Source organism: Rhinolophus sinicus, chromosome X, assembly GCF_036562045.2.
Source record: "Rhinolophus sinicus isolate RSC01 chromosome X, ASM3656204v1, whole genome shotgun sequence".
Lineage (NCBI taxonomy): Eukaryota > Metazoa > Chordata > Mammalia > Chiroptera > Rhinolophidae > Rhinolophus > Rhinolophus sinicus.
Window position 1 is genome coordinate 110,636,280 of NC_133768.1, and position 140,999 is coordinate 110,777,278.

Sequence of the window (140,999 nt, forward strand, 5' to 3'; positions counted from 1 at the left end):
TCTCCCTATTGTAAGGGCAACTGATTACTAACCTTAATTACATCTGCCATGTAACTTTACGTAATCATGGGCGTGACACCAGGAGGTGAAGGGACTGAAAGCCTGCCTGTCACAGGAGGGCCAGCCTGTGTCTCCGGAAAACTCTTTTGTGACCGTATTTTTCATTCACCAGAGGATTATTTCTGTTCTAGCCTCAAAATCTCTCCATCTTTCCAAATTGCTTTCTAGCCTCTCTTGTCTTGTAATTGTAGTGGTTCCCTTAGCAATAACTGAAGCTGGCCACCTCTTTCCTGATGCAGACCACCCTTCAGTACTTTTTCACAGAATGCTGTCCATAGCAGATTTCAAGAGAGCTCTCTACCTATTATGAAAAACCTCACTACTAGTCCCTGTTTGATTCTCCAGCCTCATGCCTCATCACTGCCCTCTCTCTCGGCATTCCTGGCACTCCAGGTATACACACATCATGGTGCTCACGGCTCTTCTTTCCGATGGAACAGGCGACATTTTCTCCCCAGTCCTCCTTCCACCTTTTAGCATTGGCTGGCCTTTATGACTGAGCTCAGAATACATCTTCTCCAGGGAGAGCCTGTGCATCCAGCAGACTGAGTACCATGTCATCAAAGTTGATCTCTGGCCCACAGACATACCCCATACCAAGCACATTCGGTCCCAGATGCTGTGTCACCCCAACATAAGACACAGGACTCCACAGGTAAAGCAGCACCCATGCAACAAAGTCCTAAAGTGGTGCCCTGCACTTAGCAAGTGCTCAAAGAGGGCCGCTGTGGTCCCTGCCACAACTACCTATATCAGGTCTCTCTCCTGATATAGGGCCAATCTCTCTCCTCCATTGGCCCCTCCCTCTCCGTGTGTCCAGCTGCTGGCACAGAGACTTGCCCCACCAAACAGAACAGCTGCCCAAGGTGTGAGTGAACAGGCCAGCCACAATCCCCACAGAATGCCCCCCGTCCCCCAAGACCCATCTTCTGGGGAGGAATGCACTGGGCCTGGAACACAATGAAAGCAACAAACCCCTAGGATGTGTCCTTGGCCCCTCCTCTGAGAGGGTGTGGCCTATAGAGGTGAAAGGTGGTTTCATCACTAGGTCTGCTGGGGCCCTGAATCACCAGGGTGGGCAGGATGACACTTGCCTCTCAGTAGCTCCCCCTCTTCCTCCAACCTTCCTGCTCTCCCTTCAGATCCTTCTGGCCTTAGCAGCTCCACCGGCTCCCAGGCATTCCCCTATCTGTAATTCTGGGACTGTCACTGCTAAATACATGCCTCAAGTGTCCTTCAGTCATGTTTCCAGGGCCCAGGCTATGCAGTCTGCCAGACTGGGCTAGAATCCCAGCTCCTGCAGTGAAGAGTTGTGGGACTTTGGGCAAGTCCCTTCTTGGGCCTGGTGTCCTCACCTGGAGTAGACGGGTCATAACAGTGCCCCCCTCCCCAGGGCTCCTCTGAGGACTCGATGAGAGAGTATAGGTCCAGTTCCTCAGCCCACTGCCAGGCAGATAGTCAGTGTTCAGAGATGGAAGCCTTTAGGAAGGGGCTTACTCTTCTTCCAGGACCCAAACCTTCAGCATCTTTGGGGTATGTGGCTGGTGATTGCAGAGTCATTAGTGCCAAGTCTGCTGTCCCTTGTTTGGCCTGGTAAGATCATGGCTCTTGGACTGCCATTTGGAACTGGAAACAAGGTGAGGGGGTGCCATGTAAGGCATTGCCACAAGCATTGCCACAGAAAGCCCAGAGTGGAGGGCATGCAGCACAGGGCTCAGCCTGTGCCAAGCCCAGGTGGGCATGTACTGGAACACCTGGGTCTGGGCTCAGGGATATCAGAGCGCAATCTTAAAGAGCCTAATGTGCCCTGGAACAGGGCCACAGGCCCTGAGGGTACTCATTGGTAATCTGGGCTGGCTGCCAGCCCTGCTGGAGAGAAATCCATCCAGCCACACCCTGGCATAGGAAAGCAATCTGCTCAGGGCGTTAATCTTCCTTCTGTGTGATGCTTCCAAGAGGTACTAAGGAGATAGGGACCTACGGCTTTCTAATGTGAGAATGGGAGCATGAGTTTGAGCCCAGATGGACAGCCGGGGAAGGAACAGGGCACCCAGAGGAGCAGGCGGCCAATGTGCTCAAGGGAAGGACTGTCATGTGCAGGGACAGCTGCTTGCGAGGCAAGCCCTGGTCAAGGCTCCAGGAAGAAAGGGTGGGGTCCAGATGGGGGATGGTGGCCTTGAGAGGGAGCCCCCAAATGATGGAGGCTTTGGGTGGGGAAAACTTCAGAGGGTACAGTAGGTGTTATTCTCCTTCCAAACACCCCCCCCATAAATCCCCTTTGATTGCCTGTGTGTGCCCAGCATTTCCAGGGGCCCCTCCATCCCTGCAGCTCCGCTGTTTGCAGCTCTTACAACATGGCCCAAGTCTCTCCAGATGCACGGTTCCTGCAGACTGGTTGGGAAGCTCAGGCTTGAGCCTCAGCTCCCTGCAAGATGCTCACCGTAGCTCATCAGCTACTTTGGAGACTGTGTCCTTCACCCGCACTTTATCGGTGGTTAAAAACTCTGTCCCTTCAGAATAGCTGGAGGACGCCCGTGGGCACAAACTAAGCAAGCCCCCAAGGATCCCTCACCATTTCCTGGTCAACAGTACCGTCCCTTCCCCACACACAGGCAGGGAAGGACTCAATCCCTCCTTCTGTCTGTTTCCCAAAGACTCAGATCACTTCAATCGCCAATGGAGGGCCGCCCTCAATTTCTGGTGGACTTATGGTCCCCTGGGGTTAGAGGGGAGGGCCCAGCAGTGGTAAGATCAACCCAGCCTGTCCTCCCCACTGGCAAGGTATAATACCCGTGAAACACCACCTGGCCCACCCTCTGTCCCTCAGCCATCACACACCCCCAAATGCCCAAACATCCATCGATGGCTACACTGAGGCTGGCCACTTGTCAGCTGGCAGGGTAGGTTGATTATGTAGGGGTGAGCAAGCATACCACCCCAGAGTCCTGCACCGAGCTCCTTATAGGGGTATATGACCTCACACCCAGGCCCCTCTGTCTCTAAGACTAACACGTGACCTCCCTGACCCGACTGAGCACACTAAGAACCCACACCCCTGCCAGGATTCCCAGGGCCTCCGGTCCTGCCTGCTGTCCCTTCCCTTCCTTCAATGTCTAATCCAGTTACTCCTGGAAGATCCCTGAGATTCCTGCGGACCAAACCAGCCCCTGCCAGTGCCCACGAGTTCCAACCCAGGGGACCTCACAGCATCTCTTGTACCCTGCCTTCACTATACCTCAATACCAACTCAGAGTCCAAGGCTACAGTTGTACCCCTCACCCCCAGCGGACCCTTCCTTCAATTGCCCACAGGAGACGAGAGACTCAGCTGAAACATTCGATGACATTTATTGAACAGATACATTTACTGAAACCATTGAAGAAAGGGAATGAAAACACAAAGAACTTCTAACAGCCACTAGAGCCCATAGGTCTAAGGACCCTTGCTCCTGGGGACCCTGAAAAGGTGTCTCAGCTGTCCCCACTATGCCACAGCCCTCCTGCCATAGGTCCCCTTCCAGAGGGCCCCACGATTGGCCACTGAAGGGTGATGGACGCTGGCGATGTCCGCTCACTGCAGGGTACCCCTCCCCCTCTGGTCCACGTGCTGGGTCTGGCCCTGCCCTATGGCCCGGACAGGATGCTGGAAAACACAGCAGGGGACACTCCACCAGGCCGAGGAAACTGAGTCACAAAGAACAACAGGGTGAGACATCAGAGCACAGTCCCCTCTGGCCCCGGTGCAGTTCTTCCTTCCTGAGGTCACAGGTGAGCACCGGCCATGCCCTCATCCGTGTTTCCTGCAGTCTCCTGGGGCTGGGCTCAGGGTCTCCGGGGTGGGGTGGTCAGCGGGGTAACTGCTCAGACAAGAACACACACATTCTCCGCAAGAACAAGCAGCGGTTGGCCTAAACCTACATGGAGAAAGCAGAGGTTAAGGTCACCACACTGGATGAGAACGAGCAGAGCCTTGGCTGGCAGGAAGCTCACAGCATGTGCCAGGGCCCAGGGGTGACTGCCCAGGTCGGCGAGGACACCTACCTGGGGGCACGCACACCTAGTGGCTCTGCACAGGAACTGTTTGGTGTGGTGTGGTGGAGGGGTGCAGGGGGTGATGACTTGACACGAGGGACACGGGGGGCCTACAGAGAAACAGGGTGGGGGCTTCCCAGCACACGGAGCAGCCTGCTCCAGGGGACGGAGAATGGGAGCCCCCAGGGATGGCCCCTAATGTCTCCCAGTGCAGCGTGAGTGACACACGTCTTCTGGTGTCCCTCACCTAGGCTGGGATGGGGAATGGGCTGCTCAGGGCTGCTCCCAGGCCGGCTGCCCGAGGTGAGAGCGATTGGGGCTGGGTGTAGTGCTGCCATGGAGGCAGGATGACTTCTCCCCACCCCATTTGCTGTCACACGTGGTCATCGTGGTCACTTGGAAGGGCTGAGCGTGGTGGTCAGGGCCCCTTGGGGGTAGTGGGGCCTGGGGGCTTGGTTTGGGCTGGCTGGGCCCTTCCCTGGCCCTGCTCCCCATGGGGGGGGAGGCGGCTTCCCCGGCCTGGACTCCACCTGCCTCCAGGGCTCTGCTGCCCCAGAGGAGAGGAGGCCGCTGGGCCTTCTGAGCCTATTTGCCCAAGGAGGACTCGGGGTGGGGCTCATCTCCCCTGTCCTGTCCTCATTACCTGACTCCTCCAGGATGGGCTTAAGCCCCTCCTGGGGGGGTCTCCTCAGCCTCCTGGTGTCCTGCCTGGGCCAGGCCTCTGGATCACCAATGGGACCTCCTGGGTCCTCCCCGGAAGCACTGCCCATGTTGGCAGGGGCAGGGCCGCTAAGGGCCTCTGAGGGGCCTGCGTGGCCTAGGCCTGCAGGGGGGGAGCATTTTCATCTCCCTGAGTGGCAGGGGAGGCCTTGGTGGTCTCCTCAGGGGCAGGGGCTGCCCCAGTGGCATCATAGGTTTCAGGAGCAGCCTCAGCAGGGTCGGCAGTGCCGGGACCTGCCTCACTGACCTCGGCATGGGCTAGGGCAGCCTCCGCATCGTCTTCACTGGCCGGGGCAGCCTGGGTGGCATCGTCATCGCCTGAGGTGGTCTGGGCAGCACCTTCACTGGCCCGTGCAGCCTGGGCGGCACCTGTACAGGAGGGGGCTGCGTGGGCGGTGGCCAGATGTCTAATACACGCCAGGGCCTCTTCTTCCACTTGGAACTGATGGCTGCCAGCCAGAATGGCTTCCCATGTCTCTGTCTCTCGAATGAGGCGCAACATCCCCATGAAGCCAGGCGGTCTCCTCTCCAGCCCCATCCTCACAAGTTTGCTCTGCAGTGTCTTGTTGGGGCGGGCCCACATCAGCACCTGCCGGGCGCGCACCTGGTCTGCAAGAGTGGGGTGGATGGCCCTCTTCTCCATGGCCGTCTGCAGCAGGCCTTCCAGGCGCATCACGTAGGCAAACAGGGTCTCCTGGGGCTGCTGGGCACAAGTCATGAACTTCATCCGCGCGGCCATGCGGGTGTCCTTGTTCCCGAACACCTGCACCAGCGCCACCAGGCATTCGTGAGCAGTGATGTGGGGATTTTCATCCAGGAGGCCACACATGAGAGCCAGTGCGGGGCCCCCAAGCTCTCCAGCAGCCTCCTCCTCCTCTCCGTTTCCGACACGTGGCGCCACTGGTATAGCATGTCATTGGCATGGTCCAGCCAGCTCTCAAAGGGCTCTTCCTCGCTGCCTGGCTCTTGTGTCCCAGAAAAGGTTCTCAGTTCTGGGTCGGCCACGTTTTCCAGCACAGGCTGCAGGGCCTGGTTCCATTGCCGAATCCAGGCCTCTGCCTCTCCTGGGGCTCCTGCCATGCCCACAGCTTCTTCCTCACCTGTGGCTCTTGCCAAACCCACAGATCCTGTGACATCTGCAGGTCCGTCCTCACCTGCAGCTCCTGCCCAATCTGCAGATCCTACCTTCCGGGCAGGTCCTGCTTCACCTGGATTTCCTGCCACACCTGCAGCTCCTGCCTCACCTGCCTTGCCAGCCACTGTTGCCTCTGGGGCTGTGCAGGGAAATTGGGTCTATCCTGTGACTCAGAATCAGGGGCCTGGGCAGGAAGATCCCAGTCCAGGTGCCTCCCTTGCCTGGTATTTGCCGGGGGATCAGACTTCGGTTTAAACTGTCAGCGAACTCAACTAATGCAACCCTGGACCTGAGCTCCTTTCTGAAGACCTTGACCAGCACGTGGTACTTGCCCAGGGGCCACAAGGCAGCCTGCACGGCCTCCTGGAATTCCTGGTTCTTGCAATCATTTGGGATGCCCAGGACAAGCAGGGACAACTGTGCCTTCGCACCCAACCAGCCGCACCAGTTTCGCAGCATCGTCAATACCATCCCCAGGACCTGGGGGAAGCGGGCGCAATCGGACAGGGGCTCGCAGACTGTCGCAGTATCTGCCGGGGAGGCCTGAGATTGCAAAGGAGCAAGAGGGACATTAGTGCCACACAGCCCACCCCACCGCCCCACACAACGGACGCCTGGAGCTCCTCCCTGGCCATTTCAAGTCTCCCACCTCCCACAGCCGAGGCTCAAAGCGCCCCCCCCCACTGCACCCTTACCTCCACAGCGAGAAGAACCCGTCCCACCCCCATGGCCTTGGCCGAAGTCCCAGATCCGGCCTTAATAGCCAGTGTCCCTCCCACCATCGTCTGCAACCCCGCAGCCCTGTGAGCTCTCATTCTCTTTCCTAGCGCAGGGCCCCAGCGCCCTGGGCTGTCTGGTCTGACCCCTGCAACCTGGAGACTCCCTGGTGCATCCCCACCACACACACACACACACTCACACACACACACACAAAACACACACACACACACACACACACACACACACACACACACACCCCGGAGTCCAGAGTCCCTCCCTCTTCCACCAGCACCTGCCCTTCCGTAGCCAGGAGCCACCCCTCCCGTCCCCACCAGCGCCGGATTGAGAAGCTCCTCCCGCCCCCACTGCCTTCCTGCTGGGGCAGTGATCGGGCCCCCTACCCAAGGCACGGGCCTGAGGTATTTCTGGGGTCCTGACGGAGCAAAGTCCCTGGTTGTCTGCTCACTCTCTCCGCCCCTGAGAGCGCTGCGGAGCGGGAAACACCGCCTGCGGCTGCAGGGCGGACTCCAGAGGCCACTGCAAAGCCCTGGAGCCAGAGAGTCAGAAGAACTTGGCCCATGGCTGCACAACCCAGGGGTCTCCCAGGTAGTTCCCTCTGTGCTAAGGCCACGGAGCCTTCCCAGCGCTCCCAGAAGCCCCAGGTAGATGTGGGAGAATGATCTCTGCGTCTGGATGCAGGGCGAATGACTGGATCAGGAGAGCACGTGAAGAGGTGTCAGTGTTGCCCTGGTAACGGGGCCTGCTTGGCAAGGGCTTGAAGTGGCAAGGCTTGGAGTCTCCAGAAGAAACAGGGACACACCCACTGGCCCTCCATCCCCAAAATGACCTCCATCAATAATTGTAGCAAATATGGGTGGGGGGTGGGGGTTGGAAAGCAGGAGGAGGCAGGGGGCAAAGGAATCTAAGAACATATCCCCAGTGCCACTCTGTACTCACAGCCTACCCTCACTAAGCCTGGAATATCCACGACAGACACAAGTTAGCTGTTGCCATGCCAGGTGCCTAATCATACCTCTTTACACTGTAAAACCAGCTCGCAACCACACAGGCAGCCATTATATTGAAAATGTGTGAGCTTCCTGTCAGGTGAACATAGAGTCTATACAAGTCACTGAACATCTGTAAATAGACAATAGAAAAACTTTCCTTACTGTGTGTTGCTGGATTTGATTGGCTGAAAGGTAAGGATTTTTGCTACACTGTTCATGAGGGATATTTTTCTGTAATTTTCTTTTTTTCATAACCTTTTCTATCAAGGTTTAGCACCAGGTTTATCCTTGCTTCACAAAATGAGTTGGGAATTGTTCCCTGCTCCTCTATTTCATAAAAGTGTTTGTGTAAGATTCACGATTTTCATTCCTTAAATATTTGCTAGAACTCACCCATGGGCCTGGAATGTTCTTTTGTGTTGTGTGTTGTTGTTTTTCTAGGAGTTTTCTGATAGTAAATTAAATTCAACCATAAGAAATAGAGCTATTCATATTTTCTATTTAATTTGTTTTCAGTTTTGGTAAATTGCTTTGTTTCCAAGGAAATCATCAATTTTATCTAAGTTATCAAAATTATTGGCATAAGGTTGCTCATAATAGTCCCTATTATTCTTTTAATACCTGTATGATGTATCATGATATCCCTCTTTCATTCCTGATATTGGTGATTAATGTACCTTCTCTTTTTTGATTAATCTTGCTAGGGGTTATAAATTTCATTGCTCTTTTAAAAAACATATGGCTTTGCTAATATTTCTCCATAGTTTGTTTGCTATTTCATTTAGTTCTGCTCTTACCTCTATTATTTTTTCTACTTATTTTGGATTCACTTTGCTTTTCTTTTTCTAGCTTCTTTAGATGGAACCTTAGAGCATTGATTTTATGCCTTTATTCTTTTCTAACATAATATTCAAAGCAACAAATCTTCCTCTCGTCACTTCTTCAGCTGCCTCCCATTAAATGTGATGTTTTATTTTTATTATCAATCCTTTTCAAATATTTTCTAAGTTCCTTTGTGTTTTCTTCTTTGACCCATGGGTTGTTTTTTGTAAGTGTGATGTTGATTTTCCAAATATTTGGGGATATATTGTTGTTATTCATTTGTAATGGAATTCGTTTGTAGTCATAGATAACTTATGTAAAATTTCAGTTTTTCTAAATGTGTTGAGACTTACTTTATGACCCAGCATTTGATCGATCCAGGTGAATGTACAATGTGTTCTTGTAAAGAATCTATGGTCTGCAGTTGCAGGGTGTCATGTTCTGTAAATATCAATGACGTTAAGGTGATTAATAACGTCATACAGATCTTCTATATATTTAGTAATTTTTTGTGTCTAATATAAATTGCCGAGCCAGGGGTATTAAAATCTCCAACTATAATTGTGGAAATATCTATTTCTCCCTTTGTTCTGCCAAGTTTTATTTCATATAGTTTGAAATTCTGTTATTGGATGCATACACATTTGTGAATTCTATGTGTTCTTAGTTAGCAGGCAGCTAACTAAATTCAAAGTCCAAACTTGGTCTCCCTTGTATTGGGCATTAAGTGAAATCTCTGCTCAGCTCTTATCTTGGAGTTGGCCCTGTGCATACACAGCTCAAGGGTCATGAGAGATTTGGGCAGAATGTATATGCCAAATGTGGGTTTCTTGTCTGTGGTTCTCTCTTCTCCAGGATTTTTCCTCTGCCATGGTCACCATGAACTCTGCCTTCTGGGTCTTTGAGTTTTCGGCACCCAGCATGGCATCCTTTGTGGCCTGCCCTCACATGCAAACAAATATGCAAGCAGGAAACTCAAATTCTACCAATTGTTTAAGGAAGAAATAATGCCAATACTGCACAAACTCTTCCAGAAAAGTGAGAAGGAAACCTACTTCCAACTCATTCAATGAGGCCAGCATTACCTTTATATCAAATCCACACAAAGACATGATATGAAAAGAAAACTACAGATCGATATGCTTCATGAGCATACATGCAAAAATTCTAAACAAAATTTTAGCAAATCGAGTTCAACAAAATACAAAAATGATAACATATCATGATTAAAGAGTCCATCATGAGAATGCAAGTTTGGTTTCAACATTTGAAATTCTATCAGTGTAAATCTGCATATTGACAAACTAAAAAGTAAAAACCCTATGATCTATGTTGTAGTCCATTCGGGATGCTATAACAAAACACCACAGACTGGGTGGATTATAAACAACAGAAATTGATTTCTCACTCTTCTGGAGGCTGGCAGTCTAAGATCAAAGCACTGGTATGGTCAAACTCTGGTAAGGGGTAGCTTCCTGGTTCATAGCCAGCACCTTCCTGCTGTGTCCTCACATGGTGAAGGGGTGAGGCGTCTCTGGAGCCTCTTTTATAAGGGCATTAATCCCATTGGGACATAATTATTTCCCAAAGACCCCACCTCCTAATACCATCACCTTTGGGGGTTAGCAATTCAACATATGAATTTGGGGAGGACACATTCAGACAATAGCAATCTTCTCAATAGATGTAGAAAAGGCATTTGATGGAAACCGACATCCATTCCTGATTTTAAAAAAACAAAACTCACAGAAACTAGGAATAGATAGAAACATCCTCGACCTGATAAAGGACATCTGTAAAAAACAAAACAAAACAAAAAAAAAACCTACAGCTAACATCATCCTCAATAGTGAAGTGCTTTCCCCCCAAAATCAGAAACAAGACAGGATGTCCACTCTTACATCTTCTATTCAACATTGTATTGGAGGTTGAAACCTGGGAAATTAGGGAAGGAAAAGAAACAGCACCCAGGTTGGAAAGGAATAAGTAAACTTTATTTATCTGTGTCTTTATTCACAGATAACAGAATTATCTATGTAGAAAATACAATGGAATCTACAGAACAGTTGCTAGAACTAATAGGTGAGTTTAGCAGGTTGTAGGATATAAGTTCCATATACAAAAATCAGTTGTGTTTCTATGTACTAGGAATGAACACTCCTAGATGTTAAAAAATTTTAAAACATTACTGCTCACAATACCATCGAAAATATGCAACACTTAGGAATAGATCTGACAAAAGATTGAAAGACTTGTACACTGAAAACTACAAAACATTGCTGAGAGAAATTGAAGACCAAAAGAAATGGAGAAAGAGAGAGACCTACTTCATGGGTCAAAAGACTCAATATTGTTAAGATGTCAATTCTCCCCAAATTGATCTACAGAATTTAATCTAGTCCCAATCAAAATCCCATCAGACATGTTTTCTGGAAACTAAGATGATTCTAAAATTGATATGGGAATGCAAAAAAACAAAACAAAACAAAAAAAAACCCACCTAGACTGGTTAAAACAACATTGAAAATAACAAAGTTGTAGAACTCCCACTATCTGATTTCAAAAATTATTATGAAACTACAAGTGATAAAAACTGCATGTTATTTGCGTAAAGATAGAAAATGTATCAATAGAATGGCAAAGAGTCCCGAATTCACACATTTATGGACAACTGATCTTTGACAAAGGCACAGAACAGTACAGTGGAGAAAGACAGTCTTTTCAGCAAATGGTGCTGGAATAATTGGATACCCGCATGCACAAAAATAAACTTTGACCCGTATCTCACACTACATACAAAAATTGACTCAAAAATGGACCAGAAATCTAAATAAATGTAAAACCATAAAACTTCTAAAAGGAAATAAAATCTTTGTGATCTCGAGTTAAACAAAGATGTCTACATATGACATCTTTCAAAACATAATTCATAAAAGTGCAGCCTGGTAAATTTAGCTTCATCAAAATTTAGAATTTCTGCTCTTCAAACGACACTGTTAAGAGAATGAAAAGACAAGCCACAGAGTGGGAGAAAATGCTTGCAAAGCATATACCTGACAAAAGACTTGTACCTAGAATATATAAAGAGCTCTTACAACTTAATAAGAAGACAAACAACCCAATAATAAAATGGGCAAAAGGTTTAAGCAGACACTTCACCAAAGATATACAGACGGCTAATGAGGATATGAAAATATGCTCACATCACTAGTCAAGAAAACCAGATTAAAACCATAATGAGATTACACTATACACCTATTAGAATGACTAAAATTAAAAAGACTGACCATACCAAGTATTGACAAAAATGTGCGACACTCCTATACTGCTGGTGGGGATGTAAAATGGTACAACCACCTTGTAAAACAGTTTGGTAGTTTTTTAAAAAGTTAAATGTATCTCTAGTATATTGTCAGCCATACCACTCCTCAGTACTTACCCAAGATAAAAAGAAATATATGTCCATATAAAGGCTTGTACACAAATGTTCATAGCAGCTTTATTTATAGTTACCTCAAACTGGAAACAACCTAGATGTCCATCAACCAATGAATGGATAAACCCATTATGGTACATTCACACAATGTAATACTATTCAGCAATAGAAATGAATGAACTGTTGGTATATGCAACAATACGAATGAATCTCAAAATAATTTTGTTGAGTGAAAGGAGCCAAATGCAAAAGAACACTTATTATATGATTCCATTTATATAAAACTCAAGAAAATGCAAACTATCCTACAGTGACAGAAAGTAGATCAGTGCTTGTTTGAGGATGAGAACAGCAAGAAGAAACAGGAGAGAGGGACTACAAAAGGACACAAGGAAACTTTGAGAGTGATGGGTATGTTTATTGCCTTGATTGTGGTCATGGTTTCATGTCAAACCTTATTAGATTATACAGTTTTAAAATGTCCAGGTTATCAAATGTCAAATACCATGTTTCACCGAAAATGAGACCTAGCCGGACAATCAGCTATAATGCATCTTTTGGAGCAAAAATTAAGACCTGGTCTTATAATATGTTATATGATATAACATATAATAATTTTTATATTGATTTTTGCTCCAAAAGACTCATTAGAGCTGATTGTTCGGCTAGGTCTTATTTTTGGGGAAACACAGTATACCTCAAAAGATCTCGTTTTAGCAAAAATACACCTATAAGTAAACAATAAAAAGACAAACAATCTCATAAAAATGGGGAAGCTATTTAAACAGACATTTCCCAAAGGGAGCTAGAGAAATGACCAGTAAGCACATTAAAAAAAAAACTTAAAAACAAAACAAAACATAATGCTCAACATGATTAGTCATCAGGGAGATGGTAATTCAAATCACAATGAGTTACCACTTCACACCCACTTAAATGGCTAAAAATAAATGCTGACAACCCCAGATGATGAGGAGGATTGGAAATTAAAGGAATTCTCATACATTTCTGGTGGGAACATAAAATCGTACCACACTTTGGAGAATATTCTGGCAGTTCCTTATAAAGCAACTATCCTATGACGTGGCAATTCCCTTTCTAGGTACTTACCCGAGTAAAATGAAAGCATATGTCTACATGAACTTGTACACAAATAATCATAGTAGCTTTATTTATAGTAGCCCCAAACGGAAACCACCCAGATCACAAAGTGGTGAGTGAATAAAACAACTTAGATATATCCAGACAATGAAATATTACTCAGTAATAAAAGAAGAGCAATAATACATTCAACAACATATATGTCTCAAAATCATCATACTAAATGAAAGAATCCAGACACAAAATAGTACATACTATATGATACCATTCACATGAAGTTCTCAAATAGGCAAAAATAATCTATGGTGGAAAAAAATTTGAACAATGGTTGCCTGTGTGGGACTGTAGTGAGGACACTGGAAATGGGCACAAGGAAAATTTCTGGGGTGTTGATCGTGTTCTGTATCTTGACAGGAGTTTGGAGTATGCATTTGTCAAAACTCACAGCATGGGGCATTTAAAATGCATATGTCTCACTGTATGTAAATTTTACCACCAAAACCCAAAAAGAACAGTGACTAGTTATTGATCTTCAGCTAATACGCTGTGTGTTGAAGTGTTTAGGGGTGAAGTGTACTGATTGATGTCTGCAACTTACTTTGAAGTGAGGATGACCCTGCAATCAAGCAAGTAGAGCATAATGGTACGTGAGTACAAATCTTTTGATTAATCTGTTATGTTGCAAAGTTTTCATAATAAAATGTGGTGGGAACATAAGAAAAAAGTTTTTAGCATCTAATGGATAAAATGGTTAAAATGTATTTAAAAATCAAGAAGTTGGTTATAATCATTATTTCTAATAAAGCATTGAATTCTTATTAATTAAAAATATGAAGCAAAAAGTTAGACCGCGTCCTTCAGACTTAATTTCAGTGCCTGGCACCACACCTCCAGCGTGACTCTTCTTTCCCTTGGTTTACTTACTGCACTCCAGCATTTTCCTTTTGATCCTGGAACATAGCCAATTTGCTTCTGTCGCGGGGTGTTTGCACTTGCTGTTCCTTTTACCTGTGGACACTCTTCCTGTCTTCAACAACTTTCACACGGCTGAGTCCTTCTTGTCTGTCACTCAAGTCTCATCTCAACTGTAGCCTCACTGAACTCCCCCAGCCATCAGTCCCAAACATCACCCTAATTGATGTTCTTCACTGATCTGATAACTCTTATATGTTGTATGTTGATCCTTGTTGATTACCACCTTCCTTTCGAAACACGCATTTTCAGGAAAGCATCGACGGGCTTAGCACACTGCAGGGCGGCTGCAGTTTCCTAGATTTTGGTTGACTGGCAACAAATTCATCTGGAACTAGCTGTCGCTACTTCCAATACCCTGGATCCAAGAATCCTATTCTTTTTCTTCCCAGTATGACCTGTTGTTTTGAAATTAACTCAATTGCATTTCTCCTCCACCCCTAACCCCTCAAGTGTGTGTGTGTGTGTGTGTGTGTGTGTGTGTGTGTGTGTGCGCGCGCGCGCCCGCCCGCGCGCGCGCGCACACACACACGCACGAGCTCTTAGGCGCCAAAGGGTGCCCCCTGAGGGCAGCGATGAGGCCTGATTTTGCTCACAGATGTATTCTTAGTGCCTGGTTCAGCCAGGCCTCACATCTTTGGTGACTCAGTGAGGTGCTTTGACCCCTCCAGTGGGGGCTGACTTTGATCTACCTCTCCTGCCTTTCTTGTCTCCCCGCCCTCACCCCCTTCCAGAAGGAGCCCAAGGAGTAGGGGTCCTTTACATTCTTTCATTCCTTTTTTCGTGGGCTGGTCGGCTCGTTCATTCATTCATTCCTCCACCCAGGCTTTGGCCACGCGCGTGACTCCCTGAGGCTCTGGCCCGACCCTCCCCCGGGCCTCAAGTCCCGCCCCCTCCCGGCCCGCCCCCTCGCCGGTCCAATCAGGACCGGCAGGCCGGGCGGGGTCGGGATGGGGCGGGGCCTCTCTCCCTCACTACCCCCAGCGGCGCCCGCGGCTCCGGAAACGCGCTGAGGGGCTGCTGGGCTCAGCCGAGTGCGGGCGGCTCCGTGGCGCTTCCTGCCACGCCGAGCCTGCCTGGGTCGTGCCAGCGCTGCTCGGTCTAGCGTAGGCCGCCTCCAGGCTGAGGTGAGCGTGCGGGCCACGGGAAGATGTGCGCGGAGCGCGGGAGGGTGTGTAGAGACGGATGGTCATTTGGGCCGCGAGAAGATGTCCTAGAAGCCCGGGACAGTGCGCGGACCGCGGGGTGAATGTGCAGGGGCCGAGGTGATTCTTTGGGCCTCGGGAGGATCGCAGAGGGATGACCCGGGAGAGTGTGTGGGGTTGGGGTGTTTCGGAGAGTGTGCGATGGACGGGGGGGGGGGGGAACGGTCAAGCCTTTTAAGGGGGGCGTCTCTGGGCTAGCCGGAGGGGGAAACGGGTCGCGCCCGGATGGCGGATACGAGGAGGCCCGAAGGCCTTCCCACGGCGGGTGGGGGGCGGCGGTCAGGGGCGGGAATCGCGGACGTGTCGAAGCCTACGCGGATTTTTGGAAGACGCTAAGGGGTGGGAACGGGTCAGTGTGGGAAGCAGGGAACCGCTGCCCCAAGCGTAATGGAGGCCGATGGGGAGGGGGCGTTGGTTTGGTTTTTTAAAGGGCTTCTCCCCACTCTGGGGGAGGGGCTGAGCCACAGTTAGGGGCGCTGGGTGAGTTAGCTGGGGACGGTCCCTTCTAGTGGAGTCCCTCCTTTCCTTTTGGGTGGGGGTCGATCCTCAGCTTGGCGGGGAGGATGGGGGCGCTAGAGCTCAAGCGGCGTGAGGGAGGGGGAGGGGCAGCCCTTGCTGGGTGAAGAGGAGCTCAAAGCCCTCAGGTCTGAACAGGGCTTTTTCTGTCACCCTTCTGGGGGCCATCATCTCCTGCTCCAGCCCCCCGCCAAACTCCTTTGCTGCCTCCTTTAGTCTATATTTGGGTGATTAATTACATGTCTTTTTCCATCCTCCCCCACACACTCTAGCCTGCCGCCCAAAGCCCATGGTCCCTTTCAATCACCACCACCCCAAAATCCTGGCCCTCTTCCCGGAGGTCCCACCCTGTTTCAACTGACACCCTCCAGCCAGCGTTTGCCTAGCCCAGCCACCGGCCCCCTCCAGTGTCCTTGGTCAGTGAAATACTACTTCAGCCACAGACCCGACATTTTCCTTTACCAAAGGATTTCAGATGGGATTGCTAGAACAGCACCCCCTCTGGGCACTAATGCTGCCTCACCCCAACCCCCACCCTCTCTTCCCCCATTGGGCCTTAAGTAGAAGCAGCTTCCACTGTGCCTGGCACAGTCCAGTCCATTCCCCAAAAACTTCCCTGGATCTCTATTTCGACTCCTATTAAGCAGTGATTTCCAGCCTTCTTTGGGTGAGAGACCCTTGGGAAAATCACTAGAAAGTGTGAATTCTCTTGCTAGAAGTCTGACAGCACAGTGGGATCCCACTCAGTAGGCTCATGGGCTGGAATACTGTCTGCTGAGCGGAGACAAGGAAGCTTCCAGATTCTAGATGGCCCAGTGCTAAGGGGGGCCAAGTGCTGGTTGGAAATGTGGGCTCCCTTGGTCCCACCCATACCTGCTACTGTGTCCCTTGAGTTCTTAGCAAACCCCAACCAGGGTTCTAACCCAGTGATCTCAGCGCTGGCCCTAACCTGCCTGGGTTCCCCAAATGGCCCAGGGTCCCTTGGGATTTACATAGCACCCCCACCCCCATTTAGAATCTTTCATCTCCAGGGCAGTATGACCTACACTTAGAGTTTATTTTTGTTTTTACTAAGATGCCACGCACCTTCTTGGGGAAATGGGAACATAAACCTTTCCTTAATTAAGTACAACAGACACTATAAAATCTCCTTCTGGTCCACCTTCTGGCTTTTTATAGAAGGGAAAGAAAATGGAAACCTAAACAGAGAGGGGCAGGTGCCCAGGCAGAGTAAGAGAAGAAAACTGGGGAAGATGGAGACAGATGCCTCCCACCCACACACACAGAAAAAGACACACACAGACACAAACATCCCGAGAGAAACAGACTTTCCTGGTTGAAACACCCTCTCTTTTGGCCCTTTAGGATTCTGCCACTTCTAGCAGCATTGCATTTGCACAGTACAGGGTGCGCCCAAATGGGGCCTTCAGGACCACGTCCTGGCCCAACAGGTAGAGAGCATGTGAAGGCCAAGCCTGGCTCAGCTTAGTGTCCTGGCTTTGCCTGGAAGGGGAGAGGATCTAGATCGTGTAGGGTGTGTTCAGTGTCAGCCTGTCCTTTGGTTGACCACTCACGACCCAAAACGACATGTTCCCAGGTCTGCTTCTGTCCCCCTGAATTATTTCAGTACAACAGGTGGGCTTGACTGATGGCTCAGAATCAGAATTGTTCCAAACCACGAGGAGCTATCCCTGTGTGCCCTTTTGGGTAAGTGTTTACAGACCATAGCTGCAGGCCTTAAAGCTGGCCATACTGTTAGAAGGCCCCAGCGGTGGAGATACAAGATGGTGGGAAGTATTGTTTCCGTTGTGGAAGTGGCTATATTTTCATATGTGCCAGTGTCACCGAACCATCTTTGCCCAGAGACAGTTTTCTCAGTCTAAGCAACACGACCCAAGGGAAAACAAATATCCAGCAAGGAGAATTGGGGATCCAGATGATCATTTGGATGCGAGAGGGAGCTGAAAGCACCCATCTGAATTAGATGCTGAAGAGAGAGGTCTCTTGTGTGCCCTGTAAAAATACCCCCTCAGGGCATTTTTGCTTTGCCCCAGAACCAAACTGAACACCATGAGCCACCTGTTGTCTTCATGGGTCTGAGGATATGCTGTTACAGGTCCTTATCTAGATACTCCAGGGAGTCCAGGTGTTTCTGGCACCCCTTGGAAGCTGCCAGATTGATCTAGTTTGGGTGCCCTTGCTGCCTGTCTCCTGCCCCAACTGCCAAGGAGGTTCTTTGGCTATTTGCTATTTGTGCCACAGAATCGGTCAAACACGGATCTTTTAGGCTCCAGAGCAGTCTTTACTAGTAGCCAGACACCCTGAGAAGGTGTTCTCAGCTCAGAGGTCACCAGAAGACACCTAATTCTTGACTTTTTTATGACACAGGTTGATTTTTGTCTCCATTGAATTCGACTCTGACTTTCTGATCAAAGTGGAATGGTTATTGTGGTTCTTTCAATGTTCCCGATTCCCTACGGAAAATTCAATGTGAATGAGTTGGTTAAATGTTACATTGCCATCTAAAGTACTATCAGGAACATTTGTTCCGTGAGCTCTTGTGTTTTAGGAAGCATGGTTTTTCAGATTCCCTGTGTTCATGAAACACCTACAGTGGCCATGGCACTTGACTAGGTTTAGGGTGGACTCTGGAGTCAGCCTTGACAGGGCCTTTGCTGAGAGCTCTGAGAGCGTGTAGTCATTAGACCACACTTTACATCTCACGTAAAGAAGGAAGATGTTATTTATAGTAAGAGGCAGAGATTTGTTTTCCCATGTCTTTGTCCAAATTTCCATTTCCCGGCTGGGTATAGGAGCACACCTGATGAGATTCGGGGCATGCTTTTCCACAGTGACTTATGTTGAAGGCCAGCCTCACCCTCTGTATCCGTTGGTTGCACTACAGTGATTTTCATATTCTGCCTGGAATTGCTTTGACCTTGCTCCCCCAAGGTTCACTTTTGGAAGGCAGCGGACACCTGTTTTTGTCACTTTGGTCACAGCATCCAGCTTTTTTTCCAGATTAGTTCCACCATTTTAAAGTAGAACAGTTGTGCAACATGTCTTCTAAATGATCAGATTGTCTCTGGGATTGATGATAATTTTATTTTTAACTGCAGCGGGGTTAATGTGTATTATCTTTTTTAATGATCTTTCTTTGCTTCTCCTAAAACTTTTACCCGATACGCTTGGTTAATTATGCAGTTTGCCTTCCTTTTATGAAATCAGGGCTCAGGTTTTCCCTCCTGTTTTTATGAGCACCTTCTAAATGATCTCTGTGTGTCCGTGGGCTCTATTGCTGTGGGTGGCGATCTGAAGTGCGCTCCCATGAAGTCCCCTGGGCAAGCCTGGTATAGGAAGGGCCACTCCTGTTGCTACCCAGGAAGGGATAATGAATGATTCACTGGGGGGTTGTGACTCCAGGATTTCAACAGTTAATCAGGCCAATTAAGTAAAAACACTTCAGTGGGATCCACTCAATTAAATGGAACACTTCAGGAAGATTTCCTCAATTAAATGTGGATGGCTTGGAAGGACAGAGTGAGGGAGAGAGAAAATGGTATGTGTATCCGTTAGGCTGTGGGGATGCTCCATGACTGCCTGTCCTCTGGTGTTAGAGGGTTTCATATTATTTCTCTCTGGTATGGTTTGAAAAGGCACGAATCTTGGGAGCTGGACTTTGGGCAAGTTACTTAACCTCTCGGATCCATGACTTCCTTCTCTATAAAGTGGAGGCGTAGTAATACAGGTTGTGATAATTAAATTAAGTGAAGGGAGAAGCAGTGCCAAGCCCATACTGGGTGTTCTGTAAATGGAAGTCAGCTCCACTTAACACGCCCCTCTCCCTCAGTTTATTGCATGCCCACTCGGTGCCAGGAGCTGCTGCAGGGTTGGGGATCAGGGTGACCAAGAAAGAGAAGGCCCCTGTCCTCTGGGAGGTGGGATTTCTCCTGGGGAGAGTCACATGAAAACAAGCAATTTCAGAAGATAAGTTTTAGGTAGTGGACAGTGTTATGAGTAAACCTGGATGAGACTGGAGAGTGAAGACGTTTTGGGGAGGTGACACTTGAGTGACGCCCAGATTCTTAGAAGAAGCCACGTATGTCAGGTTCAGAGGCCCTGAGTGGTGTCTCCTTGGCATAGCTAGGAAGAATGAAGGTCCGAGTGTCTGGAAGGAATGACTGAGATTTGAGGTGCAGAATATGGGCTTGGTGGGCTGGTCCAGAGCCTTGTAGGGACTTAAGGCCTTAAGTCTCTGGCCTGACGGCAGTGAGACAAGGTTTATAACAGACCATCTTTCCCAGAAGGTGAGTGCAAGGTGTACTGCCCCATGCCGCTTGACAGCAAAACTTCCATGTCAATTGCAAGTAAATTTTTAAAAATAAACCGTATAAGTAATCTATGAACAGTTCGTTTTGTATTGGAAGCCATCATCAAACCAGACATCAAATGCCAGGAGAATCCAACTGCTCAGAGAGGGCCCTGCCTAGGTGACAGTGGGACACAGAGGGCTAGGCTGCTGGGCAGCCGGTTAAAGATCGGAATGGAGCTTCTGTGGACATTGGGGAAAAAGGAGGTCTGTTCACACCTGTCCGTGGCACTGATAGTGTGGGGGACGAGCCCAGGAAGTCACAACCTCGGATTCCTGCTAGCCTTTCTCCCTGTGCCTGCCTTGCCCACGTGGATGTTGCCCAGCTTCGAGGGCCATTCCCTGTTGTCTCCTTGGCCTGCCTCAGCCCTGCCCTCTTGCATGCTGATCCAAAGTCTACCCACATCTTTGAAAATTGTTCTTCTCTCTGCTTATCAAAGAAATGCAGCTTGGTGACTAAAACTTCACACGTTACAGAAACAAAGCAGACCATTCTAGACACGGGCTCCGCCCCCAGTGTGGCACACATTGCCGTATAGCTGTGCTCATGTTAGCTACGAGTCACTCTCCGTTTCTTCCTTTTTTTTTCCTCCGAAAAGACAAATACTTAGCCTTCTCCCCGCTTCCCCTACCCTCGTTGGATTTTTTCACAGTTACTCTCTGTGTCTTTTGTGAAGGATGCACAATCTTGTAATCTGCTACGTGTCATCCTGTATTGGCCACGTGTTGATTTTGATTTATTTTATGTTGTGTGTTTTTTATTGCTTTTCTGCCACCTGTTGATTTCGTACCCAAGCTCTCCAGTTTTCTTCCTGCTCTGAGTCCTAAGACTTCAGTAAGGTCTCCAGCGCTCTGAGCCACACTCGTTATTTCCTCTCTCCCTCTTTTTATGACTTGGGGATTATTAATGGGAGCGTTGGGTCCATTTGCATTTAACTTAATTATCCATATGGCTGGATTTAAATTTACCATCTTGCTGTTTGTTTCTGTCTGGCACATCTGTTCTTTTTCCTTTGTTTATTTACTGAATGCCCCCCAGGTGATCACAGGGGACTCTTCTGGTCGGTTGGACCCTGGACAGTTCTCTACCTTTACGTGTCTTGGGAATTGTTTGGCTTACAGCTTCCTGGCCATGCTTTTCCCAGTCTTTTGGGGTTTCACTCTATGCATGCATGGCTTAGTAGTCAGAATAAGACTCAAAGGGAGCCTTATGGAGATTTTTGTGTGTGTTTGTTTGTTTGTTTTTAAGCTCATTGTTCTGCATAGCTCCCTCCTTTCTGGAATTCTGCTTTGGAACTTCCAGCTGCCTTGAACGCTGGTCTGTGTCTTGATGAAGCCCCCAAGCTCTGTTTGGGTTCCCCTCCCGAACACTCTCAGTCTGGAAATTGCCTCCAGACAGAGAACTGAGGCAATGATAAAGCTCACCTTGGTTGTTTCTCTTCTCTGGAGGATCTGATCCTGCCCTGCCTGCTGTCCGATGCCTTTAAAACCATTGTTTCACATCGATTTTGTCCAGTTTTCACATTGCTTGCCCTTGTGACTCCATCATAGCCAGAAGTGGCAGCCTCCATCCATCCTTTTAACATAGCATCTAATTGTATGGAAAAGTTTTTCCTGCTGGAATATCTGAGTTTTGCACTCCTTGCACGGGTGTAAAAATGCTTCCTTTTCCTTTTCATTTAATTATGAATTGAATTGACCTGACATCAGAACAGAAACTGTGCTCCTGGTTCTTTGAACTCACTGAAGTGGGAGGCAGGGTGTGCACACACGTCTGGTAGGATCTGACAGTATTTCACACATTTCGCAATCTGGAAGAAAAAGGTAACGTACACATATAGCTCAGACCTTTTATTTAACAACTTAGTGTTTGAAGATCTTTGAGGCTTCTTTTTCCAACTTTTTTTTGACTTTTCCTTTTGTTGAATGTATCACAGAAATGTTTGTTTTTTTAATAAAGTAAATTTTTAAAATAAATTTGATCGGGGAATATTGGGGAACAGTGTGTTTCCCCAGGGCCCATCCGTTCCAAGTCGTTGTCCTTCAGTCTAGTTGTGGAGGGCTCCAGCTCAGCTCCAAGTCCAATCGCCATTTTCAGTGTTTAGTTGCAGGGGGTGCAGCCCACCATCCCATGTGGGTATTGAACCGGCAACCTTGTTGTTGAGAGCTCGCGCTCTAACCAACTGAGCCATCCGGCCGCCCCCACAGAGATGTTCTTGTCTGCAGCTGTCTCATTGTCACCTGGCAGATAGTTTCCGTGAGATGGGATGTGACCTTTAAATGGCCTTGCTGCTGGTCAGAAAACCCTGGCTCCTGCCCTTGGTTGCCTCTCTTCCCTCTAGTGGCCCGATTTCAGTTTTTGTTGCTCTTACAAATTTGGAAAGAATCTCTGACTTCCTAATTATTTCTCCCAATATTATTTTGGGAACGCTTCCTTCCCGGGCAGTGAGTGAGCACTGATCTCTTCACGCTGGCTGCTAGGAGGCCTGTGGCCGGCCTGTCTCGGAGAGCCAATCTCCCTGCCATCAGCACTCCGTCTTCTCCCGGCTGTGCCCGAAGGAACTAACATTCATTTGTCTTGTCAAGGCTCCCTCTGACCTGCCTGTATTCATTCTTTGCCAGCCCACTTTCTCTGCTGTTCGGGTATGTTTTCTTAGGCACACTTAGGCTCTGGCTTGTCATTCAGCTGCTGTGCAAGAGAAGGCTCAACAAGATATAAAACCGGGGAAAAGGAAATGGCCAGTCTCATCCCAGGGGACCCAGAGGCAGGGCTGCTGTCACTCAGGGCTCTTTTCACTTTCCTCCTCCTGTGCCCCTCCCCCACAGGGTCTTTCCCTTCCCCAGGATTGAGTCCTGGGAAACCAGGTCCTGACCGGCCCTCTTGAGTTGCTGGAGGCCCAGATGGAAGATGAGCTGTGCTTCCCTCTGCCTGGCTTGAGGATCTGTCATTGCTCCCAAATTCTGGCCTTAGCCTCACCTCTTGCCCCAGTATGACACAAGGTAGGGCCTGAGCCCCAGCTGCTGTCTTCCCTCCCTTCATTCCTCCCTCCGTCCTTCCCTCCACTTCTCTGCCTAGATTCTGCCTAGGAGTGGATGCCTGCTGGGCTTGTCATCCGCATCATGCTGCTGGGGGAACTGAGTTTCAATCCAGGAAAGTGATTAAGTGGAGGTCCCTTGGGAAGACAGTGGGAGACCAGGGCCATGGCCCAGGTCTCCTGGCACTTGGTCCGGTTCTCTTCCCAGGACTTCTTGACACCTGTGGTTAGAGTTCCATGTTAGCAAGGCACACCCACTCCAGACCCTCGCGTCATGTCCCTGGTATTACTGGCATTGCCTCTGTGTCGGTCTAGAATGGATGGAAGAATTGGTTATCCCTTTTAATTCTTTCAGGATTCACTGACATTTGATGACTTGGCATAGTGACTCACAAAAAGGGAGTGATCGAGGCTGGACACTGAGCAGAGGACACTGGCGTGTTACGGGAACGTGACTTCTGTGAGTAAGGGCACCTCCTAGCCCTTTCACCAGCTTCGTGGTCCTATGCAGCAGGAGTGGGGTGAGGCGGCTGTGCTCCCCAGTGATGGGGGCTGCAAGGAAATACAAAGGGGCTGCCACACCCGACATCTCAAAGTTGCAGCCCCCCCACCCACTAACTCCTAATGGCATGGAAAGAAGCCCCCTTGGTCTTTTCTTGGGAAACAAATGAGAACAAACTGGCCACTCTAATTTAGAATGCTTTTTAACCTGAGTGGTGGAAATTGCATGGCCATATTTACTGCTGAGTTTACTGCTGAGAAGAGATTGACAACAGCAAGCTCCTGTGCACCATCGGGCTGTGCGTGTGAGGTGGGGAGTATTCTTAGACTGCTGGGGTTGAGTGTGAGGTTGTGCAAGAGCGTGAAGTTCAGTGTGTGGGCCCTGAGGGGGTGGATCGGGAGAAAGGGAGGGTCAGCTCCTCAGGACGACCACCTGACGCTCCGCCCAGGTGGGCCCAGAGCCTGCCTCATCCAGCCCCTGGAAGGAGCCGGCCCTTGGGAAAGGGATTTGAATTGGATGCATGACTTACTAAGGTCACAGCCAACCCAGTCTTTGGATATTGAGGGGTTCTCCTTTGAAGGCCCTGCCCTCTTCCTGTACTATTCTGACGTCATCTCTGACTGCCCGCCATAACCCGTTGCCTTTTCCATGAGCAGGAGTTCCTGTTTGGAATTCTCCTTTGGTCTCTCACCTGGTGCAAAGACACGTGCTGTTAGTGTCAAACCCTTAACACGAATCGAGCTAAATATTCTGGTAAGTGAAAAGGAATCCTAAAGAAGTGGGAGGAAATCATGGGGGAGGCCCAGCTGAGCCTTTCGCGAGAGGGTGTGGCTGCCCCTCAGGCAGAAGGGGAGACCTCTTCCCAACCACTTTTGTAGAGTGTCCAGCAATTGGGCCCTTCTGCTCCTTCCCTCTATGGTCCTTGCTTCCAGTGGGATGGGTCCCAGCTGTCCTGGCCTGGTAGCCTCCAGGCCCGGTGCTCAGCAGCTGTCTCAGGAGGAAAGCAATTCTTGACGAGATAGCATAGCTTCCTTCCTTCCTCTGCAGACTGCAGTGTTTTGTGGTTCTCATTTCAGAAAACATCTTGCTGACCCAACACCAGACGATGGGTGAAGAGGCCCAGCCCCAGGAGATGGCATCCACGAGTTCTCCGAGGTCCAGTGAGCCCAGCCCTGAGGTCAAACAGAATGGGGACTCTGAGGGGAGGGGAGGGAGCCCCCAGAATCTGCCCATAGAACATCACTTTGCCTGTAAAGAGTGTGGGGATGCCTTTCGGCTTAAGGTCCTCCTTGTGCAGCACCAAAGAATTCACAGTGAGGTGAAGAGCTGGGAGTGTGGCGATTGTGGGAAGATCTTTAGGGGGATCTTGGAGTTCAATGAGCACCGGAAGAGCCATGTGGCTGCAGAGCCCCGGCCTGGCCCAAGTCGGGCTGTGGATGATGCCATGGAGAAGAGGGAGCAAATGGAGAAGGAGGCAAAACCTTTCGAGTGTGAGGAGTGTGGGAAGAGGTTTAAGAAGAACGCAGGCCTCAGCCAACACCTGCGCGTCCACAGCCGAGAGAAACCTTTTGACTGTGAAGAATGTGGGCGGTCCTTCAAGGTGAACACCCACCTCTTTCACCATCAGAAGCTTCACATCTTGGAAAAGCCCTTTGCCTGCAAGGCGTGTAGCAGGGATTTCCTGGATCGCCAGGAACTTCTCAAGCACCAGCGAATGCACACTGGCCACCTGCCCTTCGACTGTGACGACTGTGGTAAGTCCTTCCGAGGGGTTAATGGCTTGGCCGAGCACCAGCGCATCCACAGTGGGGCCAAGCCCTATGGGTGTCCCCACTGTGGCAAGCTGTTCCGCAGGAGCTCCGAGCTCACTAAGCATCGGCGGATCCACACAGGCGAGAAGCCGTACGAGTGCGGCCAGTGCGGGAAGGCCTTCCGGCAGAGCTCCAGCCTCCTGGAGCACCAGCGGATCCACACCGGGGAGCGGCCCTACGTGTGCGGCGACTGCGGCAAGGCCTTCCGGGGGCCCTCTGATCTCATTAAACACCGGCGGATCCACAGCGGACTGAAACCCTATGAGTGTGACAAGTGTGGGAAGGCCTTCCGGCGGAGCTCAGGCCTGAGTCGCCATCGGAGGACCCACAGTGGAGCAAGACGCTGTGAGTGCAGTGAATGTGGCCGCGTGTTCAAGAGGCGGTCAGCGCTGCAGAAGCATCAGCCAACCCACCATGAGTAGATGAGGCCCGCAGCCCCTCAGCTGTCATCGGGTTCCTCCAGGAGCCTGGGGCCCTGGAGTGGGATGGCAGAGTCAAAGGAGATGAACAGTTTTGTAGCGCTTATATATTTTATTGTCAGAAATGTTGAAACCAATTTATACTGCCACCAGCAATTTATAAGTGTACGTTTCCCATTTTGCCTCTCGAGAGTAGCTTTTTCCATTTTAATTGATTTTGGCTAGTTTAATGGGCATAAAGTACCTTCGAGATAGTTAAATCTGCAGGTCTTGAATCTGAGAATGAGAGAACAAACCCGGATGTGGGGGGGTAAAGAGAGGGCTTGTCGGTCCTCCCCTCCAACCTCCCACCTCAGGGAAACTGAGACACAGAGCTGGTCAATGATGGCGTCAATATAATGTGAGCCCGACTTTCCCGAAGAGATTGCCCCAAAATCTTTTGGCCTACTTGAATTGATAAATTTTTAGGGATGTAAATAGAATACGCAAATGTGTTATAATATTTAATTTATTAATTTAGTTATACATACATACTGTAAATCACATATTATATAGAATAATATATTAATTTAGAAAATACTCCCTTCTCCCCATCTTCCGTTCCAGGAGATTATTTTGTTCTAACTCCTCTCGTGCATTTCTGACCTCACCGTCTTCACCAACCTGGGAGCCCCTTTTGAGTCCTCAGTTTCAAAGATCATCTAATGCCTTCTCCCCATCCGAGCTGTGTGCCATGTAGCACTGTGACAATCCCTGCACAAAGCTCTCACTAGAAATTTCTTCCCAAGCCATACGTTCGTGTTCACGTAACTTTGGTACAGTTGTTTTTTTAATGTGTCCTGTAGCTCTACAACATAACCACTTCAGGTGTTTCTTTTTCAAATGACCTTTAAAAGCCTTTTAAGCATCAAAAACTTGTCATTGTGAGGTCATACTCCTAAGGTTATTATTATTGGTGGGTTCTTTTTGTGTGTGTGTTTTGTTTTGTTTTTTCATCCTTTTTTCTGAAACCAATTCAATCTGGTGACTCTCATACATATCCAAAACTAGCATTAATTGGGGTTTGTTTCGGGCTAATGGGTCTAGTCCTCAGCAGCACTACTTCGTTCAAAATAAAGGAGTTGAGAGAGCATTTCCATAGCAACAGAGACATCTCAAGGACTCAAGGTGACGCCTCCGTTTGGGGAATGATTGCCTCTCCTCATAAGAGACCTAGATGGTACTTCTCCAGCCCTCCGTTTCCGGCTCTATAAAACGGGGGTGAACACAGGACTACCTCCTAAGGTTATGGTGAGGACTGCGACGCCACGCCTGGCACAGAAGGACACTCAGTGAAGGGTACCTGCTGTCACCGTCGTAGTTATTGCTGTCATTCTATGGCTCATTAGTACCAGAACTGGGGGTGGACCCAGGCCTTCTGACTCCTAGTCTCATCATCTTTCTCTCATGCGATGACTTAAATACTGTTTCCGTTTTCTTGCATGCAAATGGTACGTTCATCTCCTTTGACCAGTTATCAAGTTACCTTTGGATATATTGACTTTATACAGCAGTTCTTTCTATATCGATTGTGACGATCTCTTTTCCAATTTTATTGCTTTGCTCTTTGTAGCACTTTTACTACATTTTTGTTATGCAAGCTTTTGATTTTTATGAATCCAAGCATTCATTGTTGTCCGTTCAATCGTACACTTTCATTGCTTCAGTAGTTAGATATGACATTTTCTTCTAGAATTTTAATTACAAGTGAAACGTTGAAAGCCCTGCCCCACCAGAAGGTGAATGTGCCAGGTGGGCAGGCTGGATGGGAATGGGCCGGAGAAGCAGGCTCACTCCTCATCCAAGTTGCAGACTCTGCATGTCTGTGGGCAGTACTTGACTATCTAACCTGGCCACTCAGGCACGCGAGAGAAACTTCCATCACAGATTGGCCAGAACACTGACTGCTCCTCGCCAGCAGCAGCAGGGCTGGGCCTCACCTACATTAATGGGGTGGTCCACACTTGGGCTTGCCAGCAGCCAGCCATCCTTTGAGCTCCTGGGAGCCTTGGCCATGCCTGGCGTGGATTCAGTGCCTGAACAGCAGATCCACCCAAGAGACATCTCAAACACAAGAAGACTCACCTGACGATGCTGTCACGTGAATCACATCCTCCTCTTAGCGAGTGACTCTGGAACAAGAAAGAGGTTGGTTTGGTGGCTTCCACTTTTGGCAACTAGGGGAAATTCACCCACGTGTTCTGACGTCACCTCCTGCAGCCACACCTAAGAGGGGCAACAGAACAAAGGCTCGGAGAACTGTGCCCCTCTGATAGCCTGCGTGTCATGGTGATAGAAGCTGGCCACACCAGGCCTGGGCTGTGACTTACAGCAGCTGTGCCCAGGAGGGGCAATAAAACAAGGGTTTGGAGGGCAATGATGCCCTTCTGACGGCCCATGTGGCATAGAAATAGAAGCTAGTTATCCTGGGGCTGGGCTGTCACTTCCAGCACCCTCCCCCAGGAGGAACAGCAGCAATTGCTGGCCAGAAGCCTGGACCCTCCTGCAGAGCCCGCAGGTAGAAAGTGGCCACACTAGGGCTATGGTGTGACTCCCCAGCAGCTGTGCCCAGGGGTAGGGGGGCACTAGAGGGCCTGGAGAGGAAGTGTGCCCTTCTGATGGGCCCACCACGGCTGGGCCAGCACTTCCCAGAAGCCCCCAATTCTGGGAAGCAGGTTACCATAGTGACCTCTCTGACCTTAGCCAGAAGGTACTCTGGAATGGCCCCCTAGGCCACACCAGTGGCTCTCTGCGACATCTCCACCCTGAGCCCCAGGCTGGAGAGCCGCTGACAGCACTTGTTACATAGCGATTCCTTTTGCTCTGTGGGCTTCAGTTCTTGCAGTAGTTGTGAATCTGTGTCTGAGATCACTACTTCTTTCTCTCAGCAGTTTTCTCTTTTCAAGCTGTTATGACGTGTTTGATACAAGTGTCATTTGGGTAAGGAATAGTGACGTCCACGGTTGGGCAAGTCTGGCACCTATACCTGCAAGTACTCTGCCATTTCTTGCCCATTCACTAGGCATTTGTCAGGTTTTATGAAGGATCCAGATGCAGTATTAACTCGGAACTTAGCATTGTTGCTACTACTCCGTTTCCCCCAGCCGGGACATGGTGTCCTGGCATTCTGTGACACCCTCCTTTACTTTTGTCCATTCTCAGTTCTGTCATTTTCTCTCCAACCCTTTTCCAGAGTTAACACTAAAGACCGCGTCTTGTCCGTCACTGTGTTTGCAGGTGAAGTCCATGCTCTCTCCAAATGCAAGCAGTCTGTGGCTTTCACGTGTTTCCTGTAGTTGCGCCAAGTTCCATTTTTGCCTCTGGTAACTTGGGGGTGGATTTCCTGGGATTCTCTAGGTATACTGCTATGTCAGATGCAAAATGTGATCAAGCTTTCTGTCGTGTGTGCTTGTCTATGCATTCGTGTATCTACCTCATTTCATTTTTCTTTCTAATCACACGGATTCCTTTTGCAAGGGAAATGAAGAGCAGTTAGGTTACATAGAATGCCGGCTCTCATTAGAAGTATATCTTTTTCTTATATTCTGAAAGAAACCCTCCATTGCTTTTATGCAAGTTTTGAATACTTGCTGAAATTTTCAAAAGAATAATTGTTTACCGTTTTGCTGCTTGAGATTAACTGTGTTGATTAGTTGTGCCATACCCACTCTCACATTTCCAGAATGAACCCACCCAATCACAGGGGGCATCTTTCTCACGTGGTGTTGCATTCCGAGTGCCCCTGGCTTCGGCCCTGTTGTGTGCCATGTAACCCCCCACCCCCACTTCTAGGCCACATTAATTAAACCAGCACTGACTACCGGACTCAAGGGCAGCAACCAGTCCCCAGAACTGGCTAGAGATGATGGGCCGGGTCTTTCAGGTTCTGCGAACAAGGAAACTAAGAAGTTTCTAGTTGGCGTTGGAAGACAGAGGGAGCCACACGGTATTTAGAGGACTTGGGCAGCACTGGCTTGAAGATCTATGGTTCCTGCAGGCGCCCCAGAGCTGCCTCAATCCCAGCACCCCGAGGAAGGCCTGGCCTCGTTATGCTCTTGGATTGTCATCTGACGACTGCCCTCATTCTCATTCATCCACTCGTGTCCCCACCATAGACTTTCTTGACTTGAGCCAGCTTGAGAGGGTCTCTGTTTTTTGCAATCTGTCAAGAGCCAATTGCATTTTATCATTCGGCCGCTTCCTGAGAAGCATCACATGGCTGGCTTTCCTCGTGTTCTACCTGGCCCAAGTTTCTGGCCCAAGTCCCACCTGACTGTTGTAAACACCTGTTTAAATGCGGTACTAGATTCTCTTTTCTAAGTTGGGCAAACAGTCTATGCCTTCTAGTGTCAGTGAATGTGACCGATGCTTTTCTGTCTGGGTATCATTCCTGGACTGACCTAAGATTTGTACCATGACACGCGTGAAGTTCCCCATCCAGCATATTCTTGATTTTGGAAGTGTGTCCCTACTTCCAGCAAATCCAGCACATGAGGAATTGATAACTTCCCTATTACTCTGTATACTTGCATTCTGATCATTGTCATTGCATCCGTTTGGGTGTTTACTTTCAAAAGTAGAAATGGTCTCTTGAAATTTGGCCTCCAATGTTATTTACATATCTGAGAACAGTAGCTGTGTCCCGCCCCAGTTCATATTTTGGTTGCTGGCACTCTTCTTCCTCCCAGTCTCCTTAACTTGTCTGTTTTATGGCACTTACTATAATCAGCCTTGCACTAGAGCTTCGCCCTCCCCACCCTCCCCCACCCATTAGATTGTGAGCTCTTAGAAGACAGGGGTGGCCCTTCATGTCTGATTCCCCTACCAGATCTAGCACAGTGCCTTGCATCAAGTAGATTTCAATAAATATATGTTAAATGGCATTGGTCGTCTTGACTTATTTTGTCAATGCTTAGTTTATCAGTTCTTCCCTTGCCTTTCTCCCTGCTCTGGAGTTCTGCCCTCTCCTGGGGCCCAGAGGGGAGAGAAGGCACCCTGATGAGGGAGGGCTGGTTTTCCTAGAAGTTTGAGATCCTCTGTCCCCCAACTCTGAATTCCAGGTGGGAGCAGAAAACAAGGCTGGACCCTGAGCTCCTCCCCTAGGAACCAGGTGTGGGATGACAGAAGTGGCTCCTGGGACTTGAGAATTGGTCAACCTCTCTGGGCTGGGTGGGGGTTGGAGTGGGGAGGCCGGTCCTCTTAGTGGCCAGTGGCTGGCCCTCTAATGATCATTGCCTCAATAAAGGTAGGTAATAAGGAGAGGGCTCGGGCTTCCTGACCCTCCCACCTGCAAACAGGGCTCAGGGCTCAGCTGTGGAGTCACCTGCCTGGTCCTGGAAGAATAAGCACAGAGTGGGCTCCAGGAGTGCTTGGGTTGGGCCCTTTGTGGGCCATGATGTACCCCAACAGGAGGGAGCAATATTAGGAAGGAGCGTGACTCCCCTCACCCAGTCTCCCTGGAGGTTCCCAGGTAAGGACTCTGTCATCTTCCCTCCAGGGTCCCATCCTCATCACACTGTCAATTGACAGTTTATAGGCAGGGGGTGTGGTAATGCCTCGCCCCACCCACAGCCCAGCCATCTCTGCTTGCAAGCCAGATGTTTGGAAAGAACCATTCATTTGTTTTGCCGGTTTCGTGATATGCTTGCTACTGAGAATTACACCTATTTTTCCTTAAAACATGCAAACTGTTCTGGCAAGTTTTAGTTGTACAAAGGTCAAGGCCACAGGTCCATTTGGACATCTAATAGCAGGCCACACGGGGAGGGGACAGCCTGGGCCTTTTCTCTTGGGGGCCCTGTGGGCCTCTAGTAGGGATTTGAGAATGTTCCTTTCTGCCCCTCTCCTAGTACCCGTGCCTTCTGGAGCCCTGGAGCTTCTCCGACACCACCCTTCTCTCAAGCCCCCCAGAAGTTTTTTGCTAGCCTGGGAGTTCACAGTCCCCAGAACCCTACCTCGCCCTAGTCCAGGCTCCCAACCACTGCCCTCTGCCCCAACCCACTTCTGTCCAGATTGCAGCAGCCCACCTGGGAGGGACCACTGGCATTGTCTTAATCTTTTTGGGTTGCTGTAACAAAAGTACCGTAAGTCAGGTGATTAATAAACAACAGAAGTTTATTGCTCATATTTATTGGTCTGGAAGCTGGAAGTCCAAGATCAAGTTGCTGGCAGAGCCAGTGTCTGGTGAGGACCTGCTTCTTGATTCATAGATGGCTGTCATTTTGCTGTGTCCTCACCTGGAAGAGGTGAGTGAGCTCTGGGGTCTCTTACAAGGGCACAAGTTCCATTCAAAGGCATAGGTCATAGGGGCTCCACCCTCATGACCTAATCCCCTTCCAAAGGCCCCCCCATCCTCATACTACCACCTTGGGGGTTAGGATTTCAATGTGTGAGTTTTGGAGGGACACAGACATTCAGTTCATAACAGGCATGTAGATAGAAAGGGGGGCTTCTGCTTTGATACTCGCTGCATCTCCTCCCAACCCTTTCTTTATCCTCAAGTTTCCACCACCACCAGCCCCTCTGAGAGCACCTGCTGTGGCCCAAACCATCCTCAGGATGCTGGGTTGAAATGCATTTCATTCCAATGACTGCTGGGGCTGCCACTAGCCTCATGTTGAAGTGCATCTTTGGCCTGAAACCATTACACTGGTGACGAGAGAAATGTGGACAAGAGTGCCCTGCCCACCGTTAATGAAGGTGAGGGTACTTGTGCTTCTCTTGGATTTATGCATTTATGAGTTTGATGAATATATTGGTGAGTTGTTTGAATTTTTTTCCCACTGAGCACCTGTTACTGCTATAGTTATTTAAATATATAACAAAGAACATGACCCCCAATTTTTTTCAGGCAAGACAGATCAGAAAACCCTGCATTCCCTCACCCTCACCCCTTTTCCGACCTTCATTCAACAAAGCATTTATTGAGCACCTGACGTACACCAAGCTCCAAAAGTGAATGACATAATCCCTACCCTCAAGCACAGAGCACCAGAACAAGACAGACATGTAGCCAAAATGTCATCACAAGTGGGACCTACATTCACCAAGCTATGCACTTTAGTGGATGCCGGTTACACTTCAATTTAAAAAACTGCAGAGCCAAACACACATGGTATTAGCAAATGAATCCCCATCCTCCCATGCTCAGGTCCTGCTGATTTTACATTCCAAGGCCCTCCATGCCCTTCCCTGGCTGGGAGGGGGGCTCTCCCTCCTCCCTGGGGCCCCTTGAGACCGGAGGCAGGGTGGAGCAGATCCACCCCGTTGCCCAGCACCCAACCCGGGGCCAGGCCCAGAGTAGGCCCTTGGTGAAGGAAGGTGTCCTGCGAGGACAGGGCTTTCCCACCTCAGGGCTGAGCCCTGGGGACGGCACTGGATGGGATGCAGCCTCAGCCTCCGCCTCCCCTCACCCCTGCCCCCCACCCAGATCGAAGCGGTGGAAATGATGGATCAGATCGTACACTGGGTGCGGGAGGACCCGTCGGGGCTGGGCCGACCCCAGCTCCCGGGGGCCCCGGCCTCAGAGCCCATGGCAGTGCCCATGATGCTGCTCAACCTGGTGGAGCAGCTCGGGGAGTCGGATGAGGAGCTGGCGGGCAACTACGCGGAGCTGGGGGACTGGTGCGCCCAGAGGATCCTGCAGCACGTCCAGGTGGGGGCAGGAGGCCGACACCTGCTGCCAGAAGGGACCTTGGCTCTGGGGGCAGGGCAACCCCCACGCCTCAGGGCCCTGGTGGTCCCCTTCACAGACAGGGAGACACGGGGAGGCTCGGCCAGGGCGAGGCATGGCTTGGGACCCTCGGGAAGGTGGAGGCCCCAGGGAGCCGCTGGGACCAGGGGCAGGAGGGAGGGTGCCAGAGCCCCAGGCACGTCAGAGAGCAGGAAACCTGGCCAGACTCAAGTCCTTCCAGGCCTCTGTGTGTTCCAGGACATCCAGACACTTTGGTGCCAGTGGTAGGCCCTCCTGGATGGGTGGCAGGTGCCTGGAAGATGGGAGTGCAGCTTCACCTTCGACTCAGAAGGCCCCCTGAGGCCTGGAGGGGCCTGCAAACTGGGTGGCTGAATGGGAGGGGCCGAATGGTGGGGTGGGCACTGTCGACTCACCTCCAAGAAGCTTCACTGCACCAAGTCAGCCATGGAAGGGCAAGGAGGGGCATGAAAGACACATTTGGCTGATGGTAAATGGCCAAGTCCAAATCCCAAATCTCACTATCAGGGAATGAATTTTTGAGATTCAGTAATAATTCTGAACTTTACCTCCAAATGTACCTGTTATTATCATTTCATTCTCCACTTTCACCCTCTGACTTTCAGGTATGGCCTTCTGGTGCAGGAACCGTGGTCTCAGTGGCCTGCAGCTGACTCCTTGGGCCTTGTGCTGTGCATTTGCCCACTTTGCACCGGCCGCTACCTGATAATGCCTGATGCTTTTCGAGAAGCCCACTAGATTTCAAAAAAAGGTTTCAGTAGCATGTTTTCCAGAAGGAACCTTGTACCCAAGCATTAATAGTTCGATCAAATCTCAAAAATCCTTTGTCTTTAGTTACTGAAAACAGTGGGAGCCTACAGAGCCTTCAGTAGTCCTCATGACGAGATTTCCTTTACATTTTCCAGCAATTTTGTTCCTAAAGCATTTTGTAAAGTCTGGTTTGAAGTTACTAGTTTAGTGAAATCAAAATGTGTTTTGGGAACCTCATTTTTCTCTAAAACTTGATTCTTTTCTTCATATGTTCACGTCCTTGATTACTTCAGGATCAAAGGCAATTTATCAAAGACACAATTGTATACAACTGTGGAGATTTTCCTTCCGGAGGTTCTGCTTTATTTTATTCTTACAAAATGAGAATTCTCTTTAGGAACTTTTTCTGAAAACACTCATGACCTAAATGGACTCAAACAACAGAATACTAGATTCCATTCTTAAAGTGCTTTTACACAGTGCTACAAATGTCGTGCCCATATACCAAACCCCTGAGAAAGATTGTTATCCTGTGTTGTAGTATTTTTTAAAATGTATAAACATTTTCTGCACGTTTATATGCATATGTGTACATGCACACCAGAGAGTTTCTCATATTGTATGTTTATTCTGTAACTTGCTCTCTTCACATCACTGAGCATGCCTGGGAGAGATTTGAACTACAGCTCAGTACGATAAGCACAGCACTGATGTATTAGGTTGGTGCAAAAGTAATTGCGGTTTAAAAGGTTAAAAATAATTGCAAAAACTTCAATTACTTTTGCACCAACCTAATAGTTTGGCTTCTTCCCCATTCCTCTCCTTGGCGCACATTCAGGGGCCTTGCAGGGTTTCACCAATGGGAACAATGCTGCATGGGCAGACCTGCCCCATCACACAGGCACAAGCGCTGGTGTGGGACTGCTGCTGAATCAGGTAGCTTGGCACTAGACAGCATCAACAAAGAGACCAGCTGTAATGCAGCAGCCTGAAGAAGACCAAAGATTATTCCTCACTCACGTAAGTCAGAGCCCAGCAGTCCAGGTTGATGGGGCAGCTCCACTCCACACAGTCACTCAGGGACTCCAGCTCCTTACATCTGCTTTCTCCTCCTTTAGAGTAGCACTTCTCAAACCATATATGGTGAAATACCAGTTTATATCCCCCAATCCATTGAGAACCAAGACTTTTGTAACATGCAGTAAAGATGTCATGGTGATGTTGAATCACTGTAAAAGCTTCACAACGCTTCCTCTTGATTTCTGTACTAGTCTTTTCATGGACCGCTAGGGGACGGCTTGTGCCTGAGCAGTGTGGTCTGGGGACCATGCTCAGAAGCTTGGCTCTAGAATATCTGGTTAGAATTTATTGTTTTATTTTCCTTACATGGATATCCACTTGTCCCCAAACCATCCTTTCCCTGATTTATTGAAATGTCAAATTCATCACGTAGAACAGAAGCTCCATGTTTCCATGAGAACAGAGGCTTTGTTTTATTCAATGCTAATACACTATCTGACACATCATAGACAACCACTTTTTGTCAACGAATGAAAGGATGAATGGATGGATGGATGGATGAATGGATGGATGGGTGGGTGGATGGATGGATGGATGAATACTAAATGGCCAAATTTTCTTGGGTTTTGTTCCAGAATTTCTGTCATTCCATCAATTGGTATGCTTATTCTTGCATCAATACTGTTTCAATTACTATAACATTATAATATGTTTGATTCTTTTAAATTTTTTGGCCAATCTTGTGCATTCTTCTTCATAATGGATTTAAGAATAAACTCATTAGTTTCCATTAAAACCTCCTTGGGATTTTTATTGCAATTCGTATTGAAGTTATAGACTAATTTCAGGGGAACTGACATCTTCCAAAGTTGAGTCTTTGTCTCTAAGAACATGATATAGTTCATCATTAACTCAGGCCCACGTATTTTTTTTTTATTGGGGAACAGTGTGTTTCTTCAGGGCCCGTCAGCTCCGAGTTGTTGTCCTTCAATCTAGTTGTGGAGGGCGCAGCTCAGCTCCAAGTCCAGTTGCCATTTTCAATCTTTAGTTGCAGGGGGCACAGCCCACATCCCATGCGGGAATTGAACTGGCAACCTTGTTGTTGAGAGCTCGCGCTCTAACCTACTGAGCCATCCGGCCGCCTCCAGACCCACTTTTATATCCTATAGTGAGTGTTTATGTTTTTCTTCTTCACATCGGTCTTACACATTTTAATAACATTTTAGTCTGAAGCATTTTATAGTTTGTGTTGCTCTTGGGATCAGGAGTTTCTTATATATTATATTTGTTGATTACTAATTGTTTGGAAGGTAGAGCTTCTGAAAAGCTCTCGTATGAACTCTAATGATTTGTTAAGCACTTCTCTTAGATTCTTTAGACAAATGAGCATAACATCTCTGAATAGTTTTTTTCTCTTGCAATATTTAGATCCTGTATTTCTTTTCTTGTTTTGCATTGAGCAGGATGAGTCCTTGATAGCAGAGTGGCAAAGATGGTGTGAATAGGAGTAGAATTTTATATACTGCTTTTCCTACATCAAGTGAAATAATATACTTATGTTTCACCTTTAATCAATAATGACATGAATTGCATTAATAACTCTGTTAATATTAATTTACCATTTCATTCTTGGGGAAAACCCTACTTGGGCATGATAAAGGATATGATTCAGTATCTTTATGGTTTTGTTCATAAGAAATATTGGTCTACACAGAGCACTTACTCTGTTATCTTAATCCTCTTTGGTATCAAGGTAATAATAGCTTCATAAAATGGGTTTGGATGCCTTCCATCTTTTCCAAAGCAGAGAAGGGTTTAGGCAACATGAGAATTACTTATTTCTTTTCAGGTTTAGTAGAATTAACCATAAAACCACCTGGGCCTGATGCAGGTTTAAAGGATAGACCTTTGGTTATCATTACATTTCTTCTATGGATATTGGTTTATTCTGATCTTATGCTTTTTGACAAATTATTATAATTCATATTTTCCTAGAAAATTATCTATTCTATCTAGATTTTCCAATTTTCCATATAAAGCTCTATGTAGCATTCTCTTACAATTTAAAAAATTGTCTCTGCGTCTGAAGTCATAATACATCCTGTTTTTTATATTAATTCATTTCTTCACATTCTTTTCTGACAAAACTTGCCGTGATTTTGTACATTTTTAAATTTGGTCTTTTAACTATTCTGGATTGTTGGCTTTATTTATTTCATTAATCATTACTTTCAACATCAGAGGCTTTCCTTTGGTTAGTAATTTCTAATTTTAATACTCTGGATTACATGAATATGATTTCTGCTTTTGGACTTGTCTGGATTTTCTTTATAACCAAACACATAGTCAGTTTTGAATGTTCCATATACATCTGAGAAGAATCTGTATTATATGATTGTTGGGTGCGGTTATATATACAATGTATATCTGTTAAGTCAAGCTCATGACTTCTATTATTCAAATCCTCTATTTTCTTACTCATTCTTCATTTCCTTGGTCTGTCAGTTCCTGACAGGTGTACAGTAAGTCTCTTCCACTCTGATTACATCTATTTCTTTTTGAACTTCTATTAGTCTTTTGCTTCACATATTATGAAAGTATGTTGGGCACAAAGGTTTATGCCTGTCATAACTTCTTTGGGCTTGTGTCTTTTATTTAAAGGAATATTCATATTTGTTCTTTGGAAATTTTTTGCTTTGGATTCTAGTTTACATGATAGCAGTATTGCTCTACCTTTTTTTTTCCTGTTAGTATTTTTTTTTTTTTGGTTTTTTTTTTAATTAAATTTATTGGGGTGACAATTGTTAGTAAAATTACATAGATTTCAGGTGTACAATTCTGTATTACATCATCTATAAATCCCATTGTGTGTTCACCACCCAGAGTCAGTTCTCCTTCCATCACCATATATTCGATCCCCCTTACCCTCATCTCCCACCCCCCACCCACCGCCCCCGTTACCCTCTGGCAACCACTAAACTATTGTCTGTGTCTATGAGTTTCTGTTTCTCATTTGTTTGTCTTGTTCTTTTGTTGTTTTTGGTTTATATACCACATATCAGTGAAATCACATGGTTCTCTGCTTTTTCTGTCTGACTTGTTTCGCTCAGCATTACTCTCTCAAGATCCATCCATGTTGTCACAAATGTTCCTATATCATCTTTTCTTACTGCCGAATAGTATTCCATTGTGTATATATACCACAACTTCTTTATCCATTCATCTATCGAAGGACATTTTGGTTGTTTCCATGTCTTGGCCACCGTAAACAAAGCTGCAATGAACATTGGAGCACACGTGTCTTTATCTCTAAATGTTTTCAGATTTTTGGGTAGATACCCAGAAGAGGGATTGCTGGGTCATATGGCAATTCTATTCGTAATTCTTTGAGAAACCTCCACACTGCCTTCCATAACGGCTGCACCAGTCTGCATTCCCACCAACAGTGTATGAGGGTTCCTTTTTCTCCACAGCCTCTCCAACATTTGTTATTATTTGTCTTGTTGATGATAGCCATTCTGACTGGGGTGAGGTGATATCTCATTGTGGTTTTGATTTGCATTTCTCTGATGATTAGTGATGTTGAGCATTTTTCATATGTCTATTTGCCATTTGTATGTCCTCTTTGGAGAAATGTCTCTTCAAGTCCTCTGCCCATTTTTCAATTGGGTTGTTTGTTTTTTGTTGTTGAGTTGCATGAGTTCCTTGTATATTCTGGATACTAGCCCCTTATCGGAGGCACTGTTTGCAAAAATCTTCTCCCATTCAGTTGGTGGCCTCTTTATTTTGTCAATGGTTTCTTTTGCTGTGCAGAAGCTTTTAAGTTTCATATAGTCCCATTCGTTTATTTTAGCTTTTACTTCCATTGCCTTTGGAGTCAAGTTCATAAAATGCTCTTTGAACCCAAGGTCCATAAGTTTAGTACCTATGTTTTCTTCTATGCAGTTTATTGTGTCAGGTCTTATGCTTAAGTCTTTGATCCATTTTGAATTAACTTTGGTACATGGTGACAAATAGCAGTCCAGTTTCATTCTTTTGCACGTGGCTATCCAATTCTCCCAGCACCATTTATTGAAGAGGCTGTCTTTGCTCCATTGTATGTTTTTAGCTTCTTTGTCAAAAATTATCTGTCCATATTTATGTGGTTTTATTTCTGGGTTCTCAATTCTATTCCATTGGTCTATGTGTCTGTTTTTCTGCCAATACCATGCTGTTTTGATTATTGTAGCCCTGTAGTACAAGCCAAAGTCAGGAAGTGTGATACCTCCATTATTGTTCTTTTTCCTTAAGATTGCTTTGGCTATTGGGGGTCTTTTGTGGTTCCAAACAAATCTGATGATTTTTTGTTCTATTTCTTTAAAATATGCCATTGGGATTTTGATGGGGATTGCATTGAATCTGTATATTGCTTTGGGTAATATGGCCATTTTAACTATGTTGATTCTTCCAATCCATGAGCACGGAATGTCTTTCCATTTCTTTGTGTCTTCTTCAATTTCTTTCAAAAATGTCTTATAGTTTTCAGCATATAGGTCTTTCACATCCTTGGTTAAGTTTATTCCTAGGTATTTTATTCTTTTTGCTGCAATTGCAAAAGGAATTGTTTTTGTATTTCTTTTCTGAGATTTCATTGTTAGTATATAGGAAGGCAATGGACTTTTGTGCGTTGATTTTGTAGCCGCAACTTTACTGTATTAGTTGATTGTTTCTAATAGCTTTTTGGTGGAGTCTTTAGGGTTTTCTATATATAGCATCATGTCATCTGCAAAGAGTGATAATTTAACTTCTTCATTCCCAATTTGGATGCCTTTTATTTCTTTCTCTTGCCTGATTGCTCTGGCAAGGACTTCCAACACTATGTTGAAAAGCAGAGGTGATAGGGCACATCCCTGTCGTGTTCCTGAACGTAGAGCAAAGGGCTTCAGTTTTCTCCATTAATTATGAGATTAGCAGAGGGCTTGTCATATATGGCCTTTATTATGTTAAGGTATTTTCCTTCTATACCCATTTTATTAAGTGTTTTAATCATAAATGGATGTTGTATCTTGTCAAATGCTTTTCTGCATCAATTGATATAATCATATGATTTTTGTCCTTTATTTTGTTTATGTGATGTATCACATTGATGGATTTGTATGTTGAACCATCCTTGTGCCCGAGGATGAACCCCACTTGGTCGTGATGAATAATCTTTTTAATGCATTGTTGTATTCGATTTGCTAGAATTTTATTTAGGATTTTTGCATCGGTATTCATTAGAGATATTGGTCTGTAGTTTTCTTTTTTGTGCTGTCCTTACCAGGTTTTGGTATCAGGGTAATGTTGGCCTCATAAAATGAGTTAGGGAGTACTGTCTCTTCTTCAATTTTTGGAAGAGTTTGTGCAGAATTGGTATTAGATCCTCTTTGAAGGTTTGGTAGAATTCACTAGTGAAGCCATCTGGTCCCGGACTTTTGCTTTTGGGAAGGTTTTGGATGACTGATTCAATTTAGTTACTGGTGATCGGTCTGTTTAGATTTTCCAGTTCTTCATGGTTCAGCCTTGGAAGGCTATATGTTTCTAAGAACTTGTCCATTTCTTCTAGGTTGTTGAATTTGGTGGCATATAGTCCTTCATAGTATTCTTGGATGATCCTTTGTATTTCTGTGGTGTCCGTGATAACTTCCCTTTTACGTTTCTGATTTTGTTAATCAGTGTCTTCTCTCTTTTATCTTAGTAAGTCTAGCCAAGGGTTTGTCAATTTTGTTAATCTTTTCAAAGAACCAGCTCTTTGTCATATTAATTTTTTCTATTGTCTTTTTGTTCTCTATTTCATTTAGTTCTGCTCTAATTTTTGTTATTTCCTTTCTTCTGCTGACCTTGGGTTTTACTTGTTCTTCTTTTTCTAGTTCTTTAAGGTGTAACATGAGGTTATTTATTTGGGAGTTTTCTTGTTTCTTGAGATAGGCCTGTAATGAGATAAATTTCCCTCTTAAAACTGCTTTCGCTGCATCCCAAAAATTTTGGTAGGATGTATTTTCATTGTCATTTGTTTCTATGTATCTTTTGATCTCTCCTCTAATTTCTTCTTTGACCCAGTCCTTCTTTAAAAGTATGTTGTTTAATCTCCATGTATTTGTGTTTTTCCGCTTTCTTTTTACAGTTGATATCCAATTTCAAAGCCTTGTGATCAGAGAATATGCATGGTATGATTTCAATCTTCTTAAATTTGTTGAGACTGATTTTATGTCCCAATATATGGTCTATCCTTGAGAATGTTCCATGTACACTAGAAAAGAATGTGTAGTCTGATGTTTTAGGATGAAGTGCTCTATAAATGCCAATTATGTCCATTTCATCTAATGTGTCATTTAGGGCTACTATTTCGTTATTTATTTTCTGTTTGGATGATCTATCCATAGCTGTCAATGATGTATTTAAGTCCCCTAGTATAATTGTGTTTTTGTCAATTTCTCCCTTTAGTTCTGTTAGTAGTTGCTTGGTGTATTTCAGTGCTCCCTGATTGGGGGCATAAATATTGATGACTGTTATGTCTTCTTGTTGTACAGTCCCCTTCACCATTATGAAATGTCCATCTTTGTCTCTTGTTATCTTTTTCACCTTGAAGTCTGTTTCATCTGATATCATTATGGCTACACCTGATTTTCTCTGGGTACCATTTGCTTGGAGTGTTAATTTCTACCCTTTCACTTTGAGTCTATGTTTGTCCTTGTAGCTGAGATGTGTCTCTTGGAGGCAGCATATGGTTGGGTTTAGTTTTTTGATCCAATCTGCTACTCTGTGCCTTTTTATTGGTGAGTTCAGTCCATTTACATTTAGGGTGATTATTGATATGTGAGGATTTCCTGTCATTCTATCTTTAGTTTTCTGGTAAGGCTGCGTCTCCATTGTTTCTTTGCCTTTGTGTTGTTGTCTATTATTTCTGTGTGGTGGTATTCTACGATGTTTCCCTCTGTTTCTTCTTTTATTTCAGTATATATTTCAATTCTGGATTTATTTTGAGTGGTTACCCTTAAGTTTATGTAAAAGAAAGTTTGATATTTAGAGTATTCCATTTTCTTCAGCACGCTTACTTTCTCCATTCCCATATTCCGGTTCAGGCCTTTACTCTCCCCCTTTTTGAGTTTTGTTTGCCACAAATTGTCCCTGTTGATGGTGGTCGAATAGCCTCCTTTAGTATTTCTTGTAGTGCAGGTCGTGTATTAGAAAATTCCCTCAGCTTCTGTATGTCTGGAAAGGTCTTTATTCCTCCTTCATATCTAAAGGATATCTTTGCTGGATATATTATTCTTGGCTCATGGTTTCTCTCTTTCAATAGTTTGAATATTTGGTTCCACTCCCTCCTGGCTTGTAGAGTTTCTGCTGAAAAATCTGATGATAATCTAATGGGCTTTCCTTTGTAAGTTACCGTCTTCTTTTCCCTGGCTGCCTTGAGGATTCTTTCTTTGTCGTTGATTTTAGACAGCTTCAATACAATGTGCCTTGGAGAAGGTCTGTTGGGATTGAGGTAACTAGGTGTTCTATTTGCTTCTTGGATTCGAGGGTCCAGTTCTGTCCACAAATTTGGGAAGTTCTCATCGACAATTTGTTTGAATATATTCTCTGTTCCTTCTCTCTTTCTTCTCCTTCTGGTATGCCCATTATTCTTATATTGCTCTTTCTGATGGAGTCAGAAAGTTCTTGTAAGTTCTTTCATTTCTTTTAAGTCTCAAGTCTCTTTCTTCTTCAATTTGTGTCATTTCCAGGTTTCTATCTTCGATGTCACTGATTCTTTGCTCCATCTGGTCAACTCTACTACCTAAGCTGGTTATTTCATTCTTAATTTCTTCTATTGAGTTCTTAATCTCCAGAAATTCTATTTGGTTCTTTTTAAGATTTCAATCTCTTTCGTAAAATGCTCATGCTGTTCTTTGATTGAGTTTCTGAGTTCCTTTAACTGCCTATCTGTGTTTTCTTGTATCTCGTTGAGTTTTTCAGAACTGCAATCTTGAATTCTCTGTCATTTAAGTCACATATTTCTGTATCTTTAAGTGCCTTCTCTGGAGATTTTTCACTTTCTTTCTGAGCTATCTTGTTGCCTTGGTTATTCATGGCATATACTGGTTTACTATATCTCTTCCTAGACATCTACAGGAGTGACTTCTGCAACAGGTTGATAGAAAGCGGTCTTTCTTTTGTTTGCCAGTACTTGTTGGTAGAATGTTTTATTATTTCTCCAACTGCAACTTATTTTTCTTCTCCCACACAGTAGTGCTATGTTTTCTCTGCACTATTCCAACTTCTCACACAATGGGGGATTCCCTGGGAGACGGGCTTCTCCTCTGTTAATAGTTCGTCTAGGTCACAGGGCACAGTGTCCCGGTGGGTATGCGGAGAGCTTTTGATGTTCGAAAGCTCTTCCAGCTGCTGATTCAGAGCCCGTATATTTCAGCAGTTCTGTTTACTCCTGCAGGATCCGCCCAGATAGGTGGGGTCAGGGGCGGGGTGAGTTGTGAGAGGTGGCCCAGAGCAATGGCGGCGACCACCACCACAGCCAGTCCTGCTTCCACTGCTCTCTCCCTTTGCTGGAACTAGTTGGGCTGTGAATTTGTGTTTATGTCCACAGATCTCAAAACAGCAAATTTTCTGTTGTTTTGATCTGACACTGCTACTGTTTCGCTTCTAGCACCGGGCAGGTGGGGGCGGGGCGAGCTCTGGGAGGGGAGGGAGGGGACGGCTAGTCTCAGTGCCTAAGGCTCCGTTCTCTGCTCGGGAGTGCGGGCTTAAACCACCGTTTTCAGCCTTCTTCACTCAGTCTTTTCTCAGAGGTCTCTGCCGTGAGCGTTGGGTTCAGCCGTGTTATATGCTGTCCCTCAGCCCTGTGGAGCCCTGGCGGAGCCCTAGCAGTCCGATCTCCCGCAGCTGCGGTAGTTCCGGGAAGCAGCGAGCTCGGCACACTGAGCTAGGTCTGCGTCCTGCGCCCGGCTGTTTGTCTCCGCGCTTCTCCCTTTCCTCCTCCCTCCACTCGCGCGAATCTCCCACCTGTAGGTGATTTCAGTCGGTAGTGGGCCTCTTCGTGTTGCTTGTCTGCTGTGCAGGGAGTCCTTTGTGGAGTTTTTGTTGTTCGATTCTTTGTAAATTCCAGGGGAGCTTTACAGAGGCTCACCTCACTCCGCCATTTTTCCGGAAGTCCTCTCCTGTTAGTATTTTCCTGGCATATTTTTTATCCATTTATTTTTACTCTTCTCATGATTTGTTTTGTAATAAGACCTTGAGTTTGTTGGGGGTAGCAATGTGCCAAGTTTCAAAACTACATTACCCGGCCTCCCTTGCGGATAGGGGTGGCCAATGAAATGAGAGTGGAAGTCACTGGGAAGACATTGGCTTCTGGAAAGTTCTTTATAGTCAGCTGTTAGTTAGTGGGAGTTAGTGGGAGCTGTTCCCTTTCGGTCCTCTTCTGCCCCTTTCTCTTTCTGCCAACCTAGAACACATATTTGATGGCTGGAGCTTCAGCAGCTATCTTGGTACAGTAAGGACAATGCAAAGGGAATCACAAAGACCTTTCTTTTAACGTCTTTGAGCAACTAACCAAAGGCAGCAGCTGCCTACTTTCAGACATCTTAATGCATGAGAAAAATAAACTCTTTGTGTTTAAACAACCATTGTTGAATATCTGTTATTCCATCAAATACAGTTCGATGTTCCAGTGCCTGTGGAGGCAACCAGTGTTATTGTTGGTTTTTTGTTTTGTTTTGTTTTGTTTTTGTGTGTGTGTGTGTGTATCCTTCTAGAGATATTCTTTTTATTATTATTATTCTAAGTATATTTTGACTTTTTGTCATGGAAAATTTCAGACATATACAAAAACAGCAAATAGTATAATTAACCTCCATGTTCCCATCACTCAGCTTCAACAACTATTTGTCAATATTCTATGCATGTGCACAAACACACACACATACACATTCTTGTTTTACACAAATGCAAACATACTATCCACACTCTCCTTCACCTTCCTTTTTAAAATCAACAATGTATGCTAGAGATGGCTCCATATCAGTATATAGTTTCTTCATTCTCTTTCATGTCTATCTAGTATTCCTTTATCATTTCACACATATGCAAATACAAGATGTGACCACAAAATATAGTGAATGTTTAAATTTAAAAAAGTTTATTGCAGTAAAAGACATGTTGCCATTAATCCCCCTTAACATACTCCCCCTCACTTCGAACATACTTATCCCATCGTTCTTGTCATTTCCTGAAGCAGTTCTGGAAGTCCTCTTTCATAAGTGTCTTTAGTTGTGCTGTCGTGGCTGCCTCGATGTCCTGAATCAATTCAAAACATTTTCTTTTCATGGTCATTTCGACTTTTAGGAAGAGCCAGAAGTCACATGGTGCCAGATCCTGTGAATAAGGTGGATGAGGACACACTGTAATGTTTTTATTTGACAGAAATTGCCGTGTACCAGAAGAGATGTATGACATGAAGCGTTGTCATGATGGAGGATGAAGTAAAGACACTCACAAAAGAGGACTTCCAGAACTGCTTCAGAAAGTGGCAAGAATGATGAGGTATGTTCAAAGAGAAGGGGAGTGTTTTGAGGGGGATTAATGGTAATGTGTCTTTTACTGTAATAATTTTATTTTTAATTTAAGCATTCACCATATTTTTTTTTTTACCACACTTCATGTATCTGTGGAATTCCTCGATGTGAAATTATTGGGACAAAGGTATATGAATTTTTAATTTTGATAGATGTCACCAAAGTACCTGCATAGAAGTTGTGCCAGCTCCAACTCCTATCAGCAATGCAAGAGAGTGCCTGTTCGCCCACCATTGTGTGCTAGCAAACTCTTCTAATTTTGCCAATCTGATAAATGAAAACAGGTACCTCACTGTAATTTTAATTTTGATTTATCTTAGTTAGAAGTCATTTGTATTTCTTTCCTGTGAACTGTATTCATAGCTTTTGCCCATTTTTTCTATTGAGTTATAGGCATTTTTCTTACTATTTTGTAGGAGCTATCTACATAATAGGAAAATTAGCTCCCTTGATTCTGATATGAGTTGCAAATAATTTTCCCAATTTATCGTTTTCCTTGGACTTTGCTAATGGTCATTTTTGTATTAAAGAAACATTTTGTTTTGATGTATTGAATCAATCAAGCTTTTCTTTTTTTACTTCTGAGATCTAAATCATACTTACAAAGGTTTTCCCTCCTTTAACATTACATTTTAAATCTACCATGGTTGCTTCTAGTATTTTTATGGCTTCATTTTTGTAATCTTTAAATCTGATCCATCTGCAATTTAGTTTGTTGTATATTCTGAGGTAGGAATTCAACTTTATATTTTTCCAAGATGGCCACCTACATGTCCCAATGTCATTTATTGAGCAATCCATTTCCCTCAATGAACTGTAGTAACATTTTTATCATATACTAAATTCTTGTTTGTATTTGTGTGTGTTTTATATTTTCGATTTTTTCTATTGTTCTGTCATTCTATTCATACACTAGTAACACACTGTTTTTAGATTACTATACCTTTATTGTTTTACTATCTGATAGGACTAGTGTTCCTCTTATTAGTCTTCTTTTAAGAATGTTTCTGTCTATTTTCACTCTTTTAGTTTTTCATATTAATGTTAGAATCCTTTTGACAAGTTCCAAAAAAAATCTGTCATCGTATTTTTGAGATCATATTTAAGTGATAGATTTATGTAGGGAGATTTTGCATCTTTTATAAAGTTAAATTTTCCTGTCTGAGACCTTTGCATTCATTCAGGCTTTTTTTATGTCCCTAAGGAACATTTTAGTGTTTCTTTACATAGATCTTGTATATTTCTTGTTATTTCTAGATATTTTATCTCTTTTGTAAAATGGATCTTTTCTTTTATGTCTTCTAACTTGTCATTTGTCTAAATGATTTTGAACCCAGACAACGTACTGTATTCTCCTTATACTTTTTTCTTTTAAAAACATTTTATTAAAATATAGCTAACATACAATATTAGTTTCATGTATACACCTTAGTTATTCAACATTTATATGTTAGATGGTTACTAGATTTATCATGGTGATCTCCTAACTCGTTATAAAATGTTTAAAGGTAAATTCTTTTGGATTTTCCAGGCATCGAGACATATCATCTGCAAATAGCCATCATTTTAATTATGTTTTCTAATGTTTTAACCTTTCAAATTATAAAGCACAACAGACACAGAGAAGGGTGTAAATCATATATGTTTTACATGCATTTCCTGCACTTTATATAAAGTGAATATATTCTTGTAAGCACCCCCAGCTCAAGAACTACTGCCCCATCCTCTGGCCCCAGTGTGTCTCCCTGCAATCACCTCCCTCTCCCTTCCTAACTTCTATGGTAACCATTTTCTTGCTGTTCATCAGAGTTTTGCCACCTAAACATACATACATCCATAAATAATATGGTTAATTTTGCCTGTTCTGAAACTTTATATTAATTGAAGTATAATTTATGTATTCTTCCATGTCATGGTTCTTTGTGCAACACTACATCTTTAAAATTCATCCATGCTGTAGTATATGTTGTTTATTCCCTTTTATTTTGGTAGAGTATTCCACTGTGTAACTTTACCATAGTGCATTTTTCTATTGTATCCCTGCTGGATATTTGGTTTGTTTACAGCACCCAAATGCTGCAATGAAGCATTGTATGAGTGTCCTGTGACTGCCGTAACAAAGTACCATGAACTTGGTGGCTTACAACAACAGAAATTTGTCTCACAGTTTTGGAGGCCAGAATTCCAAGATAAAGGTGTCAGCAAGGCCACACTCCTTCTGAAGGTTCTAGGTGAGAGTCCTACATTGCTTCTTCCAGTTTCTGGTGGCTGTAGGAGGCATTCCTTGGCTTGTGACCACTTTACTGCAAAGTTTGCCTCTCTGATCACATGGCCTTCTCCTCTTCTGTCTGTCTCTAATCTCCCTCTGCCTGTCAGGACACTTGTCATTGGATTTAGGGTCCACCCGCTAACCCAGGATGATCTCATCTTAAGATCCTTAATCATATCTGCCAAGACCCTTTTTCCAAATAAGACCTCATTCACAGGGCCTGGGGGTCAGGATGTGTACATATCTTTTGAGGGAGCCACTACTGAACCCATTACAACCATTTACACTTGTTGCTCCAGCGTTTGCATACTCGGCAGTGAAATGCTGGGCCATAAGGGAAGTATGCCTTCAATTTTCCTACAAAATGCCAACATATTTTCCAACACACCGCCATCAGCAGTGTGTGAACGTTTTTCCATTGCTCCACAGCCTTGCCAAGTCTTACACTCGTCAGACTTTTTGGTTTCCACCAACCTGTTGGGTGTGTAACGATATCTCATGATAGCGTCGACTTACTGTTCTGTAATGACAAATGAAGCTGAGCACCTTTCATATTTGTAGACCATTTGTTCAACACTTTGGGCCATTTTTCTATTGTGTTATCTGTCCTTTTCTTGTGATTTTGTTCCTTCTATCTTCTAATTATGAAAACATTTCCAGTTATACATGTTTCCTTTCTCTTCTCCAAATTTCCCATCAGAATCTCTCAGGTGGCCCATCCTAACGAAACCTATAGGAAAGATAATTCTAGGAAGTGTAGTTCAGGTGAGCCATGTTGACATATTACAAAGCAACCCCAAATGCTTTATTTAACTCACCTCGAATTACTTAGTTTGCATGTACCATCTGTTTCCTGTCAGGCTACTGACTGATTAATATGTATAGTCTTTTTTAATCATTCAGTAAAATATTTCCATCACGTCATTTGAATCATGGATTATTTAAATGTGTATTTCTTCATTTCTAAACATGTGGGGATTTTTCTAGTTATCTTTTTGTTATGAGTGTCAATGCCCTCTTGCCAAAGACCCTCCAGGAGCACATCTGTAGGTGAACAAGTTGGGCCTATTACATAGAGAGCTGGGGGCATCTCACAAAGAGTACATTAGAAAGAAACTATTGTAACATTTGGACTTTGGTTGGGTGATCTTGGTGAGAGTCCAAGGAAGCAAGGGTTTGCTGTAGATGCTATCAGAAAGCAAGGGCAATTCTCTGATTGAAGATCTCAATCCATCATCTCTGTATAGAGGGCAGACTACCACCAGGCTAAAGCTGTGGCTGGGAAAGCAACAACAGGCCCCCATATTAGCCAAGCAAGAGGGAGATGTTTGGTATTTGTGGGTTACAAATTGACCTTGGTTTTATCTGTTCTTAGAGAAAATCATGAAGTAGCCTTGCTTTGTTTAATTTTATCATGGTCTTGGCATAACCTTGTCTGAGGTTAGTATTCTGCGAGATTGTTTATGTCCAGTAAGAGAAAAACATGGCCTAGCTGTGAGTGCCAGGCCTGCTTGCAGATGCCAGGGGCTGCTGTTTTGTTCTGTTTTTTTTTCTCCCTTTCTCATGGGTTTCTAGCTTAATTACACTGTGGTCAGAGATCATGTTCTGAATAATTTGATCCTTTGAAATGTGTTAAGATTTGTTTTAGGTTCCAGTATGTGGTCAGTTTTTGTAAAGTTTCCATGTGTGCCCAAAAGAATGTGTAGTCTGCGGTTGGTATTCTCTATACATTCATTAGATCACGCTGCCAATGATCAAATCCATATCCGTACTGATTTTTTGTCTACTTCACAGGCTAAGTACTGACAGAAGTGTGTTAAAGTCTCCCAACTCTGCATATGAGTTAGTCTTCCTAAAAAAAGACAGTACCAACACAGTTTTTCTCAACAAATAAATTACAAAGGGAACAAAGAGATAGAGGGAGAACGTGCAGGTAAAAAGACAATTAAAAACATATCATTCTACCTATGGACCTTAATTGGTTCCTGATTAAAGCAAACTATTAAAAAAATGTGCCAATGGAGAATTTTAACACACTGGATATTTGATGACAGTGAAGAATTATTGTTAATTTTTAGTGTGATAATGGTATTGTCGTTATGTTAATAGTCTGTTTTTTAGAGGTGCACACTTAAAATTTATGGGAGTAACAACCCATCACCTTTGCCATGTCAAAATATTTTTGATGCTGTTATAAATTAAATGTTTTAGATTTTTTATTTTGAAATAATTTCAAACTTACAGAAAAGTAACAAGAATAGTACAAAAACCACCCATACATATATAGTTTAACCCGATTCAACTATTATTAACATTTTGTCCCATTTATTTTATCATTCTCATCCTCTCTATCTTTGCTGCTGAAAGCAAGAGTCCTCTCTTCTACATTTATTTATCTATTTGTTTGGACTCACAGATTTGCATTTTTCAATGGTTTATAATTCATTACTGTCCTTACTTATTTGGTGCTCAAATTGTCCCAGATTTGGCCAGTGTAAGCTCATTCAGGCTAGCGCCAGTGTCCTTTTGACATGCCACCACCATTTTTTGAGCACTTCCTTATTTCCTGTCCCAGTTCTGAGATAAGTCATTTCTCCAAAGAGCCCTGGTTTCTTTTAGTGACGAAGGGTATTATGGACCAAGATCTGGGTACTGGGTGTGCTCGTTGCTAGTGGACTTTTCCAGTGGAGGGAGCTAAGAAATATATGCATGTATTTGTATGTATGCACACATACATATTTACACACACACCACATCCATGTGCACATATGTTTGCATTCACATCACACCTTCATTCCACCTCCATCCCATACTTGTCTCCCCTCCTCCACAGTGAGAACCCTGCCCCTTCACACACACACACACACACACACACACACACACACACACGCACGCACGCAACAACTTTACTCATTTGCCCAGTCCTGGAATACATCAAAGGTGGTTTCAAAATTGCTTCCCACTACCTTGCCTCTGCAACCTTGCCCAAGACTGCAGGTAGATAGCCAAATCAGCTTAAAACTAACTTTTCAATATAGTGTTTATGAGTCCCTGGGTGTTTTATATCCCCCTCAGTGTGGTTATGGTATTGAGTTGACATACAGTGTGGTTATGGTATTGAGTTGACATACAGTTGCTTTCAGGTTTAGGTTTTTCCCCTTCCTATTCTTATTGATTTTATTTTCTGAGTATGAAGAATATTAACATGATCACCAAAGTCAAAACTAATCAAAAAGGCATACTCAGAGAAATACAGGTCCCTCCTGTACCCCTTCTGCTCCTTTTCCCCACCCTTTGTAGGTAACCAACTTCTTTGTTTTCTGGCTTATCCTTCCAGTGTTTCTTTTTGTAACGATTAGCAGATGTGCTGTGCGTGTGTTACCGAGAAGCACCACACTGTGTATTCTCTCTGCGCTTTGCTTTTTCCACTTAACAATAATTTCTGCAAATCATGCTGCACCAGTTCCCAGAGAGCTTCTGCATTCTTTTTTTACGGCTGCATAATACTCTATAGTTTTTCATCTTGATGTAGTGAAATATAGCTTTGCCTTTGTGCTTTTTGTGCCTTATTTAAGAAAGCTTCAGAAAATTTCCTACTGCAAGGTCATTTGTCTTGTATTTTATTTTAAAGGTATTTGAATTTTGTTTTCACGTTTATATCTTTAACTCCTCTGGAAATAACTGTTGTCCTTGTAGAGTGTACATTCTTTATATCCTTCACTTAAGTTTGATCATTATCTCCATAGGGTGCAGCACATTTTTTGTTAGGTTTACTCCCAGATACCTTTTCGTTGTTATTGCTCTTGTGAAACCATATCTCCTTTGTCTCTATGTCATTTTCTATTTTGTGATTGATAGTACATAGGAATAATAATGATTTTATATATGCTGATCATTTATCTGGCTACCTTGCTGCACTTTTTATTAATGTCAATGATTCTCTTCTCTTTTTTTGTAATATGGGATACACAATCCAACAATTCTCATGATCATTCAGTGTCTTTTTTTGTAATCCCCATCCTGCTCGTTTTTTTTTCTTCTTGCATTGGCTAGTCCTTCTGATGAAAGGTCAACAGTGGTGGTGGGAGCAGGTAGAGGGGCTGCATCTTGCATCAAGTCTGATGACTGCTGGACTGTTTGGTGTCGCTATTCTTTATTAGGTTACGGAAGTTGTCTTCTAGTCTTCGTTTGATAAGAATTTTCGTCAGGTACAGGTGTTGATTTATATCTAATCCCTTTTCTGGATCTATTGAAATGATAATTTGATTTTTTCTCCTTTAATCTGTTATGCAGTGAATACCAATGAGAGATTTTTCTGGTGCTGAATCATCCTTGTGTTCATGGGATACATCTTACTTAGAGGTGATGTGTGTGTGCGGGTTTAATATATTGTAGGATTCATGTTTTCATAACTACTTTGCTGATAAATAATTCATATTCACAAAATTCACCCTTTAAAGTGTGTAAATCAGTGATTTTAGTTGCTAAATTCAATTTGCTAATATTTTCTTTAGGATATTTTAACTATAACTTTCTTCCACTACACTTGCCCAGTTTTTATGTTATATTAGATTCATAAAAATAAATTTGGTAGATTTTTCTCATTTTCTAGTAGGTTGACCCGTTCATGTAAGTTAGAAATTATCTATCTGATCCTTGAAATCTTGCTGAAAATTCTTTAAATGGCTGGAGCCTATTTTATTCTCGCCTGAGTAATTTCTGACTATTGCTTTAAGTTCTTTAATTGTGATTTTTTTTTTTTTAATGTATTAGGGAATATTAGGAAACAGTATGTTTTTCCAGGACCCATCAGCTCCATGTCAAGTCGTTGTTTTCAATCTAGTTGTGGAGGGTGCACCTCACTGGGCCCATGTGGGAATCGAACCAGCAACCCTGGTGTTATGAGCGCTGTGCTCTAACCACTGAACCAACCAGCCACCCAAATTGTGATTTTTTTTTAAATTTAGCTTTCCTATTTTATCTCTCTCTCTCTCTCTCTCTCTCTCTCTCTCTCTCTCTCTCTTTCTCTCTCTTTAACAGAAACCACTCAGACTGCGTCCTCTCCCTCTATTTCTTCTTGAGTCAATTGGGTAACTTACAGTTTTCTATATTTTTTCCATGTCATCCAAATTTTAAGATACGTTGTCATAGTTTGTGCATAGAATTCTCTTATGATTTAAAGAAATCCCTACTACGTCTGTAGCCACATACCCTTTTTCATTTCTACTATTGTTTGCCCTTTATTTTTGCTTGATCACTCTTGTCCAAAATTTGCATATTTCATTAGTCTTTTTAAATATTCGGCTTTTGGCGGTGCTAATCACTTCTGCTTTCTGCCTGTTATTTCATTATTTCTGTTTGTTGTTTCAGTAACTTCCACATTTATCTTTATTATTTATTTCATCCAAGGGAGAAGGAGGTGGGAAAGAGGACCTTCAGGCCTCGAGCCAGGGTAACTGAGAGAATGTGAGCTTGACAGGAGAAGCAAAATCTGGAGTGTGCACAGAACCCTTTGGACACAAACGTGGGACCTCAATTTCATGCTGAAGTAGACATTGCTTAATGCATGCTAATCCCAAAGAAGCAGGAAAAGCAGCTGAAACCGGAAACAAGGCAGTTATGAGAGTCCTCCACTCTGCCTGTCTGAGCACCCGGGTAGTTCCCAGGGAACCGATCAATCCTCCAACTTCGTTCCTTTTAGGTGACTGCAATGGCCTTTCCCTCCACATGGGCCAGGGCCTTTCTAATCCTTCCCTGTTCCCAAATAAGCATAATTAAATTCTAGGTGCATGGGACTCGCCATTACAGGGATTACATCTTCTAGGCCTGCTTCCCAGTTCTCACATTCCATTCAGATTGTGCTGTAAATCCCAGCAGAGAGCAGAATTTTCCAGAAAGAGCAGGCTCTCCCCTGGTTGTGTTTCCAGGCTTCTGTCCCTCCTGTACTACTTAGGGTCCATGTGGCCAAGGCCCATGGACTGTGGTGGCTCCTCTACCACTAAAGATGTCCACGTACTAATTCCTGCAACCTGTCAAGTGAACTGATATGGCAAAAGGCACTTTGCAGAAGTGACCAAGCAAGGACCTTGAGCTGGGGAGGTGATCTTGGATTACCTGGATGGACCCTGACTGCCATCATGTGTATCCTTAAAAAAGGGTGATTTGAAAGATAGAAGTGAGAAAGCAAGGTGATGAAAGCCGAGAGATAGAGATTGGAAGATGCTGTGCTGCTGGCTTTGAGGGGGGAGGAAGGGGTCACGAGCCGAGGAATGCAGCTCTAGAAGCTGAAAAAAGGCCAGAAAATGGATTCTTCCCTAGAGCCTCCAGAGGGAGCACAGCCTTGCTGACACCTTGATTTTGGCCCAGTGAGACTGACTGCAGACTTCTGACTCCCCTGATTGTATAAGCTCCAGGGCCCCTCACTTGCACAGGCTCCTGCTTAGCTCCTAGAAGGGGCCTTAGCAATTTTGTATGTATAATTTTATATTCTTTTTCTTAAAGAGAGCCCTCCAAATTGCATAAGCTTTGGGCCCCACGAACCATAGATCCACTCATGCCCATGCCTAAAGCACCTGCTGGCAAATGAGTGAGACCCCCCCCACCCCGCCACGAGCAGTTCACTGTGGGCCAGCAGAATTCCAAAATGGCCCTGGCAAAGACTCTCTCCTTGACCAAACTCTATCCAAGCTCCTCTGAGCCCTCTTCTCGACTAGGCCTCAACCTTGGCCTATAAAGACTTGAACAAAATACTAACATTTTCTAACAGCCCAAGTCTGCATCTGAAGGCAAACCCTGGCCCCCTTAAAAGTGCCTGCCTGGGAAAATGGAAGGCTGCCAAAAGAATTGGCTGTTGCAGACACCACCTGAGGACAAGACCCCTATCTCCCAGCCTCTGTGAGAGGGCAGAAACCAAACTTCAAGAAGCGCCAGTTAGCAAACCCAGACAGGTTTCACACGGAGCACCCTCCCCCTTTCCTGCTTTTTGTCATTTTTCACTCTCCTGACTATTGAGCCTGGCCCACTGCTGCCGTCCCTGCTCCATCATTCTCCCTTTGAAATGCCCAGACACCTCTGCATGAATCAGAGTTGTGTTGGGTTCGCACTGGACTCTTTTCGCTATTGCGGTACGGAAATTACCAATTAACGTCTGTCTTTGCCACTTTAACTAGGGTCCGGCTTTGATTTTCTTTGGCATCTCTCAAGTCCCTGCCCCCTAGAGCAGACTGCCTGCATGATGTCCCAGCCTGCAAATCTGATGAGCCATCACACCCACGACTGGATTATGTTCTATTGCAAGAGTGACTTTAAGAAAAGGCCATTATCCTCAAATGGGCTTTACCTAATCCTAGGAGCCCTTTAAATCTGAGTCTAGTGAGCGAAAACAGGAAGGTCAGGGATTCAAAACATGAAAAGGATTCAAGGAGAGGGAAATTCTGCTGGCTTTGAAGATGGAGAGGGCCATGTAGCAATAAATGTGGGTGACCTCTGGGAGCTGAGAGCGGCCCCTGGCTGACAGCCAGTGAGGAAGCAGGGGCCTCATTCCCATAGCCACAGTGAGCTGAATTATAGCCGGCGACCTTAATGAGCCTCTAGAACAGAAGGCAGCCTAGCAACACCTTGATTGCAGCCTGTGAAATCCTGAGCAGAGGACTTGTCCACATCATGCCTGGAACTCCCGACCAACATAATAATTGGGTGTTGGTGAAAACCGCTAAGTGTGGCCATTTGGTATACAGCAATAGCTCGCTAATGTGCTTACCCATCATGATTCGAGCCCTGGCTGGAGAGAGCTGAGCACATGGCTGCAGCAGGCTAACATGCAAAAGATGGCGGATTTTCTCCTCTTCTTCCTGCAGATTCCAATACAAATGTCACTTCTTCAGAGTCCCTTCTCTGACCCCTCTCCTCCTAGATTACATTTGGATCTTATTCTGCTCTCAGGGCACCTGGCATTTTCCTACACAGCACTTTCCACCATTTGTAATCACACATGTAACTGTGGAGTTACTTTTCAATGTCTGGACTGTGACATCCATGAGGACAGGGAGATGGTCAATTAACACTCCTGGCTGGGTCCCAGCACCTAACATAGTGCCTGGCACACACACACTTGGTGCTCAATAACTGGAATGAATGAGCAGCCAATGGGAGGCAGGGGTGTTGAATCAGGGCACAGCCCTGGAATCCCCAGTGGTGACGAAAGGGAGCCTGGAAGAGAATAGGCAAGGAAGTGGGGACGGATTGGTGCTGTCTCCCACCAAGGTCACGGGGGCAGAGAGGAGCAGGGGCAGACAGGAGAACAGAAGGAGGAGATGTGGGCCCAGAGAGGTCACTTGGGTGTAAGCAGCTGGTGAGGAGGTGGGGTCAGGCCCAGGGTTTGCCTATGAGAGCAGGGGACCAAGACGGTGGCTGGAGGTGGTGGCATAAACAACAGGGACACTTGAGACGGGTGTGACTCTAGGGCGAATCTAAAAGGACCAGATTTTACACACGTGTAGAGGAGTGCAGGTACAGGAAGTGACACTGTAGGGCAAAGCGGGTGTCGGGTCCTTCTCCTCCCGCTATGGTACATGGGATGATAGGAAGAGTTCAAGGTGGTGCCCTCTGGAGACATCCGTGCCCTGAGGCAGCAGGTGGAGAAAAGGGAGGTGCGAGGGCCAAGGGTAGCAGCAGGTGTGGGGGAAGCAGGGAGAGGATGGGTTCTCAGGGAATAGCATTTTAGTACCAACTGGCAAGACTTGGGAAGCAAGGCTGGTGGGGTTGGCAGCAATGAAGATTTCTAAATGGATCTCTGCATTCACTGGTGGCCCAGCCACAGGGCCCCAGGTGGGGAGGGTGGACTCTTCAGGGAGCTTTTCCTTTCCTTCACCAAACTCTGAGGTCCATGTCTGTGGCCCGAACCCCCAGCTCAGGCTGGCCAGAGTGGGTGTTCCATGAATGTAGGTGTTCTCGAACGACATCTACCATGCGCAGGCAAAAGGCTAGGAGCTGGGGTGACTCGGAGAACCACAGATTCCCTGCCTTTACAGAGCTTGTGGTCATGAAAGGGAAACGGTCACATTGACTGGAAAGAAGTGGGGTCATGAAATCATGATGCTCGTGACAGCAGCTCTGAGCAGAGCACAACTCTTGTCACAAAATCCAACACAGCAGAGCGACTCCCTGGTGGCACCATCTTGGTCACACCATTCACCAAAGTGAGCCTTGGTTTCCTCACGAGGTCAGCAGTTTCAGGTCTGTGTACCACATGAGGCCCTGGCACGTGCGTCCCACTTCCCTGGAATGTTCTCCTGCCCCCTGCTGCTCACCCTCCAGGTTTCAGATTCAAGGTCACCTGCTCAGAGCGACTTCCCTGAGCCTCACCCATGTTCATCTCTAGCCTGTGTGTTCACTTTGGAGCAGTTCTCCCACTTCATTGTTTTTTTTTAATGTGTGAGTGGGATCTTCCATTAACGTCCACCTCCAAAATCCATCCCCCTGGGCTCTCCGTGTGCCCCAATACCCAGCCTGCTGTGGGCCAGGCCTCAACCTCTGTGGGTGGACTAAGTGAAGGGAAGGATTGTGAAGATGAAATGAGGTGAGCTGTGGAAAATTGCCCAGCACAGCATCTGCTACAAAGTGCTTTTGGCATTTCCTTGAGCCATGAGGTTGGAATGGAATATAAGTGTCAGAAAGTTGGTAACCAAAGCAGTGGAGTTGAGAGCATTTCCTGGCAGGCTGGCTTTAACCACTTGACCACGTGGCCATGGAGTGGCCCCCAACACTTCCTGGGTAACCCTGGCCTGAGTCACGGGACTCTCTAAGTTAGAACATATCAGCTAGTTTCTCTGGGCCAACTTCTTTCCAGCTGGGCACCTGGGGAAATACATAGAAGGAAGCCATACTTGTCACTACTCCTGCCCCCGCCACCGTGAGCCCCTGAGAGATTCCATCAATCACCTGCCTTCCCTTGGGAGGGGGACTTGAAACTGGCCTTCAAGACCTCAGGCAAGACCCCGGTTCCCAGGAGCCCTGAGGAGGTCCCTCCCCATCCTTCTTTCCTAGGGGCTGCAGCGTGGGGCCCATGCCACCCTCTACGTTTCACTTAACCTTCATGCACTGTGTTTTTGAGAACAATGTCATGTTTTAAACACCAGAAAAATGGCTGCCCTCCAACCCACAAGTCCTAACTTGAATCAGGGCAGGGAGGAGGCCTACCCTGACATTTGTGGGTTGTCCTGGGCATGCATTTTTGAGGGCTCACTAACCCAACATGGTTACCTGAGCATTCTCTGGCCATGATGGATGAGAGGAGCCACCCGGGACCTGGTGTTTGTTATACTTTGTCCTTCCTTTTGTCCTTGTAGTCTTTAAAAACAAATGTCCCAAATTATATAAATGTCTAACCAATACACCGTATACCTGAAACTAATATTAAATAGTGTCGAATGTCAACTATAATAAAAAAAATAGTCACGGAGATATAAAGTACAGCACATGGAATATAGTTAATGATATTGCAAATCGATGTACAGTGTCAGAGGAGTACTAGACTTATTGGGGCTATCACCTGGTGAGGTATATAAATGTCTACTCACTATGTTGTTTTGTACAACTGAAACTAATAATAAAAAAAGAAATGTCCCTGCTGGGGGATCTTATTACCCAGGTTAAAACACCTGGAGCTGCCATGTGACAGACACCAGAAGTGACATGGAATTGCCATCCCGAGTTCTGATAGCAACAAGAGTGTGTGAAGTCTGCCCTCTCTCCCCACCAGCCCCACCCCCAGCATGCAACACAGACACACACCAAAGCCAGTCCCCAAGCCCTCCCCTCACGTGGCCGGGCCCATGCCCAGGTTGCCCTCTGTGGTGCATCCTCTTGCCCTCCTTCCTAACTGTTTTTTCTTTCTGCCCTTTCCCCCCTGGGGTCAGCAGCAGGGCCTCCTCAGCGGGGTTGGGGGGTTGGGGAAAATCCAGAGGAGACCATTGCAGGTGATGTTCACCTTCATGAAGACTTCACCCCACAGGTCTGTAGGGCTCCCCAATTCCTTCTCCTTTTCCTCATTGAAACAAGCAGTCTTGGGGAAGAGTGTGTAAGGCGGAACTGTGCTCAGACCCAGAGACTGTATAATGGCCCCAGGCCAACGCTTACCAAAATAAAGGGGGCACTGCCACCTCTCTCTCTGATTTCAGGTACCAGAGAGGAGAGGCATGCGCTAGGGGGTGACTGACAACCGGCTTTGGGTCAGGAAATTAGGAACACATCAAATTTTAAGCTACAGGATTTTGTTCTAGAACCACTGTCATCAGAGCTCATTCATCTTGAGACCCACAAAGGGCAGGCGCCTACCTGGGTTCCACAGTGAGCTGATGGCAGACTTCATCAAATCCTTAGCTTGACTTGGAGCAGTGCAGGGCTTGTCTACAAAGGGCTAGATCACCAGGATGGATTCGCAGACTGAACTAAACCTGTGAAGCCTGGTCAGGTAGACTGGCTCCTGTTGTGACATGTTGGTTTACCAGGGGCATCATGTATCTGGCTGGCTCTGTCTGGCAAATTACTTATGTCAAACTTATAAGGGACTCTATGCCTTTTAAGGATGTGGATTCCAGATTCCACTGGGGTGAAGCATATTTCGTGGTGCAGAATTGCCATGCCCCTCCATCTCCATCGAGGAGGTTGAGCTGCGCAGGCTGGGCATGTGCTTTTCCTTGCAAATCCCATCTCCCATGTCAGATGAGTAGTCTGCTGTTGCCGTGGTGAATTGGTATTATACTGTGACCTTGATTCTGAGCAGAAATGTATGTTGCCTTGACCATGATTACGCAAAACACGTTGTCTAGGAAACAGCACAGTTCCAAGAACAGGAAAGGCTAGATCATTCTTGGCTTTGCCTGGAAGCCACACAGGCTTACCTTGTACCCAGCTGGGTCTCAGCTTTCCTCAGGGGCCTCTCGGCTTTGGTTTCATGTTTATGTGTGTGACACACGGGTGTGTGTGTGGAGGGGGGTGTAGACAGAGACAGACAGAAGGGGAGAGAGCACTGGCATCCCTCTGCTGGCACTGGGAAGTTTCAGGCCAAGAGAAGCTTCTGCAGCTGTTGTTTGGAGATGGAGGGGCCTTGCAGCGCACTTTCCCATCTTTTATTGGGAGGCTGCTGGGGAGAGGACAACACTCTGGACTCCTGCCCATTCCCTATCGCCCAGTGCAGTTCCAGAGCCGGGGACGAGTGGCACTAATGGCGCCCACAGGCTCTGGGAAATCGGGGGGCTTTCCATAGAGTGTGCTGGGCTCCACCTATGGGAAATTCCCACACACACAACACTGTCTCTCTCTCACACACACACACCACCAAATGCAGATTGACCCAAGAGTAGCCTGTTGGAGACTCGAGTCTGTTTCATTCCCCACAAGAATCGTGTGTACCCTCAGAGCTGGTTTCCCAGACCAGCATGAAAGCAGTCTTGACCCAGATAGGCTTTTGCAAGGAGAGGTCCTAAGAGCCTGTGGCCCCAGATGCCAGAGTGGTGGGGAAGCAGTTTCCAGCAGGGCACACTGAATGAGGCCCAGCAGAGGCTGACTGGGAGGATGACCTGTGCTTGCTTTTTTGACTTCTGGTCCAATGGCTTCCTGGTCCCCCTGGACCAGGGCCCTTCCCTCTCACAACCTGAGAATAGCCCACATTAGAAGCACATCTCCCAGCCCCAGATGGACACACCTGCTGGTTAGCAGCCCCATCCAGTTACCCAGGCTGAAAACCTGCACAGCGTCCTTGACTCCCCCTCTTTTCCTCAACTACAAGCTCGCACCCCTTGCCAGTCTATCAGGAACTGTCATTATCTCAACCCCTCAGCACACCCCAAGTCCAGCCATCCACCCCTCTCCATTCTTCCTGCCACTTACTCCGGCCCAGTCCCCATGCTCGTTGGATTGACAACTGCACACAAGAAGGGTACAGTAAATACTTTTCAAATAAATAACTTAGCAGGAGAGAGCTCACCATGAGGTAATTAGCAAGGAGAGGAGAGAGGATACGTGCATGTGGAAACGAGTCAGGTGTTCCAGAAAAGTCCAGAGATGACATTGAATCCACCCCAAATCCCAGCATCCAGAAACCCCCATTGTTAATACTTCCCCATACCTAGGTGGGCGAAGATAGAAGGACGGACAGATGCAGGAACAGGAACGGGTATGTGAGCTGAAATTATTTCCTCAAAATAGGATCATTCCGTATACTCATGAAGGAAGCCAGACTGACTCAAAAGGCCACAAAGCATTTGAGTCCATTCATATGAAATGTCCAGAATGGGCAAATCCATAGAGACAGAACATATCAGTGGTTGCCGGGGGTGGTGAGTGACTGCACATGAGCATAGTCTCGTTTTGGAGCACTGAGAATGCTCTGGAAGCAGATAGTGTAACGGTTGTACAACTTGGTGAGTATACCAAATACACTGAATTGCACACTAAAAGGGTGAATTTTATGGTATGTGTATTACATCTCAGAAAAATGGGGTCATTATATATACGTTGTGTTTGTTATCTGAAGTATTCCACTCATTTTATTTAATTATGACAAAAAAAGAAACTGAAAGAAAACTTAAATAATTGTTGAATTTGTAATAAATGTTTCTTCACAGTAAGTATTAGTTCCTAAAAGATCTCACAAAAGTTAAGAACGAAACTATGAAAAATGCTTTCATCCTGGGCTACTCCAACCTTCTGAACATAAAAAATAATAAAATAAAAAGACGCCTGCTTCATTTCTCCCTTCCAAATCTCGTGCAAATTTCTCCTGTGGTCAACTTTAGCCAGGGACTCTAAAGGGCAGGGAATTCTGGGAGAAATAGTGCAGCTTAGCCCAGTGGACACAATGCACTTGACAAGTGCTCTCCCCTATCTGCGGATGCCTCCCTGCTTCCTCCACCCATCCCTACCGCTCTTCTACGTTCACCTGGGGACACTCACCTTATCCTTCAGAGGTACACATGTGCCCCCCACAGCCGTGTGAACACGTGTCCCCATGGAGGCTGATGGGCAGGGCTGGGTGAAAGGGCCACTGGGGACAAGTGCCCAGGCTGGCTGCTTGGAGAGCACAACCAGGAACTGCTGCCCCTGCAACAACACTGGCAGCCAGCTGCATGCAAGTTCCTGATGCAGCCGCCTTGGCAGAGTCCATCAGGGTCCCAGGCGTCTGGAGTGCACTAGATGGAAAAAGTGGCAACTTACACAACCATGATGGAAGCTGCCCCTCCCAGAAACGGGCTCTTTCATTGTTCAAGGGCCACTCTGTGGCAGGGTCCCAGTAGTCATTTCGTAAATACTGTCTCCCCCTCTGCAGACGGGAGCTGGGCAGAGATGAGAACGGGCATGGGGCTGGGATGGAGCCCTGGCAGCATCTGCACCAGGGCTTCAGGGACAGCTGTCCACCTGCTGAGCCACCACTCCCCGTACCAGCCACGGACCTGGCCCCACCCACTGGCAGACATGGCAGGTGGTGTGGAAGGGCTCTCCACTCTCAGGACACTACCAGCTGCCCGGGGACTACAGCAGGGACAGGAAGGTGCTAGAATGGTGTGGTTGGACTGCGGGCCAGACAGAGGACACAGGAGGGAGACTAACAAGGAAATGGGAAAGTCATTGTCAGAGCCTGTGGGGATGTCTCTGTCCATCCCTTCTGGGAAATAAGTACAGCACTGGAAGCTTGGGGGAATGGGGACATGGTGGGAAATGGGGGACAGGGGGTCCCCCAGCAACCAGTCTGCTGGGCCCTGAGTTGGTGGGTGTCAGCTGATGTGTTCTTCCTCAATTCATGGGGAAGAGGAAAGCCACTGGAAGTCTCGGGCTCTGGTCAGAGGAAGCAATGCAGACTGAGAGAAGCCGTCTTGCCCAACATATACACATGCACTCACACACACATACACATAAGCCACACACATACTGAAGGTTTGCCCCAATCCCCCACCCCAATCCCAGGGCCTGTCCCTGCCCTCTCACAGGCTCCTCTCTACCCATGATCAGGCACATCCAGCAGGAAGGAACCAACTTGAACTGGGCTTGGGAGAGCTTCTATAGCAGAAGCATGTGCCCTGCTACTCACCCCAGATTGGGTGCTTCTCTCTCTCCACCAGACTAGCTCCCCCTCAGACTTCAGCCATAGCACCCATTTCCAAGAGAAAAAAGACAAAGGCCCACCTGCCCTTACCCTGTCCCTGCAGGGCCGCATCCTATAAGCACCCCAGGCCTGCTTTCCCTCAGGCCTATCCTGGAGGCAATAGGCATGGCCTTCCCAGCTCCCAACCACCCAGCTGTAGCTGTAGTACAGACGTTTGCTATTGTGTGTGTGGCGGGGGTTCTCTTTTGTCAGATGTCATTGGGAGGCTCTTGTACCATGCAGGTCTTTAGACATGACATCTCACTGTGGCTGCTGGAAGCACAAAGGGAATTAGCTAAAGGATGGAGTGTGGCTCATGGGTATTTGGGGAGGACTGCAAAGCCAGGCTTGGAGGCTTTGCAGAAAGGAACTGCATCATGGTGAAGCGCTGGGCTGGCTCCCTCCTAAAACTGAGCACACACTGCGGTTTGTATCACCAATGTTGGGACATGGGTGCTGCCACAACTATGGCTGTTACTGCCCCTTTAGAAACAGGTTTTACTACCCAGCTGCCACCCACCACCCAAGTGGAATCTGTGGCCCTGCTTCTTTCCACCTCTGGGCTCAGAGTCATTTGGTATCAGATGCATCTGATTGATACATCCTAGTCATGTGCCCACACCCTAGCTGCAAGGGAAGCTGGGAGGGCACAGACATGGCATTTTCTACTCCTCTCATGGAAGGTGGGTCAGCCTCACAAAGCGAACTGCTGAGGCCAAAAGGAATGAGCAGTGTCCAATGGGCCTGTCTAAATGATCCCACAGGTTCCCAAGCCTTTAGGATGACACCTAACCCCCCGATCCCTGAACGTTACCCCTTCAGAAAGCACCCCCAGCTATTACGGGTCCCTCCCTCCATCATGCAGCTCACTAACCTGGTCTTTTTCTTTTGTCTATGAGAGCAACTTTGTTTGCAGGTAGAGGTGCTATGGATATGTTAGTGCCCATTCTCCCAGAAACCCCGTTTAAGTGTTTAGAGATTTTGAATTGCTCAGTTAGTGTTATCAATGTTTTTCCATGGAAAGATTTTCACATTTTAGGATACCTCAAATGAAAATACATTTGGGTTTTTTCTAAAAATCCTATCAGTTTAATACTGGCTTTCTCATCAAGGATACGATGTCCCTTTTAGGCATGACAGTGCTTTCTTGCTCAGCCCACTCCACACATCACATGTTTAGCAATCCTGAGTTCTAGACACTGAAAGCCAGTGGCACCTTCCCCCAAGTTAAGAAAACCAGGATCACCCCCATCTATTTTCAAAAGATCAAGGGGACAGGACCATCCCAAGACAAGAACCAATGGAAGCCCAACACTTCATAATTCATCTATTAAAAGGAAGAAAAGCCCTCATCACGTCTGTCAATGAAAGTGCCTACCCTAGCCTCTCCTTGTAGAAGTCTCCCATGGGTGCTAAGCAGGAATCCTTTATTAGCCTCCAACCCCAACCCCAGCGGACCCTTCCCTCAATTGCCCACAACAGAGGTGACACTCAGCTGAAACAGTCAATGAAATGTATTGAACAGAAACATTTACTAAAAATATTGAAAAAAGGGAATGAAAACACAAAGAACTTCTAACAGCCACTAGAGCCCATAGGTCTAAGGACCCTTGCTCCTGGGGACCCTGAAAAGGTGTGTCAGCTGTCCCCACTATGCCACAGCCCTCCTGCCATAGGTCCCCTTCCAGAGGGCCCCACGACTGGCCACTGAAGGATGATGGACACTGGCGATGTCCACTCACTGCAGGGCACCCCTCCCCCTCTGGCCCACATGCTGGGTCTGCCCTGCCCTATGGCCAGGACAGGACAGTCACAGGATGCTGGAAAACACAGCAGGGGACACTCCACCAGGCTGAGGAAACTGAGTCACAAGGAACAACAGGGTGAGATATCAGAGCACAGTCCCCTCTGGCCCCGGTGCAGTTCTTCCTTCCTGAGGTCACAGGTGAGCACCGGCCATGCCCTCATCCGTGTTTCCTGCAGTCTCCTGGGCCTGGGCTCGGGGTCTCCAGGGTGGGGTGGTCAGCGGGGTAACTGCTCAGACAAGAACACACACATCTCCACAAGAACAAGCAGCGGTTGGCCTAAACCTACATGGAGAAAGCAGAGGTTAAGGTCACCACACTGGATGAGAACGAGCAGAGCCTTGGCTGGAAGGAAGCTCACAGCACGGGCCAGGGCCCAGGGGTGACTGCCCAGGTCGGCGAGGACACCCACCTGGGGGCATGCACACCTGGCGGCTCTGCACAGGAACTGTTTGGTGTGGGGGGGGGGGGCAGGGGGTGATGACTTCACACGAGGGACACGGGGGGCCTACAGAGAAATAGGGTGGGGGCTTTCCAGCACACGGAGCAGCCTACTCCAGGGAACGGAGAATGGGAGTCCCCCAGGGATGGCCCCTAATGTCTCCCAGTGCAGCGTGAGTGACACACGTCTTCTGGTGTCCCTCACCTAGGCTGGGACGGGGAATGGGCTGCTCAGGGCTGCTCCCAGGCCGGCTGCCCGAGGTGAGAGCGATTGGGGTGGGTGTAGTGCTGCCATGGAGGCAGAATGACTTCTCCCCACCCCATTTGCTGTCACACGTGGTCATCGTGGTCACTTGGAAGGGCTGAGCGTGGTGGTCAGGGCCCCTTGGGGGTAGTGGGGCCCGGGGGCTTGGTTTGGGCTGGCTGGGCCCTTCCCTGGCCCTGCTCCCCATGGCGGGGGAGGCGGCTTCCCCGGCCTGGCCTCCGCCTGCCTCCAGGGCTCTGCTGCCCCAGAGGAGAGGAGGCCGCTGGGCCTTCTGAGCCTATTTGCCCAAGGAGGACTCGGGGTGGGGCTCATCTCCCCTGTCCTGTCCTCATTACCTGACTCCTCCAGGATGGGCTTAAGCCCCTCCTGGGGGGGTCTCCTCAGCCTCCTGGTGTCCTGCCTGGGCCAGGCCTCTGGATCACCAATGGGACCTCCTGGGTCCTCCCCGGAAGCACTGCCCATGACGGCAGGGGCAGGGCGGCTAAGGGCCTCTGAGGGGCCTGCGTGGCCTAGGCCTGCAGGGGGGGAGCATTTTCATCTCCCTGAGTGGCAGGGGAGGCCTTGGTGGTCTCCTCAGGGGCAGGGGCTGCCCCAGTGGCATCATAGGTTTCAGGAGCAGCCTCAGCAGGGTCGGCAGTGCCGGGACCTGCCTCACTGACCTCGGCATGGGCTAGGGCAGCCTCCGCATCGTCGTCACTGGCCGGGGCAGCCTGGGCGGCATCTGCACTGGCAGGGATGGCCTGGGCGGCACCTTCACTGGCAGGGACGGCCTGGGTGGCATCTGCAGTGGCAGGGACGGCCTGGGCGGCATCTTCATGTCCTGAGGCGGCCTGGGCGGCACCTTCACTGGCCGTGGCGGCCTGGGCGGCACCTTCACTAGCCGGGGCGGCCTGGGCGGTATCTGCACTGGCAGGGATGGCCTGGGTGGCACCTTCACTGGCAGGGATGGCCTGGGTGGCATCTTCATGGCCTGAGGCGACCTGGGCAGCACTGTCACTGGCCGGGGCGGCCTGGGCGGCATCTGCACTGGCAGGGATGGCCTGGGCAGCATCTTCATGGCCTGAGGTGGCCTGGGCGGCATCTGCACTGGCAGGGATGGCCTGGGCAGCATCTTCATGGCCTGAGGTGGCCTGGGTGGCATCAGCAGTGTCAGAGATGGCCTGGGCGGCATCTTCATGGCCTGAGGCAGCCTGGGTGGCACCTTCACTGGCAGGGATGGCCTGGGTGGCATCTTCATGGCCTGAGGTGGCCTGGGTGGCATCTGCACTGACAGGGATGGCCTGGGCGGCATCTTCATGGCCTGAGGTGGCCTGGGTGGCATCAGCAGTGTCAGAGATGGCCTGGATGGCATCGTCATTGCCTGAGGTGGCCTGGGTGGCATCAGCAGTGTCAGCGATGGCCTGGGCGGCATCTTCATGGCCTGAGGCAGCCTGGGTGGCACCTTCACTAGCCGGGGCGGCCTGGGCGGTATCTGCACTGGCAGGGATGGCCTGGATGGCATCTTCATGGCCTGAGGCGACCTGGGCAGCACTGTCACTGGCCGGGGCGGCCTGGGCGGCATCTGCACTGGCAGGGACGGCCTGGGTGGCATCTTCATGGCCTGAGGTGGCCTGGGTGGCATCTGCACTGGCAGGGATGGCCTGGGCGGCATCTTCATGGCCTGAGGTGGCCTGGGTGGCATCTGCACTGGCAGGGATGGCCTGGGCGGCATCTTCATGGCCTGAGGCGGCCTGGGTGGCATCTTCATGGCCTGAGGTGGCCTGGGCAGCATCTTCATGGCCTGAGGTGGCCTGGGTGGCATCTTCATGGCCTGAGGTGGCCTGGGTGGCACCTTCACTGGCAGGGATGGCCTGGGCAGCATCTTCATGGCCTGAGGTGGCCTGGGTGGCATCAGCAGTGTCAGAGATGGCCTGGGCGGCATCTTCATGGCCTGAGGCGGCCTGGGTGGCATCTGCACTGGCAGGGATGGCCTGGGCAGCATCTTCATGGCCTGAGGTGGCCTGGGTGGCATCAGCAGTGTCAGAGATGGCCTGGGCGGCATCTTCATGGCCTGAGGTGGCCTGGGTGGCATCTGCACTGGCAGGGATGGCCTGGGCGGCATCTTCATGGCCTGAGGTGGCCTGGGTGGCATCTGCACTGGCAGGGATGGCCTGGGCGGCATCTTCATGGCCTGAGGTGGCCTGGGTGGCATCTGCACTGGCAGGGATGGCCTGGGCAGCATCTTCATGGCCTGAGGCGGCCTGGGTGGCATCTTCATGGCCTGAGGTGGCCTGGGCAGCATCTTCATGGCCTGAGGTGGCCTGGGTGGCATCTTCATGGCTTGAGGTCGCCTGGGTGGCACCTTCACTGGCAGGGATGGCCTGGGCAGCATCTTCATGGCCTGAGGTGGCCTGGGTGGCATCAGCAGTGTCAGAGATGGCCTGGGCGGCATCAGCAGTGTCAGAGATGGCCTGGGCGGCATCTTCATGGCCTGAGGCGGCCTGGGTGGCACCTTCACTGGCCGGGGCAGCCTGGGTGGCATCGTCATCGCCTGAGGTGGTCTGGGCAGCACCTTCACTGGCCCGTGCAGCCTGGGCGGCACCTGTACAGGAGGGGGCTGCGTGGGCGGTGGCCAGATGTCTAATACACGCCAGGGCCTCTTCTTCTACTTGGAACTGATGGCTGCCAGCCAGAATGGCTTCCCATGTCTCTGTCTCTCGAATGAGGCGCAACATCCCCATGAAGCCAGGCGGTCTCCTCTCCAGCCCCATCCTCACAAGTTTGCTCTGCAGTGTCTTGTTGGGGCGCGCCCACATCAGCACCTGCCGGGCGCGCACCTGGTCTGCAAGAGTGGGGTGGATGGCCCTCTTCTCCATGGCCGTCTGCAGCAGGCCTTCCAGGCGCATCACGTAGGCAAACAGGGTCTCCTGGGGCTGCTGGGCACAAGTCATGAACTTCATCCGCGCGGCCATGCGGGTGTCCTTGTTCCCGAACACCTGCACCAGCGCCACCAGGCATTCGTGAGCAGTGATGTGGGGATTTTCATCCAGGAGGCCACACATGAGAGCCAGTGCGGGGCCCCCCAAGCTCTCCAGCAGCCTCCTCCTCCTCTCCGTTTCCGACACGTGGCGCCACTGGTATAGCATGTCATTGGCATGGTCCAGCCAGCTCTCAAAGGGCTCTTCCTCGCTGCCTGGCTCTTGTGTCCCAGAAAAGGTTCTCAGTTCTGGGTCGGCCACGTTTTCCAGCACAGGCTGCAGGGCCTGGTTCCATTGCCGAATCCAGGCCTCTGCCTCTCCTGGGGCTCCTGCCATGCCCACAGCTTCTTCCTCACCTGGAGCCTGTGCTTCACCTGCAGCTCCTGCCACACTCACAGATCCTGTCATACCTGCAACTCCTGTGTCACCTGCAGCTCCCTCCTCATCTGCCACTACTGCTTCAGCTTCAGCTCCTACCCCACCTCCAGCTCTATCCTCACCTGCAGCTCCTTCCTCACCTACAGCTCCTTCCTCACCTACAGCTCCTTCCTCACCTACAGCTCCTTCCTCACGTGCAGCTCGGTCATCATCTGAATCTCCATCCTCCCCTGAATCTCCTTCCTCTGAGTCTCCTTCCCCATCTGAATCTCCATACTCCCCTGAATCTCCGTCCTCCCCTGAATCTCCGTCCTCCCCTGAATCTCTGTCCTCTCCTGAATCTCCGTCCTTCCCTGAATCTCCACTCTCTCCTGAATCTCTGTCCTCCCCTGAATCTCCGTCCTTCCCTGAATCTCCGTCCTTCCCTGAATCTCCATCCTTCCCTGAATCTCCGTCCTTCCCTGAATCTCCGTCCTTCCCTGAATCTCCGTCCTTCCCTGAATCTCCATCCTTCCCTGAATCTCCATCCTTCCCTGAATCTCCGCTCTCTCCTGAATCTCCGTCCTTCCCTGAATCTCCATCCTTCCCTGAATCTCCGTCCTCTCCTGCACCTCCTTCCTCACCCACAGCTCCAGCCTCACCTGCAGCTTCTTCCTCACCTGCAGCTCCCTCATGTGACACTACTGCTATGTCTTCAGCTCCTACCTCAGCTCCAGCTCTATCCTCACCTGCAGGTTCATTCTCACCTGCAGTTCCTTTGTCTCCTGCTGCTCCTTCTCCACCCACAGCTCCAGCCTCACCTGCAGCTTCCTGCTCTCCTGCAGCTCCCTCATGGGACACTACTGCTTCATCTTCAACTTCTACCTCACCTCCAGCTCTACACTCACCTGCAGCTACCTCACCTGCAGCTCCTTCCTCACCTGCAGCTCCATTCTGACCTGCAGCTCCATCCTGCCCTGGACCTCCACCCTCTCCTGAATCTCCGTCCTCTCCTGAATCTCCGTCCTCCCCTGAATCTCCCTCCTCCTCCTCTGAATCTCCATCCTCCCCAGAATCTCCGTCCTCCCCAGAATCTCCATCCTCCCCTGAATCTCCGTCCTGCCCTGAATCTCCATCCTCACCTCCAGCTCCGTCCTCACCTCCAGCTCCATCCTCACCTGAATCTGTGTCCTCACCTGAATCTCCGTCTTCACCTGCAGCTCCTTCCTCTCCTACAGCTCCTTCCTCACCCTCAGCTTCACCTGCAGTTCCAGTCCCACCTGCAGCTCCTGCCTCACATGCCCAGGCAACCATTGTTTGCTTCTGGAGATGTGCAGGGAAATTGGGTCTATCCTGTGACTCAGAATCAGGGGCCTGGGGCAGGAAGATCCCAGTCCAGTGTCCTCCCTTTCCTGGTATTTGCTGGGGGATCAGACTTTGGTTTAAATACTCAGCGAGGTTGACCAAGGCAACTGTGGACCCGAGCTCCTGTCTGAAGACCTTGCCCAGCACGCGGTACTTGCCCAGGGGCCACAAGGCAGCCTGCACGGCCTCCTGGAATTCCTGGTTCTTGCAATCATTTGGGATGCCCAGGATGAGGAGGGAGCGATGTTCGTTCACGCCCATCCAGCTGCACCGGTCTTGCACCATCGCCAGTGCCATCACTATCATGATCATTGAAGACCCAAGGGTGGAGAGAAGTGAGTGGACAGGGGTGTGCACACTGTCATAGTGTGGCCTTTGTCCTGTGGGTGCAAATGGGAGAGGCATGTTCATGCCACACAGCCCACCCCACCGCCCAGCCAGAGCCCCATGCCCCTCCCTATTTTGTTTGTTCAATTTTAGGAAACATTTTTGAAAATAAATTAACTTTCAAGATATAATGCTAGTTGGGGAACGTAATCAATAACATAAAGATGTTGTAGGGTATCCGATGGACATGTGTCCCATTTGGGAGACCACCTCAGGGATGATGTAGATGCCTGATCTCTGCACTGTACACCTGAAGCTAAACAATAATGAATGCCAACTATTTTATATATATATATATATATATATATATATATATATATATATATATATATATGTGTGTGTGTGTGTATATATATATATATATATATATATGGTTACAGGAAGCGGAGTACAGCATTAGGAATAGAGACAGTGGAAATGTAATGGCTCTGTGCGATGTCAGAGGGATGGATAGTGGATGGGGGGAGGGGAGTTCACACAGTGTGAGGGATATAAATGATAAACATCTAAGTATTGCTTTGTCTTGTGCACCTGAAACTAATAAAATTTAAAAAAAAGATATAATGCTAGTCATAATTTCTATTTTTCTGGCATCAGTTTTAGGAAGCTGTCTTTTTCCCAAGGAATTTGTCAAGTTTTCAAAATTTTCGCCTAAATTTTTCTGTAATGTTCCCTCATTCTCTTTTTAATGTCTGTCTATTCTGTAGTTGTAGCCCTCTTTCATTCCTGACATTAAGGATTAGTGTTCTTTCCCCTTTTTTGGGATTAGTCTTACTAAGGCTTTATCAGTCTTGTTGCTCTTTAAAAAGAACCAAGATATGACATTAATTTATCTATAATTTTACATGTAAATGGATTAAATGCTCTAATAAAAAAACATAGAGTGGATGAATGGATAAGAAAACAAGACCCCTCCATATACTGCCTACAAAAGATCCATTTCAGATCAAAAGACACACACAGACTGAAAGTAAAGGGATGGAAAAAGATATTTTATACAAATGGAAATGAAAAAAAAGCTGGCGTAGCAATACTTATATCAGACAAAATAGACTTTAAAACAAAGGCTATAACAAGAGACAAAGAAGAACCCAGCAATTCCACTTCTGGGTATTTATCCAAATAAATCCAAAAAACTAATTTGAAAAGACATATGAATCCTTATGTTCATTGTAGCATTACTTACAATGGCCAAGATATAGAAGCAACCTCAGTGTCCATCCATGGACGACTGGATAGAGGTAGGACATATATACAATGGAATATTAGTTGGCCCTAAAAAAGAATGAAATCTTGCCATCTGCAATAACATGGATGAACCTAGAGGGTATTAATGCTAAGTGAAATAGGTCGAACAAGAGACAAATGCCATGTGATTTCACTTATAGGTGGAATCTAAAAAACAAAATAAATGAACAAAACAGAAACAAACTTACAGATACAGAGAACATTTTATGGTTGCCAGATGAGAGGGGGGATGGGTGAAAAGGGGGAAGGGATTAAGATGCGCAAATTGCTAGTTATAAAAACAGTCACGGGATATAAAGTACAGCATAGGGAATATAGTCAATAGTATTTAAATAACTATGCATGGTGTCAGATTGTTACTAGATTTATTGGGGTGTTCACTTCATAAGTCATATAAACGTCTAACTACTATGTTGCATACCTAACACTAATATAATATTGCACGTCAACTATAATTGAAAAATAAAAAAATGTATTTAAAAAACCCATAAATTTCTCATTTATAACAAGTTAATTTTTTAAGTGAGAACCTCAATTCATTTAATATTTCAATATCAGATTACTGGCTTTCATTTGTGTTAATCTAACAGAGGAAAAATAAATTATAGTTAAAAATAAAAAAATTTAAAAAACCCATAAATTTCTCATTTATAACAAGTTAATTTTTTAAGTGAGAACCTCAATTCATTTAATATTTCAATATCAGATTACTGGCTTTCATTTGTGTTAATCTAACAGAGGAAAAATAAATTATAGTTAAAAATAAAAAAAATGTCTATATATTCGTCACGGATTTCCTCTCTTAGCTGTATTATTTTTTCAGTCAACTCATTTTATGTTTACTTTATTCTTTTTCTAGCTTCTTTAAATGGACCATTAGGTCACTGACTTTATGCTCTTCTTTTCTAATATAAGCACTTAGAGCACTATGTTGTCCTCTGATCATTTCTTTCGTTACCTAACACTAATTTTGGTAAGTTGTATTTTTTATTATTAAAACATTTGGTAAGAAACGTTTTCTAAGTTCCTTTGTGATTTTCTTTGATCCATGGGTTTCCAAGTATTTACAGACGTTATTACTAATTTAAAATAAAATTCTCCTGTGATAAGAGAACTCAAGTAAAAGTGCAATCCTTTTAAATGTATGGACTTTTTTACGGCTTGGATGTATGGTGTTATCCGGGTGAAAGCAGCCTTGTAAAGAATCTATATTTGCTTTGGAGACCAAGGCCTTGCCCCTCCCGCCAAGACAAGCCCTATACCACCCCCTACAGAGGCGACCTGGAGCCTCCCAGATTCCAACTGCAGCGCCCCCCTCCGCCCCCCCCCCTTTTGCAGTGGCCAACAGCTTCCACCAGATCACAGCAACCCAGCAGCATCACTTGCATCCCGCCAGGAAGGCGGTACCTCACCTGCCCCACCACACCCTCCGCTCGAGGTTGTACCTTCCACCCCATCCCCTCCCTGCACCCGGCGCTCTAACCTCTCGGGCCAGCAAAGCGTACTCTCTGCGTGCCCCGCCCCACAGTTCGTGGCACGCGTCTCCAGACCCTGGAAGCAAGGCGCCCCCACGCGGTTAGACGTTAGCCTTCCCCTCTTGCCTCCTCACACCGAGCTCTCCCCTCCCAGGTACCGCTTCCCCCACCCATGCTCTCTACACCAGCAGCCAGTCCTCTTCCCCTCTGTCTCCAGAAGCAAGGTTGCGCCCCCACCCCCGCCCCGCTTTCGCACCACCCGCGCCCGCTCCCCAGAACAGGAAGCCCTCCCCCCTCGCGCCCTCGATACAAGATGGCCGCCCGTCCGCCTCAGTTCCTCACACCCGGAGCGGGAGGCCGCCTTGTGACCTAACTGCCGGCGTCCTCCCTTCCTGGCCCTCCAACATGCACAGCAAGCTTCCCGGATGCGGGAATCCTCTGATTCGTCCCCACCTCGCTCGCTAGCCCTCCCTTCTCCCTCACAGTAGCCGTTAGGCCTCCCCTCACGTCGAGGCACAGAAAACATGCCTGCCCCGTACCCCTCCCCCCACACACACACACCGGCAGCTACCGTGTTTCCCGGAAAATAAGACGTGGCTGGACAGAATTTTTGTTCCAAAAGACACATTAGAGCTGATGGTCCGGCCAGGTCTTATTTTCGGGGAACACGGTAGCAGCCAGCAGCCCTGAACTCTGTGGAGCCCCCAAAGCCGGCCCAGCAGCTCCGATGACCCTGCCCTCCACCCGCCTCAGGGCACAGTCGTCCTTCCATCCTGCTCTAGCACACGGGAGCGTTCCTTGCCCATGTTCCCCCAACCGCTCAGCCATTAACCCACCCATCGGCCTCCTCACACCAGAGAACCCCAACCTGATCCCCTCGCAACCAACAGTCCTCCCCACTTCACAGAACCCACACACACACTGGGATCCCAGCCTTCAGCCCCTCTCAGTCAGTAGCAGGCCTCCCTTGGGCCTTGGTGCCTCGCTCCCGCTCCCACACCCCCATGTTAGCCTTCCCCTCAGACTCCTCACCAGGGCGCCCTCCCCCCACCTCCAGCCCCAGAGTCCTGGCCCCCGCCAAAGCCATACCTTGCACCTCACTTTCTCGGCCTCTGTTCACAACTCTGGAACCCGAAGGAGCTGAAGAGCTCGCCTCTGCGGTGTAGCGAGGAGCCATGTGGCTGCCGTCCACTAAGCACTCCGCGTTGGGCCACGAGAGCTTCCTGAGGCTCCCAGAAACCCTCGGGGGGGGGGGGGGGGATAAGGGAGAACGTCCTCTGCGTCGGGGTGCGGGGCAAATGATTGGCTCCGAAGCGCACGTGGGAAGGCACTGTGTTACAGTATCAACGGCCCACGAGAGGTGAGGACATGATGTCCCAAGGCTTGAAGCCTCCGGAAGCAACAGGCACACCCATTGGCCCTCCAGCAACAAAATGGCCTACCAACATGCAGGGGACTTGGAGTAAACTTGCGGATGGAGACTCCATTTTGGCAAATTGGGCAAATTTTCTTTATAGTTTGTTTTCCATTGTGGTTTAAAATGTCATAAAGATATCCTATATTTTTGCTGATTTCTAATCTATTTGTATCAATTGCTGAGACAGGAGTGTTAAATTTTCCAACAATAATTGTGGAAATGTCTACTTCTCCCTTTTTTCTGTCAACTTTTGTTTCATATATTTTAAGCTCGTTATTGGGTACAAATACATTTATGAACTCTATGTGTTCCTGATTATTTAACCCAAATATCATTATTACCTTTTATCTCAGGTAATAGTCTGTCTTTAAATCTATTTTGTCTAGTATTAATGTACCTATTCCCACTTTCTTTTTTTTAATTAAAGTTTATTGGGGTGACAATTGTTAGTAATGTTACATAGATTTCAGGTGTACAATTCTGTATTACATCATCTATAAATCACATTGTGTGTTCATTCCCAATTTCTTATGCTTATTCTTTGCATAGTATATCATTTTGGATACTCTTGCTATCAACTCATCTGAGTCTTTATTTTTAAATTCATCTCTTGCAGACAGCAAAATCCTTGCTCTTTTCTTCATGCTAACAATCTCTGCCTTGTTATTGGAGTATTTAACCCATTAACATTGAGTGTAATTTTTTTTCTTTCTTTTTTTTTTAATTAAATGTATTGGGGTGACAATTGTTAGTAAAATTACATAGATTTCAGGTGTACAATTCTGTATTACATCATCTATAAATCCCATTGTGTGTTCACTGACTCTGAGTGTAATTTTTTATATGGTTGAATTTAAGTCTATCATTATACTGTCTGTCTTAGCCCATACAGGCAGTTACGTATAACAAAATCCCATAGGTAGGGTTTCTTATAAACAACAAATATTTATTTCTCACAGTTCTGGAGGCTGGAAGTCCAAGATCAAGGTACTAGCAGATTCTGTGTCTGATGAGAGCCCACTTCCTCGTTGATAGACAGCTGTCTCACATGGCAGAATGGGGAGAGGGAACTCTCCAGAGCCTCCTTCATAAGGACACTAATCCCATTCATGGGGGTTCCACCCTTATGACCTAATCACCTCCTAAGGGTACCACCTCCAAATATCATCACATTGGGAGTTAGAATTTAACATGTGAACTTTGGGGAGGACACAAACATCCAGTCTATAGCACTATCTGTCCATCTATTTTTTGTTCCTATGTTCCCCTTTTCCTGCCTGAGATACTCAAATTTTTAAAATTCCATTTTAACTTTTCCCTAACGTTTCACTGACTACTTGTGGTTAATATTGTACCACTTCACATAAATGTAAGAACCTTTCTACTATATAGATTAATTCCCCCCACCCCATCCTTTATGCTATAGTTGCCATATGTGTTACATCCGCATGTATTATAAAACCTACAAATTATTATAATTTTTACTTTAAATAGTCATATGTACTATAAAGAAATTAAAATATTCTTTAATATTTACCCACCTATTTACCATTTCTGGTGTTCTTCATCTCTACCCAAAGATCGGTGCTGGTCTTACCTGCCATCTACCTCAAAAGGTCCTTATTTCATTTCCATTCTTGAAGGGCCTTTTTCCTTGATTAGATAGAGTTCTGGGCTGAAAGTTGTTTGTTCCCATTGTTGTTCAGCACTTTAAAATGTTGTTTCACTGTATCCTGGTTTCCGTCTTTTCCAATGAAAATTCAGTGGATTTTCTTGTTGATGTTCTATGTGAAGTGCTTTGTCTAGCTCTGAGTACTCTCAGGATTTTCCCTTTATCCTTTGTTTTCGGTAGTTTAACTATGATAAGCCTACATGTGGTTTTTCTTTGGTATTTATCCTCCTTAGAGTTCACAGAACTTCTTGAATCTGCAAATTATCTCCATCTCCACATTTTAAAAATGTCAGTCATTATTTCTTCAAATCGTTTTTCTTCGCCATTCTCTCTCTTGTTTCCTGGGATCCCAAATACATATGTGTTTGACCTTTATATATTGTCCCACAGCTCACTGAGGTTCTGTTCTGGGTTGGGTTTTTTGTTTTTTTTAATTATTTTTTCTCTCAGTTTCTCAGAATGGATCATTTCTATTGATCTATCTTCCAACAAGTACCCACCCCTTCCCCACTGGGGTCCCGGGGACCTGCTGCAGAGTGGCCAAGTCTGAGCTTGCTGCCTTTGGGGCACCGTCACTGCCTGCAGCAGTGAAGCCACCTCTCTCAGAGAAGGTCCCAGGACCCTCCTGCCGCAGTAAAGGGAGGTGCACAGAGGAGAGATGGAGTCGACGCCCTGTGTGGGTCGCAGCTGACTGGCACATCCACAGACTTTCGTTATATTACTCCTTCTAAGTTGGGCGTGTGTTTGAAATTCTTCATAAGAAAAAGTTGAAAACAATCTAGAAGGGAAATTTCTCTCCCGATACAATTGTGGGTTTATCAATTTCTCTTCATAGGTCTATCACTTTTGCTGTAAGCATTCTGATGCTCTCCAGACTAACTGTAGTAATGCTACCAGCAGCCATATGGTAACCCAAAAAGGTTGCAGACAATTGTGCATTGTCTCCCCGTTCTCTATTTTTATAGCCCTATTGCAGCTACACGTTCAGAGCACACAGTTATTCCACAGTGGATGTAGGTTGCAGTCCCAGGGCCCCCCTCCAGGCCTAAGGCTCTCACTCCCCTCCTTTTGTGAGGCTTCCATACTGGTGCTCTCTAGGAATTGCTCAAGGCCAAAGGAGCTGCTTTACCTGAGGTCGCCCCCAGCCCACATCCATTTACTACTAGCTGATGTGCGGTGCAAAGGCACAGCCTCCTTCCTGGAATTGGCTTGGGAGGGGTCTGAGCTCAATCCATTCCCTCGTGTAAGAGTTTTCTGGGGCTGCTGCAATAAATTACCACAAACCACATAGCTTAAAACAACAGGAATTTATTCTCTCACGGTTCTGGAGACCAGAAGCCCAAAATTAAGGTGTCAGCAGGACTGTGCTTCCTCCAAAGGCTCTAAGGGAGGACGCTTCCTGCCTCTTCCAATATCGTGGGCTCCAGGCGTCCCTGGGCTTGTGGCTGCATCACTTCTATCCCTGCCTCCACCTTCACATGGCTTATCTATGTCTGTGTCTCTCTTCTGTCTCTTATAAAGACACTTGTCATTGTATTTAGGGTCCACCTGGATAATCCAGCATGATCTCATCTTAAGATTCTTAACTTCATCCCATCTGCAAAGACACTTCTTCCAAAAAAGGTCACTTTCACAGGTTCCAGGAGGATGTGCGCATATCTTTTGAGGCAGCACCATTCGCCCCACTACACCTCGAGAGCCCCTGGAGAGGCCAGGCCAGGGCCTGCCTAGCCAGCCCCCCAGTGAGAGGAGAAGATCTGACAGCAGGGCCCATTGCCAATGGCCATAGGGGACCTCCCTGCCTTTGCTCCAGAGAAGGGCCTCCTGGGACCCCTATTACCTGCAGCCAGAAGCACCCTAGTGGGTGTCCCAGCTCTCCCCCTAAGCCAGGGGTGGCCATACTGAGGGCTTCTCGTTGAGGCCCAGGCTCTCCTGGTTTTGTAAGGAGAGGTAGCGCTCAGAGACAGAGAGGTGCCCACCTCACGCTCAGTTCCCAGTGGCCTGGGGCTGGGGGAGGGGTGAGACATGCAGGGTGCCTGGTTTTCCTTGTTGCTTTTCTTTGACAGCCTTTTTTATATTCCCAACTTTTTGAGGAACTCATCATTGTCAATGGAGCGCCTGTCCCGGGTCAGCCTGGATTTCAATCCTGGCTCTGCCACAGGGACGGTGACCTATGGGAAAATGGAGACTCCAATGGCCACCCTGCAGACCAGCTGGACGGTCACCTGGGAGGACCCAAGGGAAAGACAGATGCACGCAGCAGCTCTTCCCTTCCTGCTCTTCTCCTCTTTCCCCTCCATCTGTCTGCACACTGCCCTCCCCCAACCCCTCTTCACTCGCCTCACTTTCTCATCTCTAACTTCCTCGTTCAAGTGGCCTGGTCATTACTGGGTGGCCGTGGCCTGACCACTTGCAGCTAGCTGCCCTGCAGGGGCTCCATAGATCCCAGATGGATGGACAGATAACTGGATGGACTGAAAGCCCGATGTTGCCCCTCCCCGTCCCCTTGGGGGACTGCGGTGGACTGACCACTGAGACCTAAGAAGCCTGGCCCGGGAGCAGAAGTGCCTCCGGGATGCGCGAGGAGCCAAGACAGAATGCCTCCAGGTGCACCAGGCGGGCACGGAGCGGGTGCCACCCTCCCGCCGCGCCGCGCATGCTCCGTACCCCTCCCCCACCCGCGTCCCGTTCCCACGCTGCCGTCGACTGGCACCAGCCCACTCGTTACCCGGTCCCGGCCCCGCTCTTTGGTGCTGAACGGACGGATGGTTACGCAGAACGCGGCTCCCGAGCGGCGCCAGGGAACAGTGAACGAAGCTGAGACCCCCCCCCAGCCCTGCCGCTTCCTGGGGGTGCTGCCCCGGAGGGCTTCTCGGAGGTGGCGGCTTTGGCCTCAGGCCTGCGGGGAGTGAGGGGTGGGCCCCGTCTCGGCAGGTGGCTAGGGAGCGAGGAAGCTGTGGCAGTGGCGACGGTCGGGATGCCCTGGGAGGCAGCGGGCACCGGGAGCTGGGAGCCAGCCCTCTGGGCTGCCCGCTTCCTGAGCGCCCGGGAAAGGCAGCCCGGGTTTCCCAGTGTCTCTCGCTGACTGCGGTTCGCCACCCACCCGGGTGCCGGCAAGAGCGCATCCTGTCGCCCAGCCGCCGGGTAAGTTTGGACTGTGTGCCTCTGCGTGTAGGAGCTTCCGGGCAGGCTGGCATGGTGAGGTCGCGGCACTCCTGCCTAGGGGCGCCCGGCGAAGCGTCCGCAGGCACAGGGGTGGGGGGTTGTGCCCCTCGGTGGTGTGGAGTGGGCATAAGAAGAGGAGGCGGAGGGCAGGATGGAAGCCCGCAAGGGCAAGAGAGAGAGCGCTGAGCTGCGCAGAGACGTGCGGGAATTGTGCGGGGCTGCCCTGCAGGACCAGTTCTCACAGATACCTACCTGCCCAGCTGCCCCTTAGGGCAATGTGCTGCGGGCATTCGGGATATATCGGAAGGAATGGGCAGAACTCCCTGCTCCGTGGGTCCAGTCCTAGTGGCAGGGCGCAGACAGAAAATGGTAAACGTTTTAAATTAGGTATTATAAAGTACGTTAAACCATGGGAAGTGCCACAGGGAAAAATAGAGCAGAGGAAGGGAGTTGAGGGGTCCGGTTGCAGGTTTCAATAGTGTGGTTAGAAGGTGACGTTTCTGAAAAATTTGAGGTAGGCGAGAGAGCCTTTAAGGCAGAGGGAACAGCCAGTGCAAAGGTCCTGAGGCAGGAGTGGTGTGCTGGGTGGGAGGAGGAGCTCAGGGCCAGTGTGGCTGGAGCAGAGGGAGCGAGTGGCATGGGAGGGGGGAAGGGCGGGCTCAGGAAGGGCCATGCGAGTTTATTCTGAGTGAGATGGGCACTGGAGGGAGGGCTGTCAGCAGGGAAGAACAGAACCCCACTAGGAGATGGCTCTCTTAATATCCAGGTCAGCCTCTGCCCCTGAGGACGTGCCTTGAGACAATAGTTGCAGGGTTGCTCCTCAGAGGATTTTGCTGGGCCAGGCCACCAGGAGGGCCCTAGGTTGACCTGTGGCAGCTCCCGGGCCAGACCTGGGCTTTGGGCTGAGGCTGGCATCCCCAGACCCTGGGTCCTCAGGCCTTTCCACCAGGTGGTGGTAGATGATGTAGGCTTCAGGTTAGGCTGCTGGGGCCAAAAGGAGGCAGTTGGGGTCTTGAGTCACTGGACCCAGAGGAAGGTCCGCCAGGAGGAAAGAAAATGGAGTGCAGTGGCCCAGGGTGTCCCTCTTTGTGGATGAAAAACCAGTTCCTGATCCAGCCTGAGTGGGATAGTTGACTGACTTTCCGGTTGTTGTTTCCTTTCTTTTTCTGGGGAAATAGCCCCATCTCGTGGTCCTTCGAAGGCATCAGCGCCAAAGCCCACTGGCCGCCTCTCCCAATTTGGGGCTGTTTCACTTCCATTGGCAGCACTGCTGTCTGATGGACCCTCACCTGTGTGCCCAGTGCCCGGTTTCACGAAAACCAGAGCTTCGGGGCCTAGGAACATCCTTTCGCTTCTCCTCTGCTCTGGTGGCCTAAGGTCAAAGGGCCTTAGGAGAAGCCGCTGTCCAGTTCCGGAGGCTCCTTCCAGATTGTTCTTTATGCACATGCTCAGGAGTATCACCCCATTCCCGCCTGGGGGTAACTTGGCATTAGGGTCTGTGAGGACAGGGCTTGTCGTGTCTCTCTTTCCAGGATTTGAAAGCGTGCTGACTTTGGCGGACTAGGTCTCAAGCATAGACACTGTTGTGTGCAACCACTCATCATGGCTGGCACCCCCAGTGTGCCCTGTGGTGTTGAACTTCAGCATTGGTCTTTGTCTACAGGAGAGCCTGTCCATGCTGTTTCTCTCAGGTGGTCATAGCTCAAGAGCTACCTCTGTCTCGGGGGCTTGGACCCCAGTATATCTTCAGTTGGAGGAAAACCAGAGATAGCACCTCTTCCTTTCAACTTTTCTGTGTTTTCCAAAATGGATCGTGACCTGGCAGTAGAGCCGTGGGGAGGGAGAAAATAAGCTTGTGCTGTTCTTCAAAACAATGCCAGAGGGTAAGGGGGGCGGGGGGTGGGGGGTGGGAGATGAGGGTAAGGGGGATCGAATATATGGTGATGGAAGGAGAACTGACTCTGGGTGGTAAACACACAATGGGATTTATAGATGATGTAATACAGAATTGTACACCTGAAATCTATGTAATTTTACTAACAATTGTCACCCCAATAAATTTAATTTAAAAAAAACAAAAAACAATGCGATGCTAGTTTGAACAAAACAATGCGATGCTAGTTCAGACCAGATGCTAGTCTGAAAACCCTGGATTTTATCACTAGTCTGCACCCCACACCTTTAGCTTGTCAGGTCCCCCAGTGACTACGGTGTATCAGAATGAAACGTAAGTGGCCTGTGGACATCAGAATTATTACTTGACAGTGACACCCCTTACCCCCCTTTTTTATTGAGATGGGATTCACATAAAATAAAATTAAGCATTTTAAAGTGAACAATTCAGCGGCATTAAGTACCTTCATAATGTTGTGCAACTCTCTCCACTATCTAGTTCCAGAACATTCCGTCACCCACGGAGGAAACCCCGTAGCATGAAGCAGTCACTCCCTACCATAACCCTGGCGCCCACTGATCTGACTCTTTGAGTTTTCCTATTCTGGACATGTCATGTTTCATAATATTTAAAGATTTTCTTGATGGTGGGTCACAGGACAGTGGCATCCTGAAAGATGAAAGGCAGAACTCTTTCTTACAGCCTGAAGGAGAGGCGGCTGCCACGCAGGGGTGCACCTGGGGTAGGGTACTAGTTTCTGCGGGGTCCTTGTGCATTGGCTAATGTGCCTTGGACATACCGCTGTCCCTACTTGTCTGGTACCTGGCCCCTGAGTGTGGGAGCCCAATAAGCAGCCTGGGGTGTGTTTAGTGGCCCCAGAGAGTGAGGCCCTGAGAAGTTGGGGTGGGGGCTTAGCAAACTGCCCAAGAAGGGCAGAGAAAAGAGGATTTTTAGTCATAACTTCTAAACTAGGTCAAGGCAGCTCTTGTGAAATGTTATATTGCATCATATAAATGGAATCATACCATCTGTGGCCTTTTGTATGTGTCTGGCTTTTTTCACTTAGCATAATGTCTCCAAGGTTCATCCACATTGCAGCATGTATCAGTATGTCATTCCTCTTTATGGCCAAATAATATTCCATCCTGTGTATGGACCACGTCTTGTTTATCCATTCATCAGTTGGTGGACATTGGGTTGTTTTCACCTGTTGGCTCTGGTAAATCATGCAGCTAGGAGCATTCATGTACAAGGTTTTATTTGAACATCTGTTTTCAGTTCTTTTGAGCATATAGCCAGGAGTACAATTGCTGTGTTATATGATTACTATGTTTACTTATTTAAGAACCACCAAACTATTTTCCCTTTTAATTTTGAACACTGTCAAGCTAGTCTAATGACGCCCAGGTACCCACCTCCCAGGGTTGGCAGTGGCCCTTAGCGTGTTCTCTCTCTCTCTCTCTCTCTCTCTCTCTCTCCTTAGTTTTTGTCAAACATTTTAAGTAAGTTCACAGGCCATTTTCTCCCCACATGCCTCAATGTGTGTGTCTGTCTTGACAAGGACATTTTCTTCTATAATCCAGTGCCATTATCCATCCAACACACAAGCAGCAGTGGCTCCGCTGTCCTCTGAGAGTCACTCCACAGTCAGCCCTCCATGACCCCCAATGTCTTTGACTCCTCTTTCGTTTATGCCAGCATCTCGTTGAGGACTCCATGGCACTTGCCTGTTGGCCCCTTAAATCTCTTCTCATCTACGACAGTCCTCCTCCCCAGCCTCCTCTTTTCCCCATGACGTTGATTTGCAGAGACCGGGGAACAGCCCACCATCTGGATTGAACTGGTTGCTTCCTTGTGGCGTTTTTAATTGGTCCCCTCTGTCCCCAAGATCGTCTGTCAACTGCAAGTTGGGTCCCAAGGCTGCATTAGAATCGAGTCAAGCTTTGGCAAGAGCTCTCCTGGGCCACCTGAGCACTCCCCTCAGCATCCCTGAAGGTACGTCCCACCTCTGTCCTGCCACCATTAGGTTAGCTTTCTCTATTGTGACCAGCAGTAACTCAGGCAGACATTTTGACGTCACGTGGATGTCCTTTTTCCCTTGGTCTTTCAACTAATGGGTTTAACGTCCATTCGATCTTAAGGGATTGTTTCTCTCTAATTAATATAAACTTCTTCATTGGACACATGAGTTTATTGATTCTGGGCCAGTGCTCATTGACAGCTCATCATAAGTGATAAGGGACTTTGAGGCAATTTAAGTGCTCTGGGGACCCTGTCCCCTTGCCCTCTCTCCTGTAGCACAAATAAGTTGTGCTCACCCATAGCAGCATAAGAAATGACCCGGGCCTACCCACCCACCCATCCCCCAGCCACAGCCTGATCCCCCAGTTTTCAGCACCACGAACCCCACTCTCAGGCCTATCTGAGATTTGGATATGGGCTGTGCCCTTGGCCTGCCCTTTTTGCTCACCCCCCAGCTCTCAGCCTGAATGTTACCCCTTCAGAGAGCACTGCCCCCCCAACTAGTGTGGGTCCCTCCATTGTGTCTTTCTCTGTCCCTTGAGAGCAAGTCTGCTTGCAGGTGGAGGTGGTATGTGTGTGTTGGAGTTTTTCTGTAAGAACCCTAACCTGAGGGGGAAGGGGTTGGCAGTGGAGCTTCCACAGATGGCTGGAAAGTTGAGGTCAGGGGTACAACCCACATGGAAAGAGGGCCAACAGAAGAAGGAAATGAGAAAAAGGAAGGAAAGAAGAAGCACACTCCGTTGGAAGCCTGCTTAGGCGAGCCTAGCACGAGGAGGGAGTGAACCCTATCTGGTGGCCCACCACATGGGTGAGGAGAGGGGACAGCTCAGGTTGGGAAAGTGTTGTCATTTGAATTGTGTCCCCCAGAAAAGGTAAGTTCAAGTCCTGTCCCCAGTAGCTGTGAATGAGACCTGATTTGGATGAGGTCGAACTGGAATAGGGTGAGGCTCATCTCACACCTGGCTCTGTGCACTTCCCTTAGCTTTTCTGAACCCCTGCCATGGAGGCCGTTCTCCTGCCATCCAGACCCAAGGCGAGTGAGACTGCCTGACTGTGGGCGGCCCCTCACCCCAGCATCTCCCTTACTAATCTCCATCTGCCAAGGCTTCCTTATGTCCCGGCCTCACAACTCTTGCAACTCTGAGCCTTTCCCAGCTGCTGACCTTTCCAGCCTCCCCCCGCCCCATCTTTAGTTGCTGCCAACTCATCCTGGGTCCCATGGAGGTGAATTTCCCTGCAGCCACAGGAATGACTCAGTATCTTTTGAGGACGTGTCCATGTACCCCTTCCCCCAAGACAGAATGGAAGTTTCTGGATCTCAAAGGATCTTCTACAAGCGACTGATGGCTGGAGAACTACCTCCATTTGGTGTCACTGGATAAGGACCCACACACACACCTAGTGCCCCCTACTCTGTCGCTGAACTCAGTTTATTTCTGAGTTTCTTTGCTTGTTGGTTACTGTGAAGCCAAAAGTAAATGCATTTCCCATCAGGTCTGTAGTCCATTGCAGCTCAGTTTTCATCTCAATAGGACAGTTTTTAGCTCAGTGGTTTGAACCTGTAAATGTTTTAGGTAAATGTGTGGGTCCCCCCATCAAACTTATTTTGCCATGGTATTTATAGCTGATTTTCTCTTATGCTAGCTCTGATGTATGTATGACCTCAAAACACAGCAGCCCTCCAGGGTTTGGAAATTGCTGATTCTTCATTTTTCTTTGACAGCTTTATAGAGGTATAATTGGCATACAAGAAACTGCACACTCTAAAGTATACAATTGGATGAGTTTTGATGTGGACACACCCAAGAAAACATTACCACAATGGCGACAGTGAACGTACACATCCACCACCCCTAAAAGTTCCCTTGTCCCTCCAGCGCTCCCTCCTTTTTATCCCTCCCTGCCCCCCACCCCACAACCCTGACTCTGCTTTCTGTCACTGTTCATTAGTTTGCATGTTCTAGAATTCTATGTAAATAGAATCCTGCTTTACGCACTTTCTTGTCTGGCCTCTTTCACTCAACATAATGATTTTGAAGTTCATCTTTTATTGCTGAGTATTGTTCCATTGTGTGCATGGACCACAGTGCCTGGAGATGGACGTTTGGGTTGTGTTTTTGGGTTTTGGCCACGACTAATAAAGCTGCTATGAACATTTGTGTACCAATGTCTATGTGGACGTATGTTTTTCAATTCTCTTGGGTATATACATACCTGGGAGTGGAATTGCTGGGTCATGTGGTAACTCTGTTTAACTTTTTGAGGCACCGCCAAACTGTTTTCCACAGCAGCTGCATCATTTTACATGCCCACCATCAGTGTATGAAAGTTCCAGCTTCTCCACGTCCTCCCCAACACTTGTTATTGTCCATCTTTTTCATTCTAGCCATCCTGGTGGGTGTCAAGTGACATCTCACTGTGGTTTTGATTTGCATTTCCCTAATGACTAGTGATGTTGAGCATCTTTTCATGTGCTTGTTGCCATTCATATGTTTTCTTTGGTGAAGTGTCTGTTCATATATTTTGCCCATTTATTTATTGGGTTGTTTGTCTTATTGTTAACTTGTAAGAGTTCTAGATACAGGTCCTTTGTCAAATATGTTTTGCAAACATTTTCTTCCAGACTGCGGCTTGCCTTTCCATTTTCATGACAGTGTTTTTTGAAGAGCAGGAGTTGTTTTATCTTGATGAAGTCCAGTTTATGGGTTGTTAAATTTTATATTTTGTGCTTTTCGTATCATGGTTAAGGAATCTTTGCAAAACCCAAGTCACTAAGATGTGATCCTGTTTTCTTACAGAAGTTGTATAGTTTTAGCTCTTACATTTAGGTGTTACATTTAGATCAATTTTGAGTTAATTCTTGTGTATGGTGTGAAGTGAATTCCCAATTCATTTTTTTCAATATGGACATCTAGTTTTTCCAACACCATCTGTTGAAAAGATGATCTTTTCCCCAAATGAACTGCTTTGGCACCTTTGTCAAAAAAATCATTTGACCTTGCATGAGTCTTCTACTGAACTTTTTATGGTGCTTCATCAATAAGCTTGTCTATCATTATGCCAAGGCCACACTCTCTTGATTACTGTGGCTTGAAATAAGTCTTGAAATCGGGTAATGTGAGTCCTCTGACGTGGCTCTTTTTCAAAATTGTTTTATCTATCCAAAGTTTGTTACCTTTCTGTATGAGTTTTAGAAGACTTTGTCATTTCTATGAAAAAGGAAAAAAGCCTGCTGGGATTTTGATTGGGATTGCGTAAATCTGTCAGTTGTTTGGGGGAGGACTGGCATCTGAACAATATTGAGCCTTCCAATCTGTGAGCATAGCATATGTCTTTATTTGGGGGCCTTCTCTAATTCATCTTGGCAAGGGCTTGTGGTTTCAGAGTCCAGAACTTTCACACGTGTTGTTAGGCTTATCTCTCCAGGCAGGTATTGATTTCATGCTTATTGCTTCAGTCATCCTTCGGACCTCTGCAGACACTGTTCCCCAGAAACACACTGCACATTTAACTATGTTCTGGGATGTGAAGATGAGTAAGGTGGACATCTTGCCTACATTCACAACAAGGAGCATGTATTGGTTGTTATGATGGCTTTGTTTAGCTTTGATAATGGCCTTGACCATGATGTAAAACAGAGCAATATGTCCCATGTTCACAGTTCTAAGAACTCACTGTTCCAAGATTTGCTTTAAAACTTTTTCTGGCAAAGACTTCTAACAGAAAAACAAAATCACATCAAAATAAGGAAGTAGAAATCAAATGGAATTTTTGGTGGTTTTTTCCAGTGAAAATATTCCTTACGTAATATATAATATGCTTTCCTTCCATATGCTGGCTAGCTAAGTGGGAACAGGTGAAAGGAGGTAGAGGCAGGCAGAGCCAGGTAGGCAGAAAAGGGGTGGGGAGAGACAAAGCCGGAAAGGGGGAAAACAAGGTTGAGGAGAAGAAGGGTAGTTTTGCAGTGCTTACACACAGGTGGAAGACGCCTCAGTTATCTCCTCAGAGTATGGGGGTAAGATGTAGAAACCAACCTACCCAGAGTATTACTTAGGAAAGTAACCACAAGTAACAGGGAACCTGACTGTGGTGGATTAAACAATTAGAGGTTTAATTTTCTCCCATAAGGAACCTGGGAGTAGTTTGCTGGCACTGGTTCAGCAGCAGAGCACCAGCACGGTCAGTTAGCATCTAATTAGCCTGGTTTTGTGTCTTAGTTTTGCACAAAATGGCTGCTGAAGCTCCAGCCATCACATATGCATTCAAATACAAGGAAAAAGGGGCAAGGACAACAGTATCTGTCCCCTTCGTTCAAGAAAGTAATACTTTTCCCAGAGCTCGCCCCACAGACATTCACTTAGGTCTCCGGCAGAACTGGATCACGTGGCCACCTGTGGGGGCAGAGCCCCAGAAAGCAGTTTCCAGGCTCTCAGCCTCACATAGAAAGGTGCTGGCTCAGGTAGTAAATGGCCATCAGCTGTGGCTAGTTGGCCGTCAGCTGTAACCAGTGAGCCATTGGCCACTAATATAACTGCTGTGGCTAGGCTAGCAGAAAAATGGGGGCTAGCAAGAAGATGGTGGCTGAGCTAACAAGAGCGGATTGCAGAGAGGCGGATGCCGCCAGAGAGAATATAGTGGTATGACTCCCCTACTTATGGCTCCGTGGGTGTTCCTTGTTGGCCTCACCATGTCCTGCGTTCTCTTGTGGGGAGCGGGACCAGAGACCCCGCAGGCCGCCCCCCATGACAAATGGCGCAGCGAGCAGGGTCTCCCGCACGACACATGGCACAGTCGGCAGGATATGGTGCCAGCCAAGGCTGTCCAAAGGGCGGTGGAGCAGTTTGTGTGTATGAACACTCAGTCTGGGGAAGACCAGGAGGAGCAGCTGCCGGAGAGCTGGACCCCTGTGGAGGGGTGGGAGGACGTGGACGGTTCTCCCACCAGCACAGGAAAAGCCATGCAGCTGCTGGAGAGATGGAGCCCCGTGGAGAGGTGGGAAGATGTGGATGGTTCCCCAACCAGCACAAGCCGGAGAAAGCAAAGGTCGTTGCGGCCCTGTGGGCTGGGAAGTGCTTGCTGAGGCAGCCCGGATGCAGGACTTGTAGTCCCAGGAGGAAAGGCTTGCTGAGTCCTCCGTGGGAGATGAGGGTGAGGTCAAGGTCGTCCCTCACCCCCAGGACAGCCCTGGCGAATGACTATAGACTATGGGGAATTGCCTTCCATCCCTAATTTAATGGACAGCTTGACTGTTTGTTTGGGAACATACCACCATGTGGTGGAACTGGCGGATATTTGCTTTTGTGTCTTGACTGGCCGCCATTGAGAATATGTAAGCACCTTGACTGTGAGCTGCTGTTGTTCCAGCACAGTACCCTGAGAGCCCTGGCTGAGTCCAGGAAGTCTGGCTGTGCCCAGAAGCACTAGTGGTGCCCTGAGAAACCCTGGCTGTGCCCAAGGAGACTGGTGGCACCCTAAGAAGCCCAGTAAGTCTGGCTGTGCCCAGAAGGACTGGTGGTGCCCTGAGAAACCCTGGCTGTGTCCGGGGAGACTGGTGGTACCCTAAGAAACCCAGGAAGTCTGGCTGTGCCCAGAAGGACTGGTGGTGCCCTGAGAAACCCTGGCTGTGCCCAGAGAGCCTGGCTGTGTTCAGGATATTGCATTCACCTCCAGGCTCCTCGCACAGGGCCCCTCGCGGAAGACTCTTGTCGCGTAGATTGTGAGGCGAGAGCCTGTAGGGATGGAGTGTGGGGGCAGAGCCCCAGAAAGCAGTTTCCAGGCTCTTGGCCTCACATAGAAAGCTGCTGGCTCAGGTAGTAAATGGCCAGCAGCTGTGGCTAGTTGGCCGTCAGCTGTAACCAGTGAGCCATTGGCCACTAATATAACTGCCGTGGCTACGCTAGCAGCAAATGGGGGCTAGCAAGAAGATGGTGGCTGAGCTAACAAGAGCAGATTGCAGAGAGGCGGATGCCGCCAGAGAGAATATAGTGGTATGACTCCCCTACTTATGGTTCTGTGGGTGTTCCTTTTTGGCCTCACCACGACACCTGTGTTCTTATGTGGGGAGTGGGAGCAGAGACCCCCACAGGCTGCCCCGCACGACACCACTCTTACCTGGGAAAGAGTCTGGGAAAGCAGGGGAAAGGATTGTCATGACCTGAGCTTACTGATGCCCTGAACAAAATCGGAGTCCCATCCCCAGAGAAGGTTAGAACGGGTATTGGGTGGTGGTATGGATTGAATTATATTCTGCCCAAAAGATATGTTGAAGTCCTAATCCCCAATACCTTGTGACCTCATCTCAAGATCTTGGACATAGGATCTTTGCAGATGTAAACAGTTCAGATGAGGTAACCCTGGCGTAGGCTGGGCCCTTCATCCAATATGACTGGTGTCCTTCTAAGAGAGGAGAATGCTGTGTGAAGACACAGCACAGGTATAAAATGGCTGTGTAAAGATGGAGGTAGAGATTTGAGGGATGCAGCCACAAGCCAAGGAATGTCTGGGACCACAAGAAGCTGGAAGAGGTGATGAAGCATCCTCCCTTAGAGCCTACGGAGGGAGCACAGCCCTGCTGACTCCTTGCTTTCTACCCGTGAACCTCAGCTCTTTATGCCTAAAACCTCTGAGGCTGGGGAGCAGTGTGCTGGCGAGAGGGGAGGAGACCAACCTTGCTCAAGCTCCTTCCCCAAATGCCGGCACTCTGCATATTCCCGTGCATGCTCTCACTGGCAGAAGTGGTACCATCCTGACCCCTATTTACAAGCAAGGAAGCTGAGCCTCAGAGATGGAAAGGAGCTGTCTGGGGCCTCGCCGCTAGGAGGCGACAGATTCTCACCCAGGTCCCTGTACCTCAGCACCGCAGCTCTTTCCACTCCGGCCAACTCTGCCCCCCCAAACTAGAGGGAATCCACCTGGCTTTGCCATTTCCCCGACTTTGCCCATTTGGGTTTGATTCCTTGCATTTACTGTATCCAAAGATAAAACCACATCAAAGTAGATTTGTTTTTCTTAAAAGGCTTTTACAAAAGAAAAATGCTGTTAAACCCTGCTTTGGGAACTTCAAAAGCCTTGACCTCCATCTCCCAGCTGGTCCTCTCCTGAGAGCTAGGGGTTGGGGCCTGGGAGCAGTGCCAGCAGTGCTTTCCTTGGTCATATGTCCTGTGCCTCAGTTTTTTTCCTGTGATAAACATGAAAAGAGCCTTCATCCTTTCAGTCAATAAATCCCCACTGGGGGAGTGCTCTGGGCTGGCCCTGGGCTGGGTGCTGGGGCCCAGTGGTGAGTAAGACAACATCCCTGCCATCTCAGAGCCAGCCTTCTTTCTAGTGATGAAGTGCTGCATGCGGGAGTTAAAATACAGCAGGGGAGGGCAGCCGGATGGCTCAGGTGGTTAGAGTGTGAGCTCTCAACAAGGTTGACAGTTCAATTCCCACATGGGATGGTGGGCTGCGCCCCCTGCAACTAAAGATTGAAAACAGCGACTGGACTTGGAGCTGAGCTGCACCCTCCACAACTAGATTGAAGAACAATGACTTGGATCTGATGGGCCCTGGAGAAACACACTGTTCCCCAATATTCCCCAATAATTTTTTTTAAAGTAGGCCTATATTATTTCCAATAGCAAATGAAGGAAGGAGGGTATATAAACAAAAGGGATTTCTATAATAAAAAAAAATCAGCAGGGGAATGGTGGGTAGGGTGAAGGGGTGGTCGGAGAGGGTCTCTCTCAGAGGAGGGGACATTTGAGCAGAGACCTTGTTGAGGTGGATGTCTAGAAAAGAGCAGTCCAGGAGGACAGAGTCAGTGCAAAGGTCCTGAGGCAGTGTGTTGGTTTCCTAGGGCTGCCATAACAAATACCACAAACTGGGTGGCTGAAAACAACAGATACTTAGTCTCCAGATACTTAGTGTCTCACTGTTCTAGAGGCTGGAAGTCCAAAGTCAAGGTGTTTGCAGGGATGTGCTCCCTCTGGAGGCTCTAGGGGAGGGTCCCTCCTTGTTTTTACCAGCTTCTGGTGGCTCCAGGCGTCCCTTGGCTTGTGGCCATATCCCTCCAGTCTCTGCCTGTCTTCATGTGGACTTTTGCTCTGTGTCTGTGTTTTCTCCTGTCTGTCTCTTACAAGGACACTTGTCATGGGATTTAGGGCCCGCCCAGGTAATCTAAGATGATCTCATCTCAAGATCTTTAATATAGTTATATCTGCAGGGACCCTTTTCTAAATAAGGTCACATTCACGGGGTCCAGGGATTAGGACATGGACAGATCTTTTGGGAGCCCCCCATTCAGCCCAGTAGATCTTTTCGGAGCCCCCCATTCAGCCCAGTAGACAGGAACATGCTTGGCATGTGTGAGGCCATGTGGTTGGAGTCCAGGGAACTAGGAGGAGGGATGAGGGTGGGGGAGCAGAGGCAGCTGAGCAAGTCTCAGAGGCCATGATAAGAAGAGTACATTCTCTGCCCATCTGCTATGTGCTGGGCCCTGGGTGTGATCCAGCCCCCCCCCCCCGCCGGCAACGCTGTCTTATCTCCATTTTACAGATGAGGAAACTGAGGCCAGCCTGTTAGGTAACTTCTGCTGGTCGCAGAATCGGGAAGCAAGATGGGGGTAGAGGAGGCAGGGCCCAGAACCCAGGCTCTCCCACATCAACGTGTGCACCTCAGTAAGAGTCGAGGCTCGCTCCCAACTGTGGGTACCCCCTCACCAACCCTCGTGAGTCCCGGGCCAGAAAAGGCATGTGAGGGAAAGGTCAGCTATTCCTCGCTCTTCCTCCTCTCTCTCCAGGAGCAGGATTTCCAGGTTCTCCACCTGACATGCCTGGCGGGCGGGCGAAATGCTCCACATAGCCAACTTGCTGGGGAGGGGGTTGGAGAGCAGAGAGGTTTCTAGTAGCTGTCAACAGGAGAACCTGCTAGAAAGCCTGTGCTCTGCCTTCTATTGACCAGCTTTCCTGCGTCCTGCCTGGCCTGCTGGCTCATCCTTCCTAGCCACCGTGACCCACCATCATTGTGACGCCTTAGTCCTATGCTTCCCACTCCTCCCAGACCTCTTTCTAAAGATGCCAAACCCGGGAAGGCTTACCAGCAGGCTTGACAAGAGCACTCCCTGAGAACACTGGTTTTGTTGAGGTTGGTGGCAGTGAGGAGAGGCAGGAAGATGACAGGGAAGCCTGCTGGAGAAGGGACAATCCACCTGGGACACTAGAGAGGCCACACGCTGAGCATGCATAGGAAGCTGAGCCCTCCATCCAGCAGATGTGCCCTAGGGCAGCACCCAAGCATCCAAGCGCAGATGAGAGGGCCTGGGTCATCAGCAGCTTTTAACCCCAGCTCAGCCCGCTGGGCCCACAGGCTGCGGGGGCTCTGGAGGTGAGCCTTTGCAGTAGAGAGCCACAAGCCGCCTGCCAGCCTTACAGCGCAGGAAGGGTCTTCTTAAGTGCTCAGAGAAACCTCTTTGAAATGCAAGCCTCCTGGAGGGTGGGGCCTGACTCCCACCACCTGCCTTGCAGCAGGGAGAAAGCCCAGATGGCCCCTTGATTACCAGGTGACCAATTAGGACGGGCTGCTTGAGAAGCATCTGCCTGGCTAGATGAAAGGCTGGGGTTTCCTTCCAGCTTTGTCGTCTCATCAGCGGACTGCCTGACATGGGCATGACGGCAGTTCAGTTGGATGCTTATTCAGTAGTGAAGCTGTTTGCTTTCCTTTCCATTGTGGAAAGGACTCTCTCTGGGCTTGCAGGGTGCAGGGGGAGGGGGAGCCTCAAGAGGGAGGCCATGGATCTAGGGTCTGGGGCAAAGATCCACGCTTCATGAATGTTAAGCAATGAGAGATAAAGCCTAGAGAACAAAGACCTCGAGACAGTCATTGTACTAGTTCACTCACTGTCTGCGTCACCTCGGCTCTGCTAGGCGAGGGCACCCAGTGTTTCGTCAAACATATCGGTCTAGATGTCACTGTGAATGAATTTTGTAGATGAGCTTAACATTGAAATCAGTAGACTTTGACTAAAGCAGATCGCCCTCCATCTGTGAGTGGGCGACACTCAATCAGCTGAAGGCCTCAGGGGGAAAAAGACTGAGGTCATCCAAAGGAAGGAATTCTGCCTCCAGACGGCCTTTGTACTTAAACTATAATACTACTCTTCCCTGAGTCTCCAGCCCACTGACCCGTCCTGCAGAGTTTGGATTTGCCAGCCCCCACAAGTGCATAAGCCAATGCCTTATATGTGCACCCCACAAGTTCTGTTTCTTGGGAGACCCCCTACCTGATCCAGTCGTAAAGCTGTAAACATGAACACACAGCAATTAACTGCATAGAAAAAAACTACTAGACTTGCAGGAAGATCTCAATAAAAGGCCATTATAATGGGCTATTTTAATAGAATGTCATAGAATTGTGTCCCCTAGAAAAGTAATACAGCCCCCAAAGAACCTTAAGCAACACACCCTCACGTCATTATCCAATACAATTAGAAATATATAATAAAAGATGACCACAAAGTTTTAATAAGTCAGAATTTAAGATAAACTGTGCTATGCAAGCATCACATTGGTGAGGAAATGAAAAGCAAAATTAGAAACCTTCCATAAAGCAAAGCAAAGAGGAATGTTAACTAGCAAACCTAAAGAACCCAGGAAAATGTTGTTCAGGGGGAGACTGCAGGCTTTGAGCACCTTAGTTATTCAAGATGGACGATGACAAACGGAGTTAGTCTCCCTCTTAAGAAATCAGAGAAAAAAAGAACAAAATCTAAAACAAAAGAAAATAGATGGAATAACGAAGATAAAACTGAAATTAATGAAGGAGAAAACAAAAAGAGAAAGGAGAAATCATGAGTTTTGAGTATCTCCTTTGTTTTTAATATAATTCATTTAAGTGGAAATTTCTATAATTTAATTTTTAATAATGGTGGTGTTTTACTCAGGTCTCAAAATTCCCGAACACTTAACATCTATTAGCATGAGGAAAATACAAAAGACTGACCATACCAAGTGTCGGTGAATGTGTGGGGGAACTGGAACTCTCAAACACTGCTGGGGGAATGTAAGATGGTACAACCACTCTGGAAAACAGTTTGGCTGTGTCTTCAAATGTTAAACATACACCTACACTAATGACCCAAAGCTTCCACTCCTGGGTATTTATTTACCCAAGAGAAATGTATTAATGTATCCACACACAGACTGGCACATGACTGTTCCTGGCAGTTTTATTCATAACAGCCCCACACTGGGAACAACCCAAATGTCCCTCTTATGTCACCACATTTTGCTGTTACCTATCGTGTCCATTTGGTGGGAATCCATGTTTCAGTGTGCTACGGGAATCCCTTCCCAACTTCATGTTCAATGACATCATGGGGTAGCCTGAAATTGGCCTGATGGAAGTATTTACACCATGGGAATCAGCACAGGCTACAAACCAGAGCTGGATCTATTATTGTTTGGTTGATTCTGTAGACTTGAGTCTATAATCATTATATTGTGAATAGTGAAAAGAAGGAAGGGAGGCAGGGAGGGAGGGAGGGAGGGAAAGAGATTTTTGCTATATCAAAAACTATTATCCAGTTCAGCAAAGGAGTCACTCATGTCACCAGTGAGTGTGTAAAGTTCTGACATACATCTTTGTTGTTTCACTTTCATCTTATTAAGATAAATGAAAATATCAACCAACATTGATATAGGAACCACACTCACTCATCAGTTGCAATTGTGGGTCATTTATACATACAAGAGTTTGGCACAAGTCAACAAAGGGGTTTTGTGAGAATCAACTGGCAATATGGCATTTATAAACAGTGTCTTGTAAATGTGATTGTATATTTTGTATATGTTGAAGATTTTATGATTCGTAAATTGTGTGCTCACATCCTTTATATCAGTAAAATTTACAATAAACATGTGTTTGGGTGTATATACATGTATATGTATATGTGTATATATAGAGAGACAGGCTTGCATTTACTTTCCTGGAAAGTCACGGTCACCCATTTATCAGTACATCACTGCTTTCAGGCAGCAGTAGAACAGGCCCCAGCCTGTCTGTGCAGCACAGAAGGCGTGATGCTTGGCCTGGCCAGTCCAAGCATGGGCTTGGGGACGGCACCCAAGGCCAGGCTGCCATGAGCTCAGGAGAGCCCGGAGTGGTGAGGGAGAGGCACCTGGGCCTGCAAAAGATGAGACAGCATGAAACCAAACACCACTCTGGGGCGGTGGCAATGGCCATGGATAAGGCTGTCAACCTTCCCACCAGGGCTTGAAGTCCAACCCCTCCTGGCTTGTCTGCCGAGTGAGAAGGGACCCTCTTGGCATCACCCAGTCAGTGAGTCAGTCCCTTAAGCCTGGCCAACCAGATGGAGACTCAGCCCTGCCCAGGCACCAGGGGATCCGAGGGGCCCTGGTTGCCTGGATCCTTGTGATGCCACCCCCATTCTTTCAGCTCCTACCCGGTGCAGGCACCTGGCCTGAGGCCTCCCCCTGGCCGGCCTTGTGGCACCCTCCCAGGTGGGTGCTCTCCCGGGGCAGAAGGTCAACTAGCCACCCTCGGGAAGCTCGGCAGTGCACTGTTCACACTCCCACACTAGCCCCTGTTGGTCTTTCCCTTACGGAGCACCCTCCTGACCCCCTGTCACTCTGTCTTTGGCCAGGCCCCAACCCGTCTATTCCTTTCTCTCTCGGTTGCCGTCCTCCCACTCCAGGCCGGCTCTAGTCCCACCTCCACATAGCAGCCTGAGAGGGATCAAAAACACAGAAACCAGATCCTGTCCCTCCTCTGCTTACAACTCTCTGTGGCTACCCATTGCCCTCAGGGTCAGTCCAGAACCTCTGGCCCAGGCAATGATGGCCTGACATGACCGCTGCCTGTGTTCTGACCTCAGCATTCTGCCACTTCATGCATTGTAGTGGCTCTAGTCACTTTGACCTACTTAGGGTTCCCCCAATGGCCCGGCTGGCTCAAGACTCAAGGCTTTGCTCGTGCGAGTCACTCTTGGGCGTGTTCACCCCACCCACCCCACCCCTTCTCACCTGCTCGCCCTGTCTCCCAGACATGCTACCCCTGCCTTGCCTCATTGTTTGGTAACACAGGTGGAGCCCCAGAGGCAGATTCCCTGGCTCCCTACAGAGCAGCCTCCTGGTCCTCCGTGGGCCATACATGAGGAACATGGGGCCCAGGGTGGACTCCTTCCTAGGAGTGACTGTCAGCACGCCAGCTACCTCACCTCTCCTGTATGCCTCTGGTCAGCTGTGCAGCCATCTGCCTCCGGGCACAGCCGCAGCCATCCATCATACCCCAGGGGGCTGTTTGCGTGTAGTATGTGCCTGCATGCAGCTAGGGGTGTCTCCCTTACTCCCAGGCACCCCGAGCGTGCCAGGCACCGTGCTGCCCTACCAACCTATCCTATCATCTAATTGTGTTGTAGAGTAGGCGCAGAGGCTCTGGGAGAGAAGGGAACTGGCTCAGGGTCTGCAGGGGGCAAGTGCTGGTGATGGGCTTTGCACTCAGGCAGGCAGGCAGCTCTGTGGGCTCCGCTACCTGGGCTGAAAAAGCCTGAGCTTCCTGGAGGCTGAGGCTGCAGCTTCTTCTTCCACCTCCCTCATGGACACAGATTCAGGGGCCACCACAGATGTCCCTGTTCACACATTTCATGGGTCTCTGAGAGCAAGGTAATAATTGAGGCAACGGTACGAGACCAGCCAGGGCGGAGGCCCATGGCTCTGGGTCCACAGCCTGTGAGCACTGACGCCTCCCCACCCACTCTCCTACCCCCCCCCACCTCCAGGCTCACTACAGAGATAGGCCACAAGGGGGTGACCCTGAGGGGCTCTGCCCTGGTCCCTGGCCCAGTTCCCTGCCTGCCCCCCCGGGTAGGGTGTGGGGGTGGTGGGTGACCGGACAGTCAGCTGGTGAGCAGTTGGTGATGTTTATTGCGAGACAGGGTAAGCGGTGGGAGCCTGCAGCAGCAAACTGCACTGGAGCACGGGCCAGGGGTGAAGCTGTGGGGCGAAGTAGGCCAGGGCCAGGGAAGGCCTGGCAGGTGCACGGCTAACAGGATGCCCGAGTAACAGGATGGGGGAGACGCAGTGAGGCACGCGGTCCGGTGCCTGCTCCAGGCCTGAGCCCAGCAAATGGTCAAGGCTGGCGTTGCCCAGGGCTCAGGAAGTGGGCCTTGTCCCCCTGGGTGTCCGTGTCACCAAGCCCCTGGTGCTCAGACATCAAGGCTGGGGCCGTCGGGAGGCACGTACATGGGCTCGATGTGGGCCCAGCTGCGGGCCTGCTCATCAGCCCAGGAGAGCAGCTCAGCAGCCCGGTGCAGGAAGACCATGAGCAGGGTGTGCACATCGCCCTCTGCAGAGTGGGCCGCACTGGGCTCCGCCTGGAAGTAGCGGCGGAAGAGGCTCCCTAGGCTGTAACCCTTGCAGCCCTGGGCCCGGGTTCCGTGGCTGTGGGCACGGTCCAGGCCCCGCAGTGCCGGCAGCGTATCCAGGCAGGTGGTGTCCCGGGGCAGGTGGGCACCTAGGCGCCGCAGCTCCGTGCACAGCAGCGGGAAGTCGTAATCAAAACCATTGTGAGCCACGAGGCAGATGGGGCCCTCCTGGCGGCTCAGGAAAGCCTGCAGCGTCCGCACCACGGCATCGTCGAAGCTGGCCTTCTGGCACTGCGCCAGGCCCTCGCTGCTCAGCCCGGTGATCTCACTGGCCTTGGCAGTAAAGGGGCGCTCCGGGCATATGCACAGCGTGAGCTTGTCCAGAACCCGAGGCAGCACAGGGGTGCCAGCCTCGTCACGCTCTGGACTCTCCAGGGAGGAGCGGTGGACGGCAAACAGGGAGATCTCGGCAATCTCAGGGTCCACACTGGGGAGTCCAGTGGCTTCCAGGTCCAGGAAGACAAAGGTCTTAGCCCGGGGCACCTCAGACATGGTGATCTTCACACAGGGTCAGTGATGCCTAAAGCTGCCAGAGCAAGAGGCACAAAACCTGAGAGCCAGAGATGGGGATACCCGGGCCCAGCCACCCACAGGCATCTTGGTGGCCAAGCCTCCAACTCCTTTGGGTTTTCTTCCTGCCACCCCCACCCCACCCCATCCCATGGGACTTGAGGCTCTAGAAGCAATTTCTAAGGCCAACATCCAGGGAGACTGCTAAGGGGTCTCCAGAGCTACAACCCAGTGACCAGGGTCTGTTACTTCTGTCTAGGATGAGGCCTGCTAGGGGCTCATCGCCCCCTCCATTCTGCCCCCCATCCCCACTACTGGCCATCCCCACTAGCATCCAGTAAACAGCAAAAAGGCCTGATACACCCAGACCCCAGCCCAGAGCTCTCTGCCTCCTGCCTCCAGGTCCATGTCATCAGAGACATGGGGAAGGACAGTCCAGGGTGGTACCTTCACTGAGACACCATGACCAGGAGCCTCAGACATTACAGCTTGGATCTGTACCCCTAGGGTCAGCTGCCAGAAAGCAGGCACCTGAGAAAGCCTCCCTCACCAGCCTCCATGGCACTCAAGTGCTGGCCCCAACCTGGCCTCCACCTGCCTGTGGGCTCCCAGCGGCTGTCCCTGCCAACCCAGCCACGCTGGCTTACCTGGGGCGGGTGCTGGCTGGCTTCCTGGGCTGCTGGACACCTGTCTCAGCACAGGCTGCTCCAGGCGTCCTTTAATCAGCAGCCATGGCCCACCCCCTGCCGCCTGTTGGGCAACAAGGAGGCCTGAGGCCGCAGGACCTGTGCGGCCGGCTCGCCACCCCCTTGCTCACTCACAGCCACCGGGACACACGCCCCGTGCTTACAGATTGGAAAGCAGGCACCCGACTGGCCGTGGGCTGAGGACTTGTCATCACAAGCACAGGAGGAAGCCGAGCCTTCCACCCAGCCCTGCCTCCACGTCTGACCTGGCCAGGCCACAGCAGCCAGGCCTGGCCGACCTGGGTTCAACATCCACAAAGGCATGAGGCCCCTTCTCCAGGGCGCAGTTCCCCTTCTGTCACAGGGGACTGGGCTGCCCCTCATGAGGGTACAGCGAGCTCAGGGTGGGGAAGAGGTCCCTGCACACACCATGCTCAGCCACAAAGGGAAAGGGTGCACTCAGGGTGGGGCCTTAGTACCACCTCAGTGACGAGGGGTGGCTCACCCAGCTTTCAGGCTCATCTCCCACCAGGAAGAGGAAATGGTGTCTGCCTCAAGGGTACAATGATCCATAGTATCTAAGGAAGCTTTAGCAGAGGCTTCTGGGTTAGGAGGCAGGGAGGCACGAGGCCTGGCCCGGCGAGCAGTATGGCCTTCAGCTGAGCCGACCTTTCCCCTCTGAAGGACGAGCAACGTGAGGGGCAGGAGTACAGGACTGCCCCAGCGGCACCCACAGCTCCAAGACTACGGGAGCAGGGGTGAAGCCCAGCACCTCTGACGCCAGGCTCAGTGAAGATGGGAGGGAAGCGAGGCCATCCCTGGTCCGGGAAGCAGGTGACACCATCCGAGAATGTCGTTCTGGAGCGAGACATGCCAGCACTTGGCCTGTCAAGTTGTTGGCATGCCTGGGCAATGGTGCTCATGGATCTGCCTGTCCTCCCACCCCCCACTGCAGCCGTCTGGGGGTGCCCCAGGCAGCCTGGGCAGGACGGAGCCTCCTGTGTGGAGCACTCACAGGGGACTTGGGGAAGCAGTGCAGCTGCAGGGAGCAGGGCAGAGGGGCGCAAGGGAGGCTGGCAGACAGGGTGGGCCTCCCGGCTGTTTAGACGGTGCCCCTCCTTGATCCCCTTTACGCCCCACAGTGGGCTGAGGGAGGTGAGGGCCCCACCAGTTGTGCCTGTTCCCGTGCTCAAAGAGAGGGAGGTGGCTGTGACAGACACACTTCTCAGGAAGATACTGGGTCACCCTGAGAAGCCCAGAGAGCAGCTTCCTGGACAACCAGTCAGGCCACTAGCAAGAATTCCCCAGGCCGGTACTGGGTGCCCTGGGGAGGAAGGAGGAGGCAACATGGGCTGGGCCTGGCGCAACCAGACCCCAGGTGCTGTGGCTTCCAGGGAGCAGGTGGAGGGGCTTCAAGGAGTCCTCACATGGGACCCTGAGGCCGGTCACGGGCGAGGTGGCAGGGGGCGGAGGCGGGCTCCTGTCGGAGGCGGCCCGGTGTCACGGTGACGTGGAGACTTCCAGTGCTTGGCATTGCCAAGCTTAACTAGGCAGTGTCACGGGGAAGAGCAAAGCAACGGGAGCTGCTAGTGCAGGGTCCAGGCCCCCAGGACAGCACGAGGCTCATGCCAGGTGTGGCCTAGAACTCAGGATAACCAGCACGGGAAGAAGGGAAGACTATGCAGCAAGTGCCACTCAGCCCAGGCCAGACAGTAGAGGGAAGGGGGTGGTCACATGCAGCTGTGGAAGCAAAAAGCAGGCTGGAGGCAACTTCTTGGAACTGACGTTCTTTTTCTCTGCAGCTCACACTGCCCTGTCCCACTTCTGCCCTTCCCCCTCCCCCCCGCAAAGGAGCTGAAGGCGCAGACAGCCAGAGGCTGTGCCCGGAGAACATGGGGGCTGCAAATGCTTCTCCTGCCCAATGGCTCAGTCCTCCCCAGCCGCCTGGCTCTTTGGGACACAGCTTCCATCTCCCGGACTACTCCATGCCTTTGTGCAGACCATCGTTGAAGAGCTTGTATTTCTGGGTTAGTGCTTCCATTTTTGTGGCTGCAAAGAAAAAATACAAACGCATAGTGAGTCTAGCATCGCCCCTCCTGCACCTGGCCCTCAAAGGGCTTGCAGCCTAGGGGCCCAACTCCCACTGACACAGAAACTGCTGAACCAGGAGCTGCTCTGGGGGCGGGCGGCTAGAGAGCACCATGGGCACTGAGCATGGATAGAAGGCCCCTGCCCACCCCCAGAGTTGGGGGGGGACAGTAGGGGGTTGTTGTGATTTAATCTGACACAAATCAAATGACATGGGCCTTAGGTGTGACGTGCTGCTTAGCTTTCAGGGATGGGCAATACCACACGCACCTGCCTTTCAAGGTACCAACTTCAGGTGATGGCCATTGGGCGGAGTGTGGGGACTTCACTGCCCTCTCCCACCCTGGGGACAGAGGTTTCCCTGGCGGTGGTGCCTTAACTTAAACAGACACCTCTTCCTTCCTCCACCAACTTGCTTCCCTGCCTCCTGGCTGGTCCTCCACCCCTTCCACAAGGCAGGATAGTTCACTGGCATTTGGTCCCACCCGTCCCAAGGGTGACTCTGAAGCTCAGGAATTGTGGGGTGTACCTCAGGGTGACGAGCCGCAGCGCAATGCTGGAGCAGACAGACTCCTAGCAGAGCTGCACCAAGCTCAGCCCACCCCTGACCAGCCCTGACAACCCTCCCGACACTTGCTATCAACGCTCCTCCTGGGATCAAGTTAGCTTGCTTTCCTCCACAGATGGACGTTTCCTAAGTCTCTCTGGGTATCATCTGCCTTTACGGAATCCTCAGGTTTTCCCAGTCCCTTGACCTCTCCAACCCACTCCACGGCTGGGGCTGCCCCCACCCTGGCTGCTAAATGAGCTCACACGTCTCCCCTTTGTAGCAGGCTCAAGTCACCCCCTGGCACTCTTGGTTTACAGCTTGGCCGGGTCTCGATCCTAGGCTGTAAGCCTGTGGCCCTCTGAATGTGCAAGGCATCAGCCTCTGGAGGCCGCAGGCTCTCTCTGGAAGCGTGGACCCCGGCCCTGCGTCCCTATTACTCTGGACTTCAGGAGGCTAGGCCTGGGGACATGTGTTTTGGGTTCCATCTGCTCTGGGCTTGGAATATGGACACTCACCCCCTCAGCTCTGCATGCCCGTCGCTTCACTGGTAACCTCCACCCTCCATTTTCCTTCCTCTCTTTCTGTGAAGAGCCTGTTAGCCACCTGGGTCGGGCCTCTGCGTCGATTATCTGTGTCCTCATTTTATCTCTTTTCTTTCTATTCTTACAGATTTGTTGCCTCATTTTGTTTTCTACTCTTTCCATTGATCTTTCAACACTTTGGCAAGCATTTTTAACTTCTAAGAATGTTTGCTTGTTTTTCTCCGCGTTGGTTTTCATTTGGACATGATACAGTAAGTCCTCACTTAATGTCTTCGATAGGTTCTGCGACTCTAAGTGAAACAATGTATAATGAAACCAGTTTTAGCACAGGCTAATGGATAAAACAAGAGTTAAATTCCGACAGCATCTCATCAACATTATAACAAATGGACATTATTCGAGGACCTGCTGTACTGAGTATGGAAAGGTCCCTTCTCTGAATGACCCATTAGACCTGCTTTTCCACGTCTTTCTCCTGTCTTCCATGGTGCTGGCTCCACTATGCTCTGGTGGAGTCGCCCATTCCCTGCAGGAGCTCTGTGGGTACAGGACAGTAGGTGTAGACAGGGATCAGCCTTCACACCATGGACCCTCAGAGGCCAGAAAAAGGTGGGCTGCACCTGGGCTAGGTTTGCCACTCATTTCAATCATTTTCTTCACAGAAAAGCAGGCTAGGGTCTCACTGGGAGTACCAACCTGTAGAGACCTGTTTTGCTTGCACCCTCTGCTTCTGGCCTACTCGCCACTGTCCCCACCCCTGGGCTGCCAGCCACATGGCCCCAGAACTGTGGTGATTCCAGCAGGCAGACAGGCTGTCCTCTTGGCTGTGGCTTTCTCTACCCCTTGCATCTGGCAAATTGCTCCCTTCTACTTTCTGGCTTCTAGAAACCTGTTACCATCTATCAGTGTTGGTGCCGTCAACTCCCCACCTTCCCCTCCTTTGCTCCTAGCACTAACAAGGTTGTTTTGTTTTCAAAATGCAGTGTTATTTTCACAGCACTGGGGTTTCTGGAAGCCTGGGAGGCAAATGGGGCCTCAGGTCCAACCATTCAAGATGGTGACTGGTGAATGATGATGGGACCAACAAAGTCTGGCTACTCGCAGCCAGATCGGTGGCCCCGTTGCTTATACCTGGAGGGGGGTAGCACAGACACACAGACCTTCCATAGTGGGAGGGCCTGAGGAGGTCGTGGAGACCAAGGCCCTCAGTTTGTCAGGTGGGAACAGGGGAAATGCACAGGCCGTTCCAACTGGCCCTTGGCACAGACCGTTTCTCTGGTGCGTCTATAGCCCCAAAACTCTACTCAAACAAAATCAAGAAGCTGTACTGACAAAAACTGAGCCCTCCAAGAGGAAGGCAGCAGCACCCAACAAAGCAGAGATGGAGAGGAGGGGGAGGGCAGGGTTCACACAGATTAGACAGAAAGGGTGCCTATCTAAAAGGTGAAACTTGCCACCAGTCCTGTGACCACAGGTGAGATGGCAAACAGAGCAGAACACTAATGATCACTATTACATTAATGATAGCGTGGATTGTAAGCTTTTTATTAACAGCAATTATATAGACTGGGGTGAGAGTCATAGTGACGGTGGTGATTAGGATAAACGTTATGATAAATTTGAAAATGGAGAATTCTGTTGCGGTTCAGTCAGAAACAAGAGAGACTCCTGACTGCCTGGTATACATGTGGCAACTCTGTGTGGCAAGGCCAGGAGCGGGGAGGCCAGCTGCCCAAGGAGAGGGTTGGCTGGAGGATTCATGCAAAGACGGCCCTCTAAAGGGAGGGCTCAGCAGCTATGTGAGTTAAAGCCACTCCTTAGGGGGACACTGGGGGGAAACTGCTGGCAGGCAAATGCTTTAGTGGCTGCTGCCTGAGGCAGTGGATAAAAGTCAGGGCAAACAACAGTTTACTCAGCAAGTGTGAGACGAGAGACTGGGGAATAAGATGCCCAGGAGGGAATCTCAAAGGAGCAGCCATGCCCCGGGCTCTCCTCTCAGGAGAGACCTGAGAGGGCCCTGAGCAATCAGCTCTGGCGGGCCCTGGGCTCGGAGCGAGCAGGAGGCGAAGGAGAAGGAAGAATCATCAGCTGTGTGAGCGAGTGTTAAGGAAACCATGAAGCTACACATCCAAGAAGCTCCAAATGGCTTACACTCAAAGCAATCCACACCCAGGCGTATTCTAGCCAAACGGTCAAAAGCCAAAGACCAAGAGAATCCTGAAAACAAGAGCAGCAAAGGGGCTGTACAGGAGGGGGCTTCCATGAGAGCCACAGAGACACGGTATCCCCAAGTCAGGACAGCAGTGAACTGTAGACAGGAAGAGGCACATGGCGGGTTTCTAGGCTCTGTCTCCACCTGGGTCATGCTTCCACAAGTATTTGCTTTAAAATCATTTGAACTGGAATAAAGGGAGTCTGCTGTAGTTGGGAATATCCAACTATTTCATGTTTCTGTCCCTATGAGTTGAGACTCCTCCCTAAAGGCTGTATTTCTTATCAAAGAAAGTTTTCTCAATGTTTATGTCCGTAATAAAACGAAAATGAATTTATTCGGGAAAAAAAGGTTTAATTGAAACTAAATTCAGCCACATTTTTGCCCCTATCCAAGAGCAGAAATGTTGGCAGCATCAAATCTAGCACAGATGAGGCTACAGAAAAATGTAGACCGCTTGGCCTGACAAGCGGTGATGAGCCCGGCCTCACCACCATGACCTCAGGAACCCCATCCTAAGGACATAATCTTACAGGAGAACACACTTTATGTCCAAACATAGTCACTGCATCCTTCTTTAAAGATTGACAATGAGGGGACTACCTAAGTAATCTGAAGACTGCAGAGCAGGACAAAGAAACAGAAATCAATCTAAACCGCCTAATTCTAACATGGAGAAAACCAATGTCTACATTCTGGTCCATTTCCTACGAGGAGTTCTTCTACAGTGTTTTCCTTTAGAAAGGTGAGGTCATACTGTGAGTTTCCTTTTTGCCCTGCATATTCCCTTCAGCATTCTATAATATGCATTTCTTCATATCGCCATCACCAACTTTTGAAACAATGAATACTGTCCCACCGTATGATGTACCATTATTTACCTGAGCGTTACCCAACAGTAAAGCTTTGCCTTGTTTCCCTCTTACACTACTATAAATCCTCTGACAGTATTATGGATAGTATCAAAAACCTGAAAATGACCTACAGCTCAGGAACAGAAAATGGCAAGCAAACTGTATCAAACGGCTGAATGGAATAGTGTTTGAAAATGAAAAATGCTACTTCAAGAACCTGGGAAAATATTTATAATGAGGTCCAAGGGAAAAGAACATAATATAAAAGTGTATACATTTTGTGATCACACTTAACTTATACAAAGAAATATACAACGATGAGAGGAAAAAGAACAGAGGGAAAGAGGCCAAAATGTTAACACCGACCATTTCTGGGCCCAGGTTATGGACTGTGTTTATTTCACCTCTGCACGTGTCTGGGTTATCCTAAATTTCTACAATTAATGTGGTTTTATAACCTGTCAAAAGCATTTTTTTTGAGGGAAGAAAAACCTTATACATTAGAGAAAGAAGTAAGGGGCGGGTCCCACAATGCTCTGCAAATGCTGGTTGAGCACAGGAGCCCAGGCATGAGGCCGGTGCCCAGCCAAGTGCACTGGGACAGCCCTGCCACCGACCGCAGAGCGGGCGGCCACGGCCACGGCCACAGCCAGTAATGACCACATACCTAGACTCATCACAGGGTTGCTGCTGCCCCAACAGATCTGCTCACTCTGCTGCTGCTTCACCATCCCCACAGCTTTAGCCGAGGTGTCAGTGACCTCCACCACCACTTCCAACATCTGAGAGGGAAGGAAGGAAGGACAGAGGGAGGGAGGGAGGCATGTGGGCACTAAGTCCTGGTGGTCCGACCTACAGAAGACACCTCCTGCTTCCCACCCAGGTTCACAGTGAGCATGCGCTTCTCCCTAGGTCCTCAAGCCTGGGGCGTCGTTCATCTCCAAGGATAACCTTGGGTGATGGAAGGACTCCCAGCTTCCTGGAGAGTCACCAAGAAGAGTTCTCCAACCTAACTCCCTTCCTCCTGGCCACACTACAGCATGCCCCATCCCACACTGGGAGCCAAGCAAAGCCACTGGCACAGTGGGAAAACGTCCCACAGTGGGAAATCAATGTGCCAAAATAAAAGGGCCTTTCTGATGGGAGAGGACTGTACCCCAACTCGCCCTGTGGGCAGAGTCGCAAAGGACAGGCTGACCAGGTTTGGAAGGCTAGGAGCCTTTCCATTACAAAACCAAGATAAACGCTGTGGAAGCACTGAGCCAGTGTCAGAGTTCCACGCATGGCAACTGTGCTTATAATCATAACGAAAGCCGTGTTTAGGGCGGCTCTGGGGGTCTGAAATGTGAAACAACAAAATGAGTAAATATTCACAGTTAGCTCAGCAGCGTGAGGCCACCTTTTCCTGTCCGTGTGAGCTGGGTCAAGGGCACAGACAAGCAAGTATCTGCCTGGCATAGTTCTTGGTCATACACAAGAACAAATGGGCCATCACGCATTCGAGTGTATCATGAAGACAGAACGAGACCAATATCGGGAAAGAAGCTGGAACAAAATACTCTGCAGCCACTAAGGCCATGCTTTTAAAGAAGTTGGAACGACGTGCAACAGTGCTCACAATAAAAATTTCAGTGGAAGAGCAAGGGTGTCATATAGTCAACTAGGACCCAGTGCAAACAGTGCACAAACCTCTTCTGGGCCCAGGGTCTTGTATCAGTTAACACCCCCCAGCAGTACAGTGGGGCCTTCGGGGGGGCCACCCATGTTAGCCCTCATTCCCACTGTGGCACCAGGAGAAGCTCCTGCCGAAGCCATCCAAGGTCCCTAGCAGTGCCACCTGCTCACAGGGAACCTGGGCCAAGCCCCTCCTAGCCCCATCCCCGGCCCCAAGTCCCTCGCAGGGGGCTGCAGTGGGAGAGAAGAGGGTGCTTCTTACTTGGCTGCATGAAGTCAGAGTCTGGTACACGGCCTGGACGACGGGGCCGCACGGATGGAGGTCGGGGCCTGGGCGCTGGCAGCACTCACCCAGCTCATCGTCATAGACCTGGAGGAAAGCTACGACGAGCTGCTGGAAGTCAGAGATGACCAGGCGCAGCTTCTGGTCCAGGGTGCTGGCGTTGGCCTCGTTCACAGTGACCCCTGGCTTGTTGTGCATGAAGCGCTGCAAAGCCAGAGGCAGAGGGTCCTTTGAGGCTACCCTGCCTGCCCCTGGGGCACCAAGTCCCTTGCCCCCACCCGGAGGCAGGGTCTTCTGGCCACCCCAGTGTTCCACAAACCAGGAGAACTAAGATCAGAGGCAGAAAAGAGCAATTTGGTTTAGAACAAGGCTGCCTGGCTTTCTGGCCTCAGTCCTGCCACTGCCGCCTGTGTGGGCATCAGTTTCCTCTTCAGGAAAGTAAGGAAGCCAAGCCAAGGGCTGCTGGGAGGGCCACACACAAGGCAGCACGTGAAAGCCCGGAGCTCCGAGCCTGGCATGCAGCCCGTCCGAGACCAATCCTTTCCATTCTTCAGGAAGCCTCCCCGTTCCTACCCAGAGCTGGTCTGCCTCTCCCCTTGATGTGGGCTGAGCACCCACCATATTGTAGAACCCATCAGGCCCTGCGCGCACTGCCTCCCTGCCTCCCTTAAGCTCACTGTAAAGATGGGGCGCCTGAGGCCCCAGGAGCCAGCACCCTCACCTCCGACCGCAGTGCCTGCAGCTTGGCCGCACTCTCCTGCAGCTGCCTGGCCAGTTCTACCACCTTCTCCCCCTCTCGGTCCTCCCCCTCCTCCTCCTCCTGCTCTTCCTCTTCCTCCTCCTCCAACTCCACAGGGAGGCTGGGCCTGCAGGGAGACAAGAGGGGACACTGCCAGCTCTGTGCCATCATGGGCCACACCTGGAATAGTGTCCCAGGCCACAGAACCACGTGGGGCCCGTACCTCTGCCAGTCGTCACCCTGCTCGTCAAGGACGGACTGCATGTCCAGGGACCACAGGGCACAGTCGGGGCTCAGGAGCGTTTGCAGGTGGAAGCTGGAGAAGAGCTCCCCCAGCAGCGCCTCGTTCTTCTCCCTGGTGTCCTCGAAGTGCTCCTGCACACTGCAGAGGTGGCCACACTGTCACCAGCCGGAGCATGGCATCTGGGGACTGTGCTGGCATCCTTGCCGAGGTCCCATGCAGGAAACCCAAGAACCAAACAAGCCAGCAGAGGGGCCAAGAGAAGGGGCCTCCTGCAGTCTGTCTGTTTTGGTGGCCGAAGCCAAGCCCCACATCTCCGAGAGCCCACCGCTGACAGGGACATCCCAAGCACCCCCCTCCTCAGCGGGCCCAACCCTTTCACCCGGACAGCCTGTAGCCGCCAGAGCAGGCAGTAAAACCCAGCTAGAGATGCACCTGGTGGCAGGCCCGGAAGCCCAGCAGGCCCCTTGCGCCCCCAGCTCCAGATGGAGGACCACGGGCACCGCCGGCCATTCTGTGCAGGTCCCACCCCCAGCCTGTACCTGGAGCAGCTGGAGTATCCAATGCTCAGGCTCTGGACTGCATCCAGCAGCTGGTCCATAAAGTGTAGCTGCTTCTGGGCGCAGGCCCGGCCCTGGAGAGGGGAGGCCACATGCCCTCACTGGCCAGGTGTGCCAGGTGCCCCCGCCCCACACTCTACCCTGCTGGGCTCAGTGGAAATGAGGGGCCTGGGCCGCCACCGAGCAGTCTCTGGGACTGACCCAGCCCCGGGTCGCAGTGATGCCTGGGACCACACTGTAGAAGTAGCAAGAGCTGTAGAAACGTCTGGGTGTGTGTGCTCACCACACATCCCGCAGTGAGGCTGCTTGGGCGGGTATGCAGAGCGCAGCAGGGCCTGCTGAAAGCAGGACAGAGCCCACAGGGACCTGGGAGTGGCCCATTCCTCAGGAACATGTCCCGGAGGCCTGTCCTCCTGGGCAGGTCACCTTCCCCAGCCAGGAATGACCACAGCCAACTGGAACAGCAAGACAAGGCTGCAGAGGTGGCCTGTGCAGATCCCACTCCTCACAGGGAGAGCAAGGACTCGTCCCCCAGCAGCAGCTCACTTAGTCCCCTGCCCTGAAGGTGGCTGGAATTCCCAACAAGCAGCTGTCCATCCAGGAGCTCATGGCTTCAGCAGTATAAGTCCTTCCTCCTTCCGGAAAGAGGGGGAGGCTCACAGCTGCTCCCCAGGACCCATTTACAACCTCAAAGGCCTGGCCTGTCCAGAGAGCCCTGGGAGCAGGGGTGCCGGAAACAAAGCTGGGCCTGCTGCTCCATGTTAGCTCCCCATTGCCCCGCCCCCACACACCTGCTCTGCTGAGGAAAGCGCCAGAAAGATTCACTCAGCCAGCATCACTGGCAACTTACTATACAGCCCTCTAAGAAGCATCTGCACTCAAATGGGCATGGAAGGCACAGGCTGAAGGGAAAGGGCTGAGAGGCTCCTGGTGGCATTTCAGGCTAGGCGGCCCTGGGTTGGGAATAAACCTGGGGACCAGGGCGTGCTCTGCTATCACGCTTGCACCTTGGCTCCCTGTCCATGAGTGCCAGGCCTCATGGCTGCAGCTGCCTGGCACTCGCCACAGGTTGGCCACATGGACAGCACCAGTGTATCTGGAAACCTGTGGTGTCTCCATCTCCACACTCTCAGCCTGCCACTGGCTGCTCAGGCGTCATTCTCCCAATCTGCTCCCAGGACACTGAGCCCAAGTGACACACTTGAAGGGCAGCCTGGGAGTAGGAGGTGGGGGTGTGGGACACTGTCTAGACAGAAATATGAGCAACTGTCACTCCAGACTTCACAGAGCCTTGACCTGTGGCCAGGGCTGGGACACCCTGCCTGCCATCCCCTCCTCAACATAAACCCAGCTCCCATAGCCCCTCCCGATGCCGTGGAAAGGATAGGTGCCCGTGCCCTGGGCTCTGCCAGCCTGGGGTGCAGCTGGGACTGTGGCACTGAGCCCACTGGAGAGTCCCGGCCTGTGTCTCCTCGTGAGCTCCCCAGGCCATGGCGCAGCCCCTCTAAGACCCGAGTCCCCAGGCTGCACTGCAGCCACCTTGCTGAAGTCCATCCATGGCCTCTAGCGGCCCAAGAGCAGCACCGGGTAGAGGCCTCATCACATCTGTCTCCCCTCTGCTCCCCAACAAAGGACCAGACCCAACAAGGCCACTTGGAAAGGTCTGCAGCATGAATCCACAAAGCCCCAGACCTCCCCATGCTCTGGGTGGGACTCCCCTCCCAGGGCCCCCCCCAATCCCTGCATCAGCAGACCTGGTGGGCCCAGCCTAATCCAGCTGCTTCACCCGCCACAGCCACCTAAGCCAGCACCCGAGTGCCTGGCCCCAGCTGCAGCCTCCTTCACACCATGGCCATCGCCATCTGTACAACTCAACAGAAACTCTCTAGTGGCCACCCACCTCATTAACAAGTGCACCTGAAGGCCTCCCCAGGCTTACCAAGTCCCACATGGTCCACCCCCCAGCTCTACTGCAGCCAAAGCAGTCTGCTGGCTGTTTCTGGAATAGGCCGAGCACACGCCACCTCAGGGCAGTTCTCTGACTCTTCTTGAGCCTGGAGCACTCCTCTCGCACATTCGCTCTCTTCCTTCAGCTGCACTGCTATTTTTTATTGAGATAGAATGCACTCGCCACGAATTCACCCTTCTGACATGCATAGTTCAGTGGTGGTTAGGACACCACAGCTGTGCGGCCATCACCGCAATGTAAGTCCAGAACATTTCCAGCACCCCACAAGAAACCCCATCCGTCCCCACTGCAGTAACCTGGCATCCACCCCAGCCCCTGGCACCCACAGATTCCGTCTCTACAGACTTGCCTCTTCTGGACACTGCGTATCAGCGGGATCATACACTGTGTGAGCTGCTCACTCAGCAGAATGGTCTCGAGGTTCATCCACATTGTAGCACGTATGGATCATTTGTTTATTACTGCTCATGAATTTATCCATTCACCAGTAATGACAACTTGGGTTCTTCCTTTTGGCTATTAATACTAGTACTTCCTGCTGACGTACAAGTTTTTGTGTGGACATAAGTCTTCAGTTCTCTTGGCCCTACTGCTAGGAATGGAATTGCTGGGTCATGTGGTAACTCTAGGTTTATCCTTTTGCGGAACCGCCAGTCAGTCTTCCACAGCGGCTGCACCATTTTCCATCCCCACCAGCAGTGTATGAGGGGTCCAGCTTCCCCGCATCCTCGCCAATGCTTGCTATTTCCTTTTTTTTTTTTTTATTAAAGCCACCCTAGTGTGTGTGAAGTGGGATCTCATTGAGGTTTTAATTTGCATTTCCCTGATGACTAATGATGGGGAGCATGTTTTCATGCACTTATTGGCCATTTGTGTATCTTCTCTGGAGAAATGTCTATTCAGATCCTTTGCCCATTTTTGACTTGTGTTACTTGTCTTTTATTATTGAACTGTCAGGGTTCTTTATAGATTCTGGATACTAGACCCTTATCAGATATGTGAGCGATAAAGATTCTAATTCATCGGATTCTCTTCACTTTCTCGTTGTCCCTTTGAGCACCAAAGTGCTTCATTTTAATAAAGTCCAATTGGTCTATTTTCTTTTGTTGCTTGTGCTTTTGGTATCAGAATGATGACTTTTTAAAAATATTGTTACCACCTCACGGATTTAAATATACACGAAGGGCCTCGGTCTACTACAGTCATTGTCCTTACGACGTGTGCCTCATCCCCACAACGTCCCCTATTTGGCCAGTGAGGACCTCTGTTGCTAGCTGGCTTCTGAGTCCTTCAGACGTGACTCTAAGTCTCGCTCTCTCTGGTGTGACAAGGTGTTCCTCACTCAGCTGGTACGTTTCCTGCCCCAGGCCTGTGTTACAACTGCGGTGTCATTGTTCTTGGCCTTTTCAGGGGACAAAGCAAGGAAATGCATACACACACATACATCACACACGTCACACACGTTCCCTCTTCCCATTCCGGACTACAGAGTTTGACCAAACCTAACGATCTTACACCTGAATCTCTCTTCTCCCACGCACCGACTCCCAACACCCCTTAATGCCAACGTAAAATATTCTTTTGCTTTTACTTTTTATTCCATAAAATGGAATGAAGTATTGATCCACGCTCCAACATGGATGACCCTTGAAAATAATGTGCCAAGTGAAGAAGCCAGTCACACAAGTCCATATATTGTATAGTCCATTGATATGAAATAGAGACAGCAGAGTGGTGGGTACCAGGGCGTGTGGGTAATGGAGAGAAGCTGCTTAATGGGCACAGATCTCTTAGGGTGATGAAAATGTTCTAGAACTAGATAGAGTGATGGCTGCACAACATTAGGAATGTACTGAATACTACTGAATTGTCTGTTTTAAAAATGGCTTAAAAATTGGGTGCAGAGTTTCAATTTGGGAAGACAAGAAGCGTTCTGGGGATAGTGGGGATGGTTGCACAAAAATGTGAACGTACTTAATGCCACTGCCACTGACTATACACTTAAAATGGTTCAGATGCTAAATTCCATGTTATTTATATTTTACAACAATAAAAAATTTTTTTTAAAAAAAGAGTAGAGCCCCTTCAGGGCCTGCTGGTAAATTTTTCAAAAATGGTCAAAATTATAAATTTTATGCTATGTGCATTTTACCACAATAAAAACAAGTTTTTTTAATTAAGGGAAGGGGTACAGTTCTCAGTAAGATGGGGAGAACACATGCCACCTTCCTCTCTCATAGAATACCCACCTCTCATAATGGGACAGAATGCACGTGGCTGGTGTCTGTGGCCTCGGAGGGGTAGACACCAGCAGGAGTGCCGGGGAGGCCCAGTAGCCAGGGTTACCATTCCGACTGGTGGTGATTTACGGTGTTCTCTCCCCACTCTCATGGTGATATAGACAGAGAGCCTTTTTTCTCCCCCTCTTCTCTGTTCTCTCAGCCCCCAGACCCCAGGCAATATCATGGAGGGGGTGGCAGCAGGAACAAAGATGGCTGGCACCGGAAAACTGCAGGAGCCAACACTCCGAGGGCAGGGTATCTTCCTCTCCATTCAGTAGAGCTATGGAGCCAAATCCTGTCACCCCTTATTCCTCTCTGTCCTCCCACTGCTGTGGTACCATCAAGGAAGTGAGTGATTCATGGCTAGAGGACAGAAAAGACGAGCCTCTTTCCCCAGGACCCAGGTAGTATCAAACAGATGATAGGGAGGGAAGAGCTCAGGAAAGTGACCCCATAAATCTGTTCAGGAACGCCTGGGCTTACATCATCCCTGGCCCGACACACATACGACGAAGGGGTGGATCTGCTTTTGATGCGCATACAGAAGACTGGATTACTAAGCCCGCGGAGAAACCAACACCCAGGTCCCAGGCCAACCACCAGGTGGCGCACATGCAGAACAGACCCAAATAGCGCAAAGGCTATGGAAATTGAGCTAACACTGGGACCACAGGCCAGAGAAGAGAGCAGAACATAAAGTTTAAAACTAACCAGGTTAAGTGCCTGCTAAAACACAAATATGAACATTCTCCATAAAATTTAACAAGACCCAGGGAGGCTGGATGACTCAGTTGGTTAGAGCGTGAACTCTTAACAAGGTTGCCAGTTCAATTCCCACATGGGCCAGTGAACTGTGCCCTCCACAACTAGATTAAAAACAACAGCTTGAGTTTGGAGCTGAGCCACCAATGACAGGATGGCTCACTGGTCAGAGCGTGGTGCTCAACACCAAGGTCGCAGGTTCGATTCCCACATGGGCCAGTGAGCTGTGCCCCCCCCCCCACAACTAGATTGAAAGACCGACTTGACTTCCTGGAAAAACACACTGCTCCCCAATATTTCCCAATTAAAAACAAATGTAACAAGACCCAGAGTCAAACTAATAGTCAAAATGTCCAGAATGCCATCCAAAATTACTGGGCACATGAAGAAAACCACGAAAATCTCAACTTGCATAAGAAAAGACAATCAATAGACATCAATGGCAAGATGGCAAAGATGCTGGAATAACCTGAGAAATTTAAGCAGTCATTATAAAAATGCTGAATAGGTAATCATGAATACCCTTGAAACAGAAGTTAAAATAGAAAGCATCAGGAAAGAAACAGAAAATATTTTTTAAAAAACAGAAACTTTAGAACAGAAAAAGAGAAAAACTGAAATTAAAAACTCACTGATAGACTCAACAGTAAAACGGAGGGAACAGAGGAAAGAGTCAGTGAACTTGTAAACATTAACAGAAACTATGCAGTGTGAGCAACAGAGAGAAAACCTCCCAAGTTTGGTGAAAGATTTGTGAAGTTGGGTTCAACATGACAAACTCAAAGAAATCGTCCCACAAACACATAATCAGATTGCTGAAAACAAATCAAGAAAAAAATTTTTGAAGTAGCAGGAGAAAAACAATGCATGGCCTACAAGGTGAAAATGATTCAAATGACTGCAGATTTCTCATCAGAACCTGTGGAAAAAGAAGAACTGCCAGCCCCAAACTCTGTATCCAGTGAAAATATCCATCAAGAATGAAAGGGAACTACACATACTCAAATTTAAAAAAAAATCTAAGAGAATATGGACCCAGCAGATCACTTCTAAAAGAACCGCTGAAGGCAGTTATTTAGACATAAGTGAAATAATACCAAAAGGAAACTTATAACATCACAAATGAAGGAAGACTAAAATAAAAGACAAAACCCCATGATCATCTCAATAGATGCAGAGAAAGCATTTAGAAAATTCAACACTCTTTCATGATAAAAACTTAATACAGGAATAGAAGGGAACATCCTCAACTTGATAAAGGACATCTATAAAAAAACAAAAATCCAACCACTAACATCATACTCAATGGCGAAGATCAGATGCTTTCCCCCTAAAATCAGGAACAAGATAAGGTGGTCCACTCTTGCCACTTCTATTCAACATTGTACTGGAGGTGCTAGCCAGAGCAGTTAAACAAGAAAAAGAAATAAAAAAGCATCCAAATTGGAAAGACAGATGTAAAACTATCTCTATTTGCAAAAGACATGATCTTGTATATAGAAAATCCTAAGTAATCTACTTAAAAAACTATTAGAATAAACAAGTTTAGCAAGATGGCAGGATACAAGAGCAACATGCAAAATCAATTGTATTTCCACACATTAACAATAAACAATACAAAAATGAAATGAAAACAATTCCATCTGTAACAGCATCATAAAGAATAAAATACTCAGGAATAAATTTAACAAAAGAAGTATAAGACTTATACACTGAAAACTACAAAACATCTTTGAAAGAAATTAAAGAAAATCTAACTAAATGGAAAGACAGCCCATGTTCATGAATAGGAAGACTTAATATAGTTGATGGCAACACTCCCCAAAAAGATCAGTGCAGATTCAGTGCAATTTCCATCAAAATCCTGGTTGCCTTTTTTGCAGAAACTGACAAGTTGATTCTAAAATTCATATGTAAATTCAAAACCCCTGATAGTCAAAATAATCTTTAAAAAGAGCAAAGTTGGAGGAGTCACAGTGTACAACTTACTATAAAGCTACAGTAATCAAGACAGTGTGGTACTGCCATGAGGACAGACATATAGATCAATGGAATAGAATGGAGAATCCAGAAATAAACCCTCACATTTACAGTTAATTTTCAACAAGATGCCAAGACAATCCAATGAGGAAAAAACAGTATTTTCAATCAATGGTACTGGGACAACTGGACATCCACACGCAGAAGAACGAAGTAGTACACATACCTTACACCATACATAAAACTAACTCAAAATGGATCAAGACCTAAATATAAGAGCTAATAGTATAAAACTCTTAGGAAAAAACACAGGTGTCAGTCTTCATGACTTTGCATTTGACAATGGATTCTTAAATATTACACACAAAACACAAGCAACAAAAGAAAAAGTAAATAATTTGGACTTTATCAAAACTAAAAACTTTTGTGCCCCAAAGGACACATCAAGAAAGTGAAAAAAAAATCCAGAGAATGGGAGAAAATATTTGTAAATTAAACATCTGATGTGACTTGTACCCAGAATATATAAAGAATTCTTACAACTAACTCAACGAAAAGGTAAATAACCCAACTAAAAAGTGGGCAAAAGAACTAAATACAGACATTTCTCCAAAAACGATATATAAATGGCCAAGAAGCACATGAAAAGATGCTCAACATCATTAGTCATTAGGGAAACACAAATTAAAACTTCCATGAGATAGCGTTTCACACTTACGAGGATAGCTTGAACCCAAAAGATGGGCAATAACAAGTGCTGGTGAGGATGTGGACAAATTGGAACCGTCACACGTTGCTGGTGAGAATGTAAAATGGTGAAGCTGCTGTGGAAAACAGTTTGACGGTGCCTCAAAAAGGTAAACAGAGTTACTACATGACCCAGCAACTCCACTCCCAGTTATATACCCAACAGAACTGAAAACATGTCTTCAGTCAAAAACGTACACAGGAACATTCATAGCAACATTATTTGTAATAGCCCAAGTGTGGAAATAATTATTTCAATTTTTTTTCAATGTTAAGGGTCAGGGACAGGATTTGTTTGATTGGGGGGTGACTGATGGAGGGGGATTTCTTTGACTGATTTGGGTGTGACTGATGCACGGAGGGCCGCCTCTGTAGGGAAGCCTGCGACGGGCAGCACATGGGGAAAGCGCATGGGCTCAGGAGCCAGGAGCCTGGGTTTGAGGCCAGACTCTGTCACTGGGTGGCCTGGAGAGAGTTGTTTGTCAGCTCCCCTGTGACGTGGGGCTGAGAAGTACTACTGCCTAGGGTGGGTGTGGCAACTACTGGCATGTAAAGTACTTACCACAGTGCCAGTGTGTATGAAGTCATCCATCGAGGACAGGATGCACTCTGTCCCTTTGATCATCAGAAGCCTGAGATCCGCCTCGGGCTCCTCAGCGACCCTCCCCCTCGGCCCTCGGGATGGCTGGGGTATACTCAAGGGAATCCTACGGGTTCCTGCTCCGGGAGGCTAGGGAGCGGGGGCGAAGGGTGTGTGGGGACGGAGAGGGCCCCCTCTTACCTTCAGGAGCTCGTGGTCATCCAGCCCACACAGCATCAGCTCGTGGCCTAGTTTCACCATCTCTGCGGGAACACCAGGATCTTGTTACTGCACACACCCACGCAAGCAGGAACGGATGCTGCGCAGTCAAGGGGGGCACAGACATGCAGATTCCTAGCAGGTCGCTGGTGAGGCTGTCCTTGCTCCAGTGTCGGCAGGCCCCGTGCCCACAAGCCTGGGCTGGGCCTGAAAGACCGGGTGGACCAGGAAGCAGGTGGACCACACAGGACTGCCTCTTGCTGCGTGACCTGCACCCAGTCACTGCCCCTCTCTGGGCATCAGTTTCCTTGCCTAAAAATAAGGGATCCCATCCAGTGCTGTTCCATATAGGGAACTCCGGCTTCTAGCAGAAGCCAGCCAGCTGTTTGAGGAGCCGACAGAGTTCAGGGAACCTTCCAAACACGCCGTGTGCTGCCCTCTCAGAGACCTCTCCAGGCCAAAGCAAAAAGAATCATCATTCACATTTGTCAGTTTCCTACAGTATCCTTTCATCTTGCCAGCAACCTTAGGAGGTGGGCCTTAGCTCCACTTTACAGACTGGGAAACTGAGTCCAAGATGTCCTGGGCATTTTCTGAAGAACTATCTGGTACAGAGAAGTCCAGGACCTGGAGCCAGAAAGCCTGGGGCCACTGCCAGCTCCACACCCACCACCTAGCAAGGACGGTCTCCAACCCCCCATGTGCCTAAAACAGGCATAATTGTGGCATCTGATTTGGAAGGTTTGGTGCAAGAAGCAAGCAGCACACCTATGTGAAAGCATTAGTAATCCTGGAATGCTGTCCAAATGCCAGTTATACCCCCGAGCAGACCTGTTCCACCCACAGCCCTTAACCCAAAGTCCTCGTGTCCTCCCTGGCCTCTGTCTTACTTAGCCCACATCCAAGCCTCAGGTAGTCTGACCGACCCTCCCTTCACTATAAATCCAGGATCTGGGCTTTATAGATCCCCCTTCCACTGCCCCTCATCTTTAGCCTGGATCATTGCAAGAGCCTCCCAATGGTTTCCCTGCCTCTTCTCCGGCCTTCCATTCTCAGCCCAGCAGCCCAAGGGACCCTGTGAAACCCAAAGTCAGGTTGCAGCCTTCCTCTGAGTAAAAGCAAACATCGATTCTGGTCTACAAGGCCCGGCCCTATCTGGCCGTCGCCCCTCTGACCTCATTCCATCACTCTCCCCTTGCTCTCCACTCCACACCGGCCTCTTCACTGTTCTTCATAACTGCCAGGCACACACAAGCCTACCTCAGGCCCTTTGCACTTGCTGTTCTCTTGCCCTAAACACTGTTCTTCCTGATATCTGCCTGGCTCTCTTCCTCCCTTCCTGCAAGTGTCTGTTTAAGAGAGAGGCCATCCCCGGACATCTTATGTCAACCACGCCACCCTTCTCCCAACCCACTCAGGTACCACTTCGCCCTCACCTGGCTTAGTTTATGGTGCCTGTCATTGTCCATACACTGAGAATCTTGCTGCCTTCTTTGTTTATCACCTGTGTCTCGCAGCTAGCACCTAAGCACCGTGAGAGTAGTACAATTTCCTGCCACACTGCCAGCACCTAAAACAGTGCGGGGTACACAGTAGGTGCTCCAAAAATACTTGTCAGATGAATTTGTGATTCTAACCCCCCTACTTGTCTTGGTTTCTCCCACACTCCTTGACAAGCATTCACGTCTACCACCTGCTCTGACACTCAGCACACTCCCACAAGGTGGGCAAGGCACTTTATAGAAGAAGAAACTGAAGCTGGGAATGGCAAGGTCAAGACTGTGGCTGGGCTGAGGGCCAGGGATGGCACCTGTGAGTGCATGTGCGTTAGAGAATTAGATCCCATCAGTAGGAGAGCATCAGACATAACAGCACTGAGGAGAAGGGCAGTCCACTCCTGTGCAGCCTGGGCCTGCCCACAGGCCAGGCCTGCGGGCTCCAAGACACAACGCCCTGTTCTTCTGACAACTGTCCCCAGATTATTCATTTGGCAGCACGAGCGCAGACATGGATCAGCATTCCAGGGTCCAGTTTACCCATCCTGGAGTGGTTGGGCCAAACACAGGCCTGTGGAAATGTTTACTTTTGGAAGCACCATTGTGAAGGTGAAGAGTTTGCTACCATCTGGAGGACTGCAGTTTGCTCCCCTTTACCTAATAATGTTCGTTACTGGGTTAAGGACACTTTCTGCCAAGACAGGATTGAACCACCAGCGGCATCCATGAGAACCACTATCTCTGCCCACAGTGCCTCGGGGGACAGGCTGGCAGGGTAACAGACTCTTGGTCTTATTCACATGCCCCTATGAGACTAACTCTTCGTGTAGAAGTGACTACAAGACAAGCCCTGTGGAGAGCTGCCTGGTGTGCTCCTAGTGAGTTGTGAATTTCATTGTGTTGCACAAGCCCAGAAATGCCCAGAATCCACCACCCAACTCCAAACTCCCCTAGCACAGACCCACCTTGGATCTTCACCTCGGCTGGGGTCCCCTTCAGTGAGCTGAACCTCTCCTGCCAGGAGGGACAGACCCTGCAGGGAAAGAGCAAAACCAGTCAGGGCTGAGCAGGCCAGAGGCCCCCTCACTAACCCTCCTTACTCTCTCTCTCTCTCTCTCTCTCTCTCTCTCTCTCTCTCTCTCTGTCTGTCTCTCTCTCTCTAAAAAGTGAATTACTCATGCATGTGCTAAACGCCATTGAAATGTTCATTTTAAATTGGGTAATTTTATGTGATGTGAATTTCAACTCCATAAATTATCAGGGGAGAAAAAAAACAGAAACCAAAGTATTTCTGAAACTTTACCTCAGAAATATGAATTTGAAACTGAAATGAAAATTCTCACAATAAAAAATCAAACTCTCCGACAGGACAAAACAGAATTCCTCAGAGCTCTAGCTCTTTCTCAGAAGGAAGCAAGAGACCAGCTTTTCCTGAAATCATGGCGCAGGTTTGTTTGATGTCCAAGGACAGTCCTTCCTGCTCTGGTGTCCTTGCGGGTCGCCTGGGTTCTCCTCCCTCGCCTCTCTGAGCCTTCCTTCCTGAGCACAAAGTCATCGCCACTCATCCCGCGATGCCTATGGCTGATGTCACAGCCCTTGCTCCCGGAAGCCACCTCGGCATTCCTCCATCACAGTGGGGCCTGGCCATTGTCCTTCCACTGGGCTCTCGTCCCCCCAGACTGCAGGCTTGCCGAAGCCAGGAGCTGGCTCTCTGTCCCGTATTTCTGGGGCCTAACATGGGAGCTAGCACAGAAAAGGTGGCCACTGAGCATTAACAAATGAGGGACCATGGCCTCTTGCCGTGGAATAACCTGCCATTCGTAAATGTCCACACTTAGCTCTTTCAGCAGAGGGACATTTTCTGTTTTTAAAAAAGTATAAATCAGAGGGGGATTATGCTCCTCCACGTCACAGCTTCAAGCCATTTGGGGGCTCCTAGTGTTCTGAGGGCTGGGGTCACAGTCCTGGCATCCTGGGTAGGAAGACAGCAATCCCAGCTGCCCCCCCTTGGCCTGGTGGAGCCATGGCCTTGACAACACCACACAGATAAACGGAACAGTGGCCAGTCATAAGCGTCTCACCTTAAGACACTGAGCTGACGGGCAGAACCCTTTCCAGACAGACTACATCCAAAAGCAGTAAGGACCGCAGAACCCTGGCAGGCTTTACAAGTGACACCCAGCTCAGGCCTCCCACTGGGTCCCCTCTGTGAGGGGGCACAGTCTGGGCTCCAGCTGCTGAGGCCCACATCTGCTCGCCAGGGAACCCTAGGAGCTGGCCACCATAAAGACAAAAGGCTCTTTCCACAGGATGGTGGGGCCTGGGACCCCACCCTGCCATCGAGGTCCCTAGGGACCTGCACCTCAGTGTGGTGAGAAGGCACAGTGGCTGTTCCATGGAGAGGGTCACACCTGCCCTGACCATGCTGGGGCCCTGGGAGCTAGCAGGGCCATGCCAGACCTAGGCCCCAGACCCCAAGCCGCAGGGCTACAGTAGAGAGGGCACTGGACCCAATGTGCCGTCTGTCTTCATGACTCATTAAGGCAACCTCCTGTTCTGCCAAAGAAGGCGAGGGCGGAAAGGGCAGGAGGAGGAGCTCCACCATGTGAAATGCTGGGAGGCCGGCCCGCGGGCCTGCTTGCTGGGCAATGCTCCCGCTCACAAAGCCCCAAGCAGTGGAGAGCACGGGGCGACCCATCAGGCTGGACCACCGCAAAAACACTTTAACACGCAGAAGAACAAACGCATAGAAGCCTAAGTGACCTCGCTCAGAAAGGGCTTTCACTCAAGTTGATTTTCCTGGAGCAGTAGGGAGGGGGGCCGTAAAAGCAAGTACAATTCTTCAAGAGACGAAGAACACATGTACCTTGAACTCAGCCATCCAGGGGACCCTGTGGTTCTGTCCCCCCCACTGCACTGAGGGCCAGCACGGCACATGGGCCACCAAGAGCCACCCAGCCAACACTGGGTGCGGTTTCCAGGTTCTGCCCAAACAGGGGTAAACAACATGGCCTTGAACAAGAGCTGAAATGGTGAAGCCACACGCAAAGAAAGCCAACATGAACGTGGGGGGAACTGAACTCTGTCCAAGCCTCCTTTTGGGCCCTTGAAAAGCCTATGCACTTTTGCCAGCTTGGGGTCATAAAAAGGATTCAGCTTCTTGTATTTAAAAAAGTACGAAAAGCATTGAGGAACGCAGCTATAGACTATCCCCCATCGCTCTCTGGCCAGCAGGGTGGCCCAGTCCCCCACTTCCACCTGCGCTCCCTCCCACAAGAGCGACCACTAGACGTGGCTTTGGCCTCCCTCCTCCTGGCAGCACCCTCTCAAGACCCCTGCACTAGCCTAGGCCATCCCCAGTACTCTCCTCCCAGGTTCCTGGACCATGCACTGGTTCCTCCAGGGCTGGCAGTCACGGTCACGGAAGCCATCTGCCATTCCAAGCCAGGGTCCTCCCATCTTTCCCTGAGGCTGTTGTAACACCTTCCATATTGGTCTCCCTGCCTCTGGCCTCTCCCCTCCAAACGCATCTGCCACACAACCCCCCGAGTCACCCTGCCAACCTGCCAATTTCAGTATATTGCTCCCCTAGTCTCATGCTCCTCCTGCCCAGAGCACAAAGTTCAAAGGCCTTCATGTGGCTTACAAGGCTCCACATAAGCTGCCCTGAGCTGCCATTCAGGCCCCTGCTGCCTGCCTCTCCCTCCCACACCTCGACTCCGTGCTCCTGTCGAAATGAGCACCTGCCATTACCTATCCCCTCCCAGATCAAATGCCACCTCCTCCCTGCCAGTGTCCACAGCACTCCAACTGCAGATGTGTGCCCTCACTGGGATTTGTGCCTTGGCCTTTTGTGGCCACTAAAGCCCCAGCTTCTTGAGGACACCCATCCGTGGCTGAGGCGCCTGGAAGGGCAGAGGTGCGTGTGTGTCCGTGCGCTCCATGTCAGTACAACACTATGCTGTGGCCTAGGGCTGATGACAGTCCCCCCCGGTACCTGCCCTCCAGCAGCTCCTAGTGCTTTGGAGAGCCACACAGGACAGACAGCAGGACAAGGCAGAACCAACGGGCTGAGGGCTCTGGCAGGAGTATGCTTAGAGGTTGTGGGTGTCACTTCATAAGCTATATAAATGTCTAACCGCTATGCTGTATACCTGAAACTAATATACTATTGAATGTCAACCGTCATTGAAAAATTTGTCAAAAATTTAAAAATATTCACCTATGACATTTAAAAAAATAAGTAAAAGGTTGCGGGTGTCCAGGTAAGAGGAATACATTTTGCCCTGAGAACTAGAGACTTTTTCAAAGGAGATGGGACGTGTGAGCTGGGTCTTTGAGGGCTGTATCGGAGTATGTGCGACATGCAGAGACCTGAAGGGTATTTCCATGAGGGAGAACAAGGTCGGTGAAAGCAAAAGGTTATGAGAGCACTGATGTGCAGAGGCCTGGGGTGGGGCTGGGGAAGGGCCTGGAAAGCAGCAGGAGAGGTTCAAACATGAAAATGCCTCGTCCTTCCTCCTGGCCATCCCTAGGACACCCAGCCCAGGGCCAGGCCTGCTGATATCCTGTGGCCTGGCAGGCGCACCAGCTGGGTGCAGGCTAGACCCCTGCTACTCCACCACCTGGCTCCTGCCTAGGCATCTCCCTCAGCCCAAGAGCCTGGATCTTTCCCCTTGCCATCTGGGAAGGCTTTGCTTCCCTTGCACAGTGTCAGGCACATACACCAGGCTGCACCCTGACCGGAAGGACTGGAAAATGGGGGTCTTGGCCCTGCTTGTCACTCCTCATGGCAAGACCCAAGACAGTTACGACTCCAGCCTGACCCTTAGCTTCCCAGTCTGAAAATGAAAGGACTGAAGTAGATCATTTCTCAGGCCCCTGCCAGCTCTGAAACCAGTAGTTAAAGCAAGAAAAATGCTCAGAAGTCAAGTTCAGCACTTCAGCCAGGTGGCGAACGGACTCCAAAAAGCACTGGCAGGGGGCACTTTCACCCCAATTTGACCATGGCTCCATAGCTGGCACTTCTTATCTTAGCAGCTGCTCTCACAGTGACCTGGGGTATGGTATGTCTGGGAGGACAGCTACTTATAACAAACCCCATCTCACCCAGCTGGATTGAGTGGTGCCCAGTGTGCCCTGGAAGTGGGGGAAGAAGAAACAACTCCATTACCGTGTACACATCCACTCCAGGATTTCCAAGCGGTACTTCGAGGGGCTACACAGCAGTTCCTGAATGGTCTTTGGTTCTGTGATATAAAGACCCTCGAGGAAAGGGCAGTTGAGGTCCTAAGCAAGGAAAGGGAAAGCCAGGAAGCTTTAGAAAGCCAGAAGTACTGAAGGGCTGCAATGCACTTCTGCGCTCGCTCGTGCCCTTGGTGCTCCTTTACAGACGTTTACTGCAGCCAGGCACACACCAGACTTGCTAGAGGGCACGCACGCTGCCCACCCCCACCGTGTACGCCCGGCAGCCCGCAGCACCCTCCTTCCATCGTGCCCAGGCCTAAATTCCCCTCATTCTCAGCCCCCATCTCCGGCAGCCTACCACCCCACCTCCTCTAAGTATGCTCCCTCTGGGCTCGCGTAGCAGTTTTATCTAGCAGCATGTAAGGACTTTAGCGAGATTCCGAGATGCCGATGCAGGCTCCCGGCTATGGGACCAAAGGAACAGGGGGAATGAGGGCCGACGGGACGTCCCTGGAGGGGAGGGGAGGGGAGGGGCGAGGAGGGACAGGGCTGCGGGCAAGCGGGATCTGGGACTTCTACCCAACCTAGTGCGGCGGTCTTTCTCACTACTGCCACCACTGGCCCGTGACAGGGATCACAGGCTCTGCCCGCCTGTCTCCCCTGGACCCCGTGAGCTCCTTCCCATCTCTCCACTCGCTTCGGCACGCCCAGCTAGGTCTTGCAGAGTTCCAGGAGACAAAAGTTAAGGTGCGGCACGCGCGCAGCGTAGGCCCAAACCACCAGGCACGGACCGTGGAAACAGCAAGAACGAAAGCCCGGGGCCGCCACAGGAGCAAAGATGGACACCCCACAAGCTATCCCCTGCAGCGGGACACAGGGCGCAGCCGCGAACGGAGATACCCGCGGTTCCGCCAGAGGCCCTGCCTTGCCCGCCGCCCGGCCCCATGGCTCCCCGGGTCCGCAGCACCTTCAGCTTGGCGAACACCTCTACGGCCGCTTTGAACACGCTGTCGTCGTCTTCATCCTCGTAGCCGCTGCTATCGCCAGCCCCTAGCCCGGCCATGTTTCGCGCTTGGAGCCGCGCCCCACCCATGCCCCAGGCTCACTGGCCGGCCCAGCTGCCAATCACGTGCCAGCTACAAGCTCCTGCCGCCTACACCAAGGAGGAGGAGGGTTCCACTGGACCCACCCCTCCCCCCACCGCGCCTTCCCATTGAGTCACCGCTCCGCGCATGCCTCGGCACCACCCCGGGTCCAAACGACTGAGGGGGATGGGGCGGGGCAGTGGGCGGAGCCGGGATGGGCTCTTTGTCGCCGGTCTCGCCGGCTTGGCCCCTGCAGGCGGCGGTGCCGGGAACGTGTCCGGAAGAGCATCTTCCAGGAGAGGGCGCTCCTGCCTTGGTCGGGTTCTCCTCGGGAGGATGAAGGGGAGCCATAGGGACAGAACGGAACTGGGACTTGAGCGTCCCATCTCCCAGCTCGACTCTCTATCTCCTGTTTCCCACACTCACAGCTTTATTTAGAGGAGTTTCTTGAGTTCGAATGTCGCCCCACCGATCACTAGCTGTGTGATTTGGGTCAGGTTATCTAACCTCTCTGTGCCTCCTCGCCCTCACCTGATGGGGGTAATAAGAGCACTTACCTCATAGGGTTGCTATGAGGATGGAATGAGGTAATGATTCCTATGAAATACCTAGAACAGTGCCTGGCACAGAAAAAGCACTATGTAAAAGTTCACTGCTACTTCCTTGTTCTGTTTCCTCAGCCCGTCTTTGACCTTCATGGCAGGTTCTGAAACTCCTTCCTGCCCTGTCCACTTACAAATTTCTTTGCATCTCTCAAGCCCCCCAAACTCAGTGGAATGAAATTTGTCAGATTGTCCTACCCTAGACTCCAAAGCTCCCAGCTCCATGAATGCCCACATCCCTGGGACTTGCTGATCAGACTAGGTGGAAAGGAGCTGGGGGGTGGCTGGTGCCCAGGAAGTGGGGAGCCAGTGGCAGGCAGCTGCTGCCGACCTTCCTGGATCCTTTCCAGAATCTATCCCTCCTCTGTGACCCACTCTACCATCTCCTAGAGGGTGAGATCAGGGGACAAGTCTAGAGGCAGGGAGAGCAAGGGGACTGGCAGGAGGCAACTGCAGTCACCTGAGTGACAGGAGAGGGCTCAGCTCTAACCTGGGAGGAGGGAGTGGACAGGAGCCTGGCCTAACAGGAAGGGACCCCAGCCTGGCCTGGTGGGGTAGGGCCTGATACCCTACTGAGTGGTTTGTAATTCCAAGCTACTCTGAGGACACAGAGCCTCGGAGCGTGAATGTAATAGAGAGCCCAGGCCTAGGGGCCCAGGGACACAGTGACATGCAAAGCACCTAAGACCCCTCCCCCTTCCCATGTAGCTGCTGCCTTGGGCCCTTCTGGCAGCTGAGGGCTGTAGGGGCTTTGGGTTATTTTTTCTCTTTTTTTTCTCTTTTTCTGTTTTTGTTTTTCTTTCTTTTTAAAAATTTTCATTTCAATCACAGCCCCAGCTCAGACATTCAAATTCTTGTGGGTTTTTCTGTGGATCTTTCCTAGGACTGGGGAATTTGGCGGGAGAAACCGCGGCAGTGTGGTGGCCTCCCCCACCCTCCCCATATCCTCTACTCCTGAGGATCAGGAAGAAACCAGCCCCTGTGTATTCTGGAGGAAAATTCCCCTTCTCCACCCAACCCGATGGAGCCAGTACTTGAAGCAGCCCTTCTCCAACTCAGCAGCTCTGTCTATGGCACAGGATGGGATATGGGGGGATTGGCAGGGCCTTGTGGGGAAAAGGCCATCCTGAGGGGTTACGGGGTCTATCCCCCTACATGGAGGACCTGCTAGCCAGCCCTCAGCTCATGAAGATGGCTGCTGAAGACGAAGCAGCAGGCTGCAACCTCCCTGCCCCCACCAACCCTGAATCATGGCACCTCCCAGGCATCCTCCACCAGAAAAGATGGAGGCTAGGATGGGAACAGAAGTGGCTGAGCCTCTCGGGGAGGGAGGAAGAAAGGGCTTAGTGGTAGAAGCTTCTGGAAATGTGGACTCAAGCTCAAGGAAGCACTTTCCCAGAATGCACTGTCTAAACAGTACCTGGCTGCCCGGAAAGGGAGGGAGCTCCCTGTCTTGGGAGGTGTGCAAGCCCAGGAAGGCAGGTAAGGATGTGGAGGGGTGGGTTGCTACAGTGAGGAAGGAGTGCAAAGGTCTCTAAGGGGCATTCCTGCCCAGAGCCCCTGGGTTCTGTGAGGAAGGCCTGTTCCGGTCAGGGACCGAAAATGGTGCTGAAGTACCCGTCCACCTTGGTGGGGGTGGGTGGAGCATCGCAGAGGTGTGGGGAGGATTGGCAGAGACTATAGGACCCTAGGCAGACCCAGGCACTGCACCGAATAAGAGCCAACCTCCTGATCATGGGGGAAACTTGGCCATGGGTCCCAGCAGGGCCTCAGCCATATGTCAATGCTTGGAAAACAGGTTGGAAAATGAGACCAGTTGACAGGCACTAGCCCTACTGAGCCAGGGATGGGGCTGGCAGGCAGTGGAGGCCGACGCAGCTGCCATATGAAGCACCTCACTCTGTGCAGTGGACACAGAAATGTATAGCCAACCAGGTGCCTTCACCCAATGGCCTCCGTGCCCTGGAGCAGCGGACTGTTGGTGAGAGCTGTGCAGGGCATCAGGCAAGAGGAAGGGCCAAGAGCAACTCAACCCCAGTGTTCCAGCTGCCTTGGGCAGCAGACCCCACGGTGCAGGACAAATCTTAATCGGGGTGAGGGGGCCCTAACAGATACTGCCAATCAAAGTTGAAGCTCAAGGGTTTACCTCTTCAGCAAGGAAGAGAAGACAGATTCACCTCTGCTGCATCCAACAGGGTTGAAGGCCTTGTTCCACAGGCCTCATCAACTCCTGTCCCACAAAGGGGCGGAGCCTTCAAGGGACAGAGGCTCCCTCCAACCCATCCCCACGCCCTGGGATTCCCAGTAGGAAAAGGATCTAAAAGGACTTGTCACCATGTCCCGTGGTGAGCACCAAATGCAGGCTCTTGAAGAAAAGGCAAGTAGGGAGTGTGTGTGACATTTCAGGGGAAGACTTCAGTAATAGAATGAGGGGTGAACATGAAAGCGAGGGGCCCTTGCAAGTGAGACGAGGAAGAGCTTCAAGGCTACAGGGACCCCAAGCTTTAACATGGGCAATGAGACCCGAAGCGTTCCCAGAATAAGAATGAAGCTGACTTTCCCACGGGCGACTGCCATTCACCCACCCCACGTTCCCTGGGCACTGGCCTGGCCAGGCACAAGCTACTGAGATGGCATAAGTCAGGAGGATGACAGATCTGCCACTATGGGCCTGCCATGAGTGTAGGTCTGGGGGTGTCTAGTGGTCTCTGGTCCTAGTACTCAGTGGATGAGACTGTCAACCTAGGAGCTGACTAAAGACCGTCAATTCTAGAATGCTCTCATTCTAGGCCTGTGTCCACACTGGGAGTCTACTGACACATGAGGATGGAAATGCTGCCTTGGGACCTTGGCCTCCTCTTCCTGTCACTTCTAGTTCCTGTGCTGGGGCAGGGATCATGACAACCCAAGGCAAGGGCAGCTGGGGAGCCAGCCCTTGAGAAGGGCAGGTGGCTCCCTGACCATGGGACACCTAGGCAGGGCTGTCCTCGCACCCTCTCACACCTGTCCCTGCCTGGGGCCTCCTGCTTTAGGGCCCACCCCCACCTCCTGCCTCTGAGGGGCCCTGGGAACCAAGGGGGACACCACTCCCCTCTCAGGCCACAAGGTCCTGCAAGAGCACATTTCACATGCCCAGGAGCCATGTCAAATCCCAACCCACGCCTAGGGCCTGTCCCCTCCGAGGACAAATCTTGCTTCAAGGTCCAGAAGTGTTTGTGGGGGTATGGACAGAGCCAGGCTGTGTGGGCCGAGTGTATCCACAAGTGCGCTCATGGCTGCAATGCAGCCAGGGGTGGGAATGGACATGGGGGGGAGGGGCGAGGCCAGGGCCAGTGTCTTCACTTGTCTTCTTGCTCCATCCAGGCCTCTGACACATGCGGGAGCAGGCTGGGTCCCTGGGGGCCTTTGGGTTCCCAGCTCACACCCTTGCCCTGCGCTGCTCCGCACTGTTTGCAGCAGTTCAGGACGTGCAAGGCACAGTTAGGAGTGGGAGGGTGGGGGCGCGCGGGGGCAAGAGCACGGGGGCTCAGCCTCCCCCAGGAGGCGGGAGAGGAAATGGCGGGCGGGATGGCCCCATCCGCGGGGAGACACTCGGGTCTAGACGGCTTGGCAAGGCCGGCAGGGCTGAGTCACATGCGTCTGGAGCTGGAAACACGGGCGCCGGGACTGGAACATGAACTTGCCCACTCTGGAGGGCCGGGTGGGGGAGGGGGTGCTCAACCTCGCCTTCTGGCTCTCTGGACCCCAGCCGAGTACAAGCCCTAGTTTCTGCCCAGCCTCTGCCCTCTGCCTGAGGCCCCTCTATGCTCACCTGGAGGGGAAGGGGCAGCTTCCACAGGGAGTCAAGCGGGGCCCACGTTATTGGCAGGGACCAACTAGAATTTCAGAGGGGGAAGTGGAATGGTAAAGTGGTGTCCACCTGACCCCCTACTCCCTCCACCCAGCCACATCCCCCACCAGGGGCCTTTCTGCCCCAAAACCACCCTCTCTGCACTTTGCCCCCTCCAGCCCACATTTCACTGGCACCTTCCTCAGGGATGCCCTCACCCCAGTAGCTGAAGGCCTGGGCTCCTCTCTCCCTGACCGCCAGTACTCATTACTACCTGCCACCCCACCCCCAGCCATCATTGTCCCATTTGGGGCTCTGTGTAACCATTCCCTCCTCCTTTCTCTGTCTCTGTCTGTCTCTCTGTCTCTTCTCTCACTTGCTCAGGAACACCAGGTCTCAGGCAAGGAAGCACGACGCATGAGTCTGGATCGCCTGATGTATTTAGTGCTCACATCTGCAAGAAAAGTCATTTAATTGGGACCAGATCCTCTGAGGTTTCAATGGCATTAAAACAAGATGGATTTTCTCTAGGGAAGGAACTTCTGGCAATAGGAAGAGGGCATGGAAAGTTTGGCTTTTTTCTTCTCAAAGCTTAAAGAGGGAAAAGGCCCCTGTACCTTGATTTATATACCATAGATGTGTGAACATGCACCCCACGGGTAGACCTAGCAGCCGTGTGCACATGTGCGCATGCACACTCTGCTTTTGATGTTATTCAGACATAATGTGGAAGGCTCAAGAACGGCCATGTTTTCATGCTCTGGGGGTCACTGCAAGGGTGTGTCTTTGGCTGCACAGCCACTGTTCTGCCCTGGACCCTGACAGAAGACCTGGTGCGTAGTAGGGGCTTCATGCACTTGTCAAATGACAAATAATACAAGGGCAGGACTGACAGCCTAGACCTTAGCCCTGAACTCCAGATTCATACGCTGAACTGCCTTCGAAATGTCACTCCGTTGCTGTTTAATCACCAACCTTACACCTGACAGGTGAGGAGCTGGACTCCCCAGCGTAGGCCGTGGGCTCACTCTGCCCACAATCCTGACTCCACCTACTCCCGCCACCTTCTGCGTCCACCCTGGGCCAACCATGATTACCTCTCCCCTGGAAGGAGCAGTGGCCTCCACACTTGCTCCTGTTTTCTGCTCTGTGTCCTCATAAAGTCTGTGCCCCACCCTGCAGCCCAAGGGATCCTTTTATATGTAAGTTGATCATCTGAGTCCTCTGTTCAGAAGTCCACAGTGAATCTCTGTTTCCTTCAAGGTCAAAGGCAAAGTCAGCCTGCTGCCTTTGGACACCCTGTCAAGCTGGCCCTCCTACCCTTCACCAACCTCACCCCTCAGTCAGCCTGCTCCACCATACTGGTCCCCTTGCTGGTTCTCACACTGGGCCAAATTCTTTCTTGCCTCGGGGTTCTTTGTACTGGCTGTCCCTCCTTTCTTGGAGGGCACTTTACTGGAGCTCCTTTGGCATAGCTATCTCCTTTTCACTCACGTCTCCACGCAAATGTCACCTGCTCCTCGTCCTCCTCTGATCCCCTATCAAAAGTGTCCCTCCCTCCAATCACCACAGCCAGCCCCTTTCCTTTCTGATGGGGTCCCTGTGCTCCCCACAAGATGGTCAGCTCCATGAATACAGGGGAGCTGGCCATGTGGTTCACCATTACACCCCACACAGTGCCTGGCCCACCGCAGGGGCTCAGGAATGTTTGGTAAGGGAAGAATATATTCTCCAGTCCTCCCTTAGTAGGTGGAGAGCTCTCAGCTGTGAAGTTTTAAGGAGTCTTGAGGGATGAAGAGCGTGGCTTTGACATCCTCCAGGCTGCCTATTTGAGTCCCGACTTGTAAGGGCATGTGTGTGTTTGTGTGCGCACGCGTGTGTATCCACGTGGAAGGGAAGGGCAGCAGGAAAAGGTGCAGGAGTCCCTTCCTTGCCCTTACAATTCTGGGATTGTGCAGCTAGAAGCAATCTTGATCAGCGAACGCAGCTTTTCTAAGCCCCTTCCAGCTCTCAGATTCTAGACCTTTCTAAGGAGCCCATGTCCACCACATTGAGATGAGGAGACTGAGGCCCTGAGCAGGGAGGCTTGCTCCCGACATCACATGGCCGGTTTGTCCAGGGCCGGCTGGGAGCCCAAAACTCTTTCCAGCAACCCCAGGCTGCATCCCTGGTTCCTGGAAAATGCCGACACTCTCCCACCCTGTGCTCCAGACACTGGGCTCGGGGTAGTGCTGGCCAGGAGCCCTGCCTGCCTCAGCCCAAGTCCATGAGTTAGCTCTGTGTGCAGGAGGGGCAGGCGCGGGTGGGTACCTCTGGTTCTGCCGAGCCCCCCACAGGCTGGCTCTGCTCCGTGGGGTTCCTTCAAGGTCTCCATGATGGCCGGGCGCCCTGAGACTGGACAGAGTAGGTGGCCAGGTGGCTACTGGGCCCCCAGTGGGGGAAGGGCATCGAAGACAGGACTCCACAGGAGTTGGGGAAGTGATTGACCAGGCCTCGCCCCTTCCTGCCTAGGTGGGTAGGAGCGAGGGTCCCTCCCTCCTCCAGGCTGCTATGCCAAAGAAACCTGGGAGCAGGCTTCCCCCCACCCCCCCACCCCCAGCCCAGCTAATGGGAACCAGATGGCAGGATGTTTAGTCAGCGCCTGGGGAGCAGCGAACAGGGGAAATGGGTTGGGGGCCAGGATTCCAGAATCCATCCCCAGGCAGGGGGAGGGTCAGAGCCGGGACTCCCACCACAGTTATCTCCAGGGGCCCACCTCAAGTAGAGTCCTACCCCCACCTCAGGCGAAAGCAGGAGGCCTGGCTTCTGGTGTCTGACATGGGTGAGCCCGACCCACTCTGGGTTCCTTGTCTGTACTGGGGGGAGGGGAGGGTGCCCAGTCTTCCAGAGCCTAAGTCCTCCCCTCTCCCAGCTTCAGCAGGCCGCCAGCCCAGGACGTCCTGTGTCACCCACAGGCAAATCATGGCTTCATCTTTGGCTCCCAAAGTGCTTGCTCACGCTCACTCCCCAGACAGTCCCTGTCTCTGGTGTGTGTGTGGCATGGTCCCAAATTCAGGCCATAAACCAGAGCCCTGGCCTGGACAGGAGATGGGATGCCAGCGGACCCCGTCTCGCTGCCATACTCTGCCTGCTTCTCCCCCAGACACAGTGGGGCAGATTCTGAGGTGCCCACTGAAGACCTGCTTGCCAGGGACTCCCCTCTGACCCACCCCACCCCCTCCGGGGTCTCACACACTCCCATGTGGCCCCTACACAGAGACCTTGAACCCCAGGAGGCGATGGGAAGCTCCTTCCCTAGGCCCGTCTCAGTCCTGCTCCTACCCTGCCCCTCCCCCCTCTCCCCTCCACCCAAGCCTTGCCCACAATTAACTCATTTTTTAAGATTGCTTCCAAACATAAGTCAACGCTGGACAGAGGTGTAGGAAAAGCTTCCTCAATGCTGGCCCTGAAGAGCCACGTGGTGAGCCCTGTCTTTTGGCCAGCACCCCCTCCCCCGCCCTCCATTCCCACAGCTGGGCTTGGGGCTGGAGCCCTCTGAGGGTTGGCCACGGGCCTGTGGTCAGACACCCCCTCCTTTGCTTCTTGCTCCACCCTGCTGCCCCTGCCCTTGGGCCTGGCCTCCTTTCTACCTTACCCCATCCTGACTGAGGGCATGCGTGAGACGTGGGGGCATCTCGGTAATGCCTGATGACACTGGTTACACTGGGACATGGGACTCTTGGCTAAGAAGTTTGGGGGTACCTGTGAGATGGCCTTGCCCCGGCCACTGCCAGGACACCCAGGCCAAGGGTCCCTGAAAAGCTGGCAGCTCCTGGTCCACACATACTCCAATGTGGGGGTAGGGCGCAGCCAGGGGACCACAGTACATGTAACTCTCTCCATTTGACAAAGGAGGATGTGGTGGCTTGGAGGGAAAGGCACTGCCCGCAGGTAGGCAGGGAGCCAGTTGAAAGCCCAGGAGCTGAGCAGTGTACTCCGGCGCCGTCTGTCCGAAGGCAGACCTGTGCCCAGGTGGCCCTGGGGCCCCAAGGGCTGGGGTCCACACTTACTGACCTAGCTCTGCCTACGTGTTCTCTTTCTGCTGGAATTGGGAGGTCTCAGCACTGGCGCCTATAGCAGAATCCCACAGGTTTCCGAAGGGGCCAGAGCCTCCATTTCCCGGGTGGCCCTGGCATCCGCCCCCTCCCCTGGGGCCTGCTGCTTGCAAAGCCCAGCCCCTCTCCTTTCCCAGCCACAGAGGGAGGACCTGGCAGCCTCAGGTGGGGTGCCTGCTCTGTGGTGGGCCTCACAGGCCCACTGTGTGTGGAGACAGAAGCCCCATTCATGGGGGCCACTGAGCTTGAGCCAGTGGAGAATAAATGCAGGCCTTATGGAAAAAAAAAAAGCAAGAGCACTCCGGTCCAAGAAAACAATCAATCTCTCTTTCTCCTCAGGTGGGAGCAGGGGATGTTGGGGGAAGTTGGGGGCAAGGCCTGGGGAGCTGTTTGTTTGGAGGGGGGCTTCCTGGGGGAGGGCCAGGGCGGGTGTGGGAGGCTCCAAGCGCTGCAGCCAGGGCTGGGAGCTCAGGGAGAGGGACTGTCGCGTGCCATCCTGCATGTGTCCCATCCTGCCGTGACCGCTGCCGCTCCCACCTCTCCGAGCTCTTCATCCTGTCTGCCTTTGCAGCCCGAGCACAGTGGCCATGAAGAGCATGCTGCTTCCTGTCCTGGCTTTTTGGGTGGGGTGCTGCCCTGCAAGGGCCCTGGCCAAGCAGGGGCCGAGCCTGAGAGAGCCCACGGCCCCACCAACCCCCTTGGGCTTACCCACCCTGCAGCCGCCACCGCTGCCCAGCCCGCTTGGGACCCCCAATGGTAAGTAGGTGGCACCAGCAGCAAGAGGCTGGCAGGAGGGAGCAACTTGCCCCACTAATGTAAGCCCCTGGGGCTGGGGCAGAGAAAGAGAAAGATGGTTCCACCTTGGGTGCTGGGGGTGTTGGGAGGGGCCCATGGGCCTAAGGGAACTCTCCCTGGAGGTCAAGGAGGGATTGCAGACTCTGGGAAGCCTCGTGCCCATCACCCAGGGTAGGGGCAGGGGAAGGGAGAGGCTTCCCTAGGAGGGGCCGCTACAACTGGGGCTGAAAGAGTGGATCTGAATTTGCTGGTTGGGGAGTTGAGCTGGCTGCCCTAGGCCTACTGGGGAGACTGAGAGACGTGTGGGAGGATGGAAGGGGGGCGCCCAGGGCTGGGTTGGAGTGGCACAAGGGGCCCCAGGAGGCTGGCTACAGTGTGGCCTCGCTTCATATGCCAATGACTGGCACCATGTTCGGTAGTCCATCCCCAGGCGTGGAGGTGGGGTGAGAGGGGCCAGGGGATTGACCTGCAGGGCAGGCCCATGGTCAGCACTGATTAATGGGGGGCTGCCACTCGGTGGAGGGGAGGCCTAGGGGCTATTGCCCCTCCTTTGCAGTGGCTAACTGTCCATTGATGTGGCCTTGGGGCTTGCCTTGCCCCCACAACCTCTCCTCTCAGCAAGCACTGGGGGTCCCACCTCTGAAACAAAATTTCCAGGTGGGAGTGATCCCTTCAGCTCTCCAGAGGCTATCCCCACCCTCTCTGCCCAGGAAGCACCCCCAAGGACCCGGAGGCACAGGAGCAAGGCCAGCCCCTCTGCCTAGGGCCACTGAAGCTCTCCTGGGCCCACCCCTGTGGGCTAGAGGCCTGCCTGTGACTTATCCCAACGGGCTGGAGGGTTCCCAGCAGTAAAGAGCTACCTCAGTTCTGGGAGGCAGGCAGGGTGACTCTGGTGCTTGGGATCCCCAACTCTGGGGTCATGAAAAGGTAGGGAGGAGACTAGAAAGTGTCTGACACTTGGTGGCCTTGCGGGTCTGTGACAGAAGGATAAGAGCTTCTGAGTAAAGAAGAGCAAAACGGAAGTGAGGCCTGGGCAAAGAGGAAAGGAGGAAGGGGGGGGTCTAGCCTGTGGCTAAGGGGAAGGAGGTGCTGCCTCTCAGCCATACAGGGCTCGTGGCCACCCCAGCCCACATTGGCTCCTTCCGCAGGTCAGGTGCAACCCATCTCCAGGAACGGCGGCTGGGACAGGCCTGAGGACAGGCAACTGGACTGGCCACAGGCGCGGCCTACCTCCAAGGAGGTTGCCCATGGAGCCCCTGCACAACCCCTGGCCTCTGGCTGGAAGGCCCCTGCCAGGCCAGGGCTGGTCCAGAAGAAAGAATCATCCCCAGCAGCCTGGGAGCAAGAGCAGAGTCACAACAAGGGGCTCAGCCCCGAGCAGGCCCCGCCCCAGGCCACAGTAACAGTGGGGGTTGAGGCAGCAAGGCCCCGGGCTGCCAAATTCAGGCCCTTGCAGACCATCAGGGCCCCCCGAGCAAAAGGGGGGGCAGTGGCTTCTGAGGAGGGCCAAGGAAGGAAGGCAGGAGGCTGGGAAGCCAGGAGAAGGGGCCTGAAGCCCAGGAAGCCCCTCAAAGGTGAGGACCAGCCAGGACAGGCAGTCCCCAAATGGAGCCTGTGGGGGTGATGAGCTGTGAGTGAGTCTGAAGAGGCCGAGGTTTGGCCCGACCTCCACCAATCACACCAGCACCACCAGCCACTCACACCCCACCCCACTCTCAATGTGCCCAAACCTAGTCCCCTCACATATGGGGCAGGAGAAGAGCTCCCCAGGGCAGGTCCCCTTCCCCACCTCAGCGCTCCCATTTGAGTTTTGGCCCTTGGTGCCCAGGGAAGGGAGCTCAGTGGCCTGGTGTTCCAGCCCTGCTGGCTGAGTCCCTGGCAGGTCTAAGGGCCCCAGACAAGGCCCTGCCCTTGGCGGGTCCCTGTTGATATGTAACTGGTCTGGGGCTGCATCTCGTCCTCCAGGGGCCTCCCGTCAACCTGGCCCGGGGGGCTGGAGTCAAAAGAAGGCCCACAGCCGAGGCCACAGTGGCAGCAGCACCTTGGAGACCACAGGTCGAGGGCGGAAAAGGCCTGGAAGCAAGAGAGGGTATAGGCGTGGGCCTGCAGACCTAGGAACCATGGAGCAGCCCATGCCCTCCCTGCCAGCCTCATGCCTCCTGGCCCAGGCAGCCATTGCCTGCAGCAACGTCAAGATGAAACATGTCCCTGCCCTGGCTGACCCTGGCCTGACCACACTCTACCTGGCAGGTGAGTGGCATTTCTCCCCCACACCCACCCCTGCAGCAGGGGTGAGAAGGCCACACATGCAGGCTCCCCTTCTAGTGGGTCCTCAGCCACTATGGCTGCTGCCCCACTGTGCCCTACAAAGGGTTCACCTTCCCACGGGTCCTGGTTGGCAGTGAGAAAGTGCCCTGATGTGGGATAGCCTGAAGAGCCAGTTCCTTCAAGGAGTGTGTCATTGTTGCCTCTGGTCCATATGGCAGAGGTACAGAATGCAGAGGGGAGGGGGACACGGGAGAATGGAATATGGCTGCCCCATGTGTGCACAGAGAACGAAATTGCCAAGATCCCGGCCCACACATTCCTGGGACTGCCCAACCTGGAGTGGCTGGACCTGAGCAAGAACAAGCTGGATGCCCGAGGCCTGCACCCCCATGCCTTCAAGGTGCGCAGCGGCCCCTCCACCTACACTCCCAGGGGGCCTGGGCCCATCCAAAATGGCCCCAGGTGTCCATTGCTCCTCTCCCCACCCTGCCTGGGGTATACAAGTCCTGGAGGAAGCACTGCGCAGAGTACCCAGGATGGTGGGCTTGGATGATTTGGGGTGACGTGGTTCCCAGCTGGGAGGGTGAAGAGCCTCACAGATCTTTGGGCCCCACAAGGGAGCAGCACTCCTGGGAGAGACTAAGGACAGGCCTGATCCAAGTGGGAACTAGAAAGCTATGATGCAACCCAATAGGGGTGCCCCCTGGGCAGGATGAACCTAAAGCCACAGCCAGAAAGCCTAGGCCTGAAGGCCCAGCCATGGCTTGAGGAGCCCCCGAACCCCCAGCCCTCTTTTCTCTCCCACACTTCCAGAATCTGACACGGCTGAAGCGACTGAACCTGGATGGAAACTTGCTCTCCACAGTGCCAGCTTTGCCCACCTCCCTGCAGGAGCTCAAACTCAATGACAACATCCTGCAAGGCCTGCAGCACAGCAGCTTCCGAGGTTTGGGGTTCGGGCAGCCCCCAGGGGCAGGGACCAAAAGGGCCAGGCCTGAGCAGCCAGGGAGGCCTTGGAAAGTTGTGGGTGAGGGGAGGGTCTGCCCAGGGCAGCCTGGCTGGAAGACAGAGGAGGGAGCACCAGCCTGGGAAAGTGGCCTTGAACTCTAGGGGAGCAACAGCGGGAAGCTCCCAACAGGCCTTCAGAGCTCTGCGGTAGGCTCAGGTGCCCCTCTGCCCACGTACCCTGCAGGGCTCAGTCAGCTGCTGACGCTGGAGGTGGAAGGGAACCAGCTGCATGACGGGAACATCTCCCCCCTGGCCTTTCAGCCCCTACACAACCTGCTCTACCTGAGGCTAGACCGGAACCGGCTACGAACCATCCCACCTGGCCTGCCAGCCTCCCTGCAGGTGAGCTGGGAGACCCGAGGCTGGGAGAAGCAACATTGTGGTCCAATGACCATTGTGGTCCAGTGATCTGCTGCTAGCGAGTAGAGATCCCCCTGGGGGAATTTTGACGATAAACCCACAAGGCCTCAACACCAAAAGCCTCCCCTTCCCCTGACCTAACCTTCCAGAAGCCCAGAGTTGGGCCTCCAGAACTGTCCTGAACCCACTGAATGTCCCTGAGCGAGGTCCATGCCCTCTCTGGGCCACACGGTCCCCTTGTGCTTGATGGTACTCTCTGGGGCTGTGTCTTGTGGGGGCCCTGACGCGCCATGGCATGGCTGGCAGGTGTCGCTGGGATCCTTCGCACAGATGACCATGGCCCTGAGAGGAGCAGAGACAGTGGTACCTGAGTACCACAGATGGGGCCAGGTGGAACGGGGCAAGGAACCGGGCCTGGCCATCAGTGAGTTGCAGACGGGCCCTCACTCCAAGCCCTGACCCTAGGAGTTGCACCTGGGCGCTAATGTCATCGAGGAGGTGACAGAGGGTGCACTGAACCGCAGCCGCAGCCTCAGCGTGCTAGTACTCAGCAACAACCGGCTCCAGGAGGACCGGCTGGCACCCCGAGCTTGGATCGATCTCCCGTGAGTGCCATCCCCCACCCTGGTACCACCCAAGCTTCACCCCAGCAGGCACCTGAGGGAGGATATGTCAAAGGAACCCAGAGAGTCAGGCGGGAGGGCAGAGAGGGTTGGAGCTAGCTAGCCTTGTTGCTTGGGCCTGGTCTCAAGTGTGTCACCTGTCTCCTCACCTGGGGCTTCCAGTGGCCTGGGCCCTCACTCACCACCTGCTCCTCCAAGATTTCCCTGTCCCTCCCACTTGGTAAAATCCCCAAAGCCACAGAAACCCCTTCCTCCGCCCATACCTGGACTTGCCCGGCAGGCGCCCAGGAAGTTCACCTAGGAGGTGCTGTGGGCGTGGATGGAGGGGCAGCATAAGCAGTCAGAGCTGGCTTGGTGCTGGGTTTAGCTAGGAACCAACAGGGGCAGGAAGGGGCATGGAAGAGATGGTGGGGCTTGGGAAACAAGTGTGTGAGGGTCCTGAGGTGGCTGTAACAATGTACCACAAACTAGGCAGCTTAAAGCATCAGTGATTGATGCTTTCACGGTTCTGAAGGCCAGAGGTCCAAAATCAAGGTATCATCAGGGCTGTGCTCCCTCCAAAGGCTCCAGGGGAGGGTCTTTCCTGCCTCTTCCAGTTTCTGGTGGGCCCAGGCATCCCTGGGCTCATAGCCACGTGACTTTAATACCTGCCTGTCTTTGCATGGCTTCTCTGTGTCTGTGTCTCTCTTCTGTCTCTTATAAGGACGCCTGTCATTATATTTAGGACCCATCAGGGTCATCCAGGATGGTCTCATCTCAAGATCCTTAACTTCATTACATGTGCAAAGACTCTTTTGCCAAATAAGGTCATATTTACAGGTTCTTGGTAGACATATTTTGGGGAGCACTATTCACCCACTATAGGAAGGCCCCAGGATGAGTCCTCATGATCCAGTTGAGACAGCTGGGTGTGGGTACTGACTGGCAGGAGGGGTCCAGGAGGAAACTCCCGTCCTTAAAGGCCTAAGGAGTCAGGACGTGGTCCCGGGAGCAGTGGAAGGGCTGGGAAGGTACAATCCTTGGGGTCTGACACCACTGAGGGAAGTGGGGTAGGGGTGGGGGAGACTGACAGGGGTCAACAGATAGTCTGACCTGCCATTCCAGGGACCAGAGCCTCCCGCCCTGCATTTTCGTGTTCCAGGAAAAAGTTACCAAGACGTTTGGGTTTAATTATTCCTTTTTCCTCTCCCCCTCTTGCCAAGGGGGCAAAGGAAAGCAGACAGCAGCCTAGGGAGGAGCCGCCCAGCTGCTGTTCCACTCCCGCCTCGGGGCCTGGGCAGGGGGCTGGCGGCCAGTCAAGCCTGGGCCAGCGCCGGCCAGTTTTTCTCTAGATGGTGGAAGGGGAGGGGGCTGCTGGCTCTGAAGGCTAAGGAGGCACCAGAGCCCCCAACCCCATGGCTTGAGGACAGCATGGGCTCCAAGGCCAAAGGGCTGACCCCACCCACAGTGCTAGGGGATGTCACTGAGAGAAGCCTCTTTCCCTGCTCTGACCCTTTCTAGAAGCCTCACCACCCTCTGCTCCTGCTTCTCCCTGCCCAAGCCTTATCCTCACCCACCGTGGAGCAACCTGGGCTCACAGAGACCTGAGCTTCACCGCTTGCCTTCCTAATTCCTTGGGGTCCCCCAGCCTTGACCGTCTGAGAGCCTTATTATTTTTCTCTACCTCCCCGTCTCTCTTCTGCTTAGCCTGGGTGAGGCAGGAAGACGATAAGAGAATACAGCGCTAAGAGGAAGAGCAGAGCAGGGACAGGCCTACTGGGGAAGACGGGTGACAATTCAACTACCCCCAGCTCTTTCCCCAGATCACAGGCACCTCCGTTTGCATTTTCTTTGTCAGGTGTCGCTCTGATTGCGTCTTCTGTCTGTGGGCAAATCACCATTCCCCTCTTGGGTGTGGCCCAGGG

General features: G+C 50.0%; 6 protein-coding genes across 10 annotated transcripts in view; 2 read left to right on the plus strand and 4 right to left on the minus strand.

The window, feature by feature from the left end:
* Positions 1-3,392: 3,392 nt before the first annotated feature.
* Positions 3,393-7,375, minus strand: LOC141569674 (paraneoplastic antigen Ma6E-like). The gene is given in 6 exon segments (XM_074323869.1): positions 3,393-3,973; positions 5,059-5,660; positions 5,663-6,070; positions 6,073-6,132; positions 6,135-6,489; positions 7,068-7,375. Coding segments are annotated over 5 exon segments (1,359 nt in total). The 5' UTR covers positions 6,418-6,489; positions 7,068-7,375; the 3' UTR covers positions 3,393-3,967.
* Positions 7,376-14,976: 7,601 nt separating this feature from the next.
* ZNF275 (zinc finger protein 275) lies at positions 14,977-30,786 on the plus strand. Of its 3 annotated transcripts, none has more exons than XM_019755163.2 (4): positions 14,977-15,134; positions 23,488-23,596; positions 24,291-24,387; positions 24,711-30,786. In XM_019755163.2, exon 4 carries the CDS (start codon positions 24,740-24,742, stop codon positions 25,865-25,867), a length of 1,128 nt encoding a protein of 375 aa, XP_019610722.1. In that variant the 5' UTR covers positions 14,977-15,134; positions 23,488-23,596; positions 24,291-24,387; positions 24,711-24,739; the 3' UTR covers positions 25,868-30,786. The 3 variants fall into 3 exon arrangements, with proteins under 3 accessions (XP_019610722.1, XP_019610720.1, XP_019610721.1); XM_019755161.2 differs by having other exon boundaries at positions 23,488-23,592; XM_019755162.2 differs by lacking the exon at positions 14,977-15,134 and adding an exon at positions 15,158-15,272 and having other exon boundaries at positions 23,488-23,592.
* Positions 30,787-64,900: 34,114 nt separating this feature from the next.
* Positions 64,901-73,787, minus strand: LOC141569662 (uncharacterized). The gene is made up of 3 exons (XM_074323857.1): positions 73,690-73,787; positions 66,552-70,951; positions 64,901-65,471 (listed from the first exon to the last, which is right to left on the minus strand). Exons 2-3 carry the CDS (start codon positions 70,881-70,883, stop codon positions 65,466-65,468), a joined length of 4,338 nt encoding a protein of 1,445 aa, XP_074179958.1. The 5' UTR covers positions 70,884-70,951; positions 73,690-73,787; the 3' UTR covers positions 64,901-65,465.
* A 23,963-nt stretch (positions 73,788-97,750) lies between these two features.
* TREX2 (three prime repair exonuclease 2) lies at positions 97,751-98,762 on the minus strand. The gene has a single exon (XM_074324370.1). It carries the CDS (start codon positions 98,760-98,762, stop codon positions 98,052-98,054), a length of 711 nt encoding a protein of 236 aa, XP_074180471.1. The 3' UTR covers positions 97,751-98,051.
* Positions 97,751-125,595, minus strand: HAUS7 (HAUS augmin like complex subunit 7). Of its 2 annotated transcripts, none has more exons than XM_074324369.1 (11): positions 125,399-125,588; positions 124,418-124,533; positions 120,210-120,277; positions 117,731-117,792; positions 109,192-109,283; positions 108,632-108,790; positions 108,391-108,535; positions 107,649-107,873; positions 106,380-106,494; positions 99,428-101,515; positions 97,751-98,796 (listed from the first exon to the last, which is right to left on the minus strand). In XM_074324369.1, exons 1-10 carry the CDS (start codon positions 125,522-125,524, stop codon positions 101,445-101,447), a joined length of 1,179 nt encoding a protein of 392 aa, XP_074180470.1. In that variant the 5' UTR covers positions 125,525-125,588; the 3' UTR covers positions 97,751-98,796; positions 99,428-101,444. The 2 variants fall into 2 exon arrangements, with proteins under 2 accessions (XP_074180470.1, XP_019610694.2); XM_019755135.2 differs by lacking the exon at positions 97,751-98,796 and adding an exon at positions 102,620-102,936 and having other exon boundaries at positions 101,233-101,515; positions 125,399-125,595.
* An 8,902-nt stretch (positions 125,596-134,497) lies between these two features.
* Positions 134,498-140,999, plus strand: part of LOC109460068 (extracellular matrix protein 2) — a 7,816-nt gene continuing 1,314 nt past the window's right edge. The window contains exons 1-7 of one of the 2 annotated variants that reach the window (XM_019755098.2): positions 134,498-134,797; positions 135,985-136,410; positions 136,802-137,086; positions 137,389-137,504; positions 137,918-138,050; positions 138,297-138,454; positions 138,938-139,077. In XM_019755098.2, the coding sequence (XP_019610657.2) occupies positions 134,629-134,797; positions 135,985-136,410; positions 136,802-137,086; positions 137,389-137,504; positions 137,918-138,050; positions 138,297-138,454; positions 138,938-139,077 (1,427 nt within the window). In that variant the 5' untranslated portion in view covers positions 134,498-134,628. The remainder of the gene's footprint in view (positions 134,798-135,984; positions 136,411-136,801; positions 137,087-137,388; positions 137,505-137,917; positions 138,051-138,296; positions 138,455-138,937; positions 139,078-140,999) is intronic. The other variant, XM_074323861.1, reaches the window with a different exon arrangement.

Excerpts from the sequence above, each read along its gene's own strand:
- HAUS7 (XM_019755135.2), bottom strand. The coding sequence starts at position 125,524 with ATGGGTGGGGCGCGGCTCCAAGCGCGAAACATGGCCGGGCTAGGGGCT. Across the intron at positions 107,874-108,390 it reads TGCAGGCACTGCGGTCGGAG|CGCTTCATGCACAACAAGCC; the intron begins GTGAGGGTGCTG and ends CTGGCTTTGCAG. Across the intron at positions 102,937-106,379 it reads CAACCCTGTGATGAGTCTAG|AGTCGCAGAACCTATCGAAG; the intron begins GTATGTGGTCAT and ends TGTTTCACTTAG.
- ZNF275 (XM_019755163.2), top strand. The coding sequence starts at position 24,740 with ATGGGTGAAGAGGCCCAGCCCCAGGAGATGGCATCCACGAGTTCTCCG.
- LOC141569662 (XM_074323857.1), bottom strand. The coding sequence starts at position 70,883 with ATGATCATGATAGTGATGGCACTGGCGATGGTGCAAGACCGGTGCAGC.
- TREX2 (XM_074324370.1), bottom strand. The coding sequence starts at position 98,762 with ATGTCTGAGGTGCCCCGGGCTAAGACCTTTGTCTTCCTGGACCTGGAA.